The sequence below is a fragment of the Capricornis sumatraensis genome, chromosome 22 (genome assembly GCF_032405125.1).
Source record: "Capricornis sumatraensis isolate serow.1 chromosome 22, serow.2, whole genome shotgun sequence".
Lineage (NCBI taxonomy): Eukaryota > Metazoa > Chordata > Mammalia > Artiodactyla > Bovidae > Capricornis > Capricornis sumatraensis.
This window is the reverse complement of record NC_091090.1, coordinates 42,684,777-42,796,162: the sequence shown is the minus strand read 5'-3', so window position 1 is coordinate 42,796,162 and position 111,386 is coordinate 42,684,777. Positions and strand designations below refer to the sequence as shown.

At 41.3% G+C, this 111,386-nt stretch overlaps 2 protein-coding genes across 6 annotated transcripts; one reads left to right on the top strand and one right to left on the bottom strand.

The window, feature by feature from the left end:
- Positions 1-1,962: 1,962 nt before the first annotated feature.
- On the top strand, positions 1,963-40,244 carry KDM1B (lysine demethylase 1B). Of its 2 annotated transcripts, XM_068994277.1 has the most exons (20): positions 1,963-2,049; positions 2,926-3,053; positions 4,075-4,164; positions 4,716-4,827; positions 6,136-6,252; positions 11,627-11,665; positions 14,234-14,438; positions 16,592-16,776; positions 19,734-19,910; positions 20,265-20,339; positions 22,574-22,711; positions 23,598-23,769; positions 26,480-26,607; positions 27,754-27,885; positions 28,476-28,550; positions 30,637-30,753; positions 31,713-31,838; positions 32,795-32,917; positions 34,883-35,035; positions 38,358-40,244. In XM_068994277.1, exons 1-20 carry the CDS (start codon positions 1,963-1,965, stop codon positions 38,439-38,441), a joined length of 2,463 nt encoding a protein of 820 aa, XP_068850378.1. In that variant the 3' UTR covers positions 38,442-40,244. The 2 variants fall into 2 exon arrangements, with proteins under 2 accessions (XP_068850378.1, XP_068850379.1); XM_068994278.1 differs by lacking the exons at positions 14,234-14,438; positions 16,592-16,776; positions 23,598-23,769; positions 26,480-26,607.
- A 438-nt stretch (positions 40,245-40,682) lies between these two features.
- Positions 40,683-68,488, bottom strand: DEK (DEK proto-oncogene). Of its 4 annotated transcripts, none has more exons than XM_068994129.1 (11): positions 68,373-68,488; positions 67,837-67,993; positions 64,557-64,658; positions 64,219-64,328; positions 62,647-62,741; positions 61,628-61,748; positions 56,644-56,832; positions 45,799-45,937; positions 45,328-45,476; positions 42,616-42,684; positions 40,683-42,179 (listed from the first exon to the last, which is right to left on the bottom strand). In XM_068994129.1, the coding sequence occupies exons 2-11, from the start codon at positions 67,982-67,984 to the stop codon at positions 42,168-42,170; spliced, it is 1,134 nt and encodes a 377-aa protein (XP_068850230.1). In that variant the 5' UTR covers positions 67,985-67,993; positions 68,373-68,488; the 3' UTR covers positions 40,683-42,167. The 4 variants fall into 4 exon arrangements, with proteins under 4 accessions (XP_068850230.1, XP_068850231.1, XP_068850228.1 ...); XM_068994130.1 differs by having other exon boundaries at positions 45,799-45,934; XM_068994127.1 differs by lacking the exons at positions 40,683-42,179; positions 42,616-42,684; positions 45,328-45,476; positions 45,799-45,937 and adding an exon at positions 53,414-54,239.
- Between the last annotated feature and the right edge of the window lie 42,898 nt (positions 68,489-111,386).

Sequence of the window (111,386 nt, the reverse complement as noted above, 5' to 3'; positions counted from 1 at the left end):
AGTACTGTTGCCTGGAAAATCCCATGGGCGGAGGAGCCTGGTGGGCTGCAGTCCATGGGGTCGCTGAGGGTTGGACACGACTGAGCGACTTCACTTTCACTTTTCAGTTTCATGCATTGGAGGAGGAAATGGCAACCCACTCCAGTGTTCTTGCCTGGAGAATCCCAGGGACGGGGGAGCCTGGTGGACTGCCGTCTCTGGGGTCGCACACAGTTGGACACGACTGAGGCAACTTAGCAGCAGCAGCAGTGCTTTATCCAGCTACATAATGAGTGCTGTAGGACTAATGGCAATTTTTTAAAATGGCTAAGAGCTGTAATGCATTTCAGAATATGTATACAGTATATTTGTTCCTATATTAACATAATGATTTTGAGATAGTGAAGACTGAGTCAAAGAAAAACCACCCATAATGGTGGTATCAAGATTTCTCAAAGTTGATGTAGCTGGCAGATTGAAAGTTTTTACATGTGATGTTCATAAATCCATAACTTACAAATGTTCATGTAAATAGTGAAAGTGAAGTCGCTCAGTCATGTCCGACTCTTTGAGACCCCGTGGATTGCTGCCTACCAGGCTCCTCCGTCCATGGGCTTCTCCAGGCAAGAGTACTGGAGTGGGTTGCCATTTCCTTCTCCAGGGGATCTTCCTGGAGAAGATCCAGAGATTGAACCCGGGTCTCCCGCATTGCAGGCAGATGCTTTAACCTCTCAGCCACCAGGGAAGCCCTGGTGTAAACAGTAGGATCACAGTGTATGTAGTGAAGCAATAGGATTACAAGCCCTTCAAAGCTTTTCACCAAGATTAAGATCATATATGTGGGACTTGTATCTTAACAACACTTCTCCACTTTCAAATTCCACTTTCACTTCCTTATCTGTAGTATGTCCTATTTATTTCTCATGCTATTGTGAGTATGTGTGTGGAGTAAATATGGACCAGGGAAGGAGATGTCTGATAACTGTAGGATCCATATACTAGCGAGTACTTAGTTATGCTAAGCATTTTTCATTCCTTATTTAAGTTAATTGAAAAGAATGGTAGTATGACAAGTCTTGATCATTCATGGATTTATGCATTTTTTTTTTTTTGCTTAGACTTTTGATTCTTAATGTTCTAACTGTGCTGTGATTAAACTAGTTTGAGAACTCAGTTTGTCCAGTGACTGTCTAACCCAGATTCCTGTATTCAATAGCGACCAGATAGTGTGCCTGAGATTTATTTGTTGGGTTTTACTGAGAAGAAATGAATGCTTTTTCTTTTTAAAGTATGGTGGTGGTTGGTGGTTTCGTAGCTAAGTTGTGTCCAGCTCTTGCCGCCCCATGGACTGTGGCCTGCCTACAGGGTCCTCTTTCCATGGGACTTTCCAGGCAAGAATACTGGAGTGGGTTGCCATTTCCTTTTCCAGGGGATCTTCCCAACCCAGGAATCAAACCGAGGTCTCCTGCACTGCAGGCAGATTCTTTTCCAACTGAGCTACGAGGGAAGCCTGTATACCTTTTAAAGTAAAATAGATCAAAGTTTGGGAACTAAGACATAGTGAGAAAGAGAGGAACATAAAAATAAGATGTTTTTATTCATTGAATTTTATAAACAGTGTCTTTTGTTTATAGGTCCTTCATTTCTGTATATATGTAAAATATATATACTACTAATGGGTAACATTTATTGAATACTTACACTAGGCCTGGTGCTTTCAATTAATTATTTTACTTAATCCTCACAACAATACTAGGGTACACACTAGTTGTGCCCATTTTATATATGAGAACACTGAGGCTTAGTCTTAGCTTAAATAACTTGAAAGCAGTGGTTTCACACTCAGGCCATCTAACTGTAGGGCATGCACTCTTACCACCAAAACTACTTAATAACTTGACTCCAGAGTGTTGAAAGTATTAGCAGATGCTCTTATTTAATGTTTTCTGTTTTTTCTTTTATTTTGACAGATTTTCTGATACAATGGCAACCTCACGGGGGAGAACAAAGAAAAAAGCATCTTTTGATCATTCTCCAGATAGCCTTCCTTTGAGGAGTTCCGGTAGGCAGGTATCGCTTATTTGTTCATTCATTGACCCTGTTTTGAGCCAACGGACTTATTGTGATTGGGACTGAAGAATTAGAGATGAAAGAGTAGAATTCCAGCCCTCAAGGAACTTGCAGTCTAGTGGAAAAATTCACCTTGGGATTTCCAGTGTGATAAAGTGATAGAATGTAGGGAAAAAAGCTTATCTGGCGGAGATAAAGGCATTGCTGTGAAACAGCATAGGGTGTTCAGCTGTGTGGTTGCCTCCAGGATGTGAGCTGGGGCCCGATCATGCTTGGCTTGATATCATTCATAGGCATTCATAGTTAGTTGGGTGCTGTTGATGGCTTACTTGCTGCCATCTTTCTTGTAGGGCCATTTTTTTTTTTTAAGGAAAATATTGAATGATGTAATTCTTTCTCTAGAATTTGTCTACAGATTTTTATTGTAGTTTTTAAATCTACAATACTGAGAGGATAGAACTTCTCTAAGCAAAGAGAACAATCTTAATTTGAAAGTGGCTTTCATTTTTTATGATACAGCCTAAAAAAATTTCTTTTTAATTTTTTATTGGTTAGATTATCTGGGTCAGATAATCAATATTGAAGTAGAGTTGAAACAGCTTTTTCCTAAAAGAAGCTAGTATGCATTTTCGGTCTCTACTTAGAGACCTGTTTTCGAAGTGCTGGTTCCAGATTTCTAGCAGATTAGTGAATTGTTTACACAATGCAGTCTCAAGGAAATTGCTGTTATCGTCAGCCCCTACCCCTCTGCCAGGATGCTGTTGATCTTCACACTTAGAACTTCTAACGTGGAAGTGATTTCAGGAGTAAACCTCCCACCACCTCCACCCTGGGCCATGCCAGTGTTGATCTTAACCTCAGCTGGTTCTTTCTCAGGCAAAGAAAAAGGCCACGGAGACGACAGATGAGGATGAAGATGGTGGGTCAGAGAAGAAGTACAGGAAATGTGAAAAAGCAGGCTGTACAGCCACATGTCCGGTGTGCTTTGCAAGTACTTCTGAAAGGTCTGTTTAGACGGCATGTCTTGGCCTCACCTTCCTGCCAATGAGCGCGTTCATCCTCAAAGATAGTCTTCCTAAAGATACATAGAGATACTGCTATCCTGCAGTAGAGACATTGCTGGTACATTTTGTACACATCATACCCCACTACTCACTCCCCCATTAGACTAGCCTGTATCAGCTCTGCACAGTGACCAGCCCCCTGTGCTCACATTGCATCCCCCATAGTTGTACCTCTGGAGGTTGGGAATGGGAGGATAGTTTGAGGATGGGATGGGGTAAGAGGTAAGGGGGGAGTAGGGAGAACCTTGAGCTTCCTACAGAGACCAGTGTTTGCTTATTTCTCTGGGCTGCTTTTCTCCCTCTTACAGCATACCTCTGCCTCCAAAGATACATACAGGGCTCATTCAAACTACATCGCTAATTGCACTCTTGCCATTTTTGTTGCGATGATCCAAGCCTGACCTTTTACTTCCAGTGGAAAGAAATCTTCAGTTAAGATTCAATGAAACCTGGAAAACAAATCCTTTCTTTCTTTTTTTTAAATCACAAAGAAGTGGTGGTGTTAGTGTTCGTAGTGGCTTTATAGTTCGTTCTTTTGCTACATTATTGGCTGTGTGGCAGGTTTTATTTGCCAGATTGCCCATGGGATGGTCCGATCCCAGCTGGCCAGATGTTGCTGCTAGAGACCACACTTCCCTCCTTCACACCCATGCGGCAAGCCCACTGCCATCCCTTCTTTCACGTCCTAAAACCATATCATCACTCCATGGAGTCCTGATAAAACTAAGTCCCAGGGCCTTTTGATGAGCAGGCAGCTGGGTACCGCTGATGTAAGTCGCTGTGCCCTCCCCATGCATTGTTCTGTGTCAGTCAGCCATTTCTTCTGTTGTAATATCCAGTCATTAGGATTCTAAGTGAAGGTAAGGCAAAATGGGCTCATAGGAGGTGTTTGATAAATGTTAACAGAAAAAGCAAGACATGTTTATTTGTTACCAAATCTATCTGTTTTTGCTGTTTTCAGATGTGCCAAGAATGGCTACACATCCCGATGGTATCACCTCTCCTGTGGGGAGCATTTCTGTAATGAATGCTTTGACCATTACTACAGAAGGTTTGTTCTGATGATTGTTGGAAGTTTTTGGGGTGGAAGGGATGGTGGCCTGGGCAGTGGTGGGGATCAGATGGTTAAGTCTGAGCACCCCCCTCCCCGGGGTTACTGAATTATTTCACTGTTTCATCCATACCTGAGCTGACTACAGGTGTGCCAGAACTTTGATGCTATAGTTTGCATGTGTGTATGCTTGTGTGTGCACACTCAGAGCTCAGAAAGTATCTGCCATGAGACAGTTGTTCTCTGTAGTTCACAAATTCTGAAAAATTTAGACGCTGCTTTGCTCTTCTATGCCAATGCAAAGGGGCAGGAATGAAAAGATTTTGTGGGGGATGCTGACAGCTAGAGGGTGCTGGACAGACAGGTAACCATCCCTTCTTGATAGTTTTAGATACTAAAAATGCAACCTGTTCTGTGCATCCTATGATAACTTACTCCTCCCCCCTTATAATGTGGCTAGTTAAGTCCTTCACATAAGATTTCTATCTGACTCCTGTTTTGAAAACCTGAATAGCTTATTGTTTGATATATTTATTTTTACTGTTTTTCAGCCATAAGGATGGATATGACAAATATACTACGTGGAAAAAAATATGGACAAGCAATGGAAAAACTGAACCTAGTCCCAAAGCTTTCATGGCAGACCAGCAGCTCCCCTACTGGGTAAAAAAGATAAAACTGTATGACTTTGTGAAGCATTTATAGGGCTTCCTTGGTAGCTCCAGGGTGAAGAATCCACCTGCCAAGCAGGAAATGGGAGTTTGATTCGTGGGTCAGGAAGATCCCCTGGAGAAGGAAATGACAACCCACTCCAGTCATTCTTGCCTGGGTAATCTCATGGACAGAGGAGCCTGGCAGGCTACAGTCCATGGGGTAGCAAAGAGTTGGACACAACTGAGCAGCTAAACAGAAAAAGCATTTATAGCACTAAATGCAAGAGGAATGGATGAAAATTCCAATTTTTAGGGAAGTTTTCTTTAATTACATTTATTCTTTCTGTAGCTATGAAAGCCAATCACTTTTTTTATTTTTGTGGAAAAATCACCTAACTTGACCTGTAGCATAAAGAAGAAACTAAAGACTCATTACCAGCTGTTGATAGCCATTGCTAAGTTTGGTCCATATCTCTCTTCTTTGTTCATGTTTTTCTGTGTTTATTTAAACACAATTTCACACTTAGTATGCAAATCCTAATTTGGTTTAGAATTATACTTTGCATGTAAGTTTTTAGTAGCTTTTAGGTTTTTTAAAATTAATTTAACTTAATTTTTTCTATTTAGCCATTCTTTGAAAACACACTTTGGTGATTGTATATATAATATAAATATACCATCATTCAATAAATTATTTGCTAATTCATTTAATGTTATAGGTAATTTGAGCTTTTCTATGCATACCTTAAAATTTTTCTTAATTGAAGTGAGATTTACATAACTTTAAATTCACAAAAAATTCCCAAGGGAGACTCAAGAGGAAAGAACACACACACACTTATGACTGATTCGCATTGTTGTACTGCAGAAACCAACACGTCGTAAAGCAATTATCCTCCAATTAAAGAATAAATTTAAAAAGGTTTTTTAATTAACCCTTTTAAAATGTACAACTCAGCATTCAGTACATTCACAGTGTGGTCCAATCACCACCAATATCCAATTCCAGAACATTTCATCATCCACAAAGGAGATTTGTGCCCATTCAGCCGTTACCTCCCATTCCTCCCTACCCCTACCCCCTGGCAACCCCTGATCTGCTTTCTGTCTTTCTGAATTTACCATTTTAGATGCTTTGTATAAAGAAATCAGGCAGTGTGTGACCTTTTACATTTGGCTTGTTTCACTTAACCTCATGCATTTGATGCTGAACACTTGTTAACCCAAATCATGTGGAGGAGATGGCAAAGGAAGAGAGAAGAAATGCTCACTCAAGAGGCGCTAACTCATTGACCTTGACTTCTTACTTTCCATCTAGGTTCAATGTACAAAACCTGAGTGTAGAAAATGGAGGCAGCTTACCAAGGAGATCCAGCTGACTCCCCAGATAGCAAAGACCTACCGATGTGGTATGAAACCAAATACTGCTGCTAAGGTATGATGTCTTTGGTTTTCTGTTTGAATTAATTGATGGGTTAGTTTAGTTGTCAGCTGGTAGTAATGACGTATATTTTTCCTTTATCGTATTGGTCATTGTATCAGGATGGTACTGTCCCATGTATAAAGAGAACCTCCACTATAATAGCTTAACCAATTAAGGCTTTTCTTTTTCTCTCATTATAAACAGTTTAGAAGCAGGCAGTCCAGAGTTGGTATAGTTGCCCAGGGAATTCTCCTTCTAGTTTCCAGCTCTCCCACAAGGTCATTATTGCACCGTCACCCATCATTCCAAGTTCAAAGCAGAAAAGATGGGAAAGGCTGGAGTATTGTAAGCCAAGTCTCTCCTCCTTTTACTGGGAAACCAGGAGCTTTCCTGGAAGTTACAACAGTAGATTTCTATTTATAGCTCTTTGGCCAGGACAGGATCTCACAGCTAGTCTGAACAACAGTGGGGACAAAGGAAGAAGATATTCCATAACTGTTGCATGTTTTATATTTTATAACTGGAGGGAAATCTTTCGTAACAGCATCGAAATTAGGATCCTGTTAGTAAAGAGAAAAGGATGAATATGTTTGGGCTCAATAGACAGGAGTTTGAGCAAACACAGAGATAGTGAAGGACAGAGAAGCCTGGCATGCTGCAGTTCATGGGGTTACAAACAGTCGGACACGACTTAGCGACTGAACGACAACAACAATATGTTTGGGCTGTTAGCAGTCTTTCTTAATTGGTATATTCTGCCTCTTTGGCGATTTGACAATTGCTTAGCATTTAAAAATGTGCTAATTGCTTCAAAGTGTTAAAGCATTCATCTATAGAATGTGTCTTATCAGTACATTAAAGAATATTCGGAATTGTAATCTCAGATGCAAGATGCTTTTCCTTTCTGAAAATTTTGACTTAATTCACAAAATTCTCCCTCTTAAAGTATATAATTCAGTGGTTTGTGGTATTAATATATTCACAGATATGCAGTTATCACCAGCAAAATATTTTCTTAGTTCAAATTCTTCTTTAAAGAATGAATGAGAAACATTTGAAAAGCTTTATAACGTTTACGATCAAGTTTTTCAAAGCCTGGGATTTAAGATACAAATATTACTGAAGTAACTCATAATTATTAACATATTTGGAAGATTTTGCAAAGTAAACTGGTGAGAAAAATGGTATGAATATTTAGGAGTTCTGTTTTCTATAGTTTTAAATTTTACATAAGCATTACATGAATATAATCTCAAGTTTAAAAAAGCAAATTGAACATATGTGTGCATATGTAAGTACATGCACACACATAATCTGTAAATGAAAAATGGAAGTCCCCTTTAAACCATCTCTTTCTTCCCACTCTAATAGATAACAACTCTTAATGATTCATTTATCCTACTAGAACTTTCTTTATGCTCTCATTATGTATTTATGGTAGGCACATTTATTTTAAAGCACTGGAAACAAATATCTAAACTACTTTTTAAAGATTTAAAGAAGTATAGCTCAGAGTGATCATAGCCGATCATAGCCTCTAAGGATGATATCATATCTTTTAAATCCCCTCTGCCCAAGAAATCCTCCCTTGAGACCCTCTAGCTCCATTCTGATTGATTACCATCTATTAACCTCAACTTTTGAAATATTTATTTAAATGGTGTTTATTGACTCAGAGGCCCTTTGGTTTTCAGCTTGGTCTTCTGTCAAGGACCAAAGTCTGGAAAGGTTTATTTGTAAAACAACATTAAAAAGAATGGTAGCAAACAACACACACTGTTTGGAGCTCACTGTTTGTCATTTAATGTATCTTGAAGATGCTGCCATCTCAGTGCAGAGAGATCTCTTTCCCTGTAAAGACTGTATAATATATAGTCCACTGAATGGCTAGATCGTGATGAATTTGCCGTGGTCAAAGGGCATTTAGGTGACATTTAAACGTTTATCGTCAGTGAGTGCACTGTAGTGAATAGCTTCGTGCCTGTGCAAGTTTTATTTATGTATTTTTATTTTTGGGTGGCCTGGGTCTTCCTTGCTGTGCGCAGGCTTTCTGTAGTTGCGGCGAGCGGGGGCTACTCTTCATTGCAGTGCGAGGGCCTCGCGCTTCAGTGCCTTCTCTTGTTGCAGACACAGGCTTAGGCTCACGGGCTCCAGTAGTTGCAGCCTGCGGGCTTAGTGGTTGTGGCTCGTGAGCTCTAGAATTCTGACTCAGTAGCCATGGCGTCCAGGCTTAGCTGCTCCGAGACGTGTGGGATCATCCCAGCTTAGGGACGGAACCTGTGTCCCCTGCGTTGGCAGGCAGATTCTTATATTCTGTGCCACCAGGGAAGTCCTATCAAGCTGTTTTAATTTTAAATAATTCTTAGACACACAAGAGGATTTATAATTTGTGTGTAAGGAATAAAGGATGAAGTTGAACACTCACCCCTAGTTTTAGAAACAGAGCGTGACCAATGCCTCTGTAACCCCCTGGGTGCCCCTCAGTGGTTATCTTCCTCTGCCTCTCCTGCAAGAGCAAGCCGCATTTCAAATTTCGTATTTATTATTCCTCTGCCTTTTGTTTTTGAGTTGATACATATGTATGAAACCCTAAATAACATGTGAAGTTTTGCATATTTTACGTTGGTTGGAAATTGGACCCTGTTGTTTGCCTTCTTCGGCAGCTTTCTTCTTTTCCTTAACACTGAGGTTTTTGGGTTGCCTCCATGCTGATGCCTGCAGCTCTTGAGTGGTTAATTGTCCCTGCTGTGTAATTTTGCACTGTGGGAATCTACCATAGCGTGTCTGTTCCCTTGCTCATAGGTGTGTGAGGGTTGTTTCTAGTTTGGGGGTGTCATGTTCTTTCACGTCTCTCCTAGTGCTGTGCTCAGTCGTGTCCGACTCTTTGCGACTCGATGGACTGTAGCCCACCAGGCTCCTCTGTCCATGGAATTTTCCATCAAGGATATTGGAGTGGGTTGCCATTTCCTGTTCCAGTTTACCTAGTCCACACGTGTAGAGAGTTTCTCTGGAATATATTCCAAGGGCTAGATTTCCCAGACCGTATGGTATGCCAGTCTTCAGTTTATTTAGGTAACTTTTTAAATTGAAATATACAAACAGAAAGTGCACAAGTCAAAATGCCATAGTTCAGTGAATTTTCAGAGTCCACATTTAGCCAGGTCCCAGTAAAGAAAGCTGAGCGCCAAAGGATTGATACTTTTGAACTGTGGTGTTGGAGAAGACTCTTGAGAGTCCCTTGGACAGCAGGGAAATCAAACCAGTCAGTCTGAAAAGAATCAACCCTGAATATTCATTGCAAGGACTGATGCTTCTAGTACTTTGGCCACCTGATGCAAAGAACTGACTCACTGGAAAAGTCCCTGATGCTGGGAAAGATTGAAGGCAGGAGGAGAAGGGGACGACAGAGGAAGAGATGGTTGGATGGCATCACCAACTCAATGGACATGAGTTTGAGCAAGCTCCAGGAGTTGGTGATGGACAGGGAAGCCTGGCGTGCTGCAGTCCATGGGGTCACAAAGAGTCGGACACGACTGAGCAACTGAACTGAACTGAACAGTTAAGAAATTGACCAGCCTCTCAGAAGCACCCTTGCACCGCCTTTCACTCAAAGAGTCCATCCCTTTCCCCTGCCCAGAGTAACTACTTACTTCCTCTTCTCCCACATCCAAACACTAACCAGCCTGACCCTGCTTAGCTTCTGAGATCAGAGAGGACAGGCGCTTTCAGGGTGGTATGGCTATAGGTCCCTACTTACCCTTCCAACTTACTGTGGATGTTGCTTCCTTCTGAACTTTATGTAAATAGCATAATACAGCATGCATGTTCTGGGTGTGGCTTCTTTCAACCCACCGTGACGTTTGGAAGGTGCATCCATACAGTTTACTCTCATTGCTGTGCCGTTGTTTGACTGTAGTACAGTTTGTTTCTGCCTGCTGCTCTTGATGGATTTCTGGCTTGTGCTTAGCTTTTCTCTCTTACAAACTATGCTTCTTCAGGAATTTTCTAATCCTTTTCTTGGTGCACGTGGACGAGCGTCTCTCTAGAAAATGCAGGCATGCCTTGTTCTATTGCACTTCACTTTTTTGCGCTTCACAGATACACATTTTTCACGAATTGAAGCTTTGTGACAACTCTGCATTGTCAGATGACGGTTAGCATTTTTAGCAATGAAGTATTTTTATTTTATGTATTTATTTATTTTTGGCTGTGCTGAATCTTCATTTTGGCACAAGGACTCGGGGGCACTTGGGCTCTGTAGTTTTAGCACGCTGGCTTTGTTGCCCCACGGCATGTGGGATCTTCCCTGACCAGGGATCAAACCCCTGTCCCCTGCATTGGCAGGTGGATTCTTAACCACTGGACCATCAGGACAGTCCCTGAGGTATTTTTTAATTAAAGTATGTGCAGGTTTCTTTTTTTAAGCTATTGCACACTTAATAGACTATAGTACAGTGTAAATATAACTTTTATATGCACTGGGAAACCAAAAAATTCTTTTGAGTCACTTCTTTTGTGACGCTTGCTTTATTGCAATGGTTGGTCTCAAACTGAGCCCACAATGTCTCTGAGATATGTCTGTATAGCAAGACTAGAATTGTTGGGCATCATGCAGTCATATCTGCAGGGCTTGATTCCAGGACCCTGCAGGTATCAAAATCTGAAGATGCTGAAGTCCTTTGTCTAACATGGCATAGTATTGCGTATAACCTACACACATCCTCTCGTATACTTTAGTTCATCTTTAGAATACTTTTAATACTTCATATAATGTACGTTCTATATAAATAGTTGCTGGTGCATGGCAAATTCAGATTTTACTTTTTGGAACTTTCTGCAATTTTTTGGAGTATTTTTTAATCCAAGGCTGACTGAATTTGTGGATGTGGAACTGATCATAGTATGTACATCTTCAGTTATACAAGATAATGCCAAATTATCATGCATTTAAAGGTTTCATATTTTGTCAGATTCTTCTGCAGAATTATTACACATTGTTGTAGGTTGCCAGCAAGGACATCCTTTCAAGAGAAGCTGTCTTCCTCGCACCCTCACTCATGTGGGTGTTTTATCACACTTTCTCTTTTCCAGTCTAATTGATGAAAAGAGATATCTTATTAAAGGTAAACTGACACTTAGGACTGTATTTTAGGGACTTCCCAGGAGGTCCAGTGGTTAAGACTTCACCTTCAGTGCAGGGGGTATACATTCGAGCGCTGGTCAGGGATCTAACGTCCCACATGCCTTGGGGCCAAAAAACCCAGAAGCAATAGTATAACACATTCAATAAAGACTTTAAAAATGGTCCACATCAAAGACTCTTTAAAAAAAAAAAGACTATATTTTATAATTAAACCTAATTAATACTTTTTGTCTTGTTTTGCAGCCTGAGACCTCAGACCATTGTTCCCTCCCAGAGGATCTAGTGAGTATTTCTGAAGCATGTTTCAGATTAGCCAGCATCACACTTTCAGCGATAAGTGCAATAAGTAAAGCAGAGTAACAGTGTTATGAGTGCCTTTATTTGGTTGCTGATCAAAGGCTTTTTAATCTCCCGTGATAACTATGTGATGAAAATGCTAGCAGGAATGGTGTTATGAGTGATCCTCACCCAACTTGAAAAAAAAAAAAACACTAAAATTTTATCGCTTTATGTTTAAAGGAAGTAAAAAGGCAGAAACTGACACCGTGCCTTCCTACAAGGATCAGACTTGTTATACTTGTTTTCCAAGGGGGACTTTATGACCTTCTCGCCACTTGAATCGTTCCAGGAAACGAACAAGAGGCCCATGATTTGATGGTCTTGGCCCAGATTCAGCTGTGAGAGGGTTCTCGTGTTATTCTGACCTCAGCGTAACTGCTTTGTCCCGTCTCTGCCCAGATGTGGAAGGGGCAGCAGCTGGCAAAGCCTGGCCATGTGTTGCTTGTCTTAGGAAACTTTGCTCCCTGAGCTGACTGACTGATTTTGCCCCATAAGCCAGATCCAACGGCTATTTCAGAAGATTATTATTTTTTTTTAATTATTAGTTTCTGAGTTATTCTGCATGACAGTGATTCAGGATTGTTAATTTGTAGTTTTTCTAGATGTGAAACTCAGGAACTGTGATTGATGTTCAGGCAAAGGGCAAAATGACACCTGGCAGGTCTGTTGTATTACATAAAGGGCTGTGTGAGACACACACATAAAAAGAATAAATAAATAGCTTACACACACATACACCCACATTAAAAAAAAAATAGCTGTACCCTCAAGCATTTTTACAGTAAAGCAGTGGCCCAAATAATTTCTGGATTCGGGGTAAACGAGATGACGTTATAGAAAGAAAGGAAAAAATAACTTTAAATACAGTTTTAAAAATTACTTTATGAAATTTCCCCTACTGTTCAGACCATTGTGCTCTCAAGGAATCTGAACTTTAGGACAGAGGCCATATTCTTGGGATATAAGAACCTTAAAAAGTTCAGAAGAGTCGTCCCTGGATGTTCATATGTCAGTTACTTATTTTTGTCTTCAATTGAGAAAGAGTCTGGGGCAGGTTTATGAAATGGAACTTTCCTTCTTTTTGGTCCAGCCCAGGCTGGTCAAGGGTAGCCAAACCTAAAATAAGCCTTGAGGACAAAGATTGCAAACTGAAAAGCCATCAGGGGCCAGGCAAGTAAAATGAGTGTGTGAGGGACTTTCCTGATGGTCCAGTGGTTAAGACTTTGCCTTCCAGTGTAGGAGGTGGGGGTTCAATCCCTGGTCGGGGAGCTGAGATCTCACATGCCTCATGGCCGAAAAAAAACAAAAGGTATATAACAGAAGCAATATTGTAGCAGGTTTAATAAGTAAAAAAAAAAAAAAAGGTCTGCATCAAAAAAGAAAAAAAATGTGTGAAGCAGCTGGGAATAATTTATGAGGGATGTTGGGGCTTGTAGTAAGCTGAGAAAATGCTTGCCTGAGATTTGGACTCTGAAATCTGCAGGGCAAATAATGCATCTTTAATTCACAAACCACAGTTTGATGGCAGGTGGCATTTGCTTGGAGACTGGAGAACTAACGTGAGAGGGTTCCTGAGCCCAGGATTCTCCTCTATTAGATTCCTAGAATTTCCTGAAGCATACATTCAAGATCATGTTTAGCAAAGACTGCCTAGTATCGGATTTCTGGCAGTGTTGTTTTAGAAGCAGGTAAATTTTATTTTTATCACAACAGTCATCACCAGGCTGCTTTGATCGAATGACTCCATATGTTAATTCGAAATCTGGAATATGATCACATATTTTAAGACCAAAGATAGTTTCTTTAGTCTACATGGAGCATCTTATTTTGCTGATTGTCATGTATTTTTCCCTCTGAAAAAAATTTTTAGTAACCTCTGGCAAAAAGCAGTAATATTTGACTGCTACTTCAGAGATTTTTTTTTTTTTTTTTTGCTGAATTTTGCAGTTTCCATTATCTTTAGATCCTAAGTTAAAAGGGGGAAGGGCCAGGTGATAAATGATTCCCGAACAGAAGGAAGTTCGTCGTGTCAGACTTAAACAAACCTAGGCTTCCAGGAGAGTTAGTGGAGGCACCATTAAGACTTATCTGATGTTGGGGCATCCCTGGTGATCCAGTGGCTGAGACTCTGCTCCCAATGCAGGGGGCACGCTTTTGATTCCTGGTCAAGGCACTAGGGTCCCTCACGCCACAAGACGCAGCCAGAAAAAAAAAAAAAAGACTTGCGTTGGTGGCGTTTTTTGCAGGGGAATGAAGAGAGACTTCTTGCTGTAGATCTGAAGGAACTCGGCCTAAGAAACATTCTCTCCAGGTCTTCTCAGGGGACTTTGTTTCTGAATCTGCCTGTGTAGGACTCTGGCCTAGGACTGAGGAGTGGGTGAAGGCAAAGGAGAAGGGTTGGGGATGAATGAGGATGAATGACAGGGCAAGAACCCTCTCTCCTTGGTGGACCCTGCAGGTCCATTTCTTGTCCGCCATTGTCCCTGTTTGTCTTGCTCTGCCCCCTTGCAGAGAGTGTCGGAAGTGTCCAACCATTGGTGGTACTCCATGCTCATCTTACCTCCTTTGCTGAAAGACAGCGTGGCCGCCCCCCTGCTCTCAGCCTACTACCCAGACTGTGTGGGCATGAGTCCATCCTGCACCAGCACGCGCCGTGTGACCAACGACGCCAGCCCCGGGAAGCTGGAGCACCCCAAGGCGGTCCCCTCTGTGCTGGGTGAGAGCTGGGCCTGGCCCTCCCTGCCTTCCCTCCCCTACTTTGCCCTGGAAATGTGTGGGTGAGCAGAATGGAAGAGATGGGTTTTTTTGTTTGATTGTTTTTAATGTGTTCACTTAGTACAAAACACCTCATTATTTCATGAATCTGGTTTTACTGTGGATCACTCGTATTATTTATATACATTTGTTCATTTTTCCCTTAATCATTGGGAAGGCCTGTAACACTTGGCTAGGAATCATACCTACGGAGTTTAATGAGCATTTCTTTGAAAGTTGGATAGCTGTGTAACTTGATGATCGTGCCTACTCACTCTGACATGCCGGAAGAAAGTTTTAACTTGAGCCACTTTTCTTTCTTCTCTTTGAGTCATTCTTCTTCTAATTATGCCATTGATAATTATAGTCAAATGACCCGCTCTTGAAAAAACTTCAGGTCAAGGCAAGCAGACTGATGACTGTTTACTTTCAGGGGATTTAAAAAATTCTCCATCAGAATTCTCTGTGTACGAGCGAGAATTCTAGATCATCTCTTGCACACTAACAGACTTCATCTTTGGTGCAAGTGGATTTTGACATTGTGGGCTTTTATTGAGGTTTTAACTAGTAGCACTGGACCCTCTAAAAATGTGGATGTGGTCAAAATCACAACTAAAATGATAAATCCCAGTGTTACCGAAGGTGGAATGAAGCAGGCCCTAAGACGCTAATTAGTCAGTGCATACATATATGAAGGCCATTTGGCAGTGAGAATCAAAAACCTTACAATAGATCCTCTTTGGATGTAGGAATTTATCCTAAATTATCGAAGATTATCAAAAGTAAGTCCAAAGATGTGTGGTGTTGTTTATAGTAGTAAAATAATTGGATAAAATCAAAATGCCCAGAAATAGGGGAGTAGATAATAAATAAGATAGCATTGTATGTCCATGGAAGTCATCTTTAATGACATGGGACAATGTTCTTGAAGAGCAGGTAAGAAAAACAGCCTTTTCAGTGCATTTTGGGGGCTTTTTTTCTTTCTTTCCTAGAAACAACGTAGGTTAGACTGGGTTTAACACTGCACAGGGATTATCAGGGGTTAGTGATTTGTTATTTACTTCTGTGAACCTGTCTTCTAATCAGAAAAACTCCAATAATAGTTTCTTTTAAGATATATTTCCATGGGGATTTGGCATTCAGTTGGGTTTGGGATTTCAGGTTTGCAAAATGAAGTTGTTGTTCAGTTGCTAAGTCATGTCCAACTCTTTGCGACCCTGTGGCCTGTAGCACGCCAGGCTTCCCTGTCCTTCACTATCGCCTGGACTTTGCTCAATCTCATGTCCAGTGAGTCACTGATGTCATCCAGCCATCTCATCCTCTGTCGCCTCCTTCTCCTCCTGCCTTCAGTCTTTCCCAGCATCAGGGTCTTTTCCAGTGAGTCAGCTCTTCATATCAGGTGGCCAATGTATTGGAGCTTCAGTTTCAGCATCAGTCCTTCCAGTGAGTATTCAGGGTTGATTTCCTTTAGGACTGATTGGTTGGATCTCTTTGCAGTCCAAGGGAACTCTCAAGAGTCTTCTCCATCACCACAGATTGCAAGATGAAGACATTCTGGAAATCTGTTGAGAAACAATGTGAATATGTAACACTCAAACATGATTAAGATGGCAGATTTTATAGCACATGTTTTTCTTTTTTTTTCACATGTTTTTCTTTAACAAAAAAAATTTAAAAACTTTCTGTGCTACAGAAATTGAATTTGTGAAGAAAGAATAGGGAAATATTTTTTAATTTCCACCTAGCAGGTCTAATTGGACAGAGGAAGTGGAGGCATTTACATAGGACAGACCAGGAAGCTTGTCTAGGCCCTTCTTTCTGGTTTGGTTTTGTTTATGCTCTTCAGCTTGCCCGGATTTCCCTGGTGGCCCAGACAGTAAAAAATCAGCCTGCAATACAGGAGACCCAGGTTTGATCCCTGGGTCAGGAAGATGCCCTGGAGAATGAAATGGCAATCCACTTCAGTATTCATGCCTGGAGAGTCCAATGGACCGAGGAACCTGGCGGGCTACAGTCCATGGGGTCTCAAATAGTCGTACACCACTGAGCGACTAACGCTTCCCCAGATTTGAAATTTACAGCCTGTGAGATTTACTCCTTTGCTTCTACCCTCAGTTCCAGGCATGAACCGGTACTTCCAGCCTTTCTACCAACCCAACGAGTGCGGCAAAGCCTTGTGTGTGAGGCCAGACGTGATGGAGCTGGATGAGCTCTATGAGTTCCCAGAGTATTCGCGGGACCCCACCATGTACCTGGCTCTGAGGAATCTCGTCCTCGCCCTGTGGTTCACTAACTGCAAGGTGAGTGGGGCGCAGGTTAGCCAGCAGCACGTGGACACAGACTTCTCTTAGAGGAGTGGCTTTATCTCCTTAGATCTGTGTGTCTCCACCACACGTTTGGGTGGGGGCTCTCCTGTGCATTGTAGGGTGTTTAGGTAGCATCCCTGGCCTATACCCACTAGATGCCATAGCAACCACCATCCCCCCCAACTTGGTGTGATAGCCAAAAATGTCTCCAGATATTGCCAAACGAGGCAAAGACTCACCACCTGAAAACCACCGCTTCAGACCATATGCCACCAGAATTCTGACTCTCTGGTGAGTGAGTACAGTGAGTACAGTGCAAAGTTGGGTCAAGGAGTTCCGATGACAATGCCGGGAGAAAAAAGAATGAAACATTAAAGACTGAATCATAAACCCCCCGGAGGGCAGGATTCTTCCTCAGTTTGTTATCCTCAAGCATCTGAAACCAGTGATTGGTTCTTTTCTGGGACTGAATGAATGTTAGGGGCGTCAAACAGCACTTACCTTGAAAGGGATGAAGATAAATTGGGGGATGGGCCGGGTGGCGGTACTACAATTTTTTTTTCTTTTAAGCGAAGTATTTCCTGACCCTCGTATTTTTCCAATTTATTAATTTCTTCTGCAATTATTTGAGTGACTGCTGAATGTAGAACATTTTGCCAGACTGCCAGTCTTGGTTAAAGAAAGATATTCTGGGTCTGCCCTGGTATTTCATTGAATTAGACCCCAGCCCTAGACGATTTGATTAAGTTACAGCTGTAAATGCAGTTGATATGAATTACACCCAGGTGAGTGGGCTGGGCAAGGTAGAGTTACTCATTTCCTCTCCAGCAGCCTTGAAGTAGGTATTAAACTAAGTAGTAAACATTTGCTGAACTAAACAAAACTGTGGTCAGAATTTTCCTGTAAATAAACTGTGAAGGAAGATGCATTTTTCAGAAACAGCCTTGGGTTCATTTTTCTTGACATTTCTTTTTAGATGACTTTGAAATTGGTCTTATACTGTGGAAGAGTCTAATTTAAAAAGTCCTCCGCTTATCAGTGTGGCTCTATTTTAATTTGTAATAAGATCATAAGATGTATCTATTTAATACTCTAGCAGGAAAACTCAAATATGGTTGCTTTTAAGGAGTCAGAAAAACACACAAGGAGTCAGACTAAATATTTTTTTTTAAGTCATGAATACAAACACATTTTTTAATCTTCTGCAGCAATCCAAGCCAATGTTGTACATGTTATTTCTTTCGTATTTTGAGCCTGTAGTCATCTTCCTGTGTTTGATCAGGTTCTCTTGGAGCTGGGGGTTGGGGACAAGTAGAAGAAAGGCCAGAGCGGGCACCTCCCCACTGCGCCCCATGATCCAAACCTGTTCTAACTTCATGACCCTGCGAGGAGGCCACCTTACTCTTGAATCTTTGAGATGAACCAACCCTTGCCAAAGCTTCTGGAGTAAACAAAGTCAGGGTCTTTTTTTTTTTTCTGAAAAGTTCCTAAGTCCGTTCCTCCTATATCTTATCAGTGATGAGAACCTAGCTTTTTCAGATCCCAGGGCCAGCAGCAGCCTGGGTTTCTATAATGGCCTTTGTTGTGTGGTTTATTGAGTCAGGAATATATTTGTGGTGTGCTCTGCACCCACACTCCCCATATCGGTCATTCTCTGCGAGGGGAAACTTAGGTGATAAAACAGAGATTGCCGTGTGCCTCTTTTGTTCCTTTCTTTTTTCCTTCACCAGGCAGACCTCCCTTTGGTCTTACTGTGTCTTAGTGATAAATGGTAGATTCCAGTTACCCTGGGAGGTAGTTTTTTTATTTGGTAGCTCAGATGGTAAAGAATCTGCCGCAGTTTAGGAGACCAGGGTTCGATCCCTGGGTTGGGAAGATCCCCTGGAGAAGAGAGTGGCAATGTACTCCAGTATTCTTGCCTGGAGAATTCCATGGACAGAGGAGCCTGGTGGGCTACAGTTCATGGAGTTGCAAAGAGTCGGACACAACGGAGCACTAACACACCACACAAAACGTGCACGTGAGATTTATCATTTTTACCATTTTAGTCATTGTAAAATGTGCAATTCAGTGGCCTTAAGTACATATACAGTGTTGTATAACCCTCAGTTCTATGCAATTCCAGAACTTTTTCATTACTCCAAGAGGAAACCCCACACCCATTAAACAGTGACTCCCTACTCCCAGCTTCTGGCAACCCTAGCCTACTTTCTGGGCTTGCCTGGTAGCTCAGCTGGTAAAGAATCTGCCTGTGATGCAGGAGACCCTGGGTCAATTTCTAGGTCAGGAAGTTCTCCTGCAGAAGGGATAGGCTACCCACTGCAGTGTTCTTGGGCTTCCCTGATAGCTCAGATGGTTAAAGAATCCGCCTGCAGTGTGGGAGACCTGGGTTCAATCCCTGGGTTGGGAAGATCCCCTGGAGGAGGGCATGGCAATCCACTCCAGTATTCTTGCCCAGAGAAGCCGTTGGACACAGGAGCCTGGCAGGCTACAGTCCATGGGGTCGCACGGAGTCGGACATGACTGAGCGACTAAGCACAGCACTGCCTACTCCCTGTCTCTGTAAAATCTGCCTATTGTGGGTGTTTCACATAAATGGAATCATGTAACATGTGGCCTTTGGTAACCAGCTTCTTTACTTAGCATGACGTTTTCAAGGTTCTTCCCTGTTGCAGCGTGTGTCAGTACTCCATTTCTTTTTATGACCAAATCATATTCCGTGTATGGACAGACCACCTTTTGCTTTATACTGTCATCCACTGATGGACGCTTGGATCATTCCTACCTTTTGGCAGTTCGAATAATGCTGCCATGCATTGAGCTCTTTCCAGTACGTAGATGGGAATAGAATTGTTGGGTCATATGGTTCATTCTGTGTTTTCCCTTTTTGAGGAACCAAGACTTGTTTTCGGTTAGTTAGTTTAACAATCTGGTTTTATTTCCAAACACAGGAAGCTCTTACTCCTCAGAAATGTATTCCTCACATCATCGTCCGGGGTCTCGTGCGCATTCGATGCGTGCAGGAGGTGGAGAGGATACTTTATTTTATGACGAGGAAAGGTCTCATCAACACAGGAGTGCTCAGCGTTGGCCCTGACCAGCATCTTCTGCCTAAAGATTACCACAACGTAGGTGACGGTAACTCTAGCAGCGCTGCTACCGACGGTCATGATACATGATTGTACGTTAATAATACAAGTAAAACTCACATTATCACTGTAAAAGCTTTAGCGAGACTTTTGTAGATTTTGCGTTTCTTCAGGGGAAAGAATATAAATTACTGTTCTCCTTGACGGTAGAAAAGAGGAAAGGGTGGATGGCTTAGGACAAGTACTGATGTGTTCTTTAGGGAAATAACTTTCTACAAATGGGACAGCAAAGAAATACAGATGAACTAACATTGCTTGGCAGTTGGCTCCTTCTAGTACGTTTTTTTTCATTGCTCTAATTGGATTTTTGTTTCTTTTTTTCTTTTCGTAAAGAAATCAGTCATTATTATTGGGGCTGGTCCAGCTGGATTAGCAGCTGCTAGGCAACTGCATAACTTTGGAATTAAGGTAAGACTTGGGGGACATGGAGGCAAAAACAGATGGTTAACTGCTCCTTTGGTCCAAATTTTCTAAGACTGGGAAACTAGTTCCTGATTTGAGCAAAGAATACTGCATACATTATAACGTCCGTGGGGTCGCAAGAATCGGACATGACTTAGCGACTAAACTACCATATCTGGGGTAGCCTTCTTCCCCAAGGAAAGATACTCTTTCTTATTTTCATATCAAAATGCATTTTATTTTTATTAATTTTAGAAATCCTTTATTTTCTGTGTGTGTTGGTTTCTGCCATACAATGATGAGTATCAGCCATAATTATACATATATATTCCCTCCCTCTTGACCTCCCTTCCCCCCACATCCCTAAGTCATCACAACGCACCTAACTGGGCTCCTTTTGTTATATAGCAGCTTCCCACTAGCTAGCTATATTCTTTCTTTTTATTTAGTGTGTTGCCTTATTCTACTTGTTAAAAATTAGCCAAAATAGAGTCGATTACAAAAAAATTGTGCAATTCAGTATCTAATTTCCATTAGATTCATTCAAGTCTCCCAGATTTCTGGGACTTCCTAGGTCTGACTCATTTCTCCATTTTTTAAAAACTTGTTTTGCAAGGACTTTGGTTTTCCATTAAACCAAACGTGAAAATCAATTTGGTAGAATTGAATTAGTCTTTCTCCGTGCTCTGTGTGGCTAAAAGAATCAACATTTTTCACAGCATCTCTGCTGGCGGAGTTTCAGAAATGAGAAAGTTTTCAGTGGTTATGCCTCAGAGGTTTTCCTTTTGGTGGAATGCAACATCTATGTCTTGGATTCTATATATACTACTGACAAAAACGGGAGAATCTGAGTTGAGTTTATAGGAAGTGTGTTTGCATTTCAAATTATTGTCTAAGAGGTATTAAGCTGTGAGGTATTTTAATTGGCCATATGTATATTTCAGCAATAGATATTAGGACCAAGGTTTCTTACGTGTTTTTTGCTTGGGAAACTCGCATTATCTTACAGGGAAAGTTATTCCTGAAAAAAACTGTATGTATACATATGTATTTATATGTATAACTGAATCACTTTGTGGTACACCAGAAGCATTGTAAGTCAACTATATTTCGATTAAAAAAAAAGTTATTTCTAGCCAAACTCAGGGGAGGAGATTTCTTTAACATTCAGCCTTCCTCTTATAAATGAAAAAAGAAACTAGAAATGGATGGTTCTAGGTTCATCTGAAGTCAGAAAGAAGGTGGAGAGTCAGGAGTTGTAGCCTTTTCTAGTTGGAGAAAATAAGGAATTTAGGTCCAAGGAAGAAGAATATTCAGGGGACCTCTGTTGTTCTCCCCTTTCTCTGGGGAAACCACCCCTCCTGGTTGGGAAATAGATTCCTCTGAGTAACCTCAGAGATGCTTAGCTCGGGGAGCCTCCTGGAGCCATCTGAAGGAGTGCTCCTGGGGCTCCAGAAGTGAAAGGACTGCTTTTGGACTGAAGAGGCTTCCCATTTTCAGCTTCTACAACCAAGGGCAGAGTCACTCTTTGAGGCACAGGGCTGTCCACTGGAGAGCAGCTCCCCCGCCTCCAGCATCAGAAATTTGGAGGAGATAAAGTAATCTGGCTGTGGGACCAGTCTATGCTGGCCAAGCCCCTGGGGTCGTGCTTAGAATCACATGTGATTTTTTTTTTTGGTCTGTTTCTGTTTTGCAGATACGTTCATTTGTGTCATAGATCCCACATATAAGTGATATCATGGGGTATTTGTCTTTCTCTTTCTGACTCACTTCACTTAGTATGGTCATCTCTGGGTCCATCCATGCTGCTGCGAATGGCATTATTTTGTTCTTTTTTGTGGCTGAATAGTATTCCTGTGTGTGTGTGTGTGTACATATACACACACCACATCCAGTGTGTGTATGTGTGTGTGTACATATACACGCACTGCATCTTCTTTTTCCATTCATCTGTCGAAGGCCACTTAGGCTGTTTCCACATCTGGGCTATTGTGAATAGTGCTGCTACGGACATGGGGATGCGTGTATCTTTTTGAATTATAATTTTGTCCAGAGAGACGCCCAGGAATGGAATTGCTGGATCCTTGACACACTGCCTTCTTTTTAAAGTTGTTTTTCTAATAATATGATAATATATTAACTAGATGCAAAACTCATCTTACTGTGTCACTTCACCTTTGTACTGCATTTGGGATGACTGTTCCATCTTCTTCAGCTTCTCCGATTGTCTGTCTTTTTAGGTGACTGTCCTGGAGGCCAAAGACAGAATCGGAGGCCGAGTATGGGATGATAAGTCTTTCACAGGCGTTACGGTGGGACGAGGAGCCCAGATTGTCAACGGCTGTGTTAACAACCCAGTAGCACTCATGTGTGAACAAGTGAGTTTCTTTAAGATTTGTACTGTAGGTGAACAAAAGATGGTCTCAGTTTGCTTGTGTGCAGTATTAATATGCCTCTAGATAACATGCAATAAACCCAGAATGATTTGTTCCCCCTCATCCCCTCTGAAAAGTAAATAAGAACAAATACAGTTCTTTCTTTCTCCGAACGTGCAACTGGAAGACTTAATCCCCCCTCCCCCGTCTTGGTCTGTAATTATATTTGTGTGTTAATTTGCAGGCCACTTAATTAGCTTATTGCTGTAGGGTTGCCAGATTAAGCAAACAAAAATACAGAATGCCAATTTAAATTTGACTTTCAGATAAACACCAATAATTTTTTTGATATAAGTATATCCCAGTATCACATGGAATATTTTGTATGCACTATCTGGGACCTATTTATACTTAAAAAAAAAAAGTATTCATTGTTTATCTGAGAATTAATTGGGCTTCCTGCCTCTCGCTGGGCAACCCTACCTGATTTCTTTGAAGACCAAAGCTTTTTGTGAACTATTGATTGACGGTCAGTTCAGCCTCAGCTTCTGTGAGTGTCTGTGCGTTTGTGTGCTCTTTCCCGTGAGACTCCACAGAGGAGAGGGGGTGTCAGAGCAGGGAGGGGCGGTACGCAGCACTAGCGTCTGAAGCATGGATAAATCTTGGTGGAGGGCATGGCCTGGAAGCTGTTGTTGGCACCCTTCCATTCTCCGGTGCCATGCTGGTTTTTCACTGCCTGCCTTTGCGGCCATGCCCTGATCAGCCTGTATTTTTGAGAGATCCTGACTGACCCTTTGCTCCACAAGAGCTCTGTCTGATTGCAGCTTAGAACCTGTACCTATTTTTTCCAGGGAAAACTTTTCATCTTCTTATTCTTATTATTTTGAAGCTTGGCATCAGCATGCATAAGTTTGGAGAAAGATGTGACTTAATTCAGGAAGGTGGAAGAATAACTGACCCCACTATTGACAAGCGCATGGATTTTCATTTTAATGCTCTCTTGGATGTGGTCTCTGAGTGGAGGAAGGATAAGACTCAGCTCCAAGATGTCCCTTTAGGAGGTATGGGGAGAATGGTGTTCTGATTGTTCCATCTGAGTCTCATTCTAACCTAAGCTTGATCAGCGGTAGCATCATTCATCCATGAGCCTGGGTGGACCCAATGAGAATAGTCTTTCGGAGCATCCCTTTTGGACTGGCCATTCCACAAAGGGGAACAAAACTGCCTCAGGGACCTTTAGATATGTGTGTGTGCACACACACACACACACAGCTTACTGCACACCATAGCCAATGTTTTTAAAAAATCACATAAATGTTTAATTTTCAGTTTCCCAGAAGAGCTTGCTTTTAAGAAAGCATGTGATAAGCTCTATGTGAATAACTAGCCACCGTATAACGACTTTTCTAGATAAGAGTTTCGATGTGCCAGGATTTCTTTTCCTTTTTCAGACAGAAGGTTAAGATTTTTTTAATGTATATATATTTTGTTTAAGAATGCAAGACTCTGTATTATAATTTAAGAATTTTAATTCAAAACTTTTAGGCTTTGGTACCAAATGGACCATATTCACCACAACCCTCTAGAAAACCTAACAGTAACAGCTCATTTCCCTGAGGGCACCAGCTGAGATTTTACTGTATTGCTTCTTAAATTGATATTTATTTAACCTATGATTTCATGACTGAATGTATTCATTTGTTATTCTCGGGAGCATAGTGGAGTCGCTTACATTGTAAGCATTTTAACTCAACTGTCAGGGTGTTAATTGGTTTCAACTTTGTGTTTCTGTGTACGGGTTCTGGCATACGCTCCATCTCTGTTTGGGGTAAATTTCTCAGCAGGGATTGTCTGTCTCTTCTTTTAATCCTCTCATCCCACCCCACCCCCCATGACCTCAATTCTTCACCTCTGAGACCGACCCACTTGCTAACCGCCCTTAGTAAAAGTGTTGACAGACAAACCATAACAGAACATTTTTGGAAACATCCTGGGGTTGACTGGGATCATTTAGCCAAATGTGGCAGTGTCCAGACCAAGTGGCAAGTTGTTGAATTTTCTGGAAGACAGCGACTAGGCAGACTTGCAGCATGTTCTCAGAATTTGCTTAGTGTTTGTGTGATAGTTGCTGGGCGGCGTTCTCTTTACAGTTCTTGCAGGATCATCGTCTACAGAAATTAATAATGTTGTTTTGGCTTTACTTAAAACAAGTTATTAAGGGAGGACCAACCATATTTACTCTATAAGTAGTTGTTTTATCATAGTGATATATTTTTTTGAAAAGCTTTAGTAATAATGCCCCCATCTCTACATGAGGTTACATTAGAGCCTGCCTAGTGGTTTCTCAGCTGTCGGAGCTCTCACCTTATTAGATTTAGCTCAAAAGACAAAAGTATAAGTAGTTAGAAGTTAGAGTGAATTTCACAAAGCAAATGGACTAAAGCTTTAAAATGTTATTTACGTAGAAATCACATTAAGGCTTCTCTCAGCCTGCTTCTACTTTAATTTTATGTACTATTTGAGCAATCTTGATGCTTCCCACACCTTTACGAAACCTAAAGAAAAACAGAAACTGCATAGCGGGAGACAAGGATGGCATTGGTATGAGAAGGTACTGAAAGTGGAAAAAAGCCAGAGGTCTAGGAATAAGAGCGCAGCACAGAGATGCCGTGGACATCTCCGTACAGCAGTCTAGCATAAGAATGGAACATATTAATGAGAACCTTCAGTTGTCGAAAAAAAAGTTAACTGGTACCCAGTTCTGTCTCTAGTCAAGCACGTGCAGGGTACCTTATAGAACCTTCGAGTCTGCCGTGTCTCCGTCGGATGGTTGTCATCACTGGGAACATTATAAAGAAGTCATTTTTGCTGAGATATTTGTCAGGCACAACCCTTTTCCCCCTCCACCTCCCCACAAAAGGAATCTAAGATAATCATCGGAATGATAACACCAGGATGTGTATATGTAGTTGAAAGTTCTAATTGAATGAGATAGATAAGTGCTGGGTGTTGATAACCAAGGGAGCGATTCCTGAGGCTGGTAGTGACCAGGTGATGCTAGTCTATAAAGGATGGATGGGACCGAGGTACGGGGGGAGGGCATTCCAAGAAGAAGCATGGTAGTAGCAGATGTTGCCGGGTTGGCATTTACCAGGAAAAGATTGAGTGAGTGGGCAGGTGGGGTTTGCTGTCTTTGGAAAGGCTAAAAAAGTGTTCACACTGTCTGGCTGTGGGTTTTGGAATTTATTACATAGGCAATGGAGAACCAGTAATTAAAGGTGTTGAGCCGGAGAGTTACCTTCGTGAAAGTCCATGGTGGAATATTTGGAATGTTTGCAAGAGACGATAGCCAGTTGTCAGTCTGTGATAAATCTTTTGGTCAAGGAGAACTGTTAAAGAACTTGACTTTAAGGTGGTTCAGTAGGAGCGGAAAGGGAATGGGAATTCTCTGTCTGTTATTATATATACAGACAGGAGGTTACTTTTCCTTTATCTCAAGCAAAGGAAAAAATTGGTTCTCCACTAAGCAAAAATGAAACAGGGTTGAAGACACAGGACCCTCATAGCTTCGTTCCCCATTAAGATAGCTTTTCTTTCCTGAGAGAAACCAATCTTGTCAAGACATTGACCCTTTCCCCTGGGACCACCTGGGAAAGATCTTCCAAAGTTTGAGGCCTTGCGGGTTGAAGGAGGTGGAGCACAAAGGATAAGGAATTGGACCATAATGTCCAAATTTTTTTTTTTTCCTGCTTTGCTCCATTCCCATTGCAGAAAAGATAGAGGAGATCTACAAAGCTTTTATCAAAGAGTCTGGAATCCAGTTCAGTGAGCTGGAAGAGCAGGTGCTTCAGTTCCATCTCAGTAACCTGGAATATGCCTGTGGCAGCAACCTCCATCAGGTGGGCTTTGAACATGCTTGTTTCTCTGGGTGTGTGTTTCCATATTGAAACGTTGAGCCCGTGGTGGTCTGGATAATGGGGATCAATGGGTCTGCTGCTTAAAAGTCCCAGAACCACAGCTTTAGAGTATACAAATCCCATGGTGGTTTTGAAACAAATTCTTTAAAGCAGGAGACGTTTTAAAGAAGCATTATTTCTGCAAAGCATTATTTCTGTGAAGATGCTCATGCTATAAACCTGAATACAGGAAGGCTGTTGTGCTGAGGGGCAGGGGTCACAGGCTTGTGTCTGTCCACTGCCCTCTTCAGGGGGCCCTCAAGGCGTGCCTGTGCAACTGGGAGCTGAAAACACTGCTCTTAAGAAGCCAGAATAGAGCATCTTTGCAATTAGGATCTGTTTGTCTTGCTAAAATAAATTTAAAATTGCCTAGGTCAGGAAAATCCCCTAGAGAAGGAAATGGCTACCCATTCCAGTGTTCTTGCCTGGAGAGTTACATGGAGCCTGACGGGTGACAGTCCAGGGCATTGCAAAGAGTTGAACACGACTGAACAACTAACTTTCACTTTTCAATTCGTGTCACCAGCTCTGATCTTGCAACTTGGATATGCTGCACGTTGAATCATGGTTCTGTGGATGATCCCCAACTTAATTATCCTCTTTGGTAGGGGTGGGGGAGGGACAACAACTGACGTTGCATTCGGTGATTGTTTGCAATTGGAATAACACTTCTCTAAAATCATGCTGCATTTCAGCTTCTATGGAATTTCCATGTCGAAGACATCTAGGTGGCATATTTCTATATGGAGTTGATCAGATGCGGGCCTCCTCTCATAGAATTCTCCTTTTCCAGTGTTGTTGATGTATAATACATCTTTTTGTCAGGGAGTGGTACCCATGGCCAAATCATATATACATTTTGTTCTAAAATAAGCTTTCCTGTGCATTACTGAGAAATTTCCTTCCCCTGGAGCAGTACCCACCTGGCTGTAGCTGCTCGTCCATCACCCCCGCTCCCTTCCTGTTTCACCCTCTGTCCCCCTGCCCTGGGATGGCTTTCCCCACCCTGGGCTCCTCTTCTCGTCCCTTAGGTGCAGCCGCAGCTTTTCCACCATCTCTTGTTTTCCAACCTCTCCTGGTGTTTCCCAGGTGTCTGCTCGCTCCTGGGACCACAATGAATTCTTTGCCCAGTTTGCCGGTGACCACACCCTCCTCACTCCCGGATACTCCGTCATCTTAGAAAAACTGGCTGAGGGACTGGACATCCGGCTCAGGTCTCCGGTGAGTGTCTACGGTGGTAGGTGGCTCAGGTTTGGTGGCGTTTGGAGCATGTGAAGTTTGGGATTTGTAGATAGCAGACAGGCACCTGCTTTGATGTTCAGCCAGTGTCTGCAGGTACTTTTTGATACTATGATCAGTTGCACTATCCTTGTCGATTAGGTCACTGCTGTTGTTGGAAACAATAGTGACTGAGATGCGCTTTTATTAATAATCAAGCACTCGGGTTGCTCACCACCTCCCTGATCCAGTGTGGTTCTTTTCACACTTAAATTTTCCCTTCAAATATACATTTCTATGAAATCATGTTGTATGTGGTTATAATCATAGAGGCAATTACATATATATGTCTGTATTTCACCTTACACGATGTTATAAAGATTTTTGCATATTCTGACATAGTGTTTATAAATTTTAATGACTGAGTGAGAGTTCCCTGGAGGAAGCGATAACTGTTTAGTTCTTCAAATGCCGGGAAGTAGTTCCCCATAGCCTGGGAAATGTAAACTCCCATCCTAAAAGAATTGGAGAGGACCCCGGATCGTGTGGTTCCATCCCTCATTATGTTTTCCATAATTGCTTTTCTTGAGCAGGTACAGAGTATTGACTATTCTGGAGATGAAGTGCAAGTTGCCACTGCCGATGGAACAGTGTGTACAGCACAGAAGGTAAGCGCTGTGCTTCCACTGGGTGCTGCCAGGGGCCTGAGAGTGAGGGAGACCAGGCTTTTCCACCAAGCAGTTTGCCTTTAGCCATCTCCCTGGAACCTTATTTGACCTCTGAAGAATTCTGTATCTCCACTAGTTGTGTGTGGTTGTACAAAGCGGATTTAATTATTTGACCAGCATATAGATTCATGGCAGATGGAATTCTGGGTAGTGCTGCATTAGTTCTGAGAGTTGAACAAGGAAAGAAATTCTTTGGCCAAATAAGTTTGTAAAGTAGGATATATGAGTCTGTGTTTCGGGTTAAATAAGAGCATATTAAAGGCTCTGAGAAGTCCTGCGTTTGAGCAACCTGTTTTCCTTTGTTTAATTCAGTGGTTTCTAAGTGGGCGGTGTCTTTGTTTTTGTACCACAGAACCTTTTTTCAGATCGAGAACACTCTGTGTTTTTATCTTGAAACTGGCAGAAGTACTTTTACATCATTTGAATTTTTTGTAAACAGCTTTAGTAGGCAGACTGTGAAAGGTGCTGTAATGTAATATATGAAATCACATTGAGATTTCTGTAGTGTTAGAAAACAAAGTTTTGAGGGTGGAGGGGGCTTAATAAACCCCATCGATCTATTTAATTATGTCTGAAGTGTTAACCAAAAACTGATGAACTGTCACCAGTTCCTAGACTAGCTGTGTTTTATGCTTTTCAGTTAACTAAAAATATTTCATAGTCCTTGGTATTCACACAGAAATGATGGTTTGCATGTCAAATGGGAAAGATGGGGTAGTGTCTAATTCCGGGGGGGATGGATAATTCCTCATATTGTTCCTGCCATTAACTAGCTAGGTAGTGAGTATTGGTCATATAGACTTTGGACTAGCAGTAGTTCTCAGCCCTGGCTGCACCTCTGAATCACCTGTGGTGCTGGTTTAGTCACTAAGTCATGTCCGACTCTTTGCAACCCCATGGACTGTAACCCACAAGGCTCCTCTGTCCATGGGATTTTCCAGGCAAGAATACTGGAGTGGGTTGCCATTTCCTTCTCTGGGTAGAATCACCTGGGAGGTGCTTAACAAGAAAGGTTACAAAGCCCCACCCTACATAGGTTCTTGCTGAACTGGTCTGGTCATGTTTTTAAAGCTTCCCAAGTGATTCCAACATGTGACCAGAGTTGAAAATTACTTGTCAGTAGCATCCGTATTTGTGATTCCCCAGGTGAGAATCAGGCCAATATCTAATATTCCTCCTAATGGTAAAGAAAAATTTTTAAATACTACCTTATAAAATTGTAGGCTTCTCTTGTGGCTGAAGCTGAAACTCCAATACTTTGGCCACCTCATGCGAAGAATTGACTCATTGGAAAAGCCCCTGATGCTGGGAGGGATTGGGGGCAGGAGGAAAAGGGGACGACAGAGGATGAGACGGCTGGATGCCTTCACCGACTCTATGGACATGAGTTTGGGTGAACTCCGGGAGTTGGTGATAGACAGGGAGGCCTGGCATGCTGCAATTCATGAAGTCGTAAAGAGTCGGACATGACTGAGCGACTGAACTGAACTGAACTGAACCTGTGATAGAGATGGTAGAGAGTCTGCCTGCAATGCAGGAGACCTGGGTTTAATCCCTGGGTTGGGAAGATCCCCTGGAGAAGGGCATGACAACCCACTCCATTATTCTTGTCTGGAGAATCCCATGGACAGAGAAGCCTGGTGGGCTACAGTCCATGGGGTCACATAGACTCAGACCTGACTGAGTGACTGACACTCACAGGCCTTATAAAATTGCAAGTCAGCTCGTGGTTCGGGACAACACGCTCGGTGCGCTAACCCTGCTGCGTCACCCTCTGCCTGACCCTGACCCGGCCCATTTGCTCTTTTTCTTTGTATTCCGGCTTTTAGAGAAATTAGAGTGGAGTTTCAGGCTGTGATTCAAAAAGCCTGCTCTGAAATGATGAAAGCAGATATTTTTAGTAGTCAGCACGCATCACACAGTTTAAATTGGAAGTTACCCCAGCTTATAAGTGAAAGATTTCCAGCCCAACAGAGTACATCGATAAACACTTGACAAAATGTAAACGGTTCATTATTTCCCACAGGTGTTAGTCACTGTGCCACTGGCTTTACTGCAGAAAGGTGCCATTCAGTTTAATCCACCGTTGTCAGACAAGAAGATGAAGGCCATCAACAGCTTAGGAGCAGGCATCATTGAAAAGGTGACTGAATTACTTAAGCCTGGCAACTAGAGAGATGAGTATCAGATGGCAGGGGTCCCCAAACTTCTGGTACTGGGAAATAGGTGATTTTTGAATCCACATCACATTCGAAGACTTCCTTTTCCTTTGAGTAATTGTTCCTGAAGAATACAGAAGGATAGCATCCAAACAAAAAGAGCAGAGCGGACCGAGCTCTGCAAGTTTTGATTCAGGAGAAAGACTTTTCATTATTCATCGTTTGAACTGGGAATATAAATAAGCAATTTTTTTTTCCTTCTGCTTTCCATATCTACCCTTCACTAGTAGCGGTCGTAATAGTAGTTTAGTCGCTAAGTCGTGTCCGACTCTTGCCACCCCCATGGACTATAGCCTACCAGACTCCTCTGTCCATGGGATTCTCCAGGCAAGAATACTGGAGTGGGTTGCCATTTCCTTCTCCAGGAGATCTTCCTGACCCAGGGATCAGATCCGGGTCTCTTGCACTGCAGGCAGATTCTTTACCAGCTGAGCTACCAGGGAACCCCTCTTACCCTTCACTAATTAGCCCCAGTGAGGAGAGTGTTTTACTTCCTTTGCCTTGAGTAACTGCTTTAGCAGAATCTGCCAGTGCTGCAGTAGGTACCAACAGACCTATGAGTAGTAAGACTTTCATCTCCTGGAGATAAGCTTCAAGACTAAGTCTCAGCAGTGCTCTGCATCTTCGGATTAGCCTAGAGGTTGTCAGTGGGTCCCACCATTATCCGTGGGAGGACAGGACTGAATGGCATTAAAAAACAGATGTTCACAGAAAGAACAAAGGATAGAAGAATGGAAAGGGAGTATGTTTGAGTTTTTTGGAACATCTTTTTTTTTTTTTTTAAACATAAGTATTTAAGAGCTATGGGTGGCTTCTTAGAGATTGCCACACTTTTGATTTCCGTGAACTCTTAATAACCACCTTTCTCTTGCTTGCTTTCCAGATTGCCTTGCAATTTCCTTACAGGTTTTGGGACAGTAAAGTTCAAGGGGCTGACTTTTTTGGTCACGTTCCTCCTAGTGCCAGCAAGCGAGGGCTTTTTGCCGTGTTCTATGACATGGATCCCCAGGTAAAGTCATGGGTGTTAGAACATGGTTTGAATTCCCTTGTTAACAGTTTAGAATTTGGTTTGGTAATTACTCCCGTGTCAAGCCCAGGAGCTAATAGACATTGTGGATACTCTGGCTGTCTGTTTGTATGCTGGGGGGACACTTGCAGGGCATGCTTCCCTGTAGGAAAGGAGCCCCTGTGTCTCTCATATTTTCTTAAAGTACTAATGTTGGTCCCTGGGAAATGAATTCTTTGCCATGGAAGTGGAGGAATTCTTCCAGATTCCTCTTAGGGTGAGTTGGTGATAGCACAGTAATGAATGGTACTTGAAATATACTCCCCAAGGGTCCTCTGGGGGGAGAGGGGCAGGTATGATTGGCCCACACGAGGGCGGGTCTGGGATTCACTAGACGTGATTGGTTGGGGGAGGAGGACCAAGGAGAGGACCACCTGGGCTAGAAAGTGATGGTCGTGCTGATGTCCTGCCAAAGCTTTTCCTCCGGCGCATTTGTCCCAAGACAGTTTATCTTCAAAGGTTCCTCATGGGAGCCAAGAGCAGAATGTCCTTATTGTTCAAGAAGGGCTCTTTTCCCCCCCATTATTTTATGTCCAGAGTTCCCTTCTCAATCTCATTCCATTTCTTCTAAAACAAGTTCTTAGAAGGGAAAAGCCAAGAGAACCCAGGGGTTTGATATGTACATGACTTCTGGAGTTTTTCCAGCAGGGAACAATAAAATGCGTAGATGAAGGTGGGTGGCCTGGGCCACAAGACAGTAGGAAATGATGACCTGTGTCCTGTGAGGATGAGGGCCACGTCTGTTGCGTTGGCCAAAAGGTCATTCGGGTTTTTGCATGAGATCGGCTGAAAACACCCGAACGAACTTTTTGGCCAACCCAGTGCTTAGACCTGCGCGTCTGGAGACTCGGGCCCCCAAAGCCCGGCCTGTAAAGTGCTTTTCCCCGTCACGTGTCCAGAAGCAGCACAGCGTGCTGATGTCGGTGATCGCGGGGGAGGCGGTGGCGGCCGTCCGGAGCCTGGAGGACAAGCAGGTGCTGCAGCAGTGCATGGCCACCCTGCGTGAGCTCTTCAAGGAGCAGGTCAGACACACGCCCTTTGAAAAGAGAAAAACACACTTGCCGCTGACTTCCTGTGCTCTTCAGAGTGGTGTGAGCCCCCAAAAATCCGTTCCTACTGAGTACGAAGGGGCTCAGGGCAATGGGCCACAGTCTTCCTCTCTCTTTTAATATCCAAGTGTTAGTTGATTGGCTGTGTCCAACCCTTTGCAACCCCATGGACTGTAGCCCGCTAGGCTCCTCTGTCCATGGAATTCTCCAGGCAAGAATACTGGAATGGGTTGCTGTGCCCTCCTCCAGGGGATCTTCCTGACCCAGGGATTGAACCTGGGTCTCCCACATGGCAGGCAGGTTCTTTACCATCTGTCTGAGTCACCAGGGAAGCCCCAACTTTCCTCTTAAGCATTAGTTTACTCGGGCCACGATGACAGACTGCCCCAGACTGGGTAGTCCAAGCAACAAAAATTCAGTCTCACAATTAAGGAGGCTAGACACCAGATTGAGGGGTTGGGGTCAGGGGTTGCTTCCCCCGTGTCCTCGCGTGGTCTCGCCTCTGTGTTGTCTGTGTTCAAATCCTCTCTTCTCAGAAGGGCACTTGGCATCCTGGATTAAGGCCCACCTGAATGACCTCATCAAAGTCCTTACCATTGACTTACCTCATGGAACTCCTATCTCAAATAGACTTGCCTTCTGAGGTCCTGCGGGTTAGGGTTTCATCATCTGAATTTGAGTAGGGGGACACAGTGAAGCTTATAATAGTACCCCATTCCTCCTCTTACACTCTCTTCCTTTTTTTCCTTCACATCATGCACATCCCCTTTCTCTCCTCAAGAGGGAAAAGACTCAGCATTTTCCAGAGATCCTGTATTTGGGTATCCTGTTCCCAAACCCTCGCAAGCTTTGACAGCAGTTTTCCATTCAAAGGGACCTTGTCCAGAATTTTCTTGCACCACCACCCGCCCCGCTACTGCTAGTCTCTTTCCCTTTTCTCCAAGAAGCTCAAGATACTATTTGCCAGTTTACTAAATCTCACCGTCTCTGGAGAGTTATAAATGGCACGATGTATGTCTTTTCCCAATAAAGGAGCAGAAGTAGAAAGAAGAGAAATGACATAATGTACATTAGAAAGAGGGGGGCCCTCGGGGTATTGCTTATTTCACATGGTGCAGTTCTCTCTCACAGTAGTCCCTCACCTGGGACTTGGTCTCAAAATTTGTTTCCAAATCAATTATTTGGAACTTAGCACACAGTTTGTACAGAAATCTGTTTCACGGTGGCGCTTGGCAGTGGTCAGCCTTACAGAATTATCTGAAACTTAAAGAGTGACACATGACCGGTGTAGCTGTTCTGTGGAGAAGCCTGTTGAGAATTCCAGTCAGGGGTCCTCAGACCCTGCCCGTCCCTCTCCTCCTCTGGTCCAGCGCATTCCAGGTGATGAGAAGGGGAACGTGGGTGTGTGTCAGTCACTCAGTCATGTCTGACTCTTAGCGACCCCATGGACTGTAGCCCTCCAGGCTCCTCTGTCCATGGAATTCTCCAGGCAAGAGTACTGGAGTGGGCTGCCATGCCCTCCTTCAGGGGATCTTCCCAACCCAGGGATCGAACCTGGGTCTCCTGCATTGGCAGGCAGATTCTTTACTGTCTGAGCCGCCAGGGAAGCCCCAGGGAAGAGGAATGCCTGGACTCTTAGCCTTTGGTGATGACCTCTGGTAGGTGGGGAGATTGTCTCTGGCAGAAGGACAAGGTGTTGAAGTGAGGAGCCATGTGGGTGTTGGGGAGAGTCAGAAAGATGGGGGAGCGACAGAGGAAGAGACACAGATACAGAGGCTTGGGCAGAGCAACAGGCGGGCAGGAGGGCCATACTGGGAACTGCTGTCCCAGGATGCCACGGGGATTAACTCACTTTCCGGATGGAGGGAGGGCTGTAATCTTAGAACGGTTGGGTTGCACCCAGTCCAAGTCCCTTCCGATCCCTTCTGCTTGACACAGGAGGTCCCAGATCCCACCAAGTACTTTGTCACCCGCTGGAGCACGGACCCCTGGATCCAGATGGCGTACAGCTTCGTGAAGACGGGGGGCAGCGGTGAGGCCTATGACATCCTTGCTGAGGAAATACAAGGAACCGTCTTTTTTGCTGGCGAGGTGGGTTTCATCACTCCAACCCCGATTACTTTCATTTGGATCACTTGCTTTTAGTTGAAGTGGTCTGTGTTCAGAGTTTAAAAGCAACATCAAATACCGTCAAAAGTCTTATGGCAACGAACGGCAGGTACCCTGACAATATCCTCCTCAAATTCCCTGAGCAGCCATTTTTAACTCTTTTTGCTGTTTTCTTCTGGAGTTTACTTCATGCCTTAAGATTTTTACTTTCTTGTCTTTGGATTTAAGAAGTTAAGACATCACCTCCAGACTTCCTGTCAGGTTAAAGACTTAGCCTGTTTCATCTCTTCCCTCTCTGTTTACTTCACAATTTAATTTTAAATTAGTGTCAGTGCTTATATGATGTGGTTGCTTACTACTGAGCTAGGAAGGCGACCACTGATTCTTTTCTTACACAGCTGTTTCCTCTTCAATCATAGTAGCCTCTTCTTTCATTAGCTTAACTCTTTTTATGCTGCTGCTGCTAAGTCGCTTCAGTCATGTCTGACTGTGTGACCCCATGGACAGCAGCCCATCAGGCTCCTCTTGTCTGTGGAATTCTCCAGGCAAGAATACTGGAGTGGGTTGCCATTTCCTTCTCCATAACTCTTTTTATACTGCTTCTTAAACCTCCCCACTTTTTTCTATTGTTGTTGAGCCATGCCTAGGAATCTTAATTCCCCAACCAGGGATCCAGCTCATGCCCCCTGCAATGGAAACACAGAGTTGCAGAATCCTAACCACTGGACCCCTCACGCGAAGAGTTGACTCACTGGAAAAGACTCTGATGCTGGGAGGGATTGGGGGCAGGAGGAGAAGGGGACGACAGAGGATGAGATGGCTGGATGGCATCACCGACTCAATGGACTTGAGTCTGAGTGAGCTCCAGGAGCTGGTGATGGACAGGGAGGCCTGGCGTGCTGCGATTCATGGGGTCGCAAAGAGTCGGACACGACTGAGCGACTGAACTGAACCGAACCACTGGACCACCAGGGAAGTCACAAGCCTCCCCACTTGGTGGACAGCCTGTAGGTTCCATTCCTTGAAACCCCCTTTCCTGACATCTTCTCTTTGCTCTAGTTTATCTTGGGGACTCCTGCAGATGTATCCTCCCAGGATTCCTCCTTACCACTTTTCAGGGTTGGGGTTCATACTTCTTAGATCTCTCTTTTCAGTACTTATTGTTGAATTAGTTTGCTTTTGCTATTCCCCACCACCCCTTCCCCACCCCCAACATCCATCCAGTTCATCAAAATAAGAGTAAATTCTCAGCACTCTTTTCATCTGTGTTCATACCCTAATACCATTTAGGTTATACAGTTCTCCTCGATTCATCTAAGTGTTTTTAATATTTTCTTTTCAGGGTTTTTGAATTATTACAAAAGAATATCATTTTAAAACCAGCTGACTTTGATTTCCTCTTTGGGCTATAAAGCGCCAACTTTGTAGGAACAGAACATAATGGTTGCATTCCAGGCCACAACTGTCAGCTACTTCCAAAAGATGGCCCTAATAGGGCCAAAGGGCCACGAACGGGCTTTAGAAGTTTTGACTTTTCTTTGCTGCTTTGATACAATTGCTACCTCAGTTGAGTTGCTTAGTCGTGTCCGACTCTTTGCAACCCCATGGCCTGCAGCATGCCTGCCTTCCTTGTCCATCACCAACTCCCAGAGTTTACTCAAACTCATGTCCATTGAGTCGGTCCATCCAAGCGTCTCATCCTCTGTTGTCCCCTTCTCCTCCTGCCTTCAATCTTTCCCAGCATCAGGGTCTTTTCCAATGAGTCAGTTCTTCACATCAGGAGGCCAAAGTATTGGAGTTTCAGCTTCGGCATCAGTCCTTTCAATGAATATGCAGGACTGACTTCCTTCAGGATGGACTGGTTGGATCTCCTTGCAGTCCAAGGGACTCTTAAGAGTCTTCTCCAGTTGCTACCTCAGCTTCTTATAAAAGGGCTTCCCCAGTGGTTCAGTGGTAAAGGATTTGCCTGCAGTGCAGGACACCTGAGTTCAATTTCTGGGTCAGAAAGATCCCCTGGAGGAGGGCATGGCACCCCACTCCATTACTCTTGCCTGGAGAATCCCATGGACAGAGGAGCCTGGCAGGCTACAGTCCATAGAGTCGAAGAGTCTGACACGACTGAAGCGACGAAGTACTTCTTATAAAACCCATTTCTTTTGAGGTTTCTATTACTCTGCTACTCTTTTCCCGAGTAACGGTGTCCCCCTGACCTCCTGATCATCCTCCCACTTATTAAAGTCTTTGGCACCAGGATGTTTTTCCATTTCATGCCAGCTACCAGTTTGGGTAACATGTAACCTAAATTCACATGGAACTTCGTGTTTCTTATATTCCCTTTTCTATGACCCGCCGCTGCCGCTCAGTCGCTTCAGTTGTGTCCGACTCTGTGCGACCCCAGAGATGGCAGCCCACCAAGCTCCCCCGTCCCTGGGATTCTCCAGGCAAGAACACTGGAGTGGGTTGTCATTTCCTCCTCCAATACATGAGAGTGAAAAGTGAAAGTGGAGTCGGACATGACTGAGCGACCCCATGGACTGCAGCCTACCAGGCTCCTCCGTCCATGGGATTTTCCAGGCAAGAATACTGGAGTGGGGTGCCATTGCCTTCTCCATTTCTATGACCTACTTGACAACATTTTAGCTACTCTTCTCCCATAATACATCCCAGATTTTGTCTTGGTTGCATCTGTGCTCGTCACTTCAGTCACGTCCGACTCTTCGTGACCTCATGGACTATATATGCCAGGCTTCTCTGTCCATGGAATTTTCCAGGCAAGAATACCTAACAATGACAGAGAATACCTAACAGTTGTAAATGCAGGCCTAACTTTCCTGTCCTGGTTTGCTTATTCTCTTCCCACTATACCCTCCTTGCAGGTGAGGTTCTCTGTTGATAGTCCTCACCTTTTCTTTCCCTTCTGTGTTTGTTACACCTCTTCTTGTTAGTAGCCATCCAGCAAAACTCCAGCCAAGGATGAACTGATTCACTTCCTGTGATTGTCTGATGGGAGGGGGCTGTGTCTTACTCAGTATTCTTAACTCCAGTACCTGGCATACCTAATACCTTCATGAATGTCACACAGTACTTCACAGGAGTGCTGACTGTGTAGAATGAATTTGGTGAAACATGGTGAGCTAAGCCAGAAATGTTCAGGTGCTGTGATGGGTGAGTCGAGTGTTCCTGTGAGTACACAGGAGGGGCAACATTTTAGGAGGATGGGAGAAAAGTTTAAGTTCGTATTATATTTTGATAGTCATCTAAATTTCTTATACATGATCTCGAATTATAATTTTTTTTTTAACAGGCAACAAATAGGCATTTCCCACAGACTGTTACAGGGGCATATTTGAGTGGTGTTCGAGAAGCAAGCAAGATTGCAGCATTTTAAATCGAATTTGTCTGGACGCAGCTTTCTTCTGTATCCCAAATGGAAAGGTTTGAAAAACATGTTAGACCTCACTTTGATAAAATCAAACAATCCTCTCTAGGTAGCAAAACTTGATTGTTCTAAGGTGGTATGATAATATAAACCAGTTTTTACCATTCTGAAAGCATGGGTCACAAGAATCCTTTTTAAGCACTTATATTTAATAGCATTTTCCATTGGTCTGACTAGTGCTAAATGTTCCAATTTCAGAGTAAGGCAGAATATAACCTTCAGTTAAGACCTTGGATATGATTCTTCCATGGTTAAGAGATTCTCTATAAATCTGACTTTTTTTTTGGCTGACCAATTTTCACACATTGAAAAACCAAGTCAAGCAGGAATCATTAAAAAAAAACAAAGCCATGTACTTCTGTGACAATTTATCAGTATCTTTGCCAATGAGCCTTAAGATTTTTATATAGTTCTAATATTGACTTTTACTTAAATTTAGATAGAAATCTTCCCTTTTTGGATACAGTACAAACTCTTCCAAGGTAAATAAAACCTGTATTTTTTATTATATGTATTTCCTCCCATTAGGTGTTCAAAAGAAATTTAAATTCAGGTATCTTTTATAATAAAACATATTAGATCTGTGCACTCATTGGCAAAATTTTCAATTCAACAGTACAGGTTGTGGTATCATTGAGAATGGAGAAGAGATTGTGTGGTCTTCATACTTTAGACTCAGAATATGGCTATTTTTCTTAGAGCCATGTTTGTGCAGATGGCACATTTTAAATAGCCTTAACTTTGGCAACCACTAGCATAAGGGTCTTGTCAGAATAATTTAATAAAAGTCTCTCCCTACTGCCTCTTTTTAAAATAACTGATTAAGTCTCTAGGAATATTTTTTATAGAATTATGTTTTCAGTATTCCATAGGCAGGTCCACTGGAAAACTGCAGAAAAATGTGAAATATCCTGGGATACATATTACACATTTTATAAGCCATATCTTAAAAGCCTGAGAACATAGTAAATATTTTCTTTTTCCTTCTTTCACTCATGACAAATAAACACTGATTTCAGGGTCTTCAGGATGCCCATCTTGCCAAGAAACGTCAGTTTACAGGTTAGAAATATGGGTAACTTAAGTGCTTTTGTTTTAAAAAGTCTTTGAAGAATTCTTTCAGTACGTTGGTCAGCTTAAAAAAGGACTCAAAATGACTTTGAAACCACTTTTCAAAATATTAGGTATTTTTAAAATTTAAAGTCAGGTTGTAAGTAGAAATTGTATTTTATGCAAAGAATATATGGTGAACTTTAGAAAGAGCTTAGACACACCTCCCTCCCCAGAAGTATGATACAACTGAAAGAAAGAAAAAAGCAGTAAATTGGTTTCAAAGTTAACAGGAAAAGGTTGATATTTAGGGTTATCTAATGAAAGTTATTGGTACTGATTGGGAAGTATTCTGCTTCAAGTGTTTCCTGTATTACAGTGTTCAAATAGCATGTGTCAAGTGATAAATGCAAAAACTTTAAGTTGAAATGGTTCACAGTCCATCATTACTTTGGTTTCTGGGCACTTAAATTTGTATAGTGCTATAAGCAAACAAGGGGCGAGACCTACCTAAATAAAGTACGGTAAATGTGTATTTTAAAAAAACCCCTCATTTCCTGTCTCAAGTGACATCACCTAACATTTTGTTCTTTAAGGAGCCACGGTACTTTTTTTTCTTATTTGAGTATGTTTTTCACTGCTGCCTGAAGATTTTAATAGCAGTGAATATGTATGTGTTTTAACTGCCGACTGTGAACAACTGATTGTGTAAACTGCTTAATAAAACGTGTTTTCCAAATACACTGTGCACTGTAGTGATGAATACACACTCTTCAGCAGAAACACCCTCACCGGTCTTTCACACACACCAGCTCAATCCCTTCAACCTCCAAACCTCTTTAGACTGTGCAGGTCATAGGCATTACTGTGTATGCTTTTCAAGTGAATGATCACAGATAAGTTAACTCTGATCAACTTAGTTTTGTGAGAGCACAAGCTCCCCCACCCCGATTTCTTTGTAATGTATTTTTTCAAAGTAAAAGCGATCAATTAACCAGCAATGAGCACTCCAAATTATATGGGCTACAAGGCTAATAAATCCATTAAAAAAAAAAAAATCTCTACTCTGAAAGACATGTTAAGATATCAAATGTAAAGAGACAGAGGTGTTGATTTATTGTTTTTATTGACAAGGTTTATAGGAACAAATCAAGTATTTAAAACCAAAGGCCAGTTCTCAAGTCTCATTTAGTTGTTTATTTCAACCTTTCTTTAATGTCTTAATAACTTTATCAAGAAACAAGTCAAACCTGTGAAAATACCTGTTAGCAGTCAACATATTTTTATAAATTTCTGTACTATGATGCAAAGATATCTTAAACACTCAGTGGTTCATCAAGGGCCTAATTCTCACATAAGCAGCAGTTTTAAAATTCAGAGATTATTTAATAAATTTATTAACACAATCAAAAGACAAAATTAGTCTCATTCAGGAGTGGTCCATGTGTTGATCACCTAGAATCCTGAATGGCCAAAATTTAACACCCCTGATTCTGTGAATATGTTATGTTTCTTTAACATTAGAAATAAGTCCATCACCTTTGAAAAATACTTTGTCAGATACCCACTACTGTCTATACATTATCATCTTCTGGCATTACACTTGATACTTTCGACCATAATTATAAAGGTGGCCAGGTTTCCAGTAAATACCAGCTTTTTATGTGGGCAAAAGCAGTTAAAAATCAGTATATTTATTTGAAGCCAAATGTGCTTCTACTTGATCCAGATCCCCCCAATTTTTGAAGTTTTGATGTGTTGATTTTGGTCTACCCTTAATATAAAATGTATCTACAGACACTTGCAGAGTTAACACTAAAACTATAAACTGATGACACTTCGAGGCAAAGCAGAGAACTATCTATTGCTTCAGTGTTTTCTTCACTAAATTCTGACTTTCACTGCTCCGTCATACCATCTGGTTGAACACTGTCATTTCATAGTTTATAACTGTAAAGATACCTACTTATATGAGTTTAAAAATTGATCTGCACAAAAGAAATTAAAAAACTGTATATACAACAAATTCGTTTTTAAAAATACAAAAATAATATCTGTCACTCCTGTCATGCTGACAATTTTGACATATATATACATGCAGGAGAGAAGTTCCAATTTAGTAATCTGGGCTGCTGAAGCTCATGTATTTTTAACATGAATGAACACACCGTCACTGGTTTTAACACTGACAGACGTGTATTCAAAATATTTTATCTACTAAATACTGCAACAGTCTCTGCATGTATAAATGCCAATTACCATAGTTTCTGTTCTACTTGATTAAAAGTATGACTTAAGCTAATATTGTGCACATACACTAAAAACTACAACAGTTCAAGAATCTATAGTCTTATATAAAGAAATCCAAAATGTACAAAATACAACTATAAAAGCAAGGGACAATTACTGTAGCCATGCAAAAATTGAAACTAAAAACTGCATAAAAATGCAATTTAAAACGGCAAACGCAATTCACCTAACACTTGAGATAAAAAGGTCAGCAGGAAGTTCTACCAACGCTTGCAAAGATTTAGAAAAGGAAATACATTCTCTTTGCTGGTATAATGATATATAAATCAGATCTTTAGCTCCATGGGCATGGGTCATCTGTCTCTGTCCTCTTTCTCAAGAAATCAGCTGTAACAAAAGAGAATGTGGTACACATAAATCAAAACCTCCCTTTATTTTTCAACTTCTACTTTACTACTGTGACCTTGGGAAATCAGCTGGGATCAATAGAAGACTACAGCTACTGTTGATTTTCTCCTGCCTTTAACTGGTGGACAGGAAGGACCATGTGCTCAAGTGGTCTCGTGAGCTCCTTGGAACTGACTGCCTGCCCATGTACACTGAGCCCGTATCTTCATCTGAGGCCAAGTTTTGTCACTAATGTTCTATTTTTAAGCTCTAAAATGGGGATGAAAATTACTATCTTTTCCTATCTATTTTGAGGAAATTTTGAGCAACAAATATTTAGTGACATAAATATTTTGAGAAATATGCAGTGTTTACGTGTAATTTCTTGTGTCTTGTGAGTCCAAAATGATCAAAACTGGGAAAGCTGGATACTTACCTCTTTAACAGTTGTTTTTATGAACTCTTTTCTTTCAGTTAAGTCATAAGCAGGATAATTTTCATATACCTATAGTGAAAAGGGAAAACAAAAGTAGATGTAAAAATCCAAGAACATTCTCTCTTTGGATAATGAAGAAATCTGTGCTATGGACAAAGAGCTACATGTAGCTTTGAACAGTACATGCTAACCACCAATGGTTCATTCACCATGTAGAATTCTGCAGCAAATGAGTAGTTTTAGTAACAGTGTATATACAGCAGAAAATAAACTAGCGTGCAAATATTTTCAGTGTTTTATGTAGCAGGAGTACAGCTGAATTAACAATATACATGCATCAGGAAACCATCTAGAAAGATCTTAGTTAAGTGGATTAAATTCTTTATATTGGTAGGTTACCTGTCATTTTTTAAAGGTATCCTTTTATTTCTTCTCTGTTATAGCATCTAATGCATTTAATTTATGGTTTTCAACTCTGATGAATTTCAGCCTCCACATCACTGCTCCATCCCTTCCCCAAAGCTATTATCACTGAGATCCAGTTATATCTTTGAGTCCACTCCTAAATTTTTAGCCTCTAGATTTCTCAACCTGATACTTGCTGCTTAGTTTCACAATGACTTCTAGTCCTGACCTGCCCATATACACCCGGCTGGCTTCACTCCTATTGTACAATTCAAGGTCAGCAAATGTTTTCTGCAGAAAATGTTTCCAGCTTTCCAATGAGTTTTGGTCACAACTACTCAGCCATGCCACTGCAGCATAAATGCTACTGTAGGCAATACTCAAAGGAGTGGGTATGGCTGTGGTACAATGGCCCACAGGCTGTATTTTGCCAACCTCTGCGAACATGGTCAATCACTTCCATTACTCTAATTGTTTGCCCTTTGTTCTTTCTCTGCAAAACTCCAACCCTTAATTTGTCTAACTATCAATTTTTCTACGGTTAAGTTCTGGAGGAAAATGTAACAAATTTAAAAAGAATGGTCTTTTATCAACCATACTTGAATAAAGTTAAAAAAAGAATGGTCCTGTTAAGTTCGTGGAATTCAACGTCATAGCCTCCCTAGAAATCCCAAGTTCTAATTAGGTCTCCCTTGCATCCTTACCAGCGGCAACTTTATCCCCTTGTGTCCCACACACTTGCTCTCAGTTGAGAAAGCATTACTCTGAATTTCCTCAGCTTTCTAACCTGCCCCTTCTCCAGTTCATGTGTACAGGATCCATCAACAGTTCTGTCTCTACCTTTGCAGGGACCATCTCTCAAGGCTCAGAATATTCAGCTTCTCCTTTCTCACAACTGTCCCTTAGCCTAACACAAGCTTCTACTCTCCCTCCCTGACCTTAGTAAATATTTTATCAGCTTGTATCATTCTCCAATTTAATTACTAACACAGAAACTTTAATTAATTCACTTTCCTATTAATTCTCAAAGGGATAACCCTGGCATCTACCATCCTGCAGAACTGCTATTAGGCGAACAATTCTCTCTGAATTTACAGAGTCCGAAAAAACTCTATGTTCTTCTCACCTGACCTCTCCATGTTATTAATAATCCCCTTAAAATTACATAAATGTGTTCACAAAGTCATTAAAATGAACAGTACTTGTCTTCCTTCAACTTTCCTTTCAGTCATCTTCTCTCAGAGGAAACCAGTTATCAGTTTGCTATTATTCTTCCAGATCTCTAGAAATGAGTTTATATACAAACATATGAACATGTCAAAGGCAATATAGTCTTTCTGTATTTACATAACAGGGAAATACCTGTTTTAAAAACTTGAAAATACCTGGAAGGTTTTTTGATGTTTGAACTGCTACACAGTATTCCAAGAGTATAGATGTACAGTTTAAACACTTCCCTATTGAAGGCCATTTAGGTTGTTTCTGATTTTTCAGTATTACAGACAGGCTGAACATTATTGAAATCATTTTGTGTAGATGTGACTATGTCTTAAAGATAGAGACCTAGAAATGGAATTGCTAGGTTAAAGGGTACTTGCCATTTAAATTTTAACATATTACCTAACTATTCCCCAAAGTTGTTACAATTTATAGAGAATGAGAGTAGATTTCCCTATACCACTTCTAACACCTGTCCCAGGGCCTGATGTGTAGCAGAGGCTCAGCTAATGCTGAATAAATTAGAAAAACAATAATTGATATCTTTAAAAAGTTAGGAATATTCCACCTTTAGTACATTTAACATTTTAGTTTCCTTTTACCCTAAGAAACTAGATTCTAAAATCTAATCTCAATCTAGAATATGGAATCATATTCAAGACTAGATCATTTCCTGAGAAGTATCAGAAGAATTTCACAAAAATTTGAGCTAAGAATCTAACCTGGAATCTAACCTTCTCATTTATCATAGTAGTACTCAAAGTAAGGTGGCCCAAGAGATTTTGCTTGGTTAAACTAACAATCTAAGGATGCATCAATAAAAATTATTTCCAGGTTAGGAAAAAAGATTATTTATTCCTATGCAGTTTGGAATGTATCACTTCAACTTTAGTCACTGTATACATTCTATTGTTTGTTTATAAAATGACTCCAATAGGGCAGAGGTTTTGACTACTTTACTGAAAGTGGTACCCCAGCACCTGCAAGAACAGCTGGCATGTAGTAGTTCTATAAATACTTGTTCAATGAATGAAAGCATGTAAGCCTGAGGGATGGGTAAAAGATTTTTTTCAAATAAAAGGAATTTACCTCTTTGCAAATCTGCTTCATTGTGACTTCCTCCAAGTTAGCACTGGCCAATAATTTCTTTACTGTTTCCTTTAACTCTTCATCTGTAGGAGGTTTCTTCAGTTTTTTAATTAAAGGTTCATCATCTGAACTATCCTCAGATTCACTTTCTAAAAGTAAGATATTTTATGACATGAAAATTTTTTCTTACATAGAAAAGTAAATATTCAGGACAGATTAGGAAAGATTCTATAAGCATTCATCAGATTCTTCGAAAGGTACTAAATTAAAAAAATTATAGATAGCTCTATAGTACCTACAAAACACACACTGAAATTTTTGTCAATTTTGAAAAATTATTAACTACACAAAACTGGTATACTCCCCTCAATGTTCTTCAGTTTACCTATTTTTCATATATGTTTAAAAACCATACTATAGCATATAAGTTGTATCTTTAGGGTTGCTGAAAATCTGTTGTTTCTAACATACCTTTTTTGGAACTATTTTGATTCTTCTTGGTGGTACTGCTATCTGCCTTCTTAACATTAGCACCTTTTACAGATTTTTTACTTTTAGGAGTGGCTTTCTGTTTGGGCTTTTCTCTTTTGGATGTCTTTTTTGGTGGCTGCTGGAAATAAAAACAAAGTATATATATTGATGAGTGATTAACTGCCATTCCTCTACTTTCCACACCCCTCAACAATACTAGAGAGATTTAATTGGTCAATATCACCAGTGAAAAATTATTACTAACTGTCCACTTCTGAGATGAGTAACATTTAAGGAACTTAATTTTATCCCAACACAGGACTAGTCAGGTGAGGTAAAGAATCAAACTTTAAAAATAATAGGTGCTCACATTTCTTACACACTATGGAGAGAAAACTTTATATGCAGAAGACTTTACTCTTGGGGGAAAAAATTATAAAATATAAGTACTGTTAATATTCTATTATTTATTATCAATCTCTCCCAACTAAAAGGTAAGTTCCAACAGAACAAGTATTTTTTTTAACTTTTTGGGTTCACTGATGTATCCCTAACTCCTAGAATAATGCAAAGTAGTTTCTCAATAACTTTTTGTAAACATATGAGGAAATGAAGGCTCAGAGAGGTTTTGTCCAGTCACATGATAAAATAAAGAGCTTCAAACAGATCTCTGGATCTCCGGATAATCTGGATCCTGTTTTCTTAAACACTAAGAGCTAATCAAATAAAAGCAAAATACACACATATGGAGATTAAAATGACAAAATTACAGTTTAAAAAAAAATCTTTAGTGTGTCAATTGCTCAGCTGTGTCTGACTCTTTGCAACCCCACTGACTGCAGCCAGCCAGGCTCCTCTGTCCATGGGATTCTCCAGGCAAGAACCCTGGAGGGGGCGGTCATTACTCTATGTGACAAACTCACGGTAGGAATTCAGTAAAGTATCTTTTTCATAATGTAAGTGCTGGCACAGGGAAACAGTGAAAGCCAAGTAGTAACAAACTGTAGAAACTCATGTGTTTCATCTTGAGCAGAGAGGCAATCAGATAATTCACATCACGTGCTTTAGCCTTACAGGTGCTAAAAACCACTTCAGCTGCCCTGAATATAAGATACTGGGTATAGGAAAAAGATGTTAGGTACTTTGGAAAACAGGGAATCTCAAAAAGACAGACCTTGACATTGCAACAATAGACAATTTTTGGAAGTTAAGGCAAACAAGATCACCTAGGACTTGGGAGGTAATGAAAAGAGGCCCTGGGAAAACTGAGGAGGAAAGTAAAAAACCACACCCACTTAAATTCTACATGACCTTTCAAGTTTTCCTTAGTTCCATTCCCTCTCCTCTACTTAGGAAAATTTCACTCACAAGTCTAAACCTCTCTCAGCAATCACCTTCTCCAAATCTTTCAGCCAATCTGACTAATCGGCAGCCACCACAGTACGTGACCTACAATTTATTTGCTCTGTCGTTATGGAAGATTTTGTGAAGCAGTGAATTAGAATACAGGTTTTTAGAGCCAAACTTCCTGATTCAAGTCCTGACTTCACCAGACAGCAATTCTGAATTCTCAGACAAATCACTTATTCTTCCTGTGTCTGATTCCGCATCTGCATAGTAGAGGTAATAATACTAGACTTGGCTAAATTTAACATTCCCCCACTCCCACATCTTAGACACTGGGATACATTTTACAATCTATATTTAAATGATGCCTTCCAGGCGCTGCAGATTCAACCAACTATTGCCGTATCTGTAGAACTTCTGTGAAGATCAGATGAGTGAATACATAAAAGGCACCGAAGAAAACATTTAACATATTTATGTGTTTCAAAGTGTAGGTATTTACATGTCTGTTCTCCCACTACATTGCAAGTTTCTTAGGGGCCTATCTGATAATCTCCATGAGAAGAGACACCTATCTAATTTAGCTCTGTCCCTAAAAACTACAAGAGCACCTGTCATAAAGTAGCCACTTCAATACTTCTGGCTATGTTCATCTCTGTATCATTTGCAGGATCTGGTTTATCTGTACTCTGAACCCAAAACGTGGTTAAAAATTAAAAGGAAAATGAAAAAGGCATTTGTACACCACTGCTTTCATATACACACGCTCATATGACCTAAAAAAACAAAGCAAAAAAAAAAAAAACAACCCCACAATGACAAACAACTGACATTACTATAAATGAGGAAAATACATCTGTGCAGTTAAGTGAAACAATGCCTTACAGCTAGTAAGAAGCGAGACCCAGTTAGGTCCAGTGTGCCTCCTACTGCACTAGCTGCTAAGAGAGGACCAAAGCAGCTGCAGTTTTCTGTAAGCCACAGGTCAAATTACTGAACTGAACCAGTGCAGCAGGTCAATACCATGATCTAACCCACTGTTACATACAAATGTTACTGATAATAACAAAGAATTAAAAGTGCTGGGAGAAAATACAGAAAGGCAACAAAATGTAACCAAACTCAGTATTAGGGCTATCTCTGGCCCTTTCTTCCAAACTCTGTATGGGCTCCAGGATCATTTCTCTACAATTTTTTTTTTTTTTTGGTGATGCTAAGATGGGCCTTTCATGTAATTCAATTTTGTATTATTTTCTCCAAATCTGTTTCTTTCCTTATGCCAACCTCTCCTGTTTATCCTTTAAGGCTCAGATCAAACTGTTACCTCCTGTGGTTTCCCTCTCTGGATCTTTGCTCCCTACCTGCTCATAGACAGAAATACTCCAGCTTGAGCAAACCACTTTCTTAACTCTTTTTCCCGTACTTGTCCCCTCCTAATCTTTGACCTCTTCCCTCCTGCCAACTAGACTGAACGGCTTAACACCGAGACTCTATCTTGTTTCTTGATCTCCACTGCCAAGTTTAGAAATACCACTTAGCCGTTGCTATGTAATTATTTGGAAAATTGAGATGGGAAAAGATCCTTGGAGACAACTTTTCAAGATCTATTCTAATTCCAAGGTTCTATTTCATTAGAATCACTCTGCTTGCTAAGACATTTTTTTCTATCAATAGCAGCTAGCCAAACTTTTTGATTTTTATTATCAGTCTTTTGGCACAACTTATCTAAATAGACTGTATACTTTAAGAGAGAGAAAAAAAATTAAGGGTGGGGGCTGGGGACCTATGTATTTCTTAAAAGCCCCACAGCTTACTCACCTAGCTATAAACTATGTAAAATGAGAAAAATGTATGGTCTAGGTCTGTCACCAAGCCTTTTCTATGAAGTGCAAATAGTAAATATTTTAGCTTTTGCTGGCCCCTTACGGTCATTGTTGTACAATCTTCCTCTTTTGTCTTTTACAAATATTAAGAAACTGGAAAAATCACCCTTGGCTTCTAGGCTGTATGAAAACTGGATCTGCATACAGGCCATAGTTTGCCAACTCCTGGTCTAGGTCATGAACTACTGGAGACACACAGAAAATAGGCAGAATCAGAGATCAACAGGCTCAAATTTACACCAGCAGACGTGGATATATGCCCATGTTAAACTTTCCTAAAGCTACTGCTTAAAATCAGATTTAGATATAGAGCTGAAGACAGAAGTATATGAACTAGCAGCTCCGGAAAGTTGGATAATTAATATCCAAAGCAAAAAATAAGAATGTACCACCTTCTCTCATGGAGTCAAGACTACACAAGGTACAAGATGTAAAGGACAAGGCACATGGTAGATTCTCAACAGTGTCCTCCTTGCTGTCGTTAGTCATTCAGTTGTGTCTGACTTTCTGTGACCCCTTGGACTGTAGCCCACCACGCTCCCCTATCAGTGAGATTTCTCAGGCAAGAATACTGGAGTGGGTTGCCATTTTCTTCTCCAGGGGATGTTCCTGACCCAGGGGTCAAACCAGGTCTCCTGCACTGCAGGAGGATTCTTTACCGCTGAGCCACTGCAGAAGCCCATCCTCCTTGTTATGCACCAGTAAAGGCTTACTGAAAGACTGGTAGCTCTCCCCACCTAAACAGTCAGTTCTTGGAAGACAGAAGCTATGCCTCTTTTTCTCCACTTAGCAAAATGCTCAGGTAGAATAAGCAATCATTTTGAAGGAACGAGAATGCCGAATCTGTCCCCAGAGGTTGTATTACTCACACAACAAGGCCCAGCATGTGGGTTCCCTATAGTCTGGCTTCAGTGTATACTGCTCTAGCTGCTTTCCTTCTGGACAAACCACCTAACCACAGACACGTGTGTAGTGCCTCTCCATGCCCCATCTCTGTTCACATGTGCAACTTTCTTTTCTATCCCCAAAGTCAATTACAACTGGTTTTCTTCCAACCTCTTCCCAAAGCTTTCCCTCATCAACAGAGAGGCTCTTTCTTTTAAAATCCTGTACCAAGTAGTACTCAAATGATATTTGGGTAGAAAATATCTTCTGTAACCCCAGTAGCACATAGCACACTCTCAATTTATTGAACTGAGCAACTGAAAAGTGATTACATTAAAAACTAAGATCTGGCCTATTTTAAGTCTTTTAAAAAATACTTTGAATATTTTAGTAATTATAATAAACACATTATGTAGCATAAAATGTTGGAAGAACTCATGGCAGTTAACACCTTTTGCATTTAATCAAACAGAAAGTTAAGACTTTGAGTCTTTCAGCAAAATGCACGGAAAAAAATTAGGTGAAAAATGGAAAAAAGTAAAAAAAAAAAAAAAAAAAAAAGCTAGTTTCCAAATTGCGGTTTATTTCTAGATTCTGGCTTGCCATTTCTGAAGATGCTGTGAGTGGTTCAATGAGAACCATCAGTATTGTAGGTGTTTTTGATGCACTAAAGGGAAACAGATAAAAGGGAAACCAACTGCTGCCAGTAATTTCAGACAGTACAATGTACTGTAATCTAATAACCATGAAGGTACAGAAGCAGGGGAATGACACAAGCACTTTTTGAAGGGGGGGCAAAAAAAAACACAAACCCTTGGGAGAAAGCTTACCTATCTTTTATAGGGAGCAGGGCTATTGAAGGAGGGTCTTCAAAAAAGACGCCTGTCACAGAGCCAGAATTCTGTCCTCACAGCAGAAAGGTTGTACTGGGTGAACAGATGAACAAAATAAGCATTAGCTTCTAATACACTATCCTTTTAACAACTTGGCTGAGAAAACTCGAGAACGCCAAGAGTAAAGAATGTGCAAGCCTTGCTCTAACCCACAAGAGGCCAGGAAAGCAAGTTTAACTCTAAAACAAGATTTTATTTTGGTAATTATTCACTTTTGCCTTCCAACAAAACATTCCAATAGTTTATATATTCTGTAATTCCTTTCATCATATGGGGGGGGGTTCTTATTTTTTAAGACATAATTAAGGGCTAAGAAAGCTTTCACGTTCACCCTCCCACCACTACCAAATTCCTCAAATGGTCCAAATGTTCACCAAAACTGTAACTGCAAAATTCTCTGACTGGGTAAACACTGTATGATGGCTCACTCAACATCCCACTTTTTATCTGTCTTCCTCCGACAGACGCAGGAAAGCTAACACCTGGGTCTTTCCAGCTTCCCCTACAGCCAGCGGTGGCCAGGTAATAGTGCTCTGGCCCATGCAATGCACATGGAGATCTCTGGTGAAAAGTATCCTTGCCAGGGGAGAAAACACCAAAAGAAAGCTTTTTGCCCTTCTCTATCTGGCACAGGGACACAATGCCTAAAGGTAAAATAATCTTCCTGAGATCATGAAGTTAAACCGCACACATCAAGACGGGGCTCAGGAGGAGATAGTCCCTAAATTCTTAATACTTTTCTTGAGCCGCTGTCCTGGCCCAGAATTGCCTGTTTGTGGATTCCTTGTCCTGAAAGAAAAAGTAACTCCTGTTTCGGACATTAGTAGTAGGGGTTTGAAGATATTCCTGATGTATTTGGGAATCTTCAGATAAATTCAATACTCACAAAGTAAATATTCACAGTTAGTTTTATACTTTCCTAGACATAAAGAGTGTTTATAAAAACACTAGAAAACAAAAACTGAAGAAGCACTAAGCTAGCTCTTAAGGATCTAAAATATTATTAGAGTTGTCTTCACTAACGTGGAAAGCATCACTTCTCCTTTCTTTGTACTCTTCAGTGAGTTTTCTGTGCTTAAGGTGACACGTAGTGAAAGGCATGCCTAAGCATGGTTTAATCTCATTAATCTTCTCCTAAAAATTCTATTCCAATATGGGAATCAACTGATTTTCATAAGTAATTAAACCTCTATTCTCTTTGTAAAGAAACCTCACGTACCAGTTTCTGCCTGGTTCCAAAATGCTCTTCTACCACCCTGAGTAATAAGCAAATGTCCAAGAGCCAAAATGATAGAGAGGTTTACAACAGCTCTTTTATAAAGAAATTATTACCCAGTCACTCTCAGAAAGAGCATCTTCTTGTTTGAATTAATTCTAAAGAAAAAGAGAATGAAAAATGGTTGTGAGCCCCTCACTGGGTATCACAGAAACAGAGGCACAGGTACAGAGAACCTCAAACAAAGTATTTCAGCAGTTGCTGGCTAACACGCTAAATGTGACATACTTCATATAAAAGACTAAAAAAACAAAAAACCCTGCCAATTCTTTAAGTAGTTTTCAGTGAGTTTAATCCTGTATTTTAAAAATAATAAATTTACTTACAAATTAAGCATCCTGGTCTTTCACACAGCTAAATATGAAAAGGACCGGGTCAATAATACTCAGCCTCACTTAACTGGCTAGTGAACACTATAACTGGAACTGGATGTCTGCTTAAGACTTCTGACTTCAGCAATACGATATAAACTTATTCGATCCAAAGCTCTCAATTTACAGAGGAAAGAAGAAACAAACAAGTTCATTTATTTATTCCAAGAATCTAAAATAGAACAAGAAGTTAATCTTAACAGGGAAAAGTTCTATCTGTGAAGGAACAATTCATTTCAGGAAATAAAAATAAAAAATATCAACAAAGTAATTTTACATGGAAAAATAATCTGCAAAAAAATTTCTATCTATATGCAATCCTCAAATTTTCCCATCTAACAGCAACTCTTCTGTATGGCCTCTTAGAAATAAGAGGTCTTTTCATACTACTGAACAAAAACATCTCCATTTATGAAGTCCCTAATGAGGCTGCCACTTAACTGAGTCTTCAAAAAATAGAAGAAAAAGGGAAAACAAAGTTACTATAGAAATACTATCCTTCCTGCCAGCACTTACCTTTCAAAAGCAACTGGAGCCTTTCACAGTAACGGAATCAACAATAAAGTTTGTGAGAATGGCCCTAAATTTGAAAGTCTTTAAATGAAAAGTAACTGTTTGCGAGATGGTGATTTAACAGGAAAAACAAAGATTTCTCAGTCCAGATTTTACTAGTGTATTTTATGAAGTCTGTCAATACCAGCCCAAGCAGAAAAACCATACAGCATGATGATACAGCTTTTATATTGTGTGACTGTATATTAGGTTGGTTGAAAAGTAACTGTGGTTTCAGACCATAAATTTTAAATCATTATAACTAGGCTCAAACACATCTTTATTAATCAAAATAGAAACCATTACAATCAACACATTTCTGCCAACGAGAAATAAACTTATTCTCGTAGCGTGAAAAAATCCATTCTGTGAGATTCGATGAGTTCCTGGAAAGCACGTTCTGTCTCCTGCTGGTTGTTGAAGAATCTTCCCTGCAAGTTGTCGAGATGCTTGAAGAAGTTGTAGTCAGTCGGCAAGAGATCAGGTGAATATGGTGGATGAGGCAAAACTTTGTAGCCCAATTCTTTCAACTTTTGAAGTGTTAGTTAAGTGCGACATGCAGTCACGTGTTGTCGTGGAAAAGAATCAGGCCCTGTCTGTTGACCACTGCTGGCTGCAGGTGCTGCAGTTTTTGGTGCATCTCATACTTCTCAGGTATGATTTCACCAGGATTCAGAAAGCTGTAGTGGCTCAAACGGGACCACCAAACAATGACCATGACCTTTTTTTGGTGCCTGTGTGGCTTTGGGAAGTGCTTTGGAGCTGCTTTTTGGTCCAGCCACTGAGCTGGTCTTCACCAGTTGTTGAATAAAATCAACTGTTTGTTGCACATCACAATCCGATCAAGAAAATGGTTCATTATTGTTGTGTAGAATAAGAGAGGACAACACTTCAAAAGAAAAACATTTTTATTTTCGGTCAGATCACAAGGCACCCACTTATCAACCTTTTCCACCTTTCCAATTTGTTTCAAATGCCTAATGACCACAGCATGGTCGACGAGCTCTGCAGCAACTTCTTGTGTAGTTTTAAGAGCATCAGTTTTGATGATGGCTTTCAACTGGTCACTGTCATCTTCTGATGATTGGCCACTATGCTCCTCATCTTCAAGGCTCTGCTCTCCTTTGCAAAACTTCTTGAACCACCACTGCACTGTACTTTCATAGGCAGTTCCTGGCCCAAACATGTTGCTGATGTTGTGAGTTGTCTCTGCTGCTTTACAACCCATTTTGAACTTGAATAAAAAAATTGCTCAAATTTGCTTTATGTCTAACAATCATTTCTATAGTCTAAAATAAATATAAACAGCAAGTAATAAGTCATTAGCAAAAAAAGAGTGAGAAATGCATATTAAAATGAGTAATGTAACAACATTTAAGAATGTATTCCAAAAAAAAGTACTCCAATATCGAATGGCAAAGTTCAACAATGTAAAACCGCAATTACTTTTGCACCAACCTAATTCTAAATGTCTGAAAAGCATTTTTGTGTTTTCTTTCCTTTATGGATTTTCATCATTTGACCTGGATTCCTAACAAGACCCTCATTTAAGGCACTGTAGAAAGAAAAGCTCTGATTTGTAGTGGGAGAGTTCCACGTGTGATCCTAATACAACAACCAACATAGCCATGAATCAGGAGTTATCTGCATTCACCGACAGCAACTAACTCTACTCAGAATAAAGGGACAATAATCTGAAGGAAAAAATGAGTATAGAATATCCTCACTTTTAAAGTTACACCTTAGTAATGACAGAAGATTGGATTTAGAAACCTTACATATGATAAAATGTCATCTTAATAATAACAGTAATAGCAGCTAATATTTTACTTAATACTGTGCTATGTACTACTCTAAGTGCTTAATACAACCCTTGGAAGATACTACTACTATTATCCCCATTATACAGATGGGAAATTGAAATACAGAATTTGTAAGTAACTTGCCCAAAGCCAAACAGTGATGATCAGAACATAGCTGGGATTTGAACTCAGTTTCCAAAGACCATGCTCCTAACCATAGTACCTCTATGAAAAAATTAAATGTTTATATTCTAAGACAACTTTTCATGCTTTAAAGCTGCCTTTGAAAAGTTTAATGAATATACATAGTAGATAATCAAAAATGTGTTGAATGAGGAAATCTATTGCAGAATTGCTACTATTACATATTCACATATAACATGTTTTCCTCCCACTTCCTTAAAATCTATTCCATAAAAACCTCAGTGCTCAAATTACTCATCTTCCTCACACCAAAAATATATGAAGATACTATTTATGAAACACCTGCTGGATCTGTACTATTCTTTTTAAAACTAGGAAGTGTTTCATACTTAGCTTTACAGAAGTCTTTATAGAATCTGACGTTAAAACACGCATGGATTTTTAAATACCCAAAGACAAACACAAAGCACAAACCTTTAAAAACATAGTTTACCACATCTTTATTCCAATAAAGTAGCTGTCAACTGAAGGTGATTTTGTCTCCAGGGGACACTTGGCAATGTCTAAAGACACTTTTGGTTTCAACTAAAGGTTGGGGGCAGGGGTGTGCTTACTAGCCTCTAGTAGGCAAACTCTATAATGCCCAAGACAGCCCTCCCTCCACACTGAAAAATCATCTCCACCCAGGTCAAGCCATGTTAATTTAACGAAGTCCCTAAGTAAAACAAGGGAGATTACCCAAACAAGTTCAGTCAGCAAACCACTACTAACAACAGGAAATCATTCCTTGTACCCACTCGTCCTCATCTACTTGGCTCAAGGTACATTTCAGGAAGAGGGTAAGCTAACCCCTTAAATGGTTCAGCAACTCTCTTTCCGAACTCTCTGGAAACTAAGTATTCTCAACATTTCATTGTTGTCTAAGTATTCTCAACATTTCATTGTTGTTAAGTTGCTAAGTCATGTGACTGTTTTGTAACCCCATGGACTGTTGTAGCCTGCCAGGCTCCTCTGTCCATGGTATTTCCCAGGCAAGAATACTGGAGTGGGTTGCTATTTCCTTCTCCAAGGGATCTTCCTGATCCAGGGATTGAACCCGTTATCTCCCGCATTGGTAGGAGTATTCTTTACCACTGAGCCACCATGGACAACATTTTAAAGTCCCAACATTTAAAAAATATTCCCAAATAAAAGAAAATGGCAGGCGTTCCTAAGTGATACAAAATTTGCCCACCAACAAAATAAACTTCAAATGCTGCCAGTTTCATTAAGTAATCCCAAAGTGAGATAAAATGGTGGTCCTTAAATCCCTTTTTTTGCATAAAACAGAATAAAATAGCACAAGTCAATTAAAAAATACTGATATACTATGGAAAAATTCTCCTAAGATCTCTTTTATGGTACTGTCACACACACACCCCCGCCCCGCCTTCATTTACGTACTCTCGTCTACAAGGTCCAGCTCAAATCCAGTCCACACCAACCTCACTCTTCCAACTCTTACACTTTGGCACAGTAATAAAACTAAAATCTCCTTAAGAAAAACAAAGGGTTTACACTTCATCATTTCTGTGTCTTTGGAATTAAAAATCACCAACATGGCATGTATGTGTTTTCTGACCAATCTATTATACAGACTAATATTTAACTCTCCGCATGAAAAGAAATGAGGAAAAAGCGCCAACGTGTTACCTCCTCTTCACTCTCTTTATCTTCATCCTCTGAGGACTCCTCTTTGTTTTTCTTTTCCTCTTCATCACTGCTAGATTCATCTGACAGGATTTCAGGACATTTGGTTCGCTTAGCTTTCCTGGCCATCCCAGAACTGTTCCGTTCCTTTTTGTTGCCTTTGCTAGAACTTTTTTTAGATTTTGGCAATGGCTGCATAAAATAAAAAATACCAGTGAGGTCTTAAGAGAATACCAATGAGATACTACAGTTCCAAGTCAATCACCTGTTTCTGATAACTACCTCTCAACAGCTTCTTTCCTGACACAAGCTTAGCAGCTTTACAGAGTAATATACCTCTAACTTCACCTGTCATGTTAACCTTTTTGCTTGCATTACCAATAGCTTTTCATTTTGTTTAGAACTCTCAACACCCAGGCAAGAGACTCTTCACATACTGATATAGGACTAGAAGTCTGAGTGTACACTGTGTGACATTTAAGACATCTACTTATACTTCATCAGGACAATATTTTCAGTTAGACTCATAATTTATTTCATTCCTATCAACATTAAAACTGTCACTGTCTTCCTGCTTTCCTCCAATCAACAGACTGAGAGACATCATCCATAAAGGAAATAAAACCTCACTTTACACGTCCTGAATTTATGAACCATATATTTTATATTCATATTACCTAGGGGTTCTTCTACTTTCAGTAATGCCAGGATTACAGGATTCTCACTTATGATTTTAAACACCGTAAGTGTTTAAACACAGTAAGCAGTAAGTGTTGAGTATGTTAATTATGAAACTAATTAGGAACTACAAAATAAGTGCCACTGCCATTACTTTGATATTCAATTAAATCTTGCATATTTAAAAAGCAGAGATCACATGAGGAAAATGATTTGATTATATTAACCAACAAATTTAATTTTTAAATGCTTTCTTAGGGGAGTAATTGGTAACTTCAGAAATTGAAAACCATAAAGTAATTTTGCATAAAGATTCTGAAAAAATATACACTAAGGAATTAAAATTATGCGTATCTTTTGTCTTTGTTTTTGCCTATGTTATTTTCTACAATAAGCAGAAACATTAAGGAAAATTCCATAACATAATCTTAAGATACACAATTGTGTACACTTTCTCAGTAACTTTAAGTAGTATCTCTCAGGAATACAACAGAACCACAGCTCCCTTCCCTTCCGGAAACTCTCAGGCTTTGGAGTCACTGTTACCCACACCAAAATTAAGAAGTGGCTGTTTTGTGTAATGTGGCACTTTCAGGCTATCTACAACCCACGGGACAGCCTCCAACTTGCCCAACCTACCCTTCTAAAGGCAGACTGGGAAACAGTCAATCTAGGTGCCTCCAGAAACTAAGTTAGTGAACAAAGATATTTCTCAGAGAGGTTCTCCATAAATCTCCTAGGATAAACATACAGATAATCTCGTTAGGTGAACTACTGCCATTACCAGGAACCAATCCATTTTGATGAATTCTTTGATATGTGTTTGGAGAAAAGCTAACTCTGTCTAAACTCACTACTCATTAAATGAAATCCAAGATATGAATATATTTGAAAAAAGTGATCTCCCTATGTCAGCTCAGGAACCAGATGCAGGTGTTGAGAAAATAATCTGTATGTGAAATCAGTTAAGATGAGAACTGGAATGGGGAGGGGGGGTGCTGGATAAATCTGCACAAGAAAATGAAAGGATGTTTCATCATTCAAGAACCCAATCAAGAAAATTCAACTTCTAAAAATAAATGAAGAGATCTTCATTTTTTTAAACTAATAATATATAAGTGCCTTAGAGTTTCTAAAAATAGTTGAATATATTCATCAGAAACCAGTGTCAAGAGCATCCATCCCTTTGAGGAACAAAATCTAACAAACAAGATAGACGTACAAAAGGAGAGTAAAACAATGTTAAATCAACCCTTTCAAGCACCTTTAAGACTATTCTAGAGCAGAAAAGATGAATACTTGTGACTTTATAGTGTTTTCCTTAAATGATGGAAGCAGATGGTAGCATAGAAAATAGCCTGAGATCGATACCATTAGATTAAGGAGTAATCAACACAGAATCAGATATGAAAAATGGATATTAGAATAAGACATCATTAAAAAAAAGATAAAACAATGGTTCTCAACGTATGGTTCATGGACCCTGGAGTTTCCTGAGACCTTCCCCAAAGCCCTAAAGGTCAGAACTATTTTCATAGTAATACCAAGAGAGTATTTATTTGCTCTTTTCACTGCCCTGACATTTGTAGTGATTGCTTAAGCAACAAAGGTAGGTAGGCAAACCTACTGATACCTCATGGAGCCTGAGGCAGAAACTTGGGTTTGTAGTCATTTCACTCCTCACCACCTCATAACCAACCACACACTAGTCCTTGATGTTGACTCTCAACCTAACCTCTGAGCACATCTCCAGAACGTCCGTACAACAAAATGGGAGGTTCACATACAGTACTCTGGCCCCAGGAGGAAGTTCACGGATTTTCTTGACGAAAAGCATTTGTGCAACTGAGCAGTGAAAATGCCTGGGAAATACCATGGACAGAGGAGCCTGGTGGGCTGCTAGAGTTCACTGGGTTGCAAAGTTAGCTACATTTTTCTCTGGAACATTATTTTTAAAAGGATAATTGAAAAATGATGCCTATTCAGACTTCGTATTTGAAAGACATATTCTGAAAAATGAATGTGAGTCTGTCACCTCAAAAAAAACCCCAAAACACCCCAAACCGACAGCACTTGTTTCCAATGATAAATTTCAAAGTTTCAAGTGCAAATTAAATTTTGGAAAGTTCACCTCCACTATCATGGGCCTGACAGCCTCCCAGTACTTGAAGATTTTTTCCCCCCTTATAATAGTTATGTTAATGAATGTCGTTTTTTGACAGTGAAATGTGCTAACATTTGGAAGATATGCGTAATTCAGGGAATCACTATTTTCCAAATGGAGGGTACCTATCAGAAAATCACACACAGGTAAAAGATCCAAGTTCATTAGCATGATTTTAGATACTACATTACAGCTAACCTTTAAGACTCCGCCCCCCCAACTATGGAGGTTTACTGCTGTATCAAAGGAGACTATCCAAAATTACTGGAAAGGCTTTTTAAAATATCCCCCCTTTTTCTAACTACATAGCTGTGTGAAGTTGGATTTTTTCTTATACTTCAAGCAAAACAATACATTATTGCAACAGAAGGAAATGCAGAAGCAAATGAGAATAGATCTGTCCTAAGTCAAGACACAAACAGATCTGCAAAAACAGAATGTCATTCTTCTCATTAAAATTTTGGAAAGTATAGCTCTTTTTCAGACAAAATATTACTTTTGTTAACATGCAGTGGGCCTGTTGCTATTTTAGAATTTTTCAGTTTTAATTTAGAATACAGTGTATATCAAAATGGGCTTTCCTGGTGGCTCAGTCTCTAAGAATCTGTCTGCAACTAAGGAGACCTGAGTTCAGTCCCTGGGGTAGGAAGATCCCCTGGAGAAGGAAATGGCAACCCATTCCAGCATTCTTGCCTGGGAAATCCCATGGACAGAGGAGCCTGGTGGGCTATCATCTATGGGGTCACAAAGAGTCAGACACGATTCAGGGACTAAGTCACCACTACCCAATATCAAAATAACTCACATAAAACAAAAGCTCTAGAGGTCCTCACTAACTTTAAGAGAGTGATAGGGTCTTGAAGCTAAATACATTTGAAAACCACTGAGGAAAAATTGAATTAAACACATTCCTCATAATTCAGGCGACTTAGTAACTGCTTCTGGGGAAACAGTGTTCAAACTCATCTTTTAGATAAATCAATGAGAATTCCATCCCCATCAACTCTTCAATTTGTAAGCTACATGACAAAAATATCCTTAGGGATCACTGTCCAGCTAATAGCAACAGGACCAAGAGCAGGCAAAAATAAAAGTCCCGGAGTTATTTCCCAGTTTTCTAATCTTAACACCCTTCTCTCCTCACTAATGGACTCTGAGCTCTTAGGCCTTCTAGATCTCTTCTCAATTCTTTCCCATTACGATGAGAATATATGAAAATAACTGCTACAGGACTTAAGCTGAAAAGGCAAGTTCAGATAAATAACACTTCAATTCAGTGATGTCCTTTGCTACTGTTAAACAATTTGGGCAAATCTAATCCAGATTTGAAGCTGAAACTCTCATACTTTGGCCACCTGATGTGAAGAACTGACTCATTGGAAAAGACCCTGATGCTGGGAAAGGCTGAAGGCGGGAGAAGGGGACAACAGAGGATGAGATGGTTGGGTGGCATCACCAACTAAATGGATGTGAGTTTGGGGAAACTCCGGGAGTTGGTGATGGATAGGGAGGCCTGGCGGGCTGCAGTTCATGGGGTCGCAAAGAGTCGGACTGTTACTGAACTGAATCCAGATTTTAGAATAATGGCCAAAACCGTAAGACCATTTCACTCCCCTGTCCAGCTCCTGGGCTCTCTTGATGTTTCTGGAAACCCAACCCAAGAAACTTCAAAAAGCCAGCTTTTTTCACCCCTTTTTCATCACCTTACTCTAGTATCTAGTAAATCTCTGGCTCGAGCACACTACCTTGTCTTTCTGGATCTGATTACAGGCTGTACACCCTCCCTCACCAGCCCAACACTTCCTCCTCAGCCCTATTACTGTTCAAGTGTCTTCTAGATACATAACTGTGGATTCTTTGTATTTCTGTCCCATTTGACATTTAGGTAACAATTATCTATCTTTCTTAATCTTACATCCTTTATGCTTGATAAGGGAGAACACATCTGTATGCCTTCTCTGTTTTCTCTATCAAAATTGTTGCGTGTATGTCAACCAAAGGAAAATTCTTTGAATGTAGAAGATATTACTGAATATTGATAGCAATGTTGCTAACTATTAAAATGTTCATTAAAAAAAAAAGAGAGAGAAAGGAGAGGCTAAAAAGAATTGATTTGTTACTGAAATAGTAAGAATTGATCCTCACTTTGCCAGAAGGCTTTGGATGCATTAAAAAGTTCAAGATCCTTTTCACCAGTTCACTATTTACACCCGATCTCTCCAAGTCAAGAACCTCGCAGATGCTCTTTAACATGGCATTTCTAAATCTGAAACAGAAAACGGAAAAAGCCAATGTGATTACGTACGAAAATTTATAAACATTCTCCACAATATAAAGATAAGAGCTAACCCAACTGGCTCAGCCACAAACATTAAGCAAGCAGCCAGTGTTTCTCTGAATTTTAGAAGCACTCCCAATAATCCTGACTGGTGCATGCACAAAATATAGCCAGGTACTATTATAAACAGAAAACATCATTTACCATTTAAGTTTTAATTGTGGTGTAAGAAAAAACTTACTTCATTCACTAGAAAATTATGTAAAATTTTTCATTACTTAAAATTCACAAACTTGTTAATTCTTGTGGCTGGTGATTAAATACTACATTTCCCCCCGAGTATTCCTACTGACAATGTCTCAAAGAAGGTAATAGGTAATCATATTTAATATTCAAGTTTTAAACTACAGAGGACTTAATAAAAAAGTTTTAACAATGTATCATCTCATTAAAAAAATTGTTTAAAAAGAATATATCATCTTGTCTGCATTAGGGTGGAAATTATTTCTATTAACTTGATTATCTTCAAAGTAGTTTAAATGGCACTTAAAAGTGAGGGAATGGAGTGGCTGACACAGAATAGGAGTGGAAGAGTTTTTACGACATTTACATTCCCTTTGGACCTTCTGAATTTGGAGCTGTGCGAATGATTTACCTCTGTGTATCATTCTTCTAAGGAACAGAAATGTCTTTGAGCTTTCAATAATCTTGATAGCCACTATTTTTCAGAAAGCAAGTTAATAGTTTATGATGACATGGTCTTGGAATTTAAAGCAAAGAAAGAATCAGCAGTCTACTGAAAATGTAAGGGCAGTTATACTTAAATGTTAAAAAAAAAAGCTGAAGCACATTAATCTAAACATGATTATTTATAAAGATAACTTACTTTTTCAACATTTCTTCCTTCTTTTTATACTGGATACTTCCTTTTTCAAACGGAAAGCCACTGAACTGACCCACATTCTTCTTTAAAGAGGACACCTGAAAACGTTTCTCCTATTATTAATGCTACTTATTACCCAGTAATGTAAACAAGAAAAATTTCAAAGCCAACATTTTTCTTTTCACATTTGTCTCCACGTTACAATAGTGGTTTATTCCACATTTTAAAATTCACAATGGAAAAGTGCATTTGTTACTAAAATACTAACATTATAAAATGTTTACAAACTTAATTCTTTGAAAATACCAATTTCAATTAAAATGTATTTCATTTGGGAAATTCCCCGAGTAATTATAAAACCACAATTAAATGTTATCTGATAACACCCAGGGATACGGAAAACTACTACTTAAAAGACACTCTTATTCCCTGGCAGTTCAGTGGTTTTGGCTCCCCGTTCTCACTGTAAAGGCCCAGGTTCATTCTCTGGTTGGAGAATAAATATTCCACAAGCCAGGCAGTGCAGCCAAAATAAATAAATAACTTAAAAAAAAAAAAATTCCTTCCTTAAGTAACATAAGTTACCAGTACTATTAATTTTTCAAATAAGAAAGTCAGGGATTTATTCTTTAAAAAGTAAAGAACAGAGTCCCTCCCAAAGTCAATACCATTTAGCAGTAATGGGACTTGTGTAGATCAGACTATTGTCAAGGTGGAATGAGGTAACACACATGAAAACAAAGCTTACGACGCTTCAGACAGCCAAACAATGTCAAGCTTTACTTTGCCCATGCATAGCCCAAAGCGAAGTGTCCTCAGGTGTATGGAGCACTGAAGTTGTGTGTACAGTATTATGATCAGTAAATGAAACACTGATTTATTTTAACAAACTGCTGGCAAAAAATTATCCCCTGGTTTATCAGATATTTCCTCATAAGGAGACACAATATTCTGTATCGTTTATTCTGAATGGCTAGAAACATTCAAAAAATAAATTTCTTCTAACACAGTTAAAGATCACTAAATCAAAACTTTGATTTCACAATCTGAAATTTTAGTTTGGCTTAAAAACAACTATGGGCTTCCCTGATAGCTCAGTTGGTAAAGAATCTGCCTGCAATGCAGGAGACCCCAGTTCGATTCCTGGGTTGGGAAGATCTGCTGGAGAAGGGATAGGCTACCCACCCCAGTATTCCTGGGCTTCCGTGGCGGCTCAGCTGGTAAAGAATCTGCCCGCAATGCGGGAGACCTGGGTTCGATCCCTGGGCTGGGAAGATCCCTTAGAGAAGAAAGGGTATCGGCTCCAGTATTCTGGCCTGGAGAATTCCATGGACTGTATAGTCCATGAGGTCGAAAAGAGTCGGACACGACTTTCACTTAAAAACAACAATATAAAGAGCTCTGGATGTTACAATACTAATGGCTATATCTAGCTACATTGTATGGAATGGAGATTGATCTAGTTGATTTAGTTCTGGAACTAAAGTCCTTTCCAGAACTAAAATTATGTTCCTGTTGTAAAGTATTTTAACACATAAGTACACTACTAGGTAAAAAGTATAAAAAAGGTCTTACTGTTCCTGGTCTGTTGTAAAGCAGTTTATGGAGATTTCTAAGTTCATCTGTTTTCTTCTTACTCAAAAAGAAATGTATCCTTTCAATTTCACAAAGTTTCTGCCCTTTTCCTAGGGGAGGAAAAAAAAATACCATGTTAAACACCCATTATGTGTTAGAACATTTAATGAGAATTATTTTTAGAGCTTAGTTTACATATAACTTCTGCTCTCACAGGACAAATTAAATTACACCTATAATATATTAGTACTTAATAAACACTAAAAACTAAACATTGCTAACCATCATTTTGTATACTGAGGCATTTTCACTACAGAATGAAAGGAACAGAAACTTACCTTGTGCAATTGTAAATGGCTCTCTTTGTAAAGAAGAGACTTGCATCGTCAACCTCTCTACTTTCTTCTTTTCCCTCTTGCCTTCCACAATGAGGCTCTTTTCTAGAAGTTAATTTAACACTTCTTAAGTAACAAAAAGCTTAAAGGATGTATTATATCAACATGTAGGAGAAAAAAAACTGTAGAAACCTAGTACCCCCTAAGTATGATTTAGAGAAGCAAATGACACAACAGAGGTGAAAATACTTGGTAAGTTAGTATCATCACTGAAATTTTAAAAATGTAATATTTTATCGACCTGGCCAACTTAACAGAGGAACTGGTGCTTCAAAAAAAAAAAAAAAAATCAGAAAGCAAACAAACTTTTATCTAGCTACAATTATTGCTACAGAAGTCAAGTTTTGAAAAATCACCAATATGCTCATTAACCTACAATTTGATTAGACATATTCTATTTATTGGGATTCCGTTTACTGTCCATCAGAAAACAGCAAGTTAAAATTGAGATAAAAGAATTTCAAGAGATATCCAAGGAAAGCAGTAATTTAGTAAGCTGATAGAAGAAAGAAAAAGAAGAACAATAAGACAGAGCACCCAGGTTAGTTACTACAGCTAGGGTAAAATTCTGCAAGTTAACATTTAAGGCAATCAACTGGGATGCCATTACTTTGTAATTCAATAAATGATATTCATAATAATGGTCATAAAACCTTGGGAAAAAAGTTTTGCAATGTTTAGTCTGGACTGCATTTTTTTAAGCTAGGTAGTATATACTTTAACACTTAAAATATTAAGCTGGATTTTCTAAAACCCATTTATTTTCTGACTGAGATAAACTCAGACAAATAAGAGGACGCTACATATTGTTAGAAGGCCTTCCATTCATTCACCTGAATGCCTGTTTTGTGCAAAGCTGCACTAGATACTAAGTGGGCATCAACAGAGGATTAAGAAATTGAGGGACTCCCCTGGTGGTCCAGTGGCTAAGACTCTGAGTTCTCAATGCTGGGACCCTGGGTTTGATCCCTGGTTGGGGAACTAGATCCCACATGCCACAACTAAGATCATGTGCAGCCAAATAAAGAAATAAAAATAATATTAAAAAAAGAAATTGAATATTTCCTGAAAAGAGACTATATCTACTAGAGTCTAGGAGACTCAAATATACTCCAAAGAAGATAATACACTTCAAGAAAGATAAAATTGAAGTTCTGTGAGTTGATGAAAGAGTCATTGTTTTAGGATTATGGAAAAAGGATCAAAACATTGGAGCTGGCTTTGAAGGACAGGCAAGATCTGCAGATGTAACGCTCAGCCCACAAATTAAAAAAAAAAAAAAAAAAGGGACTCCAGCAGGTGTGCTCTGGCCATGGCGTGTATTAGCTGAACGAAGAATGGACAGACAGCACTCTAAAGCAACTCTGAAGATCACCCGGCTTTCCTTCCCTGAATGATTTATGTCCTTTACTGGCTGTTGATTACCATCTATAAGCTAATGACTTCCCTGGTCTACCTCCAGTCCAGAGCATTCTCTTGAGCTTCATACTGTCAACTGGACAGCTCCACTTCATGTCCTACAGGCGCCAAACTCAATGCACCCAAAACAGAAGTCATAATCATCTCCACTCACTCACCTTCGTGAATTCTACTTTTCAGAAAATGGTAGTATAATCTACCCAGCTGCCAACGACAGAAACCTCGAAGTCATCTTTTATGAGGCATCTCCTGCCACCTTTCCCCTCACTCCCCAAACCGCTGCCAAGTCAAGTCAATTCCACACCTTATTTGGCACAAATTTCAGTGCCGTGTTTCTAGATGCCTCACTAGTAGTTATATTTTCAGGGCTAAGTAGGATAAAAACATCCTCCATTTAAATTGTCACACAAACTCTTCAGAGGAGGAAAAGAGAACAGTAACAAATTTAAGACAACTACAAAACTGCCTGGGCAATTTTTTTTTTTTTTAACTTTCATGTTTAAAAAAAAAAACCCACAATTTGAACTATCAATCTCCCAAGCATTACTGTACTGGTCATTTATAGTGCCTTTATTGAACACATGACTTCTATAATTTTTTCCTGACATGAAGAAATTCATCATCTCATTGGTATCCAAAAGCAAAAACTGCAGGAAAAAGTGCTGAGAAAGTCTTGGACTAGCAGTGAGATACTGCAGCCAATTTTCAGTTATTACATTATGAATAATTTAAAATTAATCCGTATTTTTCTCCTAAGCGTTTCTGTACTTAAATGCAAACATGCTTCCCTTCTTAGAGTACCTACCACTTGAGACAAACAAAAAAGCACACTGAGTAATCTCAACCCAGATTGTATTCATAAAATGCTGATTATGGACTGGTGTAGGCTTGGAAAAAAACAAAACAGTGAAACCTGGGTTTGGGACGAAAATCTCAAACCTCTTCCCAAGTTTGGCTGAGTTGTAATCAAGTATTAAATAAATCCAGATTGGGCTAATATCATCAAGGAATGCTAAGATCTCTGACACGGAGTTTTAAGTGGCTGGAAACATTTCATGAAGCTGGCATACCTCAAGACTGACCGCAGGACCACTCCTCGATTCTGTAAGGTTCTCCCCGTTTCAAGCGTCCAGTCACATAGATCACTACTGTTCTCCCTCTACACCAAAACTGAGACAACTCTGAGCTCTTTATTTTAACTTTCTTTTCACAGTTCACTGCTTTCGTACTCTATTTTAAGGAGCAACCGCTTTCACCGGTGTTTCCCCGTGAAAGTAACTCTCCTAAGCCTCTGAAACGAAGGTCTGCTTAAGTTCAACAAATATACTCGAACGATTAAAATATTTCCAGGTCTAGCATTAACAACTTCTTCAATTCTTACTGTCAGAGACTTACAATTTCGAAATGCAAAGGATGTGTACTGAAGAGCAAAAGTAAAAGATTACCGTAGTACCCCAAGGCCAGCAGTTAAAAAAAAGCAAAAAAACAGATCTGAAACTTAGAAACTTCCTGTCAAACAGTGCAATGTTATGAACGTCTGTTGCTGGTGAAAAGTAAACTACACTCCGAAATAACAACGGAATGAGGATTTTGTTCTTTTTAAAATAGAATTCACAAAGTTATTTTCTCCGCTGCTGCTCGGATCGCGCGCACACACAGACAAACCCCAGATAATTCCACATTCTTACTGAAAAAAAAATAATAATAATAATCGCTCCTACTGAGCGTCTGTAAGTGCACAAAGAGCCAGAAAAAGCGTTTTCGGTACAATCCATCACTAGGAAAGACGACGTCCTGTCCCCACCTTTCTCTTCCTCCTCCTCCTCCTCCTCGTCGTCGTCCTCGTCCTCCTCTTCACTTTCCTCTCTCGGGCCGGGCATGTCGGGCTCTTTTTCGGACGCGGGCTGGGCGGGGGCTGCCTCTCCCTCCGCAGCTGTGCCCGAGGAGGACATGCTGTGGACCTGCGGGCGCGGAGGACACCAAACCCCTTGGCTCGGTCTCCCCTCGCCCCCGGCCGCCCCGACCGGCCGGCCCACCCTGCGCAGCCCCAGGGAGCCGCGAGGAGCCCGGACCTCAAAGTTTGCCTCCCCGCGTATCCGGGACGACTGCGCTCACTCCCCCGGGGGGCGGCTTTTCTCTCTGGCCCCGCGGACCGTCGCGCGTGCCGAGGCGGGAAAGCGCGGGCGCCGCGCCGCCCCTCCCACCGCCCGGCCCCGCGCCGCCCGCCGCCCCGCGTCCCCTCCCCTCCCCCCGCCCCAGGCCGCCGTCCAAATGGCCGCGGAGGTGCGGGCGGGGCCCCGCGCGCCCTCTCGGCCTCCCCTCGGCCGAAGCGGCCCTCACCGCGGGTCCTGGCGGCCACGGGCCTGGCGCGCGAGGGCACGAAGAGGCTCCCGGAGGCGGCGACGGGCGCCGAGGAGGACGCGCACGGGCCGCTCGCTGGCGTGACGCTCGCGCCGCGCTCTCGGCTGCCCAGAATCAACACGATTTTCAAAATGGCGGTTCGGGAAGGAAAGCGGGAATGCGGCGGCCAATCAGGGCCGCGAGCTGGGAGTTGGCGCGCGCGGGGTTGGGGGGGCGGGGCGGGCGCTCGCCTCTGAGGAAAGCCCCCCGAGCCGGGGTGGAGCCTCGCGAGGGCGCCCCGGCCGCGGGCGCAGGGACCTCGCGCGCTCCGGCGCCGCCCCGGTGGCGTCCCGTCGCCGATCCGGCGCTCCGCCGGGAAAGCGGACAGGCCGCGTCGCGGGCGGCGGGCGGGAGCGGGCGCGGGGCCGGCGTGGCGGCGCTGAGCGGAAGAACGCTAGGGGGCCTGCCTGTGTATTGTCTCCGCGGCTCGTTCCCGGAAAGGAGGAGGAGCGGCCGTGGGTCCGGGAGGCGGCGGGAGGGAGGGAGGGAGGGTGAAGAAGTTTACATCCAGTTAAGTCCCTGCTGCAGTTATTTCCCAGAGGGTGAGGGGAATTACTAAGTGAGTGATCTCTTTTGGGTCCCAAAGATCACGCTGGTGATGACTCCTGAATCTGCTGTTGTTAGGAGGGCCCCATCGCTTGCAAAGTGCATCGCGAGGAAGAAGATCCTACTGCATAGAAAGTTCGCGTCACCGGAGACAAAAAGATTTCCAGACCTGTAAATGTTAGGGGGAAGTCGTTTGTGTTCGTTATAATAGAAGAAAAAACGGAATCGCTCAGTCCAGACTCTTCTGGAGACGTGGGCCATCTCCGCAGAATCCTTTAAAACTTAAAAACAACAACACCACATTGCTCCCATAGCCTTGAGTTTCCGGGCCTGTAGGTCAAAACCCTCGCAATAAACTCATACTTGGCTTTGTTGAAACGGAACGCTGCTCCTCCCCCACACCTCGCTCAAACGCTCCACCTTTGTGTCTGTGATTCCCATTGTTTCACATCCCCCCCCCACCGCCCCGCACCCCCTCCCCCGCCTGACCCACCACTGTCGGCCCAAAGGATTCTTTTATTGGACGTATTTATATTAGAAACAGGGTCAGTTAAATTTGCCCGAGTGGATTCCTCTTTGTATGGCAAAAATTAGACATGGTCTTTGAATCTTCTCTTTTCCTTTTGTGCCCCTACGGAAAACATAAGCAAGTTCTGTCTGAAAACAAGCAAATTCTGTCATTTCTTCCCTCAAATTTTAAACCATCTCCCACTCTACTGGTGCCACTCAATCCTGTCCATTCTCTTGCTTGGATTTTGACATAGTCCCTCACTGATTAGGTGGCTTACACGTTGCTACCTCCACCTCCTACTACATTTGGGAGTTTTGTTTTCAGTTACTCTTGCTTCAGTTCAGTTCAGTTCAGTTGCTCAGTCGTGTTCGACTCTTTGCGACCCCATGAATCGCAGCACACCAGGCCTCCCTGTCCATCACCAACTCCCAGAGTCCACTCAGATTCACGTCCATCGAGTCAGTGATGCCATCCAGCCATCTCATCCTCTGTGGTCCCCTTGTCCTCCTGCCCCCAATCCCTCCCAGCATCAGAGCCTTTTCCAATGAATCAACTCTTTGCATGAGGTGGCCGAAGTACTGGAATTTCAGCTTTAGCATCAATCCTTCCAAAGAAATCCCAGGACTGATCTCCTTTAGAATGGACTGGTTGGATCTCCTTGCAGTCCAAGGGACCCTCAAGAGTGTTTTCCAACACCACAATTCAAAAGCATCAATTTTTTGGCGCTCAGCTTTCTTCACAGTCCAACTCTTACATCCATACATGACCACAGGAAAAACCATAGCCTTGACTAGATGGACCTTTGTTGGCAAAGTAATGTCTCTCCTTTTCAATATGCTATCTAGGTTGGTCATAACTTTCCTTAATTTCATAGCTGCAATCACCATCTGCACTGATGTTGGAGCCCCAAAAACTCTTGCTAAAAACTCTCCAATAGCTTTATGCTCAAGTGCTTCTCCTACCCCAATACCATCACTATTCCCTTTCCATTCTTTTTCAGTAATTCACTTATTCATTCACAAATATTTGTTGCAAACCTCCTCTCTTCCAGTCACTAAGAGCTGCCATCTTCAAGCTTATGTTCTAGTTGAGACAGTGAACAAGTGAATACACTATACGATGAATAGCTATAAAAGTAAAGCAGATTAAAGGAGATGGGAAGTACCAGTAGGATGGATGGGGTTTTATTTTACATATTGATACTTAAGGAAGATCTTGTTAATAAGATAACATTTGAAAAGAGATCCTAAGTATTAATAAATGAGAGCAGTGGAGAAAGTGGATATATTCCTAAGAATTCTCTAGAGTTTTGAATGTGAGTTATGATGATTTGGGGGTTTTCATTCAACGTGTTAGTCGCTCATTCATGTCCGACTCCTTGCAACCCCATGGGGTGGAGCCCTCCAGGCTCTTCTGTCTGTGGAATTCTCCCAGCAAGAATACTGGAGTGGGTTGCCATTCCCTTCTCCAGGGGGTCTTCCCGACCCAGGGATTAAACCTGGCTCTCTGGCATTGCAGGCAGATTCTTTAGATCTGAGCCACCAGGGAAGCCCCAATAAACAGCCATTTACTGAGATGAGGAAAAGCCCTCAGCGGTTGAGGAGGAGTATTTGTTTTGGGGAGTGGTCGGTACAGAAATCAGTTATTTCACTGAGGCCTGTTAGGTTTACCTGTGTGTGCTCAATCAGTCATGTCCAACTTGCGATCTGCATTGCAGGCAGATTCTCTACCACTTGAGCCATCAGGGAAGCCCAGTCAGATTCCTGTTAACTCCAAATGGAGATTCAGACTAGGCAATTGAATGTGAAAGTCACATTCAGGAGAAGCTCTAGCTCACGATATAGATGTGGGAATTGTCAACATATAAGAGGGCTTCTCTGATGGCTCAGATGGTAAAGAATCTGCCTGCAATGCAGGAGATCCATGTTCAATCCCTGGGTTGGGAAGACCCCCCTGGAAAAAGGAATGGCAATCCAGTAGATGGTATTGAAAGCCCTTAGCCTGAAGGAACTCATTCAGTTCAGTTCAGTCGCTCAATCATGTCCGACTCTTTGCGACCCCATGGCCTGCAGCACACCAGGCCGTCCCTGTCCATCACCAACTCGCGGAGTTAACTCAAACTCGTGTCCGTTGAGTCGGTGATGCCATCCAACAGTCTTATCCTCTGTCATCCCCTTTTCCTCCCGCCTTCAATCTTACCCAGCATCAGGGTCTTTTCCAATGAGTCAGTTCTTCACATCAGGTGGCCAAAGTATTGGAGTTTCAGCTTCAGCATCAGTCCTTCCAATGAATATTCAGGACTGATTTCCTTTAGGATGGACTGGTTGGATCTTCTTGCAGTCCAAGGGACTCTCAAGAGTCTTCTCCAACACCATAATTCAAAAGCATCAATTCTTTGTGCTCAGCTTTCCTTATAGTCCAGTTTTCACATCCATACATGGCTACTGGAAAAAGCATAGCTTTGACTACATGGACCTTTGTCAGCAAAGTAATGTCTCTGCTTTTTAATATGCTGTCTAGGTTGAAGGGCCTCACTAGCAGAGTGAATATCAAGAGGTGAGGAGAGGGTCAAGACTGTACACTGGATCTCACCAGCAGTTAGAGGTTCAAGAGAGGAAGCTGAAGCAGCAAAGGAGATGAGCCAGTGGGTTTGGCAGATATGTGGGAGCTTTAAAAGTTCTTACTCCTTTACGATATCAATGACATCAGGAGCAGAATCCTTGACAGTGAGTGTGGAAGAGGACAGTTGGCAGTTTTAGAGAGAGGAATGGGAGCTATTCATAAGGGAGAATGGGGGATGAATGTGGTAGGGTTGCCAGGCAGAGGCGAGGAGGACCCATTGACGTTAGTGGCCATGAAGTCAGAGTGAGACCAGCCAGGATTATATTTTTTCTGCAGCCATATTCAACTACTAGGAGTAGGTGTAGAGGTGGTGAAGATTTGGATTTAACCGGGTTCACCTTTTGTCAGACAAGTATAGAGGAGAGAAAGGTGAGTTGAAGATGTGGGTGGGACAATGAACGTAATGATGGAGCAGAGAATCAGAGCTGAGTAGGGTGAAAAGAAACAACATGAGAGGGTGAGACATACTGAACATGGGCAGGATGAAGAAGGAAGGTATTTATTTCCTTTGTTGCATTTACCACTGCCTGAAAAATTTTAGTTGCTTACTGTCTGTCTTCCCCACTAAAATGTAAGCTCCTTGTGGATCCAGGGACTTTGTCTTGTTCATCACAGTATTCTTGGCACCTGAAATAGGCCCTGACACCTAGTAAGTGATGAACAGGGATTTGCAAAAAAAAAAATAATAATAAATAAATAAATATATGGATTTGCCAAATGCGTGGACATGGAAACAACCTTTTATTGTGAAGATTCAGAGCTTTTTTTTTTGTTTATTATGATGAGATGACATATCAGGATAAGATAGGTTCTTTTGGTAAAAGTTTACTCAACAGCAGTTAAACAATTTACAGTTTAACAATGGAAAGATTGTTTCTTGCTCTATAAAGCTCTTGGTCAGTTCAGGCAATTCCGTGGGGCTTTCTTTCCTGTGGTTTAGTGATTGCTCTAAGCTCCTTTAGGTCTTGAGGTCTCATCATCTCAATATGAGTCCTTGGTGTTCACAGTATTAGGGGAACAGAACAGGACAAGAACTTGTACCTGTTCTTCTAGGGTGCTGCTCATTGGCTATTGGCCAGATGGGCCATACCACCCCACCTAACTAGAAAGAATCTAGTCAACCGGGGGCCACATATGAAGTAACTGGTGACATTGCTGTATCCTCAGAGAGAGACTCATAATTACAACCAAATAAGGTACCATTGAGGTCAGTGGGGAATGTGCTTGAAGATATTTGTTGGTTTTTTTCTAGAAACATTAAAAATCCTGATTCTTAAGTTTTTTGTTTCATTTGTGCCTTGAGGAGTTTTTACATCCACTGCACACAGATATCTTATCTTTCTTCTGCACACATCTAGCTCTTACACACATGTATCTCTCTTTTGCAGACTACAGGTTTCAGGGGCAGAGCCCACGTCCATGCTACTTATTATTCTCTTCCAGTATTTGGCACAATGCCTGACACAAAATACTTTTAAAATATGTGTTTAATTGAAATGCATCCCCTTTGGGTTCTAAGACAGTGGCATGAGGCTGTTGTCTGGATGCTATTTAAAGACCTTCCAGCAATATCAGCTCCGTAAATGATCGTGGCTTATTCATGACCAATGACCAGTTTCTCATTTTAACCCAGTCATAAGCGTAAATATAGTGACACATTTGGCTCTTCTAAAAACCAGATATCATACTCTGTCTCAGTAGAGTTAGCCAAAGTCCACAGGTTAGTAATTTGAGATTAGAAAATACGTGAGTGCAATGATATCCAGCTGGTTGATAGACTGAATATTTTAGCTCTGACGATACCAGAGAAGACTGTTCATAGGAAACGGTAGGAAGCGGTGAGAGAAATGGTGAGCCAAGAAAATCTAGAGAACAAAGAATAAGTGCTTACCAAGTTTTGGCCCTAGAATCTAATTTTGCTCTAAATATAGCAAATATCATTTGTAACACATTTATTAATATATCATTATCAATTGTTTCATGGTATGAGACCAAAGAAATAGAGATGATAGAGCTTTGATATTACTTCCTTTGTTTGCTGTAAAATAAAGAGACCATCTCTGTTGAGAGAGGTTTTTCTGCTTATGGACTATCATTCAATGTTTAGATTATATTTAATGACATTGCTGTTGGCAGAATCATAATATCAGAGGCAGAAAAATGTTTTCCACTGCAAGTTGGCTAGAAATCCTCAGTATTGTCACAAGATTGTCAAAATGGAGTGTCCTCTTAGAAAATAAATGTGTAACTCTAAAATATTTCTATCTAGTACTCCCTGGTGGTCCAGTGGTTAGGCTCCATGCTCTCAGTGCTGAGGGACTAGGTTCAATCCCAGGTCAGGGAACTAAAATCCTGCAAGCTACAGGCCCTTCCTTCCCTCCTCCCCTCCCCGCAAATTCTATTTTTAATTTATAAATAAGTTCAAACTTTTATAAATAAAACATTTCCTTTTTCAAATTACTCATTTAAAGGAATTAGAGAAGGTTTGAGTGGTTTAAACCCATAGGCAGCTTGGGCTTAAAAAATGAAATTTAGAATAAACAGATGTTTGCATACTAGGAAAAGAAAAAGTATTTTTTTTAAAGATGTTACCTCCTAATATATTTTTGGAAAAAATAAACTTGTTTTGTCTCTTTCCCCTTCCCACCTCAATCTAATGCAGTGAGTCTTAAGTAGGGGACAGGGTATTATATCCTGAGGGGACATTTGGCAATATGGAGACATTTTTTGGTCACACGTAGAGGGGGGATGCTAGCGGCATCTAGTGGGTAGAGGCTCCAATGCTGTTTAAACATCCTTTAATGCAGAAGATGGGCCACACAACAAAGAATTATTTGGTTCGAAAAATCAGTAGTACTGAGAGGACTTCCCCGGTGGTCCAGTGGCTAACATTCTGGGGCTTTCAGTGCAGGGGGGTCCAGGTTCAATCCCTGGTCAGGGAACTAGATCCTACATAAGTGAAGTGAAGAAGAAGTGAAGTCGCTCAGTCGTGTACAACTCCTTGCGACCCCATGGACTGTAGCCTACAAGGCTCCTCTGTCCATGGAATTTTCCAGGCAAGAGTACTGGAGTGGGTTGCCATTTCCTTCTCCAGGGGATCTTCCTCACCCAGGGATCGAACCAGGGTCTCCCTCATTGGAGGCAGATGCTTTACCGTCTGAGCCACCAGGGAAGCCAGATCCTACATGCTGTAACTCAAAAAAGAAAAAAAATCCCACATTCTGCAACTAAGACCTGGTGCAGTCAAAAAACAAACAAACAAAAAAAATGGTGCTGCGATTAAGAAACCCTAACCTAATGCAACGTATAGTATTTTGTTATCCTAGCCCTGCAGTTAAACTGCTCTCATAAAGACCAATAATGATCTCAGAATAGACAACTGAAAGACTTCTTTAGAAACTCCTATACTTTTTATTATACTTTTTACTGGAGAAGGAAAAGGCAACCCACTCCAGTATTCTTGGCCTGGAGAATCCCATGCACAGAGGAGCCTGGTGGGCTACAGTCTATGGGGTTGCAGAGTCAGACAGGACTGAGCGACTAACACACACACATACTTTTTATTGTTGTTTAGTCACTAAGTTGTGTCCAACTCTTTTATGACCCCAGGGATTATAGCCTACCAGGCTCCTCTGTCCATAGGATTTCCCAGGCAAGAGTACTGGATTGGGTTTCCATTTCCTTCTCCAGGGGTGTTTCCTGACCCAGGGATCAAAGCCCTGTCTCCTGCATTGGCAGGCGGTTTATTGTTGTTTTTTTTTTTTAACCAATGAGTCACCAAGGAAGCCCTACTCCTATATTTTTACTTTGTTTCTATGCAGCATTTGGTACTGTTTAGCATCCTTTCTTTCAAAAGCTTTTTCTCTTTACTTGCATGACCTTGCTTTCTCTTCAGTCTTCTCCTTTGCTGGCTATCTTGCATCTGTTATCCTCTTGAAAGTTGGTGTTCTTCAGGGATCCCCACAGGCCCCTTGGTTGGTTCCTTACACATGATCTTCCTGGGTAATCTCATCCACACCCATGGTATCAATGATGTCTAGATTAATAAAGTACAAATCAACATATTTAATAATTTAGTTGCTCTTTGAGCATCTTACTCTTATAATCACCTATTAGATTTCTTCACGTAATATCCCATTAATATCTGAAATTCAACATAGTAAAGCTAAACCCATTCTCTAGCATACCTCTCCTCTTTTTATTTTTATTTATTTATTTTTGGCCATGCTGCGAAGCTTTTGGGATCATAGTTCCTGACCAGGGATTGAACCTGGGCCATGGCAGTGAAAGCGCTGAGTCCTAATCACTGGACCACCAGGGAGTTTCCTCTCTTTTTATTAGATTTATTTACTTACTTACTTATGAAATAGAAAAGAACAGCTTTATTACTTTGCCAGGCAAAGAGGACCACAGCAGGCTAACTCCCTCAAAACTGTGTCCTGACCTGGAAGGGGCAGAGAGGAGTTTTATCGTCATGGGTTCAAAGGGGAAGCTGTGATCAGTTCATGGGCATTCTTCTGATTGCTTGGTGATGTGGCAGTTGTGAGTCAGCATCATCAAGCTGGTTCCAGCCAGTTTGTGGTCTGTCTCCCTGCTTATAGGCAGCAGACAGTTCACTTCTCCCACCTAGGGGAGTTTCAGCATCTGTCAAAGCTCAGGGGGGAGATAGGAAGACCCAGCACAGCCTTCCTTTGACATGGTCACATGGGATTTTAGAAATTGCCCCTCTGGGAGATCCAAGGTGTGTGCAGGTCAGGTCTCAGAGTTGAAGAAAAAAAAAGAAGGGAAGGAAAGAGATTCCTGATTGTATTCAATTTCCATTTCAGATGGTTGAGGAAGCCTGTCTGTATCTATATGTTTGGCTTCCAGGTGATAGCCCAGTTACCTCTTAAACAATTTCCTCCCATCCCCCGTACCGAAGTTATGTTGACTACATTTCTATTATCTGCAACCATAGACTCCTGAGTCATACAATCCACTGACTATGAATTCAAGGATAAGGCTCTTGCCTTGGACTTTGTAGATTCAGCTCTTACCCCAGTATCAAAGTACATTGTACCATGTAGATACAAAATAGATACTGGATACGAAAATATCTGTGAGTCAATTAATGAAGCAAAAAGGAAAGGGAGAAAGGAAAAAAGGAAAAAGAGAAGTGAAGAGGTAGTTAAAATTAAGAGGAGAGGAGAAATAGAAAAGAAAAAATATGAAGGAAAATTGAGGATGTGTTCAGTCATGTTCGACTCTCAGCAGGCCAGGTTTCTCTGTCCATGGAATTTTCCAGGCAAGAATGCTAGTGTGGGTTGCCATTTCCTCCTTCAGGGTATCTTCCTGACCTGGACCCAGGGATCAAACCTGCATCTCTTGCGTCTCCTGCATTGGAGGCAGATTCTTTACCATCTGAGCCACCAAGGAAGGCTATATGAGCTAGAAAGTGAGGTGAAGTTGCTCAGTCGTGTCCAACTCTTTGCGACCCCGTGGACTGTAGCCCACCACGCTCCTCCGTCCATGGGATTCTCCAGGCAAGAATACTGGAGTGGGTTGCCATTTCCTTCTCCAGGGGATCTTCCCAACCCAGGGATCAAACTGGGTCTCCCGCATTGCAGGCAGATGCTTTAACCTCTGAGCTACCAGAGAAGCCTGGTAGAGTTATGTATAAATAAAGCTAGAGTTATGTATAAAGTGGTTTGTTAAAAAAAAAAAAAAAAAAGCCCCAAACCCAAACATACCGTTTTCTGTCTCTCATTTCTATTTAGCTCTATTGTTTCTCAGTTGTTGACAATCACTGACTCTCCTCCCTCCAACCCTCTCTATGAGCTTGTTGTGGGGTGGATTTCCAAAAGGCATGAGGATCCACACTCTGATATTTGCCTGGACAATCCCATGGACAGAGGAGCCTGGCAAGCTGCAGGCCACGGGGTCACAAAGAGTCCGACAGGACTGGATGACTAGTGCAACAACACATTCGTTGACCAGGTGCCCTTTCTAAAGCTCTTCTCCCTGTTTTCTCTCATTCCTATCTCTTGTCCTCTTTTTTTTTTTTTTTTTCCCTGCCTGTAGCAAGTAGTCTTTCTTAAGTAAAAATCTAATCTTGTCATTATCTTTCCAATGCCTCGCTATTGTTTGTGGAATAAAGTGCAATTTTCAAGAAGATTCTGCATGATCTGCTTACCCTTCTAGCTGTCTCTACATTCTCCCTCCTAAACGCTCCCACTCCTGCCCCTAGCAAACAATCTTCCAGCCAAAATCAATGAGCTTCTTTAAATTCTCTGAATTACTAAGTTTTTCTTATTTTGGTTTTCTCTCCACGCTTACCACCATCCCCCTCACCCCCCACAAACTCTTTCTCCTCTGCCTCCCCTGGGCTTCTTGTCTACCCAGCACCCTCTCTGAGTGCCATCCTCCATCAGAGGACGGTCTCTTTCTTTCTTTCTTTCTTTGACTGCACCGGATCTTAGTTGCGGCAAGCAAACTCTTTGTTGCGGCATGTGGGAATCTAGTTCCCTGACCGGAGATGGAACTCCGCCACCCCACCCACCCTCCACTCCACCCCCACCACCGAGTTGGGAGCAAGGAGTCTTAGCCCCTGGGGCACCAGGGAAGTCCCAGAGCATCTACTTTCAAACGCCTGTCTGCTAGGCTATCCCTCTATGCAGCTTGCTGAGATAAAGGATGTTATATCTTTTTTGTTACCTCTTCTATAAACCTCCTCTCTCCCTCTTCCTCTGTTACCCAAGGGGGTCCTTTAATTTGCAGCAACCTGTTTAAAGAGTTTATTCTCTGACACTGGCCTCCTGTACAATAGAAAAATGACAATGCTAGTAAGTATCCTTTTTTTTTTCTTCAGCCCTTAGATTAGAAAGTTATCTGATAAATTTAGGAGAGACAGGATTCACTTAGAGTCTATTTAGTAGGTATTTGCATTTTCCACAGCTCTGCTACGAACAGGTTGCTTCTCAAATTATTGGGTTGGACCAAAAGTTCATTTGGGTTTTTCTGCAACATCTTATGGAAAAACCCAAATGATCTTCCCGACTCAGGGACTGAACCTGGGTCTCCTGCGTTGCAGGCAGATTCTTTACCATCTGAGCCACCAGGGTCCTTATAAATGAATTCTACTACCCTTAAATTATGGGCTTCCCTAGTGGCTCACTGATAAAGAACTCTACATTGCAGGAAATGCAGCTTCTATCCCTGGGTCAGGAAGATCCCCTGGAGAAGGATATGACAACCCACTCCAGTATTCATGCCTGGAAAATCCCATGGACAGAGGAGCCTGGCGGGTTATAGACCATGGGGGCACAAGAATCAGACATAACTTAGGGACTAAACCACCCAGATAATCACAATGGTGTGATCACTCACCTAGAGCCAGACATCCTGGAAAGTGAAGTCAAGTGGGCCTTAGGAAGCATCACAACGAACAAAGCTAGTGGAGGTGATGGAATTCCAGTTGAGCTATTTCAAATCCTGAAAGATGATGCTGTGAAAGTGCTGCACTCAATATGCCAGTAAATTGGGAAAACTCAGCAGTGGCCACAGGACTGGAAAAGGTCAGTTTTTATTCCAATCCCAAAGAAAGGCAATGCCAAAGAACGCTCAAACTACTGCACAATTGCACTCATCTCACACACTAGTAAAGTAATGCTTAAAATTCTCCAGCCAGGCTTTAGCAATACATGAACTGTGAACTTCCAGATGTTCAAGCTGGATTTAGAAGAGGCAGAGGAACCGGAGATCAAATTACCAACAGCCGCTGGGTCATGGAAAAAGGAAGAGAGTTCCAGAAAAATGTTTATTTCTGCTTTATTGACTATGCCAAAGCCTTTGACTGTGTGGCTCACAATAAACTGTGGAAAATTCTGAAAGAGATGGAAATACCAGACCACCTAACCTGCCTCTTGAAAAACCTCTATGCAGGTCAGGAAGCAGACGTTAGAACTGCACATGGAACAACAGACTGGTCCCAAATAGGAAAAGGAGTACGTCAAGGCTGTATATTGTCACCCTGCTTATTTAACTTATATGCAGAGTACATCATGAGAAATGCTGGGCTGGAAGAAGCACAAGCTGGAATCAAGATTGCCGGGAGAAATATCAATAACCTCAGGTATGCAGATGACACCACCCTTATGGCAGAAAGTGAAGAAGAACTAAAGAGCCACTTGATCAAAATGAAAGAAGAGAGTGAAAAAGTTGGCTTAAAGCTCAACATTCAGAAAACTAAGATTGTGGCATCCAGTCCCATCACTTCATGGGACATAGATGGGGAAACAGTGGAAACAGTGGCTGACTGTATTTTTCCGGGCTCCAAAATCACTGCAGATAGCGATTGCAATAGTGAAATTAAAAGATGCTTACTCCTTGGAAGGAAAGTTATGACCAACCTAGACAGTATATTAAAAAGCAGAGACATTACTTTGCCAACAAAGGTCCGTCTAGCCAAGGCTATGGTTTTTCCATTGGTCATGTATGGATGTGAGAGTTGGACTGTGAAGAAAGCTGAGTGCTGAAGAATAGATGCTTTTGAACTGTGGTGTTGGAGAAGACTCTTAAGAGTTCCTTAGACTGCAAGGAGATCCAACCTGTCCATCCTAAAGGAGATCAGTCCTGGGTGTTCATTGGAAGGACTGATGTTGAGGCTGAAACTGCAATATTTTGGCCACCTGATGCAAAGAGCTGACTCATTGGAAAAGACCCTCATGCTGGAAAAGATTGAGGGCAGGAGGAGAAGGGGAAGACAGAGGATGAGATGGTTGGGTGGCATCATCGACTCGATAGACATGGGTGTGGGTGGACTCCGGGAGTTGGTGATGGACAGGGAGGCCTGGCATGCTGCGGTTCATGGGGTCGCAAAGAGTCGGACACCACTGAGTGACTGAACTGACTGAAACCACCAATCACCATCACTATTAAATTACAACCTGACTATGAATAATGCTATACTCTAACCTACTCCATATATATATAGATAGGTAAATGAACAAATAAATGCCATTTAACAACTCACCACTGAGAGGATGAGAGGGCTGGATGGCATCACTGATGCACTGGACATGAACTTGGGCAAACTTGGGGAGATGAGAGACAGAGAGGCCTGGCTGCTGCAGTGCGAGTTCGCAGGAAGTCCCACTCGACTGGGCCACTGGACAACTCACCTTCTACATTCCCAGTAGGGATATGTTACTCGGAGAGCTTTCTGTTAGTGATACAGCGATGTTTCGCAACCCCCTTCCATCACTCTCATCTTTCATAGTATTGCTCAGTATGCTCTCCTTTTTGCTAGTTCATTTGCTACTAGGTTTCTCTTTGAATACATACAGCTGCTCCTCCCCAGAACTTCAGGACTGCATCACTCTTGAGAACGGAGGCCCCGGGCACACTCAGTACCCAAAGCCAAGTGAAATTAATTGCCTTTGCCCTGACTTGGGGCCCTGATAGGTGGTAGGTATCGACAATACTAGCAAAAGAGATCTGTCCCGATTTGCACAGCTGAACGTATCCTTCTTGGGGCCAACCGAAAGTCCTGGCAACCTAAGTGTAACTAGTGGGGACGTCTACATTTTTAAAACAATGAAATGGAAAGAGCTATTCTGGAAAAATTAGACTGACTGGCAGAAGATTCTCAGAGTACAATCAACATCAACTGTCGAGAGATGCTGTGATTAGAACAAATGAGGACGGAGGCAGGGGATGAATGCAAGTGATTCCTGCTTTGAACCTCAGAGGGTAGATCAGAGATTTTAAAAGGTGTTTTTTTTTTTTTTTTTCCCCTGAAATCGCCCAGCTCCAGAATTTCAAGGATCGCGTTCGCTGCCTGCTTCCTAAAGAGAGCTCGTTCCTGGGGGAGGTGTGTGCGTGCACGCGCGGGGGAGGCAAGGCTCGGGAGAGGGGCCCCAGCTCTCCGGGATAAACAGCAGGGGGAGAAGGGGAGCGCGCCGAGGCGGGCGGGAGGGGTTGGGGAGGCAGCATCGGGGGCAAGGGCCGGGGGAGGGGCCTCTAGCCGCGCGCAGCGGCTGGTAGCCTGGAGATCCGAGCGCCTCGGGTACCTGGAGCTGCTGCCTGGGGAAGCTGACAGCGGACCTCCGCGGGCCTGCGCCCGTGCCCTGCCCCTCCTAGTCTCCCCGTCCGGGCGCCGACCTCACGCGCACGGTAAGGAGGGGCGCGGGGTGCTGCCCTCGCCCCGGGCCAGGTGCCTCCTCGGCCTCCCCAAGCTGTCACCCCCTACTCCCTCCCTCGCCCCCTCCCCGGCCCCCTAGGCGCGGGGCTGAGCCTCGGGCGGTCGGCCCGCTGGGACTCGGACGCTCGCGGACCCCCGCCTCCTCTCAGCCCTCACCCCTCTCTTTACTCCCCTTTCCCCCCAGGCAGCTCCGACACCCCGCGCCCCCGGCCCCGGGAGAGAGGGGCGGCGGGGGTGGGGGGGGGGGTGTCGTCCACTCTGCCCAGGTGTGTGTCGTAAGCATCGGCAACACCGGTTTTCCCCGGAGTCTAGTCATTTCCAGGCTGAGATCACAACTCTTCTCCTTCCAACACATACCCTCCCCCACTTTTGTTACTATCCTAACTTTGGGAGGATATTAACCCCTGGTCAAGGTAGCTGTCTTATCTTGTGTATCTGCACCAAACAGGGATTGAGGTGCCTTGGTTTTATTTTTGTTTTTCCTGAAAATGAAACACTGTGATAAGTTTACAGGGTGTTCTGGGTGATTGCGACGCTAGAACTTTATCACACTTTTAAAGTAATAGCTCCTACTTGGATGCTGAGAGCCTGATTAAGAAATGGCAAGGTGTGTGCGTGTGCGAGCAGTCTTCCGTGTATTGGAAAAAAAAAAACCAGGTGAATGCGATGAGTTGTCTCTCATAATTATCTGAAAATATCTATCAGGTCCTTATGAGAAGAAGAGTGGGCACCCAGCTGTTGGTAAACATCAGCTGAAAATCGTAGCGTGAACAGGGAGTTTAAACGGAGTAAAAGCAGGTTCCCTTCAAACTGATGAGTTTGGTGCGTGTCATTGGTTTTAAGATGGCAATTTTGGGAAGAGAGCGTAAACAGTTCTTCTGAAATTAAGACACAGGTTGGAGAGAAATACTGCACTTCTAAGAGCCCTTTTTAAAGAGTTAGCTTTTACACATACACTTTTAAAATGTAAGAACTGCTTCACAAGTACTGTGGCAATTAGAGAGGGCTGAGGCCTATTCTCCTGGGAATCAGAGAAGTCCTTCATTGTGCTTGCACTGGCTGACTTTCAGTTACCACTGGCATTTTTACTTGTTGGTTGTTTTAAGACTAAAGACCCAAATGAACTATATCTCTAGGAACTAAAAGAGGAATTATCATATAAATTGATTTAGGTCTTGTTTACATTCCTCAGTATTTGAACCAAGCTCTTCTAACCCTGACTTGGTTAAGAGTGTAAATTGTATTGTGTTTGAGTTTGCACAAGTACTGTTTCTCCATCTCAAACTGTCATTGATGTCCACCTGCTGCTTTTCATGTATATATATACCTGAACCATTCTAAGTACCTAACAAACTCTGAGTGTAACTGCTAGGGAAAATAAAGATTTGCATTTATCTTTTGGAAATTTGAGGTGAAGGACTAATTGTTTTCAAACACCACGAAGTAAGTATAATGGTAAATCATATGACATTTTATGAAATAAGATGCTTGTTATGAAATAGGAATAGTATCTGATACTTGCTTTCAAGGATATTAAGGACAAGTAGGCGACTGTCTGTAAAGCATTTTGAACTTTCAGAGTCACTGTCTAGGTATTGAGCCAATGGGATTGCTTTCCTGGCAAACTTTTTCTCCTTTCTAAAATTAACTTTCCCCTAGGAAAAATAGCAGATACACACAATTTAGGCAACCAAGTCTAGAAAATACTGTGTGTGAGTTTTAACAGTGACCTTAATTCCTTCCTACATATCTCGTGTTTGCAGCTTATGACACAAAATATGCAGAAATGTTCATTATCCACTGACATTCTCAAAGCATTGGCTTCATGAGGGGAGTTATGGACAGAGTACAACACTGTGTTATAAAATCTGTTGGCTTGGGGAAAGCTATTGTTATTTTCCTATGGTTTTTGTGTATTTGTGTGTACACTGGGTCTGGGACTTACATAATTATGTATATATATGTAACACATGTTTTTAATAGGAATGAAAACCCACAATATTTTTCTTTGTGGTAGAGCACTGTAAGCATTAGGTTTTGATTACTTTTTCATGCCAATTTTAATATGACAGAACTAAAAACTTCAAGGAAATAATTCCATAAAGAGCTGTTTGGAACTGAAGGCCTTTTTAATGTAAGATGTTTGGGCCCTTAGTCTATGCGCTCAGCATCCGCTGAGCAATTCTTTGTGAGCGAGTAAGGGTGGCAGATCCAACTCTGGCGACCTCAGACACTGGATGATTAGACCCTGTCACTCTTCTCCAGGCCTTTAATTTAGTCTGTAACTTGATGCTTCACTGACCCCACACTCTCCCTGCCACGCTAGCTCATAGAGGAATTGTTGGCACTCTGGGTTGAATTTTTTCCCCTCCCATCAATTACAACGTTTGCATTGGTTGCAGAATGTAGTTACATTTTTAGCTCAGTATTCTAAGAAATACCTTTAGCCACAGAGAGAGTAGGCTTAGGGCAGCCCCGCTCACAAATTGCCTTATTTAATCATGCCATGTTAATTTAATTTCTATGATTCACCTACATAGAAATAATCGAGTCATACAGCATTAAAATTGGAAGACACTTTAGAAGCCATCTAGATTCTAATAATGTCTTCCTACAGATGAATATTGATCCAGTTGTAGCCATAATCCAAACTTGGAGGATAGACTTTACATTTCATATTCTTTTCATAGGCATTCAATTTTATATTCTTTCCAGTGCTTGTAGTAGTGAGGACTTTGCTCATTTGAGATGAATTTCTTTACAAGTTCAATGATACAGGAATAGCAGTAAAGTATGTTGCAAATCTCTGATTTTCAACGAAACTCAAAACGTGACCTTAAGGGCAATGTTTACAAAGCCAGTGAATTATTGTAAACTAGCATCCTGTGTTTTTCATTACTTTGGATGCTGTCTATTTCAACTGATTGACAGAAGAAAAGGAGTATCCTAAGCAAGATGATGGTAAAGAAAGAAAAGTAAGGTGGTGAGGTGTGTGAAGAACATGAATTACTAAGTCAGCAAATCATTCAGAAATGATTGGCCTTCAGACCCCTCCCAGAGATTTTATTCTGAAATAGTGGAGACAATCACTGGAGTTTCCAGTCCTCAAAATCCTACTTAAATACTTGGTTTTTGGAAGTTCCACTTCTTGATGTTTCTGCCTTTCAGGATCTTCTGTCTTAAAAGATCTATCTTCCCAAGTTCCTATGGTTGAAGATTTCCAAAAGAATTTATCCCAATACGTAGGCACTGAAAGGATTGGATCCAATCTTAAGAAACCATATAGATTCTAGGGGAGTACTCTTGCTAGTGCTACAACTCTCTACCATTTATTTATTGAGGTATTTTACATACATTAAAAGTATCTTTATAGCCCTAATGGATAGACGTTATCATCCCTTTTATATAGATCTGTGACTCAGAAGTTAAGCCTCTTGGGCATACTCACATACCCCTTTCAACACCCCACATGAGTATCTCTATGAGTACAAGCTGTTGATTGACTCTGTAGATGATAGGATGCTAATTTGGGGATATCTGGCAAATTTCCTAATTCTGCAAAGACCTTATAAAGTCTTCTCTTGCCCTTATATTTCAGTGTAAGTGTGTTCAATGTGTGGAACTCAACATTCTTAGATAGATTTAATGACTAAAGACAATTACTACATTGAAAATATGTGTTCCAAAGTAGCGTTAATCCTTAATAATCAGGATGCTTTTTAAAATATACTTTATAATTTCACGTCATATGGTGATTTACATCTATAGTGTGACTATTTGCTACATTCTTCATTGCTCCCTATAAGTGATTCTGTTACACTGAATCATTCATTTCCTTCAAAGTTTTTAGGAATTCTGTCTCCCAGTGTTGTCCTGCTAGAGCAATTACAAATTAAAATGTGTATTCCTTTATTAAACTGTCTTTTAAGTCTCCTTTATATTATAGCTGTTGTTCAGTTGCCAAGTCATGTCCATCTCTGTGACCCCATTAGCATGCCAGGCTTTCCTGTCCTTCTCTATCTCCCAGAGTTTGCTCAAACTTATGTCCATTGAGTGGGTGATGCCTTATTTAGCAGTAAGTTTTAACGTTCAGTTCAGTTCAGTAGCTCAGTCATGTCCGACTCTTTGTGACTCTATGAACCGCAGCACGCCAGGCCTCCCTGTCCATCACCAACTCCCGGAGTCCACCCAAACCCATGTCCATTGTGTCGGTGATGCCATCCAACCATCTCATCCATCGTCCCCTTCTCCTGCCCTCAATCTTTCCCAGCATCAGGGTCCTTTCAAATGAGTCAGCTCTCCCCATCAGGTGGCCAAAGTATTGGAGTTTCAGCTTCAACATCAGTCCCTCCAATGAACACCCAGGACTGATCTCCTTTAGAATGGACTGGTTGGATCTCCTTGCAGTCCAAGGGACTCTCAAGTTTTAACATTAGTCTCATAAGTTTGTTTTAATCAACTTCTTTTGACTTTGTTGTTTATTCTGTCTGATCAACAGTAAACCGTAAGTAAAGAGGGGACGAGTTATCTCAAAGTTTAATCTTTAAGGGTAAAAGCTTCTAGTCCAGGAGAGACTCTTTGCACCTGTGGAATGAAACCTTTTCTTCCATGTCCCCAAAGGCAGACATCGTTCTCTGCATTTAGCTGGTTCTTAAAAATATCTTTGTACACAGAGCTTTGTAAACAGAGGCTCCACTGCTACGCCTAGTACGTATTCAGTTCAGTTCAGTTGTTCAGTCATGTCCAACTCTTTGTGACCCCATGGACTGCAGCATGCCAGGCTTCCCTGTCCTTCACCAACTCCTGGAGCTTGCTCAGACTCAGTGATGCCATCCAACTATCTCGTCCTGTCATCCCCTTCTTTTCCTGCTTTCAGTCTTTCCCAACATCAGGGTCTCTTCCAATGAGTCAGTTCTTCACATCAGGTGGCCAAAGTATTGGAGTTTCAGCTTCAGCACCAGTCTTTCCAATGAATATTCAGGTATGATTTCCTTTAAGGGGCTTTGATTGACTGGTTGGATCTTCTTGCAGTCCAAGGGACTCTCAAGAGTCTTCTCCAACACCACAGTTCTAAAGCATCCATTCTTTGGCGCTCAGCTTTCTCTGTGGTCCAACTCTCACATCCATACTTGACTACTGGAAAAACCATAGTTTTGACTAGACGGATCTTTGTTGGTATGGTAATGTCTCTACTTTTTAATATCCTGTCTAGCTTTGTCATAGTTTTTCTTCAGGGAGCAAGTGTCTTTTAATTTCATGGCTGCAGTCACCATCTGCAGTCATTTTGGAGCCCAAGAAAATAAAGTCTCTCACTGTTTCCATTGTTACGCCATCTATTGGCCTTGAAGTGATGGGACCAGATGCCATGATCTTAGGTTTTTGAATGTTGAGTTTTAACCCAGCTTTTCCTAGTATATACAGCAACTGTCTTGTTCATACAGCTCTGTTTCTAGGTCTGCCAGTTGGGACTGTTGCTGCCTGAAACTCATGTAGCCCTTGTTCTCATTTCTGCCCCCTCTTGGAAAGTGCAGAAGTACCTCAGGAAATTTTGCTTTAAATCTTTCAGCAAGGTCCTGTCACTTCATGCTTCTTTCCTGTAGTATTTAATGAGTCCAGACTTTTTTCCTTTTTAAAATAGCACTCTCCATTAGCATACTTGAGCAACTTATCACTATTGAAATGTTTCTTGGGAAACCATGTGAGCAGGCAGAGGTAAGAGTATTTGGAATAGCGTATGTGAATTTGTATATTTGTATATAAATATATTTCAGTTTATAAGTAGGCTTACAGAAGAGGTAATCCTTAGTTTCCTTAGTATTGTCCAAGACCAAGATGTAAAATCAGTCAACAGTCTGATATGTTCCTGAAACCTGTCTATTTTCAGTTGTATACCTTATTTTATCCTTTGGAATCAGAGGACCATGGCCTTTGGATTCGGAAGGTTGTGGCTTATTAGTATTCCTTAATACTAATCATGCAGCTTTTGCAAATTAGTTTTCTTAGCCTCATCTCCTTCATCTGGAAAAGGTGATAGTCACACCCAAGAGTGGTACAGATCACACAAGGTGATTATAGAGGAGTTGTCAGAACACATGTCACGGTAGAAGGTGTGGACGAGGTAAACCAAGAGAGTGGGGCAAAAAGAACCGTCAGCAGTGAAACTCAGTGCACATAGGAAGCCAGTGAACAAGAGGAGCCTGAGGAAGGGTGGCCAGAACAGAGGACAAAGATCAGGAGAGCGTGAAATCAGAGAATCTAAGGGAATGGAGAAATTTAAGATGGACTCTCATTAGCATCACAAGGACAAAGAAGGGACCATTGGGTTTGGCAGTTGGGTCAGTGTGACCTCAGCCATGGGCAGTGTCTGTGGTGAGATACAGACAAAAGGAAGTGGAATGATGAATGAGCGTCGGGAAGATAGAAAAGTGCAAACAGCCAATAGAAAAATGTTTCTCCCTTAGGCGGAAGGAGAGAGAGGTCAGTCGCCAAGCAGGTACTCACGACTGGGGTACTGGATTTGGACTTGGGGGAGTAGCAAAAATCCTACCCCAGAGTTTTAGGGACTGAATGTCTGCCAATTTTAAATCTTTTTCTAGTAAGGACATTAAAAACACTCCCATCTCATCTTATTTCAGAAAAGAAAATATCAACATTAGGGAGTTAAGTAAATTTAGCTTTATGAGCAAGTCAGTTTCTTAAATAGTCAAGTTTTTCTTCTCTTGGTCAAGATTTATCAGTACTTTCAAGTTTCCATCTCTTCTTCTTTAGGGATCTGGCCTCACCAATTGCCTTTTCTCTCAAATATTTTTAATCTCTTCTCGACTGATTCTTTTTCGTTACCGTATACACATACTCCACTCTCTTAAAAAAAAAAGGTCCCTATTAACTGTTACAGAAATTAAACAGTGTTAGGAAAGAAGGGATGCTTTATATGTGGCAGTAATAAAACTTGATTACTGATTGGACTTGGCAGATGAGAGAAAGGGAAGAATCTAAGATAGCTCCCAGATGACTGTGCCACTTGGTTTCATGGAAGAGGAGCCAGGCTGGGAGAATAGAAGCTCCTGGGTTCAGTCCGGCTACATAGCTTGGGAACTCTGACTGTATCTTTGACTCTTTCTCCAGTGTGCTTCTAACTAGGTCCCCACCTCACCCTGTCACCCCGCCTCAGTCATTGTCATTTCATCCTTCATGGTTGGTGCTTAAACCTCGCTTTCTAGAATTATTTAACTCTTGAAAGTTCAAACCCTGCTTGTAGGTGTCTGTGAGCCAACAGCATACATGTTTTCTACTCGGGGGGAAAGAAGAAATAGAAATATTTTTCACTTGAGAAAATATGAGTACACATGGAACAGGATATTAAAATGGAACCTGTTGATAGTTCTCAGTTTTAGCTGTGGCTCAAGACAAGAGAGGCCGCATTCCAAAGTTAGGTGTAAGACCACAGTGCCCATGTGGGAAAGGAAGTACAGGAGAACCAGTTTAAATTGTTCATGATTAGCTTGTTGGCCACTTCCAGGTGATAAAACATGATTTGAGAGGCCAAGGAAATAATTATTAGAAGGTTTTTAGAGAGTTGGTGGTGTATTTGAGTGGCCCCATCCTGGCCGCCAACAGAACGGTGTGAGGTACCTGCTCCTCAGCTCACGTCCAGAGAAAGGATTTTATGCAGATCATTTGGAGTATTTAATGTGTATCCCTTCAGAAGGAGAGGTATAGAGATTCAGGCCTGAGAAATCTGAAGGATGAGGAACTGGCTAGCTAGCTCCTCTGATGACGGAGTGAAAGAGATGTCACTGCATTGCTCCTTAGTTTGATCGGGCACAGAGCGCATGGGTTGTTGCCTGAAGAACAGAAGTAGGTCATCACCCTAGAGCGTGAGCTAGCTGAGGTCCTCAGGTCATATGGAAGAAGGCCCTTGGACTGGACCCCAGCTGGGTAAACTGAGGGGGGGGTTGTAAGTAACCATCTGCAAAAAGGGATCTGTAGGTGAGAGATCCCCGGTGATGAGGAGATTCAAGGTTTCCAGTCGCTATAACTTCCATTATCTTCATCAGCATCCCACTCCTGGTTCAACAGAAAAAGTAAGCTTTTTAAGTGTCCATCAGTAGATGAATGGATAAAGAAATTGTGAAATATATAATGGAATATTACCCAGCCATAAAAAAGAATGAAATAATGCCATTTGCCTCAACATAGAAGGACCTAGAGGTGACTATTACCGAGTGAAGTAAGTCCGGCAGAGAGAAAGTCAAATATCATGTGATATCACTTATACATGGAATATAAAAAAATAGCACAAATGAACTTATTTACAAAACAGAAACAGACTCTAGACATAGAAAAACTTATGATTATCAAAGGGAAAGTGAGGTGGGAGATAAATGAGCAGTGTAGGATTAACAGATACATACTACTAAATAAAAAAGAGATAACAAGGATTTACTGTATAGCTTAGGGAGCTATATTCAATATCATGTAATACCCTACAATGGAAAAGAATAGACTATATAAACATATATATATTTGTATATTTGAATCACTTTGCTATACACCTGGAAACTGAAGCAGTATTGAAAATCAGCTGTACTTCAATTAAAAAAAGTAAGCTTTAAACACCCACTATGCTCATAGATCCTGAGCTTCCCTGGTGGCTCAGAGGTTAAAGCGTCTGCCTGTAGTGCAGGAGACCTGGGTTTGATCCCTGGGTCGGGAAGATCCCCTGGAGAAGGAAATGGCAACCCACTCCAGTATTCTTGCCTGGAGAATCCCATGGATGGAGGAGCCTAGTGGGCTACAGTCCATGGGGTCACAAAGAGGCAGACACAATTGCGTGACTTCACTTTCACTTTCACGCTCACAGATCACCAGCATTAGATCTAATGATCTAATTAGTCTGTATTAATCAAGGAAGAATTTTCTGTCTCGTTTTCCCCCTACCTCACCCCACTTTTGTATCAGAAAGTGGGGCAACCTTAATTAGCCAGAGAGAGAAAGAGTCTTTGTATCCCTTTCCCAATACACCTGGGAAGTGTGCAGTGGGCCATACCTAGTTGCAGGAGGGAGCCTTGTCACTTCACATGAAGTTGGAAGAGTTTTAAGTGCTATATTCGATTAGAAACATTACAGAATTGTGATTTTTTTGGATCTAGAGTGAATTGAAAAGACTTAATAATTTGAGTGATTAGAAGTCATGACAACTATCTTTGAATTTCATCCAAGGACAAAAGAAAAACACCACATAATAAAATTAAAGAGGCAGTGTAGGAAACAGTCATTTTCTGATTCTGTCCCACGAGTCTTGCTGGTTCATTTTAGGAGTCACACATATAAAACCATTTATAGTTTTTCAATGATACATAATTGGCAAAACAATAGGAGGGAAACGCAGATACGGTTATTATAGGAATCAAATTTATCCACGGAAATGTCACAATAACAGTTTTCATTTCTTAAAATGATGCTATGAGAATTTTAATTAATCAATTAAGGTACACATTTGGTAATTATAAGATGAGGTTTGCAATCTGTTCCACAGCTGGGAAAATGATCTGAGATAGGGCTTTTGTGTAATAAGCAACATGAGACATTTTTCCCCTTCTGTTTCTAGAGAATCATAGAAGCAATAAACAGCTAAGATGAATTGTTCACCATTTGTATTCTGCCACTGATCAATTTTTTAAAAGTGTGTGTGTTCCTGTAAAACAGTAAAGAGGATGTTCATAAGCCAATAAACTCTAAAATAAACAAGAATGCTAATGGATGCCTCTTTTCAGCTTTTGGGAATTTTAAACTGTTAGCTTCCATATAATCTTTGCAGCATTTGCAGTGTTATTCAAAGACTTTTATGGTCAAGGAGTGACAAGGGGACAATCTAAATAATATTTTTATTAATGCGTGCCTAGAGTTGAAAAGTGAAAGTGAAGTCACTCAGTCGTGTCCGACTCTTTCCGAGTTGAAAAGACAACTTGAAAAATACATTTGAGTCACACAGTATTTACATCGACAGCAAATGTGGTTTATACCATAGAAATGGAATTTTGGATCCAGCGGTGGTATATTAAATGGACTAATATATTAGGAAGAGAGGTGGTTACTTGTACGGGGCGTGAGTCAGTCTTCAGTAGAGGAAGTCCTGTACACTTAAGATCCTGAGGACAATGCCATGCCGTTCTCATACAGTTCCCTGAGCGCAGTGGTTAAGAGCAAAAGTGCTAAAAGTGATGTGACCCAAGGCATATCGTGAAATATTGCTTTTTCCCTGTAGAAGGCGAAATTCCAAGATGTCTCCTAAGATTCTCCTCTCTGGTGTACACCTCTGTAAATCCTTTCCCCTTAAGTGTGGCTCTATTAAAATGGTCTACTTTTTTTTCCTTTTTCATTCAAGATATTTTCAATTCTAGATCTGTGTGTGGTTCTTCTTGAAGTCTTGTTTTGTACTACTTTCCTTCTGAGCATGCTAAGCCGTTTTCAGTCATGCCTGACTCTTTGTGACCCCATGGACTGTAGCCTGTCCGGCTCCTCTGTCCATGGGATTCTCCAGGTAAGAATACTGAACTGGGTTGCCATGCCCTCCTCCAGGGGATCTTCCTGATCCAGGGAGAGGATGGAATTTTTCTTGTCCTTCTACCCTCCTGACTTTATGTAAGCCTTACCTGGTAGGTAAATTCTACACTCAAAGGTAAATATCTGATTCTCATATTCCTACTAGGTCTTTGATTTCTAATCACTGTCGTGGGTTTTGAGTTTCTTTTTTGTTTCTAGGAGACTTCCTTTTCTTGCTTTCTGCCCAGCTATGCACTTAAAATAATTCATTATATTTATCCAGAGCTTCTGTGTGTTAGCGCAGAAGGGGATGGGATAGGGTGACAAGGGGTGTTATAGAGTGGACTTTCCAAGTCGGCTCAGCATGCCTTATTGACTAGAAGTCCTTCACTTCATTTTGTGATCTACCCCCCTCCCCATTCCATTTTACTTTTTATTGGAATTATATTGAATTATATAAAAATTAATGTGGAGAGAATTTATATATTTACAACATTGAGTCCTTCCACCTGTGAATCTGGCATATATCCCACCCTTCATTTGAAACTTCTCCTTAATGTCCTACTGAAACTACAATTAAAAATCGGTATTGGGGACTCCCCTGGTGGGATCCAGTGACCAGGACTCCAAGCACCCAATGCTGGGGGCCCGTGTTTGATCTCTGGTCAGTGAACTAGATCCCACATGTGGCAACTAAGACCCAGTGCAGCCAAAAATAAAAATAAATACTAAAAAAACTTAAAAAAAGTCGGTACTGTATTCTTCTTGCTAAATTTAGTTCTAGGTTTTATACTTTATTCTTAGGTATTATTCCTGGCTTGTTGAATAACCACAAGGAAATTATCTAATCATAATAGTGTTAATTTGGTGGAGCTAATTACTATTATTTAACTCAATTGCTTAGTGAATATAAAGTGACAAACTGGAATAATTCAGGTTAACATTTTCATTTATGAGTTTACTCTTACTATAGCTCAGAAGTCTAAAATACACATTTATCAAAATTACTCAAATGCATAAAGTATGCAAAAGCATAGAGCTTTTTGAAACATGGGTAAAAATAGAAACTACTAACAGAGTAGTAAATAAATTGATATGTATTTTTTTTTCTTGTTTAATATTGTCTTTTTTTTTTTTTCACTTGATGCATGTCAGAATCAGGATTTGAAATGATAACTTGAAAGAGGGAAATTGTGGAATCTGTGGCTAGACTGGGGAACTCGGATTTAGGCGACAGGCATTGAATGAGCTCCATCTTCATTGCTAGGATATGGCAGAAGTCAGCCCAGACACAACAGAAATGTTATGTTCCTGAAGTGGCCTTCAGTGGAAACTCTGGGACCACACCCTCTCTTGACAGTGAAAAAAAACTGTCTACCCTGGTTTCAAGTACCCACAGTTTTTTGTTTTTTTTTTTGAAAATTTTGCTTTTTTTTTTTTTTAATTTAAAAATCTTTAATTCTTACATGTGTTCCCAAACATGAACCCCCCTCCCACCTCCCTTCCCATAACATCTCTGTGGGTCATCCCCATGCACCAGCCCCAAGCATGCTGTATCCTGCGTCAGACATAGACTGGCGATTCAATTCTTACATGATAGTATACATGATAGAATGCCATTCTCCAAAATCATCCCACCCTCTCCCTCTCCCTCTGAGTCCAAAAGTCCGTTATACACAGCTGTGTCTTTTTTCCTGTCTTGCATACAGGGTCGTCATTGCCATCTTTCTAAATTCCATATATATGTGTTAGTATACTATATTGGTGTTTTTCTTTCTGGCTTACTTCACTCTGTATAATCAGCTCCAGTTTTGAAGGATTCTGCAAAATTTATCATTTCTTTTAATTAAAAAAATAGATGTCTGCCACCATATGTCAGGTGATACAGGAATCTAATGGAACATCCCCAAGTCAACCAAGCGTAAATGGGCAAATCTTATAATATGTGAGGAATTTCTGGGCTGCAATAGTCTCCATGCTGCAATATTCTCTTTAGTTATTCTGTTATGCTTAGATATCACCCTAAATTAAAATTTGCTCATTTTAGAAAATTGCACCTTTGCTGTTCATTTTCATTATTTTTTCATGTTATTGGAAAAATAAAAATATAAAGCCTAATCCATGCTTTTTAAACTATGATTCCACCCACAACTGTTCTGAGAACACATTAGGGAGGTTATGGGAAATAAAAAGCCTCATTATATGATTTACTAAAGTGAAATCCATATATGAAAACAAATGGGATATGCGTTATTAACATTGGAACCCGTATATGGTTATTATGGTTACAAATCAATTTATTTATCAAGTATGTATACCGTCTTCACATGCAGCTGGTTGATTTTGTTTTTACCATCTCCCTTAAAATATGGAGATGAAAGAAGATGAGAGTGAAAACAAGTCAAATTTGTTGTATCTGAGAAGCCTAGTGAAAGGCTGATCAGAGTTGCTATATAATAACCTCCCTTGTGGCTCAGCTGGTAAAGAATCTGCCCGCAATGCGGGAACCCTGGGTTCAATCCCTGGGTTGGGAAGATCCCCTGGAGAAGAAAATGGCCACCCACTCCAGTATTCTTGGCTGGAAAACCCATGGACAGAGGAGCCTGGAGGGCTACAGACCATAGGGTCACAAGTCAGACAGAACTTAGTGACTAAACCACCAGTACTTTATCTTTAAGTCAAAATGTCTGATTTGTTTTATAATGAGAGAAGCCTTAATAGAGATAAGGAAAAGGCTTATCTTGATAAACAAGGAGGCAGAAGCAGAAGGGAGTATGATCTGTTTGGAAGTAACATTTACCCAGCACCTATGCCCTGTGGGCTTCCTTCAGTTCAGTTCAGTTCAGTTCAGTCACTCAGTCGTGTCCAACTCTTTGCGACCCCATGAATCGCAGCATGCCAGGCCTCCCTGTCCATCACCATCTCCCGGGGTTCACTCAGACTCAGGTCCATCGAGTCTGTGATGCCATCTAGCCATCTCATCCTCGGTCGTCCCCTTCTCCTCCTGCCCCCAATCCCTCCCAGCATCAGAGTCTTTTCCAATGAATCAACTCTTTGCATGAGGTGGCCAAAGTACTGGAGCTTCAGCTTTAGCATCATTCCTTCCAAAGAAATCCCAGGGTTGATCTCCTTCAGAATGGACTGGTTGGATCTCCTTGCAGTCCAAGGGACTCTCAAGAGTCTTCTCCAACACCACAGTTCAAAAGCATCAATTCTTCAGCGCTCAGTGTTCTTCACAGTCCAACTGTCACATCCATCCATGACCACAGGAAAAACCATAGCCTTGACTAGATGGACCTTAGTTGGCAAAGTATTGTCTCTGCTTTTGAATATACTATCTAGGTTGGTTATAACTTTTCTTCCAAGGAGTAAGCATCTTTTAATTTCATGGCTGCAGTCACCATCTGCAGTGATTTTGGAGCCCCAAAAAATAAAGTCTGACATTGTTTCCACTGTTTCCCCATCTATTTCCCATGAAGTGATGGGACCAGATGCCATGATCTTCGTTTTCTGAATGTTGAGCTTTAAGCCAACTTTTTCACTCTCCTCTTTCCCTTTCATCAAGAGGCTTTTTAGTTCCTCTTCTCTTTCTGCCATAAGGGTGGTGTCATCTGCATATCTGAAGTTATTGATATTTCTCCCGGCAGTCTTGATTCCAGCTTATGTTTCTTCCAGTCCAGCATTTCTCATGATGTACTCTGCATATAAGTTAAATAAGCAAGGTAACAATATACAGCCTTGACATACTCCTTTTCCTGTTTGGAACCAGTCTGTTGTTCCACGTCCAGTTCTAACTGTTGCTTCCTGACCTGCATACAGATTTCTCAAGAGGCAGGTTAGGTGGTCTGGTATTTCCATCTCTTTCAGAATTTTCCACAGTTTATTGTGATCCACACAGTCAAAGGCTTTGGCATAGTCAAGAAAGCAGAAATAGATGTTTTTTCTGGAACTCTCTTGCTTTTTCCGTGATCCAGCGGATGTTGGCAGTTTGATCTCTGGTTCCTCTGCCTTTTCTAAAACTAGCTTGAACGTCAGGGAGTTCACGGTTCACGTATTGCTGAAGTCTGGCTTGGAGAATTCTGAGCATTACTTTACTAGCATGTGAGATGAGTGCAATTGTGCGGTAGTTTGAGCATTCTTTTGCATTGCCTTTCTTTGGAATTGGAATGAAAAGTGACCTTTTCCAGTCCTGTGGCCACTGCTGAGTTTTCCAAACTTGCTTGCATATTGAGTGCAGCACTTTCACAACATCATCTTTCAGGATTTGAAATAGAATTCCATCACCTCCACTAGCTCTGTTTGTAGTGATGCTTTCTAGGGCCCACTTGAATTCACATTCCAAGATGTCTGGCTCTAGATTAGTGATCACATCATCATGATTATCTTGGTCTTGAAGATCTTTTTTTGTACAGTTCTTCCATGTATTCTTGCCACCTCTTCTTAATATCTTCTGCTTCTGTTAGGTCCATATCATTTCTGTCCTTTATCGAGCCCATCTTTGCATGAAATGTTCCCTTGGTATCTCTAATTTTCTTGAAGAGATCTCTAGTCTTTCCCATTCTGTTGTTTTCCCCTATTTCTTTGCATTGATCGCTGAAGAAGGCTTTCTTATCTCTTCTTGCTATTCTTTGGAACTCTGCATTCAGATGCTTATATCTTTCCTTTTCCCCTTTGCTTTTCGCCTCTCTTCTTTTCACAGCTATTTGTAAGGCCTCCCCAGCTTGCTTCAGATGAATAAAGAATCCGCCTGCAATGCAGGAGACCTGGGTTCAGTCCCTGGGTTGGGAAGATCCCCTGGAGAAGGGAGCGGCTACCCTCTCCAGTATTCTGGCATGGAGAATTCCATGGACAGTGGAGCTTGGCAGGCTATATAGTCCGTGGGGTCACAAAGAGTTGTACACGACTGATCTACTTTCATACACACACACAGTTCTCTATGAGGCACTGTTCAGTGACAAAACTGAGGCTCAATAAAAGCTTAAGAGCAGTAACTAATGCAGGTTTAGTTACCCGGCTACTAAAGAAGGAATAAAAATTTGAACTTGGGCCAAAGCCTACGCCCTTTCTCTATCCAAGACTATGTGTGACATGAAAATCTAACAGTAAAACCTTTTCAACAACTGAACCATGAGTGGAAGCCAGGTGCCTCTCTTCTTTCATTACAATCTCACTGTGTAATCAACAAATCATTATTGATTGCAGAGCCTTATTGATTCAACTCTGTAGAACTCCCTTTCTCATTGGCTCCATTGATTGATGTCACACTTAGAGCTGGAAAGAACTTCAGAGATTTAGAATTTTCAGACTAAAGATGTAGATCAGAATCCTTTTGTGCAAGGTTTTCAAAACAGACATGTCACCTTCTGATTAAGCAGGTCTGAGGTGTGGATGGATGTGTGCGTGTTTGGAACAGTTTCTGAGGTAATCTCATGTACTTTTCTGGGGAAGAATCATTTCTCTTGTCTAACCCCTTAATTGTGTAGATGAAAGAGTTTCCTTGGAAGCAAGAAAAATGCTTCTAATTTAAGATTGCCTTGGTTAACATTGGCAGTTCAAAAAGTTAGGCCTTAATGAGTCTGTTTCTCCAGTTCTGGGCTCGCATTTCACTACCATCAACTTGCAATTTAGTTTCTGACTTAATGACTTGGGGCTTTAGGTAGATCTTTATTTTCAAAACAAATCTCTATCTTTCTGTAATGTAGTTGAATGAACAATGCTCTGTACTGTATTTTGGGTTCAGAAATTGGGAGAAGCTTTTTAATGATAATAATTCAAGTTAGTTGCAAACAGCTGCAGCAGAAGGGGAGCGGATGGAGCTGCTTGGTCCAGTGTGCTGGCAGCCACACTGAAGTTTGTACAGTGCAAATGGGACCAAGAGTCTTGTCTAGGCAGGAAAATAATTTTTTAACCTTCTAAGTTGATTTTCAATATGCTATCTAGGTTGGTCATAACTTTTCTTCCAAGGAGTAAGCATCTTTTAATTTCATGGCTGCAGTCACCATCTGCAGTGATTTTGGAGCCCCCAAAAATAAAGTCTGACACTGTTTCCCCATCTATTTCCCATGAAGTGATGGGACCAGATGCCGTGATCTTCGTTTTCTGAATGTTGAGCTTTAAGCCAACTTTTTCACTCTCCTCTTTCACTTTCATCAAGAGGCTTTTTAGTTCCTCTTCTCTTTCTGCCATAAGGGTGGTGTCATCTGCATATCTGAGGTTGTTGATAGTTCTCCCAGCAATCTTAATTCCAGCTTGTGCTTCTTCCAGCCCAGCGTTTCTCATGATGTACTCTGCATATAAGTTAAATAGGCAGGGTAACAATATACAGCCTTGACGTACTCCTTTTCCTATTTGGAACCAGTCTGTTGTTCCACGTCCAGTTCTAACTGTTGCTTCCTGACCTGCATACAGGTTTCTCAAGAGGCAGGTCAGGTGGTCTGGTATTCCCATCTCTTTCAGAATTTTCCACAGTTTATTGTGATCCACACAGTCAAAGGCTTTGGCAGTCAGTAAAGCAGAAATAGATGTTTTCCCGGAACTCTCTTGCTTTTTCCGTGATCCAGCGGATGTTGGCAATTTGATCTCTGGTTCCTCTGCCTTCACGGTTCACGTATTGCTGAAGCCTGGCTTGGAGAATTTTGAGCATTACTTTACTAGCATGTGAGATGAGTGCAATTGTGCGGTAGTTTGAGCATTCTTTTGCATTGCCTTTCTTTGGAATTGGAATGAAAAGTGACCTTTTCCAGTCCTGTGGCCACTTGCTGAGTTTTCCAAACTTGCTTGCATATTGAGTGCAGCACTTTCACAGCATCATCTTTCAGGATTTGAAATAGCTCAACTAGAATTCCATCACCTCCACTAGCTTTGCTCATAGTGATGCTTTCTAAGGCCCATTTGACTTTACATTCCAGGATGTCTGGCTCTAGGTGAGTGATCATACCATCATGATTATCTTGGTCGTGAAGATCTTTTCTGTACAGTTCTTCCATGTATTCTTGCCACCTCTTCTTAATATCTTCTGCTTCTGTTAGGTCCATACCATTTCTGTCTTTTATCGAGCCCATCTTTGCATGAAATGTTCCCTTGGTATCTCTAATTTTCTTGAAGAGATCTCTAGTCTTTCCCATTCTGTTGTTTTCCTCTATTTCTTTGCAACCTAGATAGCATATTGAAAAGCAGAGACATTACTTTGCCAGCACAGGTCCGTCTAGTCAAGGCTGTGGTTTTTCCAGTGATCATGTATGGATGTAAGAGTTGGACTGTGAAGAAGGCTGAGCGCCAAAGAATTGATGCGTTTGAACTGTGGTGTTGGAGAAGACTCTTGAGAGTCCCTTGGATTGCAAGGAGATCCAACCAGTCCATTCTAAAGGAGATCAGCCCTGGGATTTCTTTGGAAGGAATGATGCTAAAGCTGAAATTCCAGTACTCTGGCCACCTCATGCGAAGAGTTGACTCACTGTAAAGGACTGATGTTGGGAGGGATTAGGGGCAGGAGGAGAAGGGGACGACCGAGGATGAGATGGCTGGATGGCATCACGGACTCTATGGACGTGAGTCTGAGTGAACTCTGGGAGATGGTGATGGACAGGGAGGCCTGGCATGCTGCGATCATGTGGTCGCAAAGAGTCAGACACTGAGCGACTGAACTGAACTGAACTGAACTGAAGTTGATTTTACATGTGTTGCGTATATATCTGAAGCGATGAACAACAGCGTGTATAGATTATGACTTAACTTCACCTCCCGATATGATTGTCTTTAATGACTTTAAAGCATGAATTCACAAATTCTGAGGTTTATGCAAATATAAAAGTTACCTTTTTTCAGATGAGTAAAGCAGGCTCCTGGAGACAACTGGAAAGCAAGAGGGTCTTTTTCTTCCCATGTTGGATTGTATTATTTGTGGAAGAGAATAGTGCACTGCATTCGAACTGTGGTGCTGAAGAAGACTCTTGAGAGTCCCGTGGACTGCCAGAAGTTCAAACCAGTCAATCCTGAAGGAAATCAATCCTGAATATTCATTGGAAGGACTGACGCTGAAGCTGAAGCTCCAGTACTTTGGCCACCTGATGTGAAGAGCCAACTCATTGGAAAAGCCCCTGATGCTGGGAAAGATTGAGGGCAAAAGAAGGGGGTGGCAGAAAATGAGATGGTTAGATAGCATCACCAACTCAGTGGACATGAATTTAAGCAAACCCTGGGAGATACTGGAGGACGGGGAGGCTGTGGTCCACGTGGCTGCAGAGAGTTGAATATGACTTAGCTACTGAACAATAACAACAAATAGTGCACAGTTAATTTTAAGCTTAGTTGAGATCATCCACCTTAGTTGATCAAAAGCTAACTAAGCTTCTTTTTTTCATTCACTAGGCCCCAAATTTAGCTTCTGTAACAAAACTGATCGAGATATTTAATAACAAAGTATTTTGGGTTTAAGTGACTTGCTTTATAACTGACCTTTTATTAAAACATTCACTTTTTTTCATTAAAAAAATTTTATTGAAGTATAGTTGATTTACACTGTGTTTAATTTCCGCTGTACAGCAAAGTGACTCAGTTATACATGCATTCTTTTTTCATATTCTTTCCATTATAATTTATCGTAGGATATTGAATATTATTCCCTGTGTTATACAGTAGAACCTTGCTGTTTATCCACCCTATATGTAATAGTTTGCAAAAACAGATTCAATTTTTAAAGGGAGTTCTATGTCTAAATTCACATTTTCCTTTCTCTAAGAGGAACCTCTACTGTTCTTTCCATAATATGTAAGGTAAATTTTTTTTCCTGTTAAGAGTATTCTTAATGATCAGAAGTAAACATGAGTGTCCATATTTCTTCAGCTGGTTGGAGAGAATGACCTTGATTCAAGTAAAATGTTGTGAACTGACCCCTGTAAGAAAAAGTATAATGCCACATAATACCTTGTAGAACTTAGAATTCTTTCAACACTGTAAGAAAAAGGACACATAGAAGCAGAGAGAAATAGATAACAAAAAGATTGTATACCTAAACAAAGGAGTAAAGTGTAGTCATGTACAGAACGAACAGAGAACTTTTGCTTTGGTTAGAGAAAATTTTGCTAGCTGTGGCATAGGATTCTTTGGAGCAAGCCCTTTGCAAGCTGTATCGGCTAATTCCTTGAGCAAACTGAGATTTTCCACTTATGTGACTACTTGGAAAAAGCAAAACAAAGCAAAAAACACAACAACAACAACAACAAAACCCCCAAACCAATAGCCAAGTACTCACCATTTGTGTATGAAGTAAAGGCTTCTGTATTTGAATATTACATTTTCAAGAGACTATATCTTGATTTTAACATGGCCAGTGCAACTAGTGACCATTAGTTATCCAGTGATTGAATAAAGGTTTTTGCTGAAGGTGCTTGATTCTTGGTGGCATTCTTTTTAGCTAGCTTCTGCTTGTGGTGAAAAAACCAACAACTAGGTACTTAATAAACTTGAATATTCAATCAGAGAAGGTCAATATCCAGTTATTCATGTTTCAGAAATACAGTGTGTTGTGGTAATGCTGTTCTTCAAATATTTCTGGTTTTCTGCCTTCAGTATTGCATTTTCTGACTCCTGGGTGGTTGGATGGGATCATGTGACCAGTTTGATGATGTGTTAATGGAATTGTGTGTCACTTTTGATGTGTGGTGTTTAATCCACAGTAAGAGACCCCCTGGAATCTAGCTACTCCGTTGGCCTGAAAGAGAATGATGGACAGCGCCCCCTGCTGAGCCAGAATGGCCATTTAGCATGAGTGAGGAAACTGTTCAGGTCACCAGGGAAGAAAATGCTTCCAATTTAGTCTGTGGGTTTAAAGGGAAATAGTGTAGGCAACACATTTGACAATGTAGAGCAAAAAGAATAATAAGATTTTCTCCTTTTTTTGGATGGAAGGAAGTGGAAATGTTTCTCTATCATTATCTATTTATTTATTTTTGGCTATACTGGGTCTTCGTTGCTGCACGAGCTTTTCTCTAGTTGCGGCAAGTGGAGGTACTCTCTAGTTGTGGTGTGCGGGCTTCTCGTTGTGGCGATTTCTCTTGTTGTGGAGCACGGGCTTTAGGGCGTGTGGGCTTGCAGTAGTTGCGGCTCCCCAGCTCTAGCGCACAGGCTGAGTAGTTGTGGCGCACAGGCTTAGTTGTTCTGCAGCAGATGGGATCTTTCCAGATCAGGGTTCCAACTCGGGTCTGCAGCAATGGCAGGTGGGCTCTTTACCACTGAGCCACAGGGAAGCCCCCCTGTATCATTATTTTGATCTTCCCCTTTGGTTATTTTTTATCACCGGTGGTAGCAAACTATGTCTGGAGTGATTGCTGCAACCAATCTCAAAAATTTTTGAACTACTATTTTAAATCACTAGGAAGACCCAGTCAACTAAGAGTCGAGGGCTCTGGGTCCTACTTTTCATGTTGCCACTGCATGACTTCCATCCTATCTGGGTTTTACGACCATATCTATAAATAGGTGTTGAAACAAATCATCTTGAATATCTTTCTAGCACTGTTGATCTGTAATTCCAGGAAATCAGAGTAACATGCTGCTAGCTATTCTGGGTTAGAGATCTTAGACACAACTTTAAAATATAAGAACCAAGTTTAAGTATATCTTAGTCTAACAATTCAAGGAATAAATGATCCTTAAGTCATCCTAGACTTTTTCCCAGAACATGATATACTGTCCTTTCAGAGTTCTTTTGTAAGTGCTATCCATGATTTTAAAAGTATATGTTTGACCAGGTTTTTCTGATGAGTAAATATATTTTGCATTTACTTAAGAACTTTTTCTTTGGCATTCACAAAATTTCCCAAGGATGTAGTGGAGTTACATCTGTTTTGTTCAGCTTGTTTTGTTTTTACTCTTTGGCTCAGCTGGTAAAGAATCTGCCTGCAATGGGGGAGACCTGGGTTTGATCCCTGAGTTGGGAAGATCCCCCGGAGAAGGGAAAGGCTACCCACTCCAATATTCTGGCCTGGAGAATTCCAACTGTATAGGCCATGGGGTCACAAAGAATCGGACACAACTGAGCGATTTTCCCTTCACTTTCAATTTTTTAAAAAGAGATGTGGATGCCAAAATCTTTAACTTTTACTCAAGATTGTGTGCTTAGTTGCTCAGTTGTGTCCAACTCTTTGTGACTCCATGAACTGTAGCCCGCCAGGCTCCTCTGTCTATGGGGATTCTCCAGGCAAGAATACTGGAGTTTGTTGCCATGCCCTCCTCCAGGGGTCTTTCCAACCCAGGGATCAAACCCAGGTCTCCCGTATTGCAGGTGGGTTCTTTACTATCTGAGCTACCAGGGAAGCCCAAGATTAGTCAACTTTAAATTTACTTTATTCCTCTTGAGTTCTAGAGTTAGTCACTCAGTCGTGTCTGGCTCTTTGTGACCCCATGGACTGTAGCCCACCAGGCTCCTCTGTCCATAGAATTCTCCAGGCAAGAATACTGGAGTGAGTAGCCATTCCCTTCTCCAGGAGATCTTCCTGGGATTGTACCCGGTCTCCCACTTTGCAGGCAGACTCTTTACTGACTGAGTCATGAATTGGCAGGCTCCCTTTTGATGAAGGTATCAATACAACAGTAGCAACATTTAAAGTTCAGCTATCAGATCTTCAAAATATTTTGTTTGCCATCAGTTTGGCTGAAAAGATGAAGTGACAAAGCTTTTAGGATCAATTGTCATGTGCCTAATGGTCGAATCAATGTCACAGGTTTCTTGCTCTGGCTATTGACTGACTTTTCTCAGAGCCCAGAGTAAGCTCACTATAGAACCATGAAGCCACAGACTCCGGCCGAAGGCACATCTAAGTTATATTAATATCATTGGTATCCTCGTTGATAAGGGGACTAAGTGATCTGTGAAGTCATAATTCAGTTGTTTGCTTTTATGTAGACAATCCAGTTTTCTTGCTTGGGAAATCCCATGGACAGAGGAGCCTGGTGAGCTATGGTACATAGGGTTACAAAGAGTCAGACACGACAGCAGCTGAACAACAAAGAACAGACAGTGTTCTGGATTGTTCAATTTGTACTCTTCTTCTTCTTTTTTTTTTCATATTGCAGTTTCATATAGTTGGTATTACAGCATAATATTTTTTACTTTAGGGAGCTATTAATGGTGGAGAAAGTTAGTCATAATGTTTGTCACTCTTGTTGTTTGTAAAATACACTTCTGAGAATCAAAAACTGCCTGAAAATATAAGCCTACTGAATTGCACAGATTCAAAGGCAAATAAAATGCTCTTCATGTAATAACACTCAATTTTTGGGAAAGCAGAGTGTGACATTTGGACAACTGTTACTTATTTTGTATTCCTGAAACATTATTTTCATTCTCTGCTTTCAACCAAATCTTAAATATAAAGACAGTTTCGGTGCATTTACCCAAAGAAAGAGAAATAACTAAACACGATACAGACATTACTCAGTCACAGGAATTCTTATTGAGCTTAAAGCCCCTTGTACAAAAGCACCATTCAGTGCTTTAAAGAGCTTGAGAAGAGTGATCTTAGTGATACAGTCTTATCACCTTCAGCTCTTCATCTTACCTGGTCTTAAACATTGGCTGCTTACCATGGAGAGCAGTGTTAGAAAAAGGGATTCAGTGCCTACAGATTCACTTAACTCTGAGGAATGCTTAAGCCCCCAAGGCCGAGGTAATGCACTGGAAGCTTTCTGTGTGTGTGTGAGCCACGGTCATGGGGTCTGTCTGTAGGTATGAGAGGTATGTGGAGTGAGGTATTTACTGACTCCTCTCTGCCCCCAGCATTTAACTGAGCTAAGCCAGAATCCACATGTCACAACTTGGGTGGCTTAATTGGTGAGGACTGTAAACCGGATGGAATGCAGTTGACACTGAGGCTGTCCTGAATGTGTTCAGATTTGATGGTGTGAGAGAGATGTGCATTTTGGCATTTTGTGTGATTATTTTCAGTGGAACACTTGTTATTTTGGACATTCTCTCTTAGCCTTCTACAAACAAGTAGGGTCATTTGCTTGAATCTAGCCGTTTCTCCAAGTTTAGTGGATGCTATTAAGCAAACCCTAATAAATATGTGACTCTGGACCTTCAGTTAATAGACCCATAAGATTTCTGGGCTTCCCAGGTGGTACAGTGGTAAAGAATCTGCCTGCCAATGCAGCAGATGCAAGAGATGCAGGTTCGATCCCTGGTTGGGAAGATTCCCTGGAGGAGGAAATGGCAATCCACTCCAGTCTTCTTGCCTGGAAAATTCCATCGGCAGAGAAGCCTGGCAGGCTACAGTCCATGGTGTTGCAAAGAATCATACTCAACTGAGCGGCTGAGCGCACACAAGATTTCTCTTATCTTAGCAACTATTCACAGAGGGCATGAACTGTATTCTTAGGGTACTTAGTATCTGAAGTAAGTATAGATTTTTTTGTATTCACACTTGAGAGATTTTGCAGCATACTTAAATAACTGTACCTACATGTCCTAAGGGATTATTGACAATAGTGGGTTTGATATTTGGGGGGAAAATAAAGTTGGAACTCATCAAAGTAAAAGCAAATTAAAGAGCAGGCAAGCCATAATTCTTGCATAAATGTTCTGTTTACCGATCTCTGTTGGACTCTGAGGGCAAGAGTGAGCCATGTCTCCTGGGTGAGCATTGGGTCCACAGTTTGCATCAGCTGCTGTTGCTAAGTGTCAGCTATGCGGGGCCCCTGACCCCTTTCCACTTTCAGAACAAGAATAGAACTAATTGAAGCATGAGGATGCAGTACATTCCAAAATATATTTACTCCAGAGCAGTAATCTCGTCACATCCTGCAAAGCAACCAAGGATTTTTATTTATTTATTTTATCACTTAGAAGCTTTTTGATATTGGGTTTGAAACTCTAAGCCTTAAATGTGCCATCTAAATATAATACAGATAATCCAGTTTGTATATAGCTCAGATCTTTTCACAATGAACTCATGAAACCATGCATGTGCTTTCACTCTGTTGGAATTGTGCTGTGTTCGTTTTTACCCCAACCAACCAGTTTTAGGGAAGGTCTTCTGACAGTGGTTATTTGTTGTGTTGATTGAATCTCTGTCCATATCCAGCTTTAGGTCAAATCATAAGCTTGGTAAAGTTTGCATATTTTTCTTCGCTTTCTTTAAGTTTTCTCTCCTGCTCAGAAGCCCTCACCCTCATTCCAGTAAAATCCCAGTATTGGACAAAGTCCCTCTCTAAGTACAGTTTAAAAAAAAATCTGATCTTCAGAAGGAATGTAAAACCAAAACACAAAGGTACAATTAATCAAAAATAATGACCAGAAATAGGAAACCTCTAACTTTAATGCCCCTGAACTAGCTTCATCTAAAACAATAGGGACATTTTTGTAGCTTGTGCTGTACATGGAGCCAGAAGACCTAGGTCCAAGCCTGGCTTAGTCCTGCTCTTAGCAATTCATCATTCTCAGCTTCAATTTATGTCTTGTACCTGGGGGCTGTGGTGATTCTGCAAGGTGGTCTATGTAGAAGTGTTTTGTAAAATGTGAAGCACTTTGCAAGTGTTCTTTTTTTTTAAAAAATTGCTTTAAAGTCCTGCAAGGAACTATCAAAGTAGGAAGTCAGAAGTCTTAGTCTTTGGGACTTGGAAAAGTCTTCTAATCATGCCGGGCCTGTTTTCTCACCACGAAACCCTGGAGGTTGAACCAGAATATCTGTAAAGTGCTTTTCAACCCCAGGGCATTTTAGAATTCCATGAAATAAGATACTGCCAGCTAGTACCGGGATCACAGAGATGGCATGAGTTTGAACAAAACTCATGGAGTTGGAGGAATTAAGGAGATGACACTTATGGGGGAATTGGCCTTCATCCTCCCAGAGGTGTGCAGAGGCTACAGAACAAGAGGTAGGTGAGGGCTGTATGGCAGGAGCCGTAGGAAGTGGGGGCATTCATTTGGATGGGCTCACGGGTTTGGGGTGAAGATTACAGGGAGCAGACACTCAGGGAGCTGAGTGATTAGAATGAGACTAGACTTCTGGGGGCAGTGTTGCCAGGTGGGTAGGATCTAAGGCTGCAGGGATTTTGGTATCAGCAAGGGCTGGGGTGGAAGTGGCAGGATGCATCACTACAACCACCGTCTTCCTAATAACCTGTCTCCCCTGTACAATCCACTGGGTAGTGGGAAAGATCAACTCAGAGGACCTCTCTTTCCTGCTTAAGATCCTTTAATGGCTTTCATTGGGTTGAGATTAAAATATGAATTCCTTAAGTGGGCTTTCAGATGCGTGAATGAATCCACCTCCTGTCCACTCTGCCTCTTTTTGAATTCCAGCCACGCTGGCTAGTTTGCAGGCATCAGGGTTTTCCTGCATCAGGGTTTATCTGCATCAGAGTATTATCATGTGTTGTCTCCCCACCATTCTTCTCGGGGTTAGCTTTGATTTTTTGGGAGCTTAGCTAAAGTATTTCTTCAGACAGACTTGCTCTGACCATTCTACGCATATAGCAATCTCTGCCCTTGTCTGAGCTCTGTATTGATTTTCTTTACCCATCACAGCCTGTAGTTATTATACCCTTGCAAGATGTCCAACTAAAGAATTCTTTGTTGAATGAATGAATGAATGAATGAATGAGAAGCTCAGATTCTTTTCTTCCATTTTCTCTCTTCTCTTCCTGTATGTTTATTTATTTTGTCTTTCCCTCATTTTTTTCAAGGGCTTCCCAGGTGGCGCTAGTGGTAAAGAACCCACCTGCTAATGCAGGAGACCTAAGAGACGCGGGTTTGATCCCTGGGTTGGGAAGATCTCCTGGAGAAGGAATGGCAACCCACTCCAGTATTCTTGCCTGGGGAAACCCATGGACAACAGAGCCTGGCAGGCTGCAGTCCACAGAATCAGACACAACCGAAGTGACTTAACACACACATTTTTTTTTTCAAAGTCCATGCAGCTTTGATAAATTTGATTATGAAAATTCATATCCATGTCAAAACAGTATTTGACAATACTTAAGTATGTAAGGGAGAAATAAAGGTCACTAAAATTCCATCACCCAGAGGAAATGAGAACTGACTTTTCGTTCTACAGACTTAAAATTTACTGGGCTTCCCCGCCAGCTCAGCAGTAAAGAATCTGCCTGTAGTGCAAGAGACACAGGTTTGATCCCTGGTTCGGGAAGACCCCCTGGAGAAGGGAATGGCAACCCACTCCAGTATTCTTGCCTGGCAAATTCCATGGACAGAGGGGCCTGGCAGGCTACAGTCCAAGGGGTCGCAAAAAGTCAGACACGACTGAAGTGACTGAGCACAGCACAAAATCTACTTTTCAGTTGTAAATAGCAGTTGAGATCAATATTTTTCTTCTCAAAATTTAAAAACCAAGTTCCTTTCCTCTTCAAAGGCCTTCGATTCATTGCGTCTATGCATCCTTCCCAGGAGCCTTTTCCTCCCATTGACCTTGGTGCTGCTCTTTTCTGTTGCAAGGAGTCAGGCTGATCCTGCCTTTTTCAGGCATAATCCGGTGGCATTTATCTTTGGTCTGTTATTCTTGTCTTTAGCTGCCAGCATTGCAGACTGGGCATTTCAGTGCCTTGGATGGTGTATTTGGAGAAGCTAACAGCTGCCTGTGCTATTTCCAATACTTTTCAAGATCCACCCAGGATGTGACAAAGGGAATGCTTGTCATTTTTCAGAGTGGGGTAATAGATGTAAAACTGGTGAGTGATAAGCAGAGGTGAAAACTAGGTGAGAAATTCTTCAACAGATTGTAGGCTTGCCATCTGATATCTGGAGAAAACTGTGTTCCTTTGAGCAGCTCTCAGAACCTCATCTGCCTGAACTTGGGGGCAGCCATAGATGTGGAAGGCTTTGGAGACTCCAGGAGCATCAGTCTGTTTCCAAAACAGAGCAGATTCCCCTCTCTCCTGCCATGTATTTATGGCAAAACCAGTGCCACGTGTCCTGTGCAGCACTCCTGTTCTCTTAATATCCAGTGTTCATGTATGCATAGGGCTTCCCTGCTGGTTCAGTGATAAAGAATCCACCTGCAATCAAGAGATGGGGGTTCGATCCCTGGCTCAGGAAGATCCTCTGGAGAAGGAAATGGCAACCCACTCCAGTATTCTTGCCTGGGAAATACCATGGACAGAAGAGCCTGGTGTGCTACAGTCCACAGAGTCACAAAGAGTCAGTTACAACTTAGCGACTAAACAAGAACGATGTGTATACACAGTACTGTTGCAACATACATATGTTGGAGAATAGCACTGTGGCATAGTCTGTAAATTACCAGCCCACCAACAAGCAAACACACAAATGAAAACCTTGATTTTTCTCTTTAAAAAGGAGAAATATTTGTATCGATTAGGGGCCCCTGAGCAAGTCCTTCTCTTCTTTAAGTATTGAAATTCACAGTTGAATCGTGTTTCTGTTCGCCTCCAGCTCAATCCATGAATGATTCACTGACACTGTTTTGGGATCTGACTGGACTGAGAAATCCTCGTTATATTTTGGTAGGGCCAATTTCATGGATTTTCTCAAAATATTTTGCAACCCAAAGCCTGATCGAAGTATAAATTAAATCCTTGTTTCTGTTCTTTCTGTACAACATTAAATTGTTGGATATTCTAGACATTTTTTGTTTGTTACTTAAATTTAGAACTATTTTCCTTGGCTATAATTACTTAAGAAAACTATCGCTGCTAGGTTTTGACTATTTGTTTTGGGAGGGGGCAGGCAGTTAGCATTTTAGTATTTGCATAATTACTTGATGTAAGAATGTATATTACTCCTGGAAGTGTGTAGCAGGTACTGTGGGTGGCCTGCCCATTTTCTTTATCATTTCACTGGCTTCAGAGTTCCAACCGTGAATTAACACCAACCCCCAGAAGGCTCTTAATCTGTGGTTGATGGGAGTTAGGGTGTAATTACTCCAGGTCCTTCACCAAGGCTTGTTTGTCTCAAAGTTTCCTGGTGGACTTAAGTCCTAGTGATGGCTTAACAACACAGCCTTTATTAGTTATCCTTCCTTTCCTGCTATTTCCCTCCTTAATAAACTGTTTGCAATCAAATCTTTGTCTCAAATCAAATCAAATCCTAGATTGGAGGATAAGTAATAAGTGTTAGTTGCTCATTCGTGCCCAACTCTTTGTGACCCCCATGGACTGCAGCCCACCAGGCTCCTCTGTCCATGAGATTTTTCCAGGCAAGGATACTGGAGTGGGTTGCCACTTCCTTCTCCAGGGGATCTTCCCAACCCAGGGATCGAACCCAGGTCTCCTGCACTGCAGGCAGATTTACCAACTGAGCTACAATCAGGCAACATTTTCATCTGTTATCCCAGGGAGATAAAAACACTCCTGGCTTAATCCATTTTAACAGGTACTTGATATATTTTCATTAGCACATATTGTTAATCATCTACTCAGTACTGTCTTTTTTTTCTTTTCTTTTTTAAAAAGGGAAAGCTTTTCAACATCTAAAACATGATTGAAACAAGGAAAATATAATACAATTAAGAGCATCAGAAAACTAAGTACCTAGGATAAGCACCATCATATTTTAAAGAGTTCACAGTCAATAGTG

What these genes read in the sequence shown, in the direction of transcription:
- KDM1B (XM_068994277.1), top strand. Translation starts at nt 1,963, where the DNA reads ATGGCAACCTCACGGGGGAGAACAAAGAAAAAAGCATCTTTTGATCAT. An exon ending in TCTATGACATGGATCCCCAG is followed by an intron (nt 31,839 to 32,794) that starts GTAAAGTCATGG and finishes TCACGTGTCCAG; the next exon opens with AAGCAGCACAGCGTGCTGAT. An exon ending in CCGTCTTTTTTGCTGGCGAG is followed by an intron (nt 35,036 to 38,357) that starts GTGGGTTTCATC and finishes TTTTTTTAACAG; the next exon opens with GCAACAAATAGGCATTTCCC.
- DEK (XM_068994127.1), bottom strand. Translation starts at nt 67,984, where the DNA reads ATGTCCTCCTCGGGCACAGCTGCGGAGGGAGAGGCAGCCCCCGCCCAG. An exon ending in GGAGGAGGAGGAAGAGAAAG is followed by an intron (nt 64,659 to 67,836) that starts GTGGGGACAGGA and finishes ATTAACTTCTAG; the next exon opens with AAAAGAGCCTCATTGTGGAA. An exon ending in AAGGAAGAAATGTTGAAAAA is followed by an intron (nt 61,749 to 62,646) that starts GTAAGTTATCTT and finishes TTTCTGTTTCAG; the next exon opens with ATTTAGAAATGCCATGTTAA.